This window comes from Sceloporus occidentalis, unplaced genomic scaffold (assembly GCF_023333645.1).
Source record: "Sceloporus occidentalis isolate IW3139 unplaced genomic scaffold, rSceOcc1.0.p SCAF_54, whole genome shotgun sequence".
NCBI lineage: Eukaryota > Metazoa > Chordata > Lepidosauria > Squamata > Phrynosomatidae > Sceloporus > Sceloporus occidentalis.
In genome coordinates this window covers 4,839,166-4,961,061 of record NW_028317034.1, presented here as the reverse complement: position 1 = coordinate 4,961,061, position 121,896 = coordinate 4,839,166, and the positions used below count along the sequence as shown (strand labels likewise).

At 39.8% G+C, this 121,896-nt stretch overlaps 3 protein-coding genes across 3 annotated transcripts; 2 read left to right on the top strand and 1 right to left on the bottom strand.

Annotated features, from left to right (window-relative positions):
- The first annotated feature begins 2,650 nt into the window (after positions 1-2,650).
- Positions 2,651-9,735, top strand: LOC149288048 (uncharacterized). Its single transcript, XM_089492176.1, has 8 exons — positions 2,651-2,929; positions 3,597-3,870; positions 5,273-5,410; positions 7,266-7,523; positions 8,255-8,346; positions 8,619-8,800; positions 9,026-9,195; positions 9,560-9,735. The coding sequence occupies exons 1-8, from the start codon at positions 2,651-2,653 to the stop codon at positions 9,733-9,735; spliced, it is 1,569 nt and encodes a 522-aa protein (XP_089348302.1).
- A 15,923-nt stretch (positions 9,736-25,658) lies between these two features.
- On the bottom strand, positions 25,659-88,577 carry LOC149288046 (centrosomal protein of 85 kDa-like). Its single transcript, XM_089492175.1, has 13 exons — positions 88,511-88,577; positions 87,759-87,920; positions 71,468-72,207; positions 45,332-45,453; positions 35,563-35,680; positions 34,538-34,723; positions 33,002-33,154; positions 32,675-32,829; positions 31,985-32,102; positions 31,657-31,707; positions 30,597-30,704; positions 26,472-26,685; positions 25,659-25,822 (listed from the first exon to the last, which is right to left on the bottom strand). The coding sequence occupies exons 1-13, from the start codon at positions 88,575-88,577 to the stop codon at positions 25,659-25,661; spliced, it is 2,358 nt and encodes a 785-aa protein (XP_089348301.1).
- On the top strand, positions 60,470-60,628 carry LOC149288047 (phospholamban-like). The gene has a single exon (XM_089492200.1). The coding sequence runs from the start codon at positions 60,470-60,472 to the stop codon at positions 60,626-60,628; it is 159 nt and encodes a 52-aa protein (XP_089348326.1).
- Positions 88,578-121,896: the final 33,319 nt, after the last annotated feature.

The window sequence follows — 121,896 nt, the reverse complement described above, 5'->3', positions numbered from 1 at the left end:
TGACTCCTGATAACTCATCTTTGGTAAATAAACCCCAGAGTGTGTGCTTATTCCTATATTTTTTAAGCATTGTTACATGGTGGGCCTACGTTTATCGTAACCCAACAAAAGCACTATGTAATAACTATGATGATATCACAAGAAAAGCATTGCACCAAAAAGTAGCCTTATATATTTTCTCCTCCAAAAGAGTCAAAGTTTAGTAAGAAAACACATAAGGCTACACTCCGCCTGTGAGGGCCAGAAAAAACATATGAGTCAGCATTAACTTAAGTAAAGTTGTACATTGAACTCATATACCGTATTGGCTCGAATATAGGCCACACCCTTAAAGTTTGGTGCTACTTTAAAGAAAAAAATATTTTTAAAGAAAAAATACACATTAGTGGACTAGTAAAACTGTATTTTATCTAATGAAGAGGCATACATGTATTTTATCATATTTGGTATCTATTATACAGTTTGTCAGCATTTGTTATATACAAACAGAAAAACAATAGCCATTTTAAGGCCCCCCCCTTAATTCATAATGCTTATTACTTACTTATACAGAAGCCCCTCTGCACCCTGATATGCCACTCTGTCCCCAGATATGCTTTATAACCCCTGATATGCCACTCTGTCCCAGATATTCCACTCTGCCCCTAATATGCTTTATAACCCCTGATATGCTATATGCCCCCTAGATATGCCCACCTGCCCCCAAGAAGTGCCACTCTGCCTCCCTAAAATGCCACCCCCCCGACTTACCAATGCACATCTTCTAAATTATGTTTTTTTGTTCAAAAATCCCAGCAAATAAGACAAAATATGTGTTTAAAATACAAACACAATACAAATAGGAATGGGAGTACTGAAGGAGGTAAAGGCTGTAGGTGATTTTAAATAGGTAAAGAGTAAATTAGATATGTTAATACAACTTTCTGCTAAATGCAGCCAACAGATAACAATAAATTGTCACTCATATGTGTTTTTTTAATTACCATAATCAATCGCAGCTCCACAATCCACCAATGCATTTTAACATGTCTTAAGAAGTTATGCCCTTGCATGGATTAAGTGGTATATATAACTACAAAAATTAGAACAGCCCCACCTTTTTCCATGCATACTTGGCAGTAAATACGGAGCAGATAAATATGACATACGTTATCTGGCTACAGGTTGTTGTGATCAATACTGACCAATTGGAACCTTGTCTACAATTCAATAATGTCTATCTAATAAGCTAAGGGTATACAACCTGAGGCGTGACTTCAATAGGGGGCAAGACTATCTATGCACATGGGGCTAGCCACCAACGGAGTATGGGATCAATTTAAAGTATGACAAAATGATGACAAAAAACTGTATTGCATCTGTCATTGAAAAACAGCAAGCTGTCCCTGTTGTGTGGGCTGAGTGCACAATCATGTGCATCCACAATCCTCTCCACTGTCACACTATGGTAATGGTTAGAGCTTCTGGGCACATCCTCTCCCCCAATTGGAGGATGAAGCGGACGAAGAACAAGAAGAATGAAAAGATGCAACATCAGAGAAGGTATGGAGACATTCTGAGAGAAAATGAGAGAGAGTGAATCAGAGTGTGAGAGAGCATAAGAGAGGATGAATGAGAGAGTGGGTAAGTGTGAAAGAAACAGAGCTCTTTGGTTTGTTTCCATTTGTTTTTTTGTAGGTCCCTCCTCATTTTTTGGGATTCATACTTTGCAATTGCTTAATTATTCAAATTTTGTTAAAATTGCAATTCATACAAATCAAAATTTGCAATTATCATGTGCAATTATCACCAAAAATAGTTGTCATATAGCTATGACATTAAATTATACTTGTAGTTCATGTATAATACTTTCTACATTATGACCAAAATTACCAGTCTTGTGAAATAATATTTAAAGATTCAAGGAGGTTGCCTTAGACTGACATCACGACAGCCAACATCGAATGAGCACCCACCGCAGAAGTTCTTCAGCCCTGAATTATCTAGCAAGGAGTTGATCCCCAAGCTAAGAGGACGTGGACTTAAATGATATCAACAGTGAGGAGGCTCAGGTGTAGGCACATATAGTTTGGTACTGAGTGGAGTAGGCAAAGCACATATGGAACCAGATACCTGTATAGATAAACTGCAGGTGAGAGTCAAAGATGGGTGGCACGGGATGCCAGGGGTTAACGCATTAGGCATAGTCAATACTAGCGAGGTTAAGATTCAGTGTACCCAATATTTATTACCCCACAGGTACAGCATGCTGCCCCCTACCCCGTGGCCCAGCAGATATGGTTACTTCTCCTACCTTAGGTCTGGTGCAGGTTAACCCTGTGAGGAAACATACAAACAAAGAAACTGCATTATTTGTTAGAATAAAAGTATATAAGGCCGCCTTCCGGAAAACAAAGAACTGTGATAACGAATAGGTGCCTTTATAAATGCTGCTATAAAATAGCGGTGTCCATTACCATTCTAAAACCACAAGGGCCACGATATGTTACAGGTCCAGTTTGTGGCATACAGAAGATGATAAATAATCCCTGTAATTTCCTATAAACGTTCAATCTGCCCCCCCCCGGCGAGGTTAATATTGGTACAACCCATCACTTTATTAGCGACAGGTGAATGCTGGGTCATTAAATTAGCTGCAGCATTTGGCAGGATGGAGGGGGACGGTAGCGCGGAGCGATATGATATGTGGTTATCCGGCTTTATGGATCCGCGGACTACTGAGCGCTGGGAGCCGCAGGAATGCGAGAAGGCGTTAGATGGTAAAGAGATGACGGGCGCCCCCTCCCGGTGTATTTTGGAAATGAGCGATGAGGTCCTGCTGCTGTTAATGGAATTCCTGGACCCGTTTTCATTGCTGAGAGCAGGTGCGGCCTGCAGCACTCTCTACAGGATCTGCAGCACGGACAGTCTGTGGGCCGCGCACTGCCGGGTGGGTAACTGGGGTTACTGCACTGCGTGGGGCCAATTAAGTGGGATGTGCACTGAAACTCGAGCAATGCCATAGCTGCATTCTAAACATTTGAGTGTGTGTGTGTGTGTTAAATCGTGACATTGTCGAGTTGGCATGTGTGTATCGTATAGATGGTTCAAAAGGCTTGGTCACATGGTATGCATATAAGTTATCACTAGGTCGTTACTAAGGGAGCTTGTGGTGGTGTGAGTCTGCCATGTGACGTTTTTAATTGATATTCCCATACAGACTAATATTTATGCATACATTGGAAGATTTGAATGTTTAATACTGTCTTGTGTTTTTTTTTGTTTGTTTTTAACTCCGTACACTCTTGCTCCACACACAGGTGATCCTGGGGATGGTGGTGTTTAGGCTGCTGTCTTGGCTTCATGGTCTTCCTATACAATGTGATAAGAGTCCTCTATGAAACAGGAGCCTGGGGTGGTCTATAGTAGTATTGAGGGTCCTCCTGATAGAATTTGATGGCTGCTAAAACCCATTGAGCCATTCTAATCTGCCCATTTGTGACCATAAATCTTTGGTCTTGTCTTGTTTAGAGTAGCTTTATACCACTTGCTTGTACTCAAATAGCTTTGTCATGGTTATTTCTATTTCACCTCTTCCCTACTTTTTATTTGCACAGAGTTCCTTTGGCTCGGACTTCAGGACCACAGATGCGGCCTACACCCAAAAGGAAGCTTTTAAGCTCTTGTATATATGGGGGAAGCTGTATAAAACCCTGCCTTACAACAGACCCCTGCAGGATTTGTTGTTTTCAGGGATACCACCTAAACGATATTGGATGCAGTGGCTCATTTTAGAAGAAATGGTTCCTCTTCCACCAATCCAGCTTGCAGATTACGACATAGAAGACATCTGGGGATTAAGGAAAGATCTCCTTGATGAAAAACAAAAAGGTTGTATGAATAAATTGAGATGTTATCCATGTGACATTCCTTCTAATCTTATGCAGGCACCTAATGCAACAGTTCACCTCCCCCTTTCTTAAAAAGAAAGGCCTGTCAGAAAGTATCCCTTTTTACTTTCTTACAAAAATGAATGTTGACGAAACTTAAGTCTCCTGCCCTTTTAGTATAAAGAGCTTCTTGGGGACTGTTGCTGATCTTTTGTGGTCATCACGGAAACATGGCTTCAAGGGATGTGGAACTGTCACGCGTTCCCAATGTTCCGCCACTAAATCATTTTTTCATTTATCTCTGATTTGGTTTACACATATGCGAAGTCAAGTATTCTCATTAAGGCCTAGGAGATGCAGGAGCTATGTTAGGAAAATGACAACCATGTTAATAATGCAGAGTGTACTAAAAAGTGGACAAACCCAAGCCAGAATCCCTGTGATCATTAATCATACAGCAATGTTCTTTGTATTGAGAATACAATAGAGAAACCAGTAGTATGTTTAAGGGGAAATTAACTGCTCCCGTCGCCTTGGTCTAAAAATAATTTGTACAGTTTAAAAGCTGTACACACTCTATCCAGCAAACCATACTAACACTTGCCTTTTGTCTGAGCTTAAGTACAGTACATCGCTATGGAATTTGATGGTGCTATATAAAACAATTTTTATTTGGCTTTTGAGAAGAACACCAATGTTTATCTGGAGACTGCACTTGATGGCATTCTCGTTGCAGCTTTATTTGATTCCTAGAACCTTCTTGATCAGTAGGTCCTCTGGCCAGCTTTCCCCATGACTGTTTAGCATTTATCCAGACAGACTGGATTCAGTGTCCCTACATACGCAGTACATAAACCTTAATATCTTTGCTTTCCAGCTTATGCTTTACAAGCTGCCTTAATTGAATTTGGAAAGGTATGTTGAATTGGGGTGCAACTACCTTCTCTTCACAAGTCTATTCTCATCTGACCTCTTCAGACTTAATGTGCTTTTTCTCCTGCACATTTAATACTTGAAGTCAGCATCTAAGTACAGGATGATTTGGGACTAGCAAAGCTCTTAGGTTAGCATGATGCCTTTAAACAAGTTTCAAAATATATTAAATATTATATTTATATTATATAAAGTTGCATATTCAGTGTCTATGTGCTGTGAAGGGCTCATATGGCATGGCTAATATTCTGTCTCATGGGTTTGTAGCAATAGTTAATTCCACGCAGGCTTACTCTGCTGGATACGGCTTCTATGTGGTTTTAACCTGAATGTCAGATGCTTAGTTTGGGAACTGTAGAACAGAGTCACGCTTTCTGCAATCCTTAATCTCTGCTAGAATCTCTGTCTACCTGAGTTGTAGAGCTTTGATCATTTACAATTCACTCTGCCTGTAATGTCTTCATATTCAGTGACGGATGAATCCTTGGAAGAGACAAAACATTCGGTTTTCAAATATGACTGGAAGGAACTGCACAGCTTAGCACTTCAGCAACATGGCACTTACGCAAAGGTCCAGTTGCATGTACTTCAAAAAATGAGCTCAGAGTGTAAGTTCTTTGTTGGTAAATATGTGTGTGTGTGGGGGGGGGGTTTCTTTTGGAAAATATGATTCCTGTGCTTCACTGTAAATCTTTACTAGACCTGCTCAATGTGCAAGAACTCTACTAGTAGCACATGTCTGTTGGGTCACTGTTTGGATGTTGGTCTCAACACTTGACAGGATGCAGGACTAGCTGGTACATGCCAAATGACAATTACCATATTTGCTCGATTATAAGACGACCCCCCAAATATGAATATTAATTTAGGGGGAAAAGCCTGAATATAAGACGACCCTATAGGAAAAGTTTTACCAGTAAATGTTCATTCATCTAAACTATTTTTTTTCTTAATAAAAGCTATGATTGAGAAAAATATTTTGGTTTTATTTCCTTTTATTTTCCAACCTGCCCCCCCCCGTTATGCACATCTGCCCCAGAAATCCCTTATACCCCCTATATGCCACTGTGCCCCATGATATGCCTTTTAACCCTATATGCCACTGTGCCCCATGATATGCCACTGTGCCCCATGATATGCCACTGTGCCCCATGATATGCCTTTTGACCCCCTATGTGCCACTCTGCCTCCAGAAATGCCTTATACCCCTATATATATCTGGCATTTAGAGGGTTAAAAGGCATATTATGGGGAAGAGTGGCATATAGGGAGGTTTAAGGCATTCAGGAGGCAGAGTGGAGTATAAAGGGTTAAAAAGGCATTTCTGGAGGCAGAGTGGCATTAAGGGGGTTAAAAGGCATTTCACAGAGCACTCTGCCTGCAGAAATGCCTTATGCCCCCCCCCCCCAAACTTACCGGCGCTTCTGACTTCCCTATCATGTAGCCAGGGCAGCGTGTAGATCCCACGCACTTACGCTGCAGCCGGAAGGAGGTGTGGCTAGCAGCGGGGGTTGTCTGCGTCCATCGCGCAGACCTTCCCTGGCTATCAGAGTTCCCCGGAGGGGACTCAGAAGTACCGGTAAGTGGGGGGGGGGGGGGGGGCAGGAGGATCCAGGTCTCCTGCAGCTGCGGGGGATCTGGATCTTAGTCGTCTCAGTCAGACCTATTTGAGGTCTGATTATAAGACGACCCCGATTATAAGACGAGGGGTATTTTTCAGACCATTTGCTAAAAAAAAAAAACTAAAAAAAAACCATCTTATAATCGAGCAAATACGGTATATTCCATAAAGAAGGGTACTTCAATACAGTTCGTTCTATAACTCTAGTGTACAGATACGGTAGTATAAGGGTTCACAAGGGCTTTTGTGTAAAGCTTGTCTTCGCTGCGAAGAAGCTGTAGAAATGGGTTGAGCGTGGTCTATGGCTGCAATTACCTGGCTGAAATGATTTCAATTTCAAATAACTGCGCTTTTTGCTGTGGATGAATGATCCATAGAATATCCTGTCGTATTGAAATATTAATATGAAGTTGCACTTTAGAATTAGCAGTGAGTATTCTGCCTTTTTCTTTAAAGCACTTGAAGGGCTCTTGTGTAATAACTGCCAAATCAAACTGCATTCCACTTGAGTCACTTGAAGGATACTGTAAATTGCTTTCCCAGTTACTGAGATGGTGAGGTGTTTCTAGTATAAAATTAGACTTGTTGGCGTTTGACCATCAGTGATATTTTTCTGACGTGTTCGGAATCATCAGTGCCAACTCTGACTTCTGTATACCATATTCCTTATCTATCGAAACTTGAACATAGTCTGAGACCAAGGTTGTAGTATAGTAGGACATTGATTTACTTGGACACAAACAACTTCCCTTGGTATATTTTAATTCTCTAACACATACATTATTGAACATGCTGCATTCAATAGGAGTATAACTTTTTTGCACTGCCCCTTTAAATTTCAGGCCATGAGGAACTGGAGTGGCTCTTTGTCCAGTATAATCGCTTTCGGTTCCAGTGGTTATTTTCCTATTGGCTGTTTGGTCTTTCCAAATCATGTGCCAGGCAGCTGCAGAGAATCTACCTCTGGTGGAAAAGGTTTGATAAGAGGAAAGTGTCTTCCTGGGGTTCCACACAATGTGACATACAGTATCTTGCTTCTCTTCATTGCATCACTGAAGACTTCTGGAATGGCAATTTGGCAAATGGTGAAGAGAACATAGGTAACGTGAAACTTGTCTGTCTTGTAACTGATACACGCGGAAAACAAATCTCGAATGTGGTTATATGAAATGGAAGTGACTGGGTTTTTTTTGTTGCATCAGTCATGCAGCTTTTGTAATATGGATACTCTTGTAATAACCTTGTAAACTGTTTCTGTTTATTTATCAGCCCAAAGCAGGTTTCACACTGCATGCAATGTCAAGTTTAATTGCATATTCAACAATGGAGGGGGGGGGGATTACCCCCTGACTCCTCCTATAATCATTCTGTATATGGCAGACTCCTGCTATGTGATAACCAGCTTTCATAGATGATCCAGGGAATCATATGTATCCGTTTGATGTGGCATTGATTTAGATTCACAGGTTGAGTAGAGTTCACACAAGGTGTCATTTCTTAGGTTCCACTGACCTGTTTCTGTAAATAGCACATACTATGAGTCTGATCTAAATTGTACTTGTTTCGCATCTTCTACCTGATTAAATAGCTTTGTGTGCAGATGGCTTAAAACTGGCTTTCCAGACAGTAGTTCTGTAGACGTATGCATTAACTTGTAACAGTTGCACCTCCACATTTTTGTCCTTTCAAAGAGCAAAATCTCCTTTGGGAGCTAGACTGCATCAGACAACCCTAGCCTTAGAATCAATTTTCCTTTTTCATCTAAGGCTTGATACATTAAGGTCTATTGAGGTACTTTAGCACTTTTGTTAATACTTTAACTTCTCTCTAGGTATCCAGACTATTGAAAACTACTTCTCTATGTGCAAATCCCTACTGGCCTGGATTTTAGGGCGCAAGTGGGGAAGATTTAAACAAAAGAAGGTATCTGGACAATTTCTCTGCTAACAAAGCAAATGTAAATATAGTAGTTATGTGAACTTCAAACCATGACTGACCAACGCTAACCTTTGCCTTAAATGTTGTATATGAATCAATACTGTAGTTTACACATAGAATCGCAAACAACTCGATGGGCATCTTACAGGAAAGATTAAATTGATCTAAAAACGGTAGTCTTGACCTCTCCAGTGAGCACATCCTAAGGTTTTCCTCTTCCCTTGTTTGGGCTGATGGTCTAATCCTTCCCCCTACAGATCTACAAAGACACTCTGGAAGGTGTATATAGAGTCTTAAAACCTGAAATGCAGGTTACTCTGATTAGTCATGACCAATTCTGGGCAGCAGCTAAAGTTCAGATGTTGAGAATATGTAGCCTTGAAGAGACAGCTGGCAACTACGTTAACTGGAAGCTTATAGATGCATTGCCATGCTACAGGTAGGCTTTTGTTTTGTTTTTTTGTTTTTTGTTTTTTTTTAATTCTCCCTCAATCCACCTTCAGGGATATATTTATATTACATGGTCCACTTTGGTTGTTTTGTCTCCTTTTTCAGAAGCGAGTGCATGACTTTTTCAGTGAAAAAGAAATCATTATTGGGTTCAAATTTGGGTGTATTTTCAAAAGCAGTGGATTTTGCCCTAATGTGTTAATTTGCCCTTCAGACTATACATGGCATCAGGGGATCCTTTCTATTTGGAGCAAATCAAAGGATTTTTGTTCAGGAAACAGTTAATAAGTAACTGGCTCCTTCAGGAAGAGAACATGTGGGTAAGGAACCTCCTGCCAGACAGCCTTTCCCAGCTACTGGAGTATGAGACAAAGCTCATAGAAGGTAATTAACTTAGCATGTTGGTAATTTGTAGCCAATTTGGCATAAAGTGCCATTTGGCAAATTGTATCTAGCTACATGGCTGTTATGTTTGCCATACCTTTAAACATACACTCCAGACATCATATGCCCATTAATAGGATAGCTGAGTGTCCCCTCTAAATCTGGTGTTCAATGGCCATAAAAAGCCAGTGCAACGTTCTTTGTAAGTACTTTAATATGCATTCTTTGTGACATGAGTCCCTTTACATGTATTGCCATTTGTGCTACCAAACTAAAATTTCAGTTGTGTTGTCCTTGGTCTGCTTGAAACTACTGTCAAATTAACTGCAAAATCTTAATTTTTAAACCTCTATTCTTCTTTCAGAGAGATTGCATGGGGATACTATGGTTGCCTACTTGAGCCGATTAATCTGGTTGTATCTGCATTCTGGCCAGCAGCTGTACATGGATGCCTTGAAGGGTTTTGTTTATGAATGTGCATATGCAAGCTTTTCCTCTCAGATCTTTGAGAGTTGTAGTATAGTATCCACAGGATTTTAACTAGAATTGCTCTTATTTTTATTTTTTTAATCGAATTTTAAGGTATAGATTAGTAAATTGTTCAGAGCCAGATCTTATAGGACTGCTTGCTCTTTTACACAACTGTAAATGAATGCCTTTGTATTGTAATACATATCCTAATATTTAGGGCTTTTAAAATCTGTAAACGGTGGCTTAAACTATGCACAAAAGGATTTGGTATTTTATTTTTGTTTTATTTTGCGACAATGTTAACCAAGTCTGTTCTCATGAATATTTTAGCATTAAATTGGTATTTTACACTGTTAAAGCTATATTAATGTACTATAGATTACAAAGTAATATGTGGCCCATCTTTGGAATTCAAAGGGTTAAGCAAACTTAAGCTTTTAGAAATGTTAGGCATAATGACTGTACATTTATTCATGGCAATAAATGCCTATTTCTACATCTGATTCCATAGTCTGTTTATTGTGGGATTCTAAGTACGAGTAATAGGATTTTGTCTGGATGTGAAGGCTGCAATATCCCTTTACTTAGATGGTATACTTGGTTATCTATGTATCAAAGTTAATGCCCCCTCCTCTGCAACTGTATTGTGAAATTCATCAGATTCCTCCTCCTTATGCATTTGCCCTTTCCCCAGCTCCTTAACTTGCAGGATAGGTTAGGTTTCGTCAGCAGAGATATGTTGTATACTCTCCACCAGCCAAGCGTTCCAGGGGCTCTAATAAGTACACCCCCATCAATGCATTCACAGTTCAGGGTGCACTGTAGTAGCTCTCCACTGGCATCAATATCTTGGAAAGATATTGGTGAATACACATGGGGTGTCTAGTTTTCAAAAATGTGTGATATGATGGGGTAAATCAAATTGGCTAGGTTCCAAAATGTCCCAAATAGGACATGATCACAGACTGATCAGATGTCAAAGCCATGGGAAAAAAAGTGCCACGCCCAAGAGTAACAAGTGAGAGGTCTGTCACATGTGTTACATAGTATTTTGCCCACCTAGGCCTCCTTTGCTCTCCCTTACATGCATGCACACATGTTTCTGTTGATTGGGGCCCAGTGCATTGCTTTGTCCAGGATCTACAATGCTGTTAAGATTGCTCTGCTTGTGTGGGTACAGTACATGAGAGGAAAATTACAGCTAAACATGAGTGCCGCAAGAACCGTGAAAGCAACCGTTGTTACAAAGAGTATTAAATAAAAACCGCTCTGTCCTTAATGGGTTAAACCTCTTCATCGTGCTAACAGTGACCATTATCATTCTGCATAAAATCTTCCTGCGGTCAAGACACCTCAAGATCAGCCATACGCCACAAGCATAAAGCATACTTGCTCTAAGAGTATGGACGGAAAGGGTTTATGTGAACAGCTTGTCTATGATGACCATGGTTGGATAATCATCTGTGGTACCCACATAGACTTGTCCATCCCTGGTCCTAATTAATCTTTCTGGGTTCTTGGTGCATCAATGTTTCTATTTTTCCTCCACGACAAATAGTTTATGGTTGAAAAGAAAAGTGTCACATCTTAGCTGTAAACGGTTTATTTAATGATAATTCTTTGATATTTATGTTGTATTGTGACACAAGCAGAGCCTGGTTTAGAGATCTAAATGGTTATATAGTTTAACTTTAAGCCAGATCATTTTATTGCTGTAATGCTGCTTTATTATAGTAAGGGATTGTGTGCCATTAGAATACAAAGTTGTAGCTTTTACTATCTCCTTGAAAAGACCATGAATCTTACCTGCCCTGCTGGCCTTTATCTCCATGCTGACTTCTACTTTCCATTTTTCGCCGGATCCGTTTCAAACCAACACAACTTTGCAATCTATTTTACAGTCTTACTTTTAAGATTTTTGTTTGATTGCCAAGACACTATGGATATAAAAATACATAAATAAAATTTTGCTTTAGATCGGGTGGAGTCCAGCTCGGACACCAAGAATATTACCGATATTGTTCAATTCAGAATGCAAATTCACAAATGATTTGAAACCGGCTGTGTGTGTTATGATCGGGGTTTATTTTATCTCCCCACTAAATTTCCTCTCTCTACTGCATTTATTTGTTGAAGACCCAATGTTCACTTTTCATTGGTTTGATTCACATCAAGGTCAAACAAGGAATATGATTACTTTTGTACTGAGTCTCATCAGGTGCCACTTAAGTGTACATAGGCAGCAAACAAGATATGATTATAAGAAGACAAGGCATAATTTATCTTGTTTTTGTCTTTTGGCAGCTGAAATCAATAATTTGAACTTTCAGCCCTATTTAGGTGGCCGTGCAACACCAAATGTGATTTATTAGGCACTTGTCTCTGTGATCAAAGACTGGGACAATTAGGGAAAACCATGCATCATACTAACCCAACATGGTGCTGGAACTGTGTGTCACTGGGGACTTTCAGACCTGCAATGATGCCATCTAGTGAACACAAATATGAATTTAATCACAGTGCTGGTTTTAATTATGCAGTGCACAAAGTACTCATTCTAATATTAAATGAATACATTTATTTGAATGGGAGTGCTTTCTTACTGCTGACTGGCTGCTTTCAAGCAGACTAAACTGCAATGAAAACCAGACCACACTGTACTGCAGATATAGAGCAATAAGGTAATTGTTTTTTTGTTTGTTTTCTTAGAAGGGTCTTCGGGTCTGCATAGGTTCATCACAGTGCTGCATAAAATTATCTAGGAAAGAGTCCAAATTTTACTTGTAAGTGTTCCACAATTTAGAAGTGCTTGGTTACCTTTTGACAGGCCAAGCACATTAGCTTGGTCCATTCATCTCTAAATTTCTCCTCTTCGAATAAGCCTGCGATAAATTCAGTTTGGCTCACGCATCTTAGTGATCTCGAAGAATGCTTTTTAAACTTGTGAGGACACATTTACTTACCTTTTGTAAATTTAGCATGATCTATAATTTAGCATGATCTATAATCCCTTGACATTAGCAAAAGCTAGCTTTCCGATTTCATGACTCCAACCTTGCGTGGGTCATGCTTTCGGTGACTGTTTGGTTGTTCTTCATCAATGAGTATTTTGATCATTGTGGTTTTCTGCAAAGATTCTACAAAGAATTGGGGTGAACAAGCTGTGCTTTATGCAGCAGATTGCAAGCCAGCTCTGTATCTTACCTTCACCTGGGAATTGCCTGCAGAGTGTGCTGTCATGAGGAAACATGGCAAGATGTGATCACTGCTTACGGCTTCAGTAGATAGGTTTTTTTCTATATGTCTTTTGAAACCGGGCTGATAAGTTTAAACTTGTTTTTGTTTATAAAATAAATTGCATTGAATTTTCAGAAGGCATAACAGAGACACTATTATTATTGAGAAAGTGTAACCATCATCCAAAGCACACCTTATTTACACAGAACAAATTATTTTTGGAATACGCATATGTTGGTTCTAAAAAATGTATTTAACCCCTTAATGACATGTACATGCTCAAAATGCATTGTTTTCAATGGGTTTTGGGACCGCCCATTGTCCTTAAGGGGTTAAAGAGCTACATCAATGTATGATGTAGGACTGGGTCTGACTTGATAGTAGCCTTAACAATTGCAAGCTACCCATCTTACTATGTTGCCAATTTAATGTGGGAGGTTTGTGGCGGTTCAGGTACGTTGCTGTTGCTTTCTCACAAATGTGCCTGGAACATAAATCCAACCCTGTATTGAAGACTTATATCGCTAGGAGGAGTTCTGCCATTGCCATATACAATCCAACGTGAAACCCTGAAGCTGCTGTGTATAAATTACAATAGCTTCCGTCTCATAGACGCAAACATATATTAATTTCATGTTGCGGTTTCCTTTATCGAGAACAATGCACCATGGCTACGGGCCTAGCTATCATGGGAAATTATCCTATGGTATCAAACTGTCGATCTGTATTGTTTCATCTTTTACACAAGGTAATATTTTCAGTCTTCACAAATTTGGCAAACTAGAACAAGTTTGAATGTGCATACAACTAAATGTCGCACTCTTGTATTTTAAGATATGGATTTTTCTAGCTCAATAGCGCCTATTTGCAATGAGCACAACTCCGTGGCCTGATATTTAGTGTTACAAAATTATAGGATTCATATTTCATATGAGATACTGTGAATGCATGTTCTTAGAGAAAACTGTGGCCCTCCAGCTGTCGCAGGACTATAGCTCCCATAATGTTCTTTCAGCTAAGAGGCTGGGAGCCCAAGGTTTGAGCTCCTCCCGTCATCTACTCCATCCGCATCAAAGCGGACAAAGTGATCTGGTGCTCCAAAAGTGGTAAAGCCACAGTAGATACCAGGTCCCCAATCTTCGTCTTTCTAAGTATGTAATGAAATTTTTGCATGAATTTGCGATGGGAATAGGCACTAAAGTAGCTGGCCAAAATATTTTAATTTATCCCCTTAACAACATGTCACGAAAAAATGGTCAGTTAAAGACCATCATACTAACAAATTAACAAGTTGCCAAGAGAACGCCTTAGAACTCTTCAACCATGCAAGTCAATGGAGCCCAGCTTTCAAATCACCGTGTGATTAGTAAAATGTATTTAATATATATATATATATATATATATATATATATATATAAAAATAGTTAAAAATATATAGAAATTTGGTAGCATGTAAATGTATTTCTCCACTGACATCACCACCAGGGAACCATCCAGTTCCAACAAAATAAAAAATAAAACCTCCAAACATATAACATTTGTGGTGTATCTTCCCCAAAATCCTGGCATGGAAAGAATTAAAATACTAGCATTTGAAATACCAATGGGGTGTCTATTTGAAAACAATTTATGGTTTGATATAGTAAATTGAATTGGCCGGTTTTAAAGATGTCCCAAATAGCACATTGGCTTAGACTGACCAGATGTAAAAATTTTAAAAAAATGTGCACTTACCAAATGTGACGCTTTAGCCCCCAAACCACCTGACAAACCTATGCATGGGTGGTATCACTGTACTCAGGAGGTGTTGCTGAACACATATTGGCTGTTGTTTGACAGTGACATATACCAGGAGCTGTAACTTCATACATAAAGTACAATGTATGTGAAAAAACCCACAAAACTAATTACCCCCCCCCCCCGTGTGCCCCCCCAACTGGTATTCTGCAGCCCTGATTGACACAGAGAGAGGGGCACCAAGCGGTCGCTCAGGAATACGTTTTCAGCAACCGCTCGGCGCCCCTCACCCTCCTCCTTGTGGCCTCTGTCTTCAATGTCTTGGTCGCGGTGCCGGAATTTCAAGCAGTGAAGCAGCGCGCTCAGAGACCACTGCAGGACTTCTACAAGTTAAGTGAGGGGTAGATAGTGAGAGGGGGTAGAGAGACTTGATTATGGGTGTCACTCTCTCGGTGCCGGCTTGTAATGCTGAGCTCCAGAATATGACATCATTTCCGATGCTCAGCAATAAAGCAGGGCACACAGTGGCAGAGCAGAGAGACTCGCCGCAGGACTGCTGAAAGGTAAGTGAAGTACAATGGGGGGGGGGATGGTGGGAGAGGAAGGGTAGATAATGAACCCCGGGGGGGGGGGTTATTTTAAACTTCGCCCCAGGCGGCATTATGTCTTGGGCTGGCCCTGCATGGAATGTTATAAAAGATTTAAGGGGTTAATATATTACATAGGTTTTCATTCTTTTTAGAAAGCTTCTATAAGTCACTTATTTGGTTGCAGAGATTTTTGGTAATAAATATATATAAATATGCATATGTGTAGCCAGGATAGTTTTTTTTAGAGGAAGCCTGATAGCAGATATATGTGAGGATTTTTTCCTCTCAAATACAGTGGGGTCTGTTCACTAAAGGGAGAGTTGTATTTCAGCTCCATGGCTTCAGTATACATTATAAAGGTCTAGCCCAAGTGAGCTTCTGCTGCAGGGAGAGAGGCTGACCGACTCTGCCGATTAGGAGACTGTAAGAGCCAGTGCGGTCTTCCCTCCTTCTGACCCTAATGTGATTCCGCTTGAGATGTCCTCACGCCACACATCCAGGGGGAGGAGCACAATACTATGCAGATCACATAGGTAATGAATGGTGCAGGTCTGGCAAGTGACATTAAACGGATGTCGTGATCAGGGCCAGCTTTAGATGTTTAGGTGTCCTGTTCGAGTCCCTTTGTCCCCTCCTTTACTGTGTCATACCTCTCTTTTCCTCCCTCATATAGGTTCAGGTATAGAGCAAATAAACAACACATGGAAACATAACATTGCAGACATAGATCACAGGTCACACAGGCTAGATTTGGTACCCAGATTGTATCCACAGGACCTGTCCAGCACCCAGATTGAATGCCCACAAAGAGCTCCCTGTGCCATATTTGCCCCAGCTTGCAATTGCACAGTTATAAATACATACTCACTCATATTCCATCCTGAACCCCTTACCTCACCTGCAGATTTCTCTGTAGCACTTGCACACTACATGATCAAATTCTCTTTTACCACCCAGAGGAAGCCGGAATGCAGCAGGGTCACTTAATGGGGTGTAATGTGACCCTGCTGTGTTCCTGCTTCCCATGGGCAGTACAAGAGAGGTTGAGATGCCAGCAACACAGGGGTAAGCAGTGGGCCCATGCGGGCCCAGTCTCAGTTGTTACCCCTGCGATTGTGATTGTTGCAGGCTCAAGGAGCAATCTGTGATGGGCCCCATGAATAACTGTGCCTTGTTTCTCGAGAAACTGCCCTTCTTAGTGAATAGCCGAGCCAGTGAGTTAAAAAGTGCAACTCTCTTACCAACTCTCCATTCAGTGAATCTACCCCAGAGAATTAAACAAGCACCTATCATTTTTTTCTGCGATAGCATAACATTTAACAACCAATTAACATTACAATCTAACATAAATTTGAATTGGACAATTAAATTAATTGTATAACATGAGGTTCACTGTGACATTTGTATATGTAAACGTGTGCCTCTTGTAACACCTTCAGTATGGAGTGCAGTACATTCACTTTAAGCAGTTCTATGGGTCTCCTTTCATAAATAGACATTAAGTTGACTTTTTTCTGATTCCAGTACTGCAAAACATGATAAGACACTCTGCTGATTAACAGCAATTAAGACCAACTGCTGATCAAGAAGATGAAGGCTTGTGAATTTCAATTACACAAGCTTGCTGGTTAAAACAACCTTAAATCATCCAGTTTTTATGGAAATTCTAGTTTAGCAGAAAGCATTGCTGATAAGTACAGTGTTATATATATGTGTGTGTGTGTATATATATATATATATATATATATATATAATACATAAAGTGTCTGTTTTAGCAGAATAGAACAGAACATTTCTTTTTATTGTCCATTTGTTAAAGGGGCAGTCAACTCCCACAAGACATGTCTTCAGATTACATATGTATGCACATCTATGGACTCCTTTTGTAATAGAAATTTAGAATCTGCTTGCGCGCTATAAATACATTTTTATGTAATTTATATACAAAGAAGTCTAGTCACACACACTTAGGACCATTGGTCTGTCACCAGAAGTGGAGTCATCCACCTAAAGAGTGCTCCTACTCATTTTTCACCTATACATTCTGCAAGCAAATTGGCTACCAAATGTATAAGTGAAAAGTTTTTGAGATATTAAATGGGCCACTATTTTGTTTATGTCATCTCGTACTGACGTCATAGGGATACAAATTACAAACATGGTCTCTGAGTGGTCACAGACCTCTGCACCATGTAACTATGTGATGAAACAGGAGGCAGGCTGGGTGAGCGCATATGCAAGCAAGGAATACCAACAGCCATAACGGACAGTAACTGGAACCACTTTTACATACAGTGGAGATCCAGGGCCCGTGTGGGAGATCACTATATGGTTCTTTCAGTATAGCGGGCACATAAGACCGGTGGTCCTGTCATGACCACATCCATCTTAGATCTGTCCAAAACCTCTCTCTATCTCTAGCCATGCCCCCCCCCACACAGGTGTCCTAATCTGGAGACTTAAAATGTTGGTGGGTATAGGTAAGTGTATGTTTTTATATATACATATTACTTTAAGTGGCCCCTGTCACATACATATTTGCGGATGACAGGTCTACTGTATCAATGGATTACATAAAAAGACAACTGCAGTGATTCTCTCCAGCAAGAAGTGATGATCCCACCATCTGTTATGCATATGTAAATCATGTGTTGTCATAGTCCTTCATAATGCTAAGTGAACTTGGTTAGGTAAAATGTTTAGCTCCCCCTAAACTTTCAAAGAGAAGCTCTGGACTTCTTAAATCTGCCTTCAGCGTAAGCATCTCCACTTTATTAAGAAACATTGAGACTCATCATGACAAACAGCACCACCTGGAGGCGCATGCATGCATTTGCACTTGGGGTGCACACTTTCATGGTGTCAGTGTTTTTTCTCTTGGCAGGCTTTAAGATTGAATCTTGCCAATAGCGCATTAGTCCACTGAACAGGTTAATGCGACACAATCCTGAAAGAACAACTGCCGAGGGAGACTAGGAGATCCCATATGGCTTTTTTAATGTAGCACTGCATAATATAATGGAGGTATATGTATCAATAAATAATAAGAATAATGATACAAATATATACATAATTGCCCCAAGAGACTTAACACAAACTGGTAGTATTACTAATAGCTGCTCTAAAAATGCAGTGCTGACCTTTGCATAAATAGCAGTCTTTATTTTCAGATAAACAGAATGATAAAGATTGTAAACATAAAGTCGGTATATCATTCTATAATGATTTCAGATCAGCATTACTTAATTTAATATTTCCGTTTGCTCAAATAGTTTTAATTTATGTTTTGTTGCAGGACATCAAATTGCTCTAATTAGCGCTATTTACAGTGTAATGCAGTGAAATGAAAAGCTGCTGATTATTGGACTTTTTCCACAATCTGAAATATGTTTTCTAGATTGGATTGTAGACTAGGTAATGAGAAAGGCTTTGATTACATTGTTCATGAGACAGATCACAACGATGCAACAGAAGGAGTATGGGGAGAACACAAAGACTACTAGTAACAACATGTATGTTCACAGGGCATATTGCTTTATGAAATAAGACATCATTTAGAGTAAAAAAAAAACAACACAATTTTCAATCAAAATGCAGGAAAATGTAATTGGCTACGGCTATGGCTTTATTTCTGACTCTGTTGTATGCATTACAAAGGTAATAGAATCACGTAGTGGGAGGTAATAGTTGAATAAAAAGTCTAGTTCACAGAATCAGTGGTTAGCAACATTCAAAAGAAGTTACGGGTAAGGACCTCCTAGCCCTGGGGGGGGGGTAAGAAAAGCCCCCACTCTCCTCCATACCTTGGCTGGAGTCTATCTTCATAGGTAATTTGTTACATGACCCCCTAAGCTCTGCCTCTTTTTAAAGGATTAGGACCAGCTTGAGGGGCAATTGTCCCCTTTTTTCAGGTCAATCTGCCACACGGAGATATGATGTAAATTCTAAAAAAGTGTAAGGGGACCCCAGTAAGGAACACCCCCCCCCCAGAATTGAATATTTTATCTAAACTATCCAGATGTATCATGTTTTATGGTTTTCACTGGAAGCTGATGGTAACTATAACATTTTCTACTTTTTAAATTATTCTTAGGTCAAGATATTAGCCCTATTCAAGTGTCTGGGCATAGGAAGATTGTGGGGGCCATTTTCTCAGGGTATTTCCAAGGCAGGGAAAAAGCTCCCTTGTGGTTATGGGGGCACCCATTTTATCCTAGGGGAATCTGTGATATAAACTGGGCTGTGTCAATGTTGTATAATAATTAGCGGTGAATAGGCCGGCCTTTCTGTTGCGGATGCATAGATCACGGAATAAAAGAAGCCGCTTTTGTGCTTCCCCAAACACAATGGCACAATAGCTGGATAAACATCAGGATCAATCACGTATCTTGTGTTTATATTATGTATTGTATCAAAGCATTATCACTAACGTGTACCGTTATTACAGTTCGATTGGGGTCATTAAACCTGTAGGTGGACATATCACATCACGCAGTAGGAGATAGTAAATGTAGAGCCAGCCTTAGTGAAATGCAGAATTTCTTATTTTGTTGTTGTAATTATCAGCAGCAGTTATTTAAAAAAGTGATTTGACCTGAGGTTTTAGCACTCCCCATCATACATACCTGCACAACAGACAGCTTCTACGGTTTTACAGTAAGTTGATATATTTTTTTTTTTTTTGAGTATAGAAGCTCCTGTTGAAGTTGACTAAGTCAAGTGCTGGCAAGTCAATCAAGTTTTTAATGTTATTAGCGCTAACTCAACTGACCCTGTCTTGATTCAACCACTTGTAAAGAATGATGGAACATTGTCCCTGCCATGTCGTATTATCCGTGCTCAAGATATACCAAATAAGATAAGAGACCTACTCCAGCAAAAGCCAAAAAATGCTGAATACACTGGGTTTCTTTACTTACTGTGTTTTTTTAAATTGTTGCTTTTGCTCATGATGTATATGCACACAACCTCTATTGAAACTGCTAATCCCCGATATCCTATATCGTTACATTGTTTTAATTAACAGTTGTTTTGCCAGAAAAAATGGTGCAGGTTCTGTACCACTAAAACTGTACAAAGTGATCACTAGGGCTGCAACTAACGATTATTGTCATAATCGATTATTTGGCCGATTATTTTTTCGATTAATCGATTAATTGGATAAAAAATGAAAAAATTTAATTTATTTAAAATAAATTAATAAAGTTACGTAGGATGTAAAAAACAAACAGCAGAATAAAAAAACTTTGATAAAACTGCATTTCTTGTTTTTATTTCCCAACCCCCCCCCCCCAGTTATGCACATTTGAGCCCAGGCTTGCCACGCTGCCTCCCAGACATGCCACATACCCCCAGACATGCCACACTGCCCTCCCCACATATGCCATATATACCCTATATGCCACATACCCCCAGATATGTCACTCCGTCCTCCCAAGGTATGCTGTATACCCCCCCGATATGCCATAGTGCACTCATATATTTGCAGACTTGTTCACAGACACAATACTTTTATAAATAAATACAGGGTTGATCTTCACTGCCCCCAGGATTTAGATTCCCCTCAATTTGCCTCCTTTACCTCTAACTGCACCTTAAGTTAACTTTAATTAATTAAATTACCCTCAGTCCCCAGCATTAAATTAACCCCATTAACCATAACTGCCCCTAAATTAATCCATAAGACCCCATCAACCACAACTGCCCCTAAATTAACCCTGAAGACCCCATCGACCACAATTAACCCTAAACACCCCACTAACTATAACTGCCCCTAAATTAACCCTAAACACCCCACTAACTATAACTGCCCCTAAATTAACCCTAAACACCCCATTAACTATAACTGCCCCTAACTTTTACCAGCCCAAATATTAATTTTATACTCAGATGAGTTCTTGAGCCATGTCGACGGTATCGGAAATGGGCGGGGACAATTGGCACTTTGGCCCCACCCCTTTCTTTCTCCCTGTCCCTCCCTGCAGTCACTGCCAATTGGCCCGCCCCCTTCTCCCTGTCCCTCCTTGCAGCCAATCGGCAGTGACTGCAGGGAGGGACTGGAAAAAGGAAGTGGGCGGCCCAATCGGCAGTGACTGCAGGGATGAACTGTGAGTAGGAACTGCTGCTGTGAGTCACACTTATACGGATTATAAAAGGAGGGGTATTTTTCAGAGCATTTGCTCTGAAAAAACCCTCATTTTATAATCGATAAAAATCAATAATCGATAATGAAATTCATTGGCAACGATTTTCATTATCGATTATTATCGATTAGTTGTTGCAGCCCTAGTGATCACATTTACAAAGTAAGTCCCTGAATGATTATGCTGACATACGGACACACAAAAACGCAGAGGTTAATGAAGACTATACCTCCAATACCTAGGCGCATCATATCATATTTCTTATTTTTGCGTATTGATCCTAAAGGTTCACAAAAAACAAAGACGCTGTGTTTTGTAACAAAATGCATTTTACTCGGTAATAACATATCCAAAAGCATAAACAAAATCCAGTGAAAAAAGAGCTATTTGCTAAAATGTAAGATTCTTTTCTCATAAATAGAACTTTGGCATTCAAAATTCTAGCTGTAAATCTAAAATACAAAAAAAAAAATATAATAATAAGAATACCGCCTTTGAAAAGTGAAAGGCATAAACGGGTCGCCAACCAGTGGCTCCTTCTAGTTAATAACATCACAACTGTATATACATGAGGTATCATAAGGAGTCTACCAACAGAACCTAGCGCAATTAAGCATTGAAAATACCCCGTGTGCTTTAAAACAATATTCCAAACCAACAGCACTTTCTGCGTACAGCCAAGTGTTGGTAACACATAAATAGCCATTTTCTAACACCCAAATGCAAAGTTATTTATACATTTAAAGAAATATATATATATATATATATACAATAATAAACAGAATGCAAAATCGTGCTATCTCCTTCCACAATTTCTGCAAATAAAAATCAAATAAAATTAGAAATGAGGCGCAAACATTATCTTTGTTGAACAAAAAAGGGGCAAAGTCAATACAGATTTCAAAAAGGCACAAAGAAAAATTGAGATTAATATTGCCGACGGTCTCCTCGCTTGTTCGGGTTAAGAGCATATTTTATTGTACACCTCGTATAAGTAAACTGTAGAGGTTTCTAAACATGCACTATACTGTATATGTTATAGCAGGTCTTTAACGAAATCGCACTGTATAACAAACCTCTATACTATATATCGGATTGCGTAATATGTATGCAGTATATTGTGTATTACATGGCCAGCTATAAGGATGGTAATTCAACACAATAGACATCCAGTTGTATACTATAAGTGCAAAGAAGCAGTATTCGGTATGTCAAGGCTGTCTCACCCTATTTGATCAAGGACCGGAGACTGTAATAGTATCAGCTATTAGTATTATGTTAATCTGGGAAATGCCATTGGACACGTTTCCTTCAATTTCCACGCTTCCCACGCATATAAACTTGAACTTGTTTAAGATCTGCAATACATTTAACCTGCAACATGTTTAATTCTAAACGTTGGACTTGAAGTATGGGACAGTGCCTGATATCATAAGGTCAATATACATTAGCTTGATAATTAGGCTTTAAAGTATGTAATAGAGCTGTTCCTTTAGTGGTTATTAAATTCCAAAAAGTGTATCTGATGAAGAAAAGTTATCTCTGTACCTGTTTTTTGTGAATGTGTTTAATTATACTTCTAGAACCATATACTATGTAATTGATCACGTGCTATGTCTCCAAACATCAAACTGTAGTTGATTGCGAAATAGTCAAAGGGGACAAAAATGAAGAATTGCTCTAGAGAAAGGGTGAAATGGGGGGGGGGGGGGTTGTCCGACATGAAAATGGTTAACTTATTATGTACACTATTTTGTGGACTGCATTGTGTATTGTTTCCATCTAAAACATATCTGCAGCTTATACGTGTTCTGTTTATTGGGACAAATGATACACTCTGAATTGGACTTGTAATAAAAAAGTCAGTAACTGTATTCACACATTCATACATATATTACCATTTGGTTTTTCTGAACATACGGACGATGCCTAAAATCCCTGGATTACTCCATTAAATTGGAGATCAAAGCAAACACCAAATAGATCAAGGGCATTTCACACGACCTATGATTAAAAATACAAGTCCCGATATTGCAGTCAAACAGATGTTTGGGTTTATATAAGGCAGGGGTTCTCAAACTGCAGCCCTCCAGCTGCTGCAGGACTACATCTCCCATAATGCTCCTTCAGCTAAGGGGCTGGCTGAGGAGTATGGGAGATGTAGTCCTGCAGCAGCTGGAGGGCCGCAGTTTGAGAACCCCTGATATAAGGGGTATGAAGGGATGACCTATCTGAAATCTAAACGATAAGCAATTTGTGACCATTTTCCTAAACCCTCCATACTGACTAGAAGGGACTAGCTATAGAAAAGTGGACATAAAGTTGAGGAGGATTGTCTTTACAAGCAAAATTAAATATTTCATAACTGTACACTGGTGATACAAGGATTCTACTTACTTTACTAAACAGCAAGTGACATGTGAGTATTAAAGTAATCAAGGACGACTTAATTTATGTATTGTCAGCAAGGGCTTTAAAAGCATGGGCTCTGCCTACCAAGGTACTTCTAGAATACCTGCCCCCAAATACAAAATACAACAATATCATTGCATGTCACAGTATTCCAATGCCTCATGGTGTATTTGTCATTTTATATAATACTGTAATATTGTTATATGGAAGACATTTCAGTGCAAGCAAAATCACTCCAAGACAGTGACTGGAGGATTGTGGGACTTGTTGTTAAACAGTAAGGGAGCCACCAAGAGACTACCAATGATCTGAAAGGATTCGGCTTGATTTGTTAACAAGTAAATCTGTTCAAACCAATATGCAAGAGACGATTGCTACATTCTGCAAGTGTAATCCAGTCAAGGACAGCTAACTACTTATCATACAAAGGCATCCCATGGAAATCACCCCCCCCCCATAATTTGCTGCTATTTTTCCCATCTTATCTTGATTACACACTTAAGGAGATCATCATTCACAAGACGATGGTCAAGAAGAAGAGTCGTTAATATGCCTTGAACTGAGGTTTTCCTAAGAAAAGCACCTTCTGCTCTACCAACTGGAATTCCCTCGGGTAGAACTGTTGAGGAACTCATATCTTATTTTTCAGTTTCTTTTTCACCAAATGCTTGCAGTGACATGTAACTTATGAAAGGATGAAAAATGTAACCGATTAATAGTGTGTTTCACAGATGAATGATGCATTTTTATAAATAGGGCAATTGCATTTTTGCTGGTTTAAATCAATAACAGCACAATAATCTTTACAGCCCTATCTTTTAGCATCATGTTTCTTTGTAATACATTACGAGAAGGAAGGGATTACGCACTGAGATGACATCTGGAAGTTCAATTGTTTGGAAGCCTCAAATGAAGGTGAACAAACTTCAAGTTAGTTCTAAGCCCAGTGGGAAAAGGGCCAATTTGACATTTTCTTTCAGCAGAAAGTTACCAGGGTTCACTCTTCATAATGAGTAGTGAAACACAACTCGCCTCAATTCACCTACAAATCACCCTTGAATGAAGGTGACCCATCAGAAAATGAAAAGTGATCTGGCGATTATGTATTTGTACTATACAATTTGATATTTTAGCATATAGCGGTCAGTACACAAACTGGCTGGTTACTAAGACCCCTTTGGGTTCATCTAAACATTCCTCCTTAAGCGGTGTTCATATGTTTGGACTATTCATATATAGAATCACATACTTATTCATCCTATACATACTCTGAGGTCAATTCACTAAGGGCTGATGGGCCAGTCTTGAACCTTCAAGGACGTTCACCAAGGGTTGAGTCCTTACTGTAGTCAAGAAGATTCAACTGGGGGACGGGGCAGGTTGAATTGCCATTTTCAAGTTATATACTGGTCTAAATTCAGCAATTAGTGAAAAATCCCATCATAAAAGGTTAATTGTGTCAATTATTTGTCTTGCAATCTTCAAAATGCAGCTGAGTTGACATTTGATACACTCTGTGTTGAAGGGCTAGCGTAGGTTGGAACTTTAGTTCCTTACATTTGGCTGGTAAGGACGTTATATCTTCGTGTGGTTCTCTTTGTTTGGAACACCATAGATTATTTCATGGAGAAACATCAACATTCACAACAGAAGCGAACATTCAGTATTTTGTTTGTATGAAATGTGACGTCAGGACTATTCCTTGTTCTTTTCATACTGGAGAGATGTGTCCAGATTAGCAGGCGTCTTAGAATGTACCATCTCTGCTTCTCCAGATGTGCATAGAAAACGGGTTCAGATATGGCTCCCAAGTAGAAATGCAAGGAACACGAACAAAGCAGCATTTATTAGGAAGGTCTGATGTCCACGCACATTACTGGGTAATGCAGTTGTCTCCCATATCCTGAGCATAGCAGTCTGACAATGTAGTCCTCAGATCATCAATATCTTTCCGTAACTGGCGGGCTTCTAGAAGTTTCTGAGTAATGCTCTCTGTGCTATGGCAGGCTTCATTTTCTTCGGAGAAGCAGTTAGCAGCTGTGGAAAACAGGCAGGGTTACTTAATCACATACAACCTAAGTGTCCTTGTTTAAATGTGACTTTAAGGCACTGCCCTGCAGTCCTGATTTTGTGGGCAGTGGGCATTATGGGCCAGTTAAGGAGATTCTCTCACCTCCCCAGACTGACCCAGGGAGCTGTATAATCCAAGGCTCACAGATCTTTCCTGCAGCCCCAATATATGTGAGCAACACAAGGTGGGCGGGTGGTCCCATCCCAACCACATCCCCACCCAGAGCCAACACAGGGTCCCGATTTGGACTTTTTTAACTGTCGGGAGATATCTAATAAGGTGGCCAGAAAAACACTGAACAGCAATCTGACCTTTGGAAAAGAATAAAACAAGGATCTCCACAGCCAGGGACCTGGTTACATTAAAATTGCCAACATTAATGTGTCCCCCAGAACTCCTATTGGATGAATATAATCACTTAAACCATGAGGAGGCCATTAACTAATTAATGATTAGCCACCATGATCAGTACTTTTCTGAAGCCTGTAAGATGTGATCAATACGGTTACAGAGTTTTTCTTCCTTGTATATGGCAGTATAAGCCGGGTAGGTAAAACTTTATTAACTGTAACAGAAAACTTTTACTAATAACATATTATTATTAAAGCCACTTACATCCAATGCCGAGGAGCAGAGAGAGGTTGGGTTCCTTGCCCTGAACTCTTTGATTTAGTATACTGCAGAGGGCCTTCAAGTCAAATAGACAGTGAGACATCTCCTCAAACAGCTGCTCGGCTACTGGAATCTTCTCAGACAGTGGCTGTCGGGACAGATGTAACTCTTCCATCTGCATTCTCATAGCCAAATTCTCCTCCTTCAGCTTCTGGTTCTGTGAGGGATAATTAGGGAAATGTAACAGATGTAACCATTAAAGTGCACAATGCAATACATGCAAAACAATATTCCCCGCAAATATGTGAAATATAATCATAATTTTTATGTAAATCAACCAACGCTCTATTCTCCAGATTGTAATAACAACAACCTTTTCTGAAAAGACCAAAAAAGCAGTTTATTAAAAGGATAAGCAATTTACAGTCCGGCGGCAATTAAACAGTTGCTCTGGCAGATCACAAAATAAATATGTCAAGATGATACTTTGAATGTTTATCATTGTGCAACATTGGCAGGAAAATAAAAATAAGCTCCAGGCTTTGTGACCCAAGATCGCTTAATATAGTAGAGGTCCTACCTTGAAACCCCTAGCTGTCACATTCAATTAGGTGAGTTAAGAAACAGCGGTGCTACCTTACTGCTCAAAGGGATGTGATCATCAGCATTATAAATAATCGTATTTATGCTCTAACACAGCCTCAGGTAGTATAGTGTCATTTTCTGTTTCATAGAGGAAGTAATTTACATCATGCATGCTGTATTTTTTTTCCCAAGCTTCTTTGAGGGTCAGAGTACATTTTCTTTATCTTTCCAGCTCTTTTTGTGCATTGCAGTTGAGCCAGAGATTATCGTAACAAAAGAAAGTGTCCCTTAGAAGAAAAGAGAAACTACAATGCCTACCACAAGTAGCGATGGGTTGAGAAGGCTAACACGTATTACAATTTTAGTCTAGAATGCGGGTTTGTTAATTTGATGGGGTGCTGATGTCATAGTTCACATAGTGTTTATGACAGAAATATTGGACCAAATAGTGATAAGGGGCGCTTTAACACGATTATTACTATGCTTCTTAACTTAAAAGCATAGTTTTTGTCTATTTGATCCACATGTTCATCAAGACTGACACCAAAAATAGCAGCTGCCTGGAAAAAAGGTAAGACAACAGATACTGCCTCATCTGGTGTGAAACAAACCACTATTCTCATGATGCTTAGACAATATATAGGCTATGGCTTGCTAGGCATCATGGAATCAGAGCTTTTGGTAAGGCCCCACTCAGCCCCCTCCCTGCCACTGGCCACACCACCAGCAAGGGTGTCCTGAAATGTTTGGGGGGCTGCAAAATATATAAGGCGGGTGGTAAAACACAGTAAGAACATGGCTAGTTGTCAGCTAATTTTTGGGGTGTTTTAGGTACATGAGGAACTCCAAGTATAAAGCAAACATCTAATTTATATTTATAATATTAATACATTAATTTAATATTGGTAGCTGCAGACCATGCTCATTTTTCTAGCATACAAACAGAAGGACAACTGTTGACTTGCAACTGTTGGGAAGATCACTTGTTCTGGTGTATTCATGAAGGTGGGCCTACTGTTGAACACTTCAACTCTCTGACTTCTGTGAATTATAAAAGGCCAGTTTCAATGGGGTTATTCATAATAAAGACCAAGCTGGCCCTGCATGATGTGTAGTTATACCAATAAGGTGACTTTCAAAAAATGGCTTTTTACGGGGTAAGTGCAAAGGTTGGACCTTCAAAATGTTTTGTGAGTTGTTCATACCTTAGTGGCTTAGTGAATACAACTCTTTGACATACTCAGAGTCAGCTGGAAAGAAGTATAAAGTACACGTGGCAGTATCTCAGATTTTCATAGCCCTGCCATTTTATCATCAAAACTAAAGAAATATCTACTGTCTTTCCTCCAGCTTCTTAAGATCCAATATAGTGAGCATTTTGCAATCCATCATCTAACAAACATGAGACTGGCAAAAAGTAATTTGAAGTTATTAACTTGCAGTCATTAACAAACAGAGGAGTAGTACTCAAGATTGAGCTTGCGAGCAGGGCTCTCTCCACCTAATGTGTCGGTTTTCTTAGTCTGTCAATTCTCGTCTTGTCATACCCCTTGAATATATGTATTGTATTAAGCGCTGCGTAAATTGTTGGTGCTATAGAAATAAAAGATAATAATAATAATAGTAAGAAGGCCAACAATCAGCGGAGTATATTTTATTTGCTATTGTCTGGCCATTTAAATCTAACTGCCTGCCTGTAGTAGTGAAATGCACTTCACGCAGCCATTCACTGGGCTAATTAGGAGCTCACATAAAAAGAATAATAATTTAAAGAAATCATGTAACTGAAAGGCATTTCTGAGTGGGAGGCCAGTACATTGGCAGCAACTGGAATTAAATCTTTATTGTTGCAAACCAATTCTACTGATGCTGTCAAAGGAGACTACAGAGAGAGAAGCCTGGGACAGACTAGCATTTAAAAAGGACAGTCTAGTGTGCCACACAGCTCAATCAATGAAAAATACATATTAAAGTATTATAATATGCCTATATAAAAAAGGTAAAAGAGGTTGCGGGGCTCTTCCACTTTATGGTCCTGTTCTTGCACCACCTCTGGTTGCTTGATGCAGCCCATCAGTGGCACGAAAGTACACATGGGGTCACATGGAAATCTTGCCCAAGCCAGGGCTGGAGCTGGTGGTGGGTATTCTACGCGTACAGTTTGGCAGGCAGTAGATACTGTCGGCTAGTTATTCTGCAGAATCACGAGGACACCTTCCATGCATTTGCAAAAGGGACACTATGCATTGAAGTGCATATGGCTGGAGTTTTCCTTTAACCATGTGTTATGGGGAATAAAGCCTGTGACTATAATTGGAAGGGGGGCTGTGTTTTCATTTGGAAGTTATCATACTACATTTTTTTTTCACTGCCACTGAGTTTTGGTTATAGAACACTAAATTAATCGACTTGAAAATAGTATTTATGGTGTGTAAAAACTTAAAATGTGATGATTATACTGCAAAGGTGAAAGGGATACATGAAACATGAAATAGGTTATGCCTGTACTGTACAACCCTACATCAAATAGATCTCCCCACACATAATGCTAGTAGAGCTGTTAAGCACAAAAATGACATCTAACTGATGAGCCACTCCTCAAGGACAAGCAATGGTCCTGGATTCAGATATTACCCAGTTGTATTACAAGGATACACATTTGTATCTCCCAACAGTCCCATATCTGGGGCAGCCCTAGTTTTCATCATTCATGAGGCTCAGACCTGCAGCATAGCTCCAACGCGGCCACCTTGTGATACTCTGAGGGAGAGCTTCTGGAAAGGCCTCACACAAGCCCCCTCATCTCTGCCACTGGCCACACCACCAGCAAGGGTGTCTTGAAATGTTGGGGGGAATGCAGTAAGAACATGGCTTGTTCTCAGCTATTTTTTTGGGGTGTTTTAGGTACATTAGGGACTCTAATGATTAAGCAGACAAACATGACCATCTAATTTATATTTATAATATAATATTTTTTAAAAAATATTTTGGAAATTACGGTTTCGGTAAACAACAGCAAACTAATGCACAGCTATTGGTTTGCTCATCTTCGATCCTGAGAAAACTAGCTGGTGGCTATCGATTTGGATATAAGCACAGCATCCATGAAACAGATTAGTGCATATTGTTGACAGTTTAGTACTTAGTCACATCTGTCTCTATTATGCTCTATTTAGGCTTCATAAAAAAGCTTCCAAGAATAATACGTGAACCAAAGAGGTTGTTTTCTTTGTGTGTGTGTGTGGTTTGTTTTTTTTTTACAGACAAATTAGTGCATGTGGGCTATATGTTCTCTTCTAGATGCACTTCCAGTCAGTGAGCTGGCCTATGTATATTTCAGAGGACATTTGCAAAAAAAATAAAAATAAAAAACGGGGGCAAAACAAAGAAACAAGACCTACAACTGTGACATTTTGACCATCTGTCAGGAGGCTCAGAGGCTTGCCAGTTGTCCTGTAGAAACATTAAACAACCTGTATTTCTTATGCAGTGGCCAGAGGGTACCAGTTCAATTAGATTTCTTCTGTTGCTAGATTTACTCACTTCAAGACAGAGCTTATCAAGTTGTTGACCGCATTCCACTCCTTCTGCCGCAGCCCTCTCGAGCTCTAGGGCTGCCGATCGTTCTCGCGTCAGCTTCTCTTTTAAGGACTAGTGCGAGGAAAACGATTACAGAATTAATCACAGATTACTTGTGCGGAATTTTGACTGCTCTTGAAGGGGCTTTACAAATTCTTTGCATACATAAGAGAAAGTTCAAAGTCTCCTTAAGTCTGTGCTTTGAAAAGATATGTAAAGTAAACAGATTTAATAATAAAAGTTTACTCCTTTTTTAAAGTGTGTGTGTGTATGTATATATATAGATTTATATATTATATATATATATTAACCAGACACTGGTGGATAGTATGTGTTTTTTAAGATCAAAGTAAATTCTGTTATTAACACTGGATTACACATGCACAGTATTAACCCCTTCGTGACAAAGGCTGATTTTACTTTTTGTACCCTTCGTGACAATGGCCGTTTTAACATTTCTGCGCTGCTCATGTTTAGCTGTAATTTTCTTCTTTCCCGTTTACTGAACCCACACACATTAGATATTGTTTTTTTCAGGACAAGAAGGGCTTTCTTTAGATGACATTGTTTTGATTGAATTTCGGTGACGTGCCCGGACCGGCAATTGTCATCAAGGGGATAAAGAGTAATACATCTCACATCAAATATTTAAAGAGCCTTATCCCTTTTACATGCAAAATGCATAGTTACAAAGAATAACAAATGTTCCTAAGTATTATTTATGAAAAAAATTCAGTGGATTCACAATTTAACCCAGATTTCGTCAAGGTGGGAAATAAGAAGTATCTTATCTGTTAAGCGATGCTGAACACTCTGGTACTTAAAAGATATTAAAGGTATAAATCAGAATAATCATTAGGAGTCCAGTACACAGACCAAGAAAAAAGATAGAAACGAAAGAATAAAAGATGAAGCATTGGGCAGACTAAAGGTCCAACAGAAATCATTCATACGTAGGAAGCCGCCTCTAATGACAGAATCCTGCATTCATTGAGATGCTAACTTTCAAGAGACATCACAGTACCTGGATTTCAGCCATCATACTGTCAATCTGATTTTGTTGATTGTCTATGACCTACAGGGGTAAACAAGTTACAGTACTCAGTTATTTGTCCACGTACACTGCATGTGAAATGTTGTATAGGATGTGAAATATAAAAATCCATTCTGTTTAATGCCAAGTTTAAAGGCAAGTAATAATTGTTTATCTACACTATAATCATTAATACAATGCCACTAGAAATCAATGATTGATAATAACACGCCAAGTATAAAAAGCAATAACTGCATAATAAAACATATTACAGATTAGAGGAGGATCATAAGATGTTTTGACTACAGGTTTTGCTTACCTTATTAGCCCGCTCCGTCTGCTCTCTCAGGCGCTCATTCTCAATCTGTAGCTGCTTTGTGTCCAGCATTGGAAGTCGAACTCCATCCTCTAAGCACTTCTGCACTTTTTGCTGCAAGCTGGAAAGATATAGCCAATGTTTCCTTAAGTAACTTAAACAATATCCCTTTCTATAAAATGGGCCTGGCGAGACATCGGTAGTGAAGCAAATGATCAAATAAAGCTGAGCTAGCAAAGGCACTGCTCATCGCTATTCGATTCAACAGCATCTGCCTCATGAGTGTACAGTGTGTGATTGGAGCCAGAAGTACAACAGAACAGAAGAAATGACGGAAGGTTTGTTTATTATATATATATAGTCAAATCTTAGGTTACGTTAAGTCTTCTTCAACATCTTTCAGTCCATTAACTAAACACTGGAACTGGAAAAATACCACATGGGACTGATAGAGAATAATTTGCTATATATATATATATATATATATATATATATATATATATATATATATATATATATATATATATATATATATATATATATATATATATATATATATATATATTGGATTGCCGCACAACTCATCAGTTGCCCAATAACCATCAGCTTTCCAATTCTCTGGAACTTAGTTAAAGCACAGGTACAGCCAAGCCTTGAGTTGGTCCGAGACTGGCAGAAGGACCTGCTCCATACCTTTGCACCGTTAGGACAAGCTCCTTCTCCCTCTGTTTCTGACACTCCGTCTCTGCCTCTTTTTCACGGCACTGCGTCCTGGACTCGTTGAGTAATTTTTCTAGGCTCCTGGTTTTTTCCTTCAGCTGCTTGTTTTCCTCCTCAACAACCTGCAGCTTTATACACATAAATTTAAATAATTATTTAATCAGTGCACTAAATAAAAAGCAATAGCACATTTATTAGAACAAGCCACGTTAAGCTACATTAAATACAAATAATAAAAAGTACATTTGCAAAATAAAAGCAATGTTGTTTTTTTTTGTGGCAATTCCTTTCAATACTTACCCTTTCGCTCTGCTTACGCACATCGTCAAGCGTAGGGAGGTCGGCCACATATTTCTCTAAGGTTTCCACCCGCCTCTGCTTTTCCCGGTTTTGTTCACTCTCTTTTTGACATTTTTTTCTTAGGCTGCTGATATACTTGTCTCTAGTTTTGATCTAGACATAGAAGATAAAAAATATATTAACACGGGTAATTATGGTGGCGTTCAATCAAAGTGGCAACATAACTGTTCCTTGAAGATTCACCAAAAGAATGCACACATACAATAATGTAATTGGCAATTATATTTAATTTTTCATTTTGTTAATTATTATTATTTGTGATTTTTCGCAGAAAGTACATCTTGCCTCTACAGCAAGCGTTATTTTAATCAAGATCTCAATTCAGAGCTGGCAATTGTTTTCTTATGGCAGCAGCCCGGTACTGGGTTTGTTTTATTCTAGGTACACTTGCACACAGTTATTTTTAAGGCAGGTAGGCTGTTCCAAACATCACCGTTCTTCTGTGGGTTTAGGCAGCCTCAGTTGCTTCTCTTTCTTCATGTAATCACAGACAGACTTGATGATGTTGGGATTAGGGCTGTATGGGGGCCATATCATCACTTCCATGACTCCTTGTTCTTCTTTATGCTAAAGGTAGTTCTTAAAGACTTTGGCTGTATGTTTGGGGTTGTTGTCATGCTACAACTGCACCCGAGTTCCTGTCTTTTCGTGAATATTTGATTCACTTGGCCTTGTTTCCGTGTCGGAGGTATGGCTTTTTGGCTGCAAGTTTTCCATGTGACTTCTCCAAAGTGAGAAGGGAAGTAAGCATGACATATCTTTCGTTTGCTGCATTAAGTTTCATTGGTTGACCACTATGAATATGACCCTTAACATTGCTCGTGTCTGTGCTTCTTTGAAAGAGTTTGGATATCTGGAAACCGCAGTCTGCCTTGAAATTTCAGCCTGGGAGAGATCTTGCTGATGCAGTATAACTACCTTGTGTCTTGTTGCTGTGCTCAGCCTTGCCATGGTGTATGACTTTTGACATTAAACTGTCTTCACGAACCTTAGCTTGTGTGTTTGGCTGCTCATCACACAGCTTTGTTTCTCCTACACAGCTGTTTGTTTCACTTAATGTTTGTGTTTCAACCTACATATTGAATGGAAGACCATTAGCAACTGATTGCTTCAACTGTTTAATCATACACCTAACTAGAAGCCTACAAAATCCCTGACTTTGTGCAAGTGTACCTAGAAGAATTGATGCTGTTTTGAAGGCAGAGTGGCCGCGCCAAATATTGATTTGATTTGGATTTTTCTTCTGTTCACATACTTTGCATTTTGTTAAGTGATAAAAAAAACAATAAAAAAATTTATAAGCATGCTTACCTTAAAACCTTTTTTCACACCTGTACTGCAGATGAAAACCAAAATCCAAAGCAGACAAATTAAACTACCCTATGAAATGCCTTAAAAATGACACTGCTACCGAAAACCCTTAGTGGATCAGGAGACAACTTCCAAAACCAAAAAAGAGCTATGATACTTGCATACCTTTTCCTCCAGCTTTTTTATGTCTTCATTGGATTTGCCTGTGCTCTGCTTCAGGACTTCATTGAACTGCGCAAGCTCTATTTCAGCAGATGCCAGCTTATGCTCAAGTTCTTCCCTGTTTCGAAGAAGAGTCTGCGTTCTGTCTTGAGATATTTTCTGCAGAGTTTTGGCTTCACATGGTGCACCCTTTAAAAAGTGGATTACAAATGTTTAAGGCTTTCACAGCATATGTTTAGGTAACGTTTCACACAGTGAACACCTACCCAACATTTTTCTGGACACCTAGCAAAAGTAGTGAAGACAATAACAATTGTGATCAGGTGGTCGCAAGTCATGTCACTTCATCAGTGAGTAAAATGGAATACCAAAATCAGATTCCAGGTCTTTCCTTCTAAACTAAGTGCTACTTGATATTCAGGGGAATACATGTACCTCGTAAAGTTGTGTATGAAGCAACTACTACGAATAAGACGTTAGCTTGTGGTTCCACAAATGAGCAGCACACAAATCCTTGATCCATACATTTTCTTGCAAATCTGCTTCGGTTTAAATGTAGAACAGTACTCAGGATTAAAAAAAAAATGATCTTTACCACTCATACCATAAACAATGTGGTGGTGACAGACTGACACGGTCTTTATGTTTTGTGAAAAGTTGAGCAGCTGTGATCTCTCTTATACACCTAGTAGACTATTTATATAGCAGGTACTTGTTCGTGAATTCCATCTGCAAGATTATGTGATGGCATATTAAACTGAGTGCATTAAAGCGACAGGAGGCTAAATGAAACTGTTGAATACGGGCATTATTGTTGCAGTGGAACCTTACAATAATATATATAAAAAGTGTTTTAAATTAATGAAATTATTTATAAGTAATCAACATGTTTTGCTAATTAAAATTAATATCATCCTGCTCAAGCAGACCTGTCCTCCTACCTTACCAATATAGTACAGTATATTTTAATCACTTTAACATAGGTTACAAGAACGTAAGTGATACACTCAAACCTTCGGGGTAGTTACCTTCAGACCATGTAAGCAGCCATCTTCCCCATTAGTCTCAGAGTTCCCAATTGTCTGCTGAGAGCGCAGCTCATTGCCTCTGACTGCATGCTGAAGGTGACAGATCTGCTGCTTCTGCCTGCAAGAAATGTGAGTGTAGTACATATTACTTAGGGGAGATATTCACTTTATGGAGGAAAGGCAACACACATCTAACATTCTCAGTACCAGGTAACAGAGGAGCAATCGCTTGCAAAAAAGGCGCTCGCTCTTATGACCCTTCGAACACCATGAAATTATTATGTTAACGTCTGATGCTCATGTTTCTATCTATACAGAGGGTTTGCATTTTAATTCAGCTAAGCCTACATCAAATCTCACTTAAACCGTGCCTCCATATTGGACCTGATCTCAACTTTCATCATTATAGAAACAGACTACAAATCACTTACATTCATTCTCTATTCAAAAAAACAAAACTGCATTGTTGCATTATGGATGTATTTCAGAGCTCCATAAACCTCAGGTTGCCATAGGGACTAGAAAGCGTTTTCTGGCACCTAGGTAGGATTGCCACCCAGCTTGACATGAGGACACCTGAACTGGCCCTTACATATCAAGCTAGGGCAGTGCTGGCAGCGCATGTGCTGGGGATCACATAATGCAACATCACCCTTCATTATTCATGGATAAGGGACTGTGAACTACTGCTGATTCATAACTCTCATGACTTTATGTTTAAGATCTGTAAATGTATACATGTAAACAACCTATCCTAAAGAGTTAATGATCTGCAAGTTATGATTTAGTATTAAACTGAACAAGGCCGCTGGTGAAGTGGAAAACATCTTTATATTAAAGGAACATGCTGCCATCTTGTGTCTGGAAAGTGTACAGGTCCATGTACAAACAGGGGTGTTGAACTCAAGGTGGCCAGGAGTATTGAATATCCTAGCTTGATCACAGGCAGGTCGGCCAGAATGGTCGGAAGCCGATTAATCAACATGTGTAGAAGGATACAGAGTAGACAATTCATGTTTACTACAGAAATGTGGTGGCCTTGTTCAACACCAATGTTCATAGTAAATTGTTGAAGTGCCAACATGTACAAACAAAAATTATGGCCTGCAGAGTGTTTCAAACACTCTACACCAGGGGTCTCTAGCTGGTATCTTACAAGCCAAAAGGTGGCTGAATCGCAGAATAGCTCACTGGCACTCTACCAGAAAGAACAGCATGCTGTCTGGAGGAGGGTATGCACATAATGCAACTAATCTTCAGGGAAAATTTCAGAAAGTATTCTATGGTAAAAGCTAAGCTGCTAGGACTCAAGACCCCTCTGCTTGCCCTAGTACCCAAGCATCTTTAACAGACATGGAGACATCAGATGCTGCTGACATATTACAATTGGGTGGTTTACAATATTTTACAAACAAGGCAATGAATTAAGAAGACAATGTAATTTGAGAATTAGACATATTATTCAGCCAAAACCACATAAATGTATTACAGTAGTACAACTTGACTGAATAAGCCGACTGAATCAGTTATTCTAGATTAATACCATGGTTTGAAGAAAAAAAAAGAATAACTAAGCACTAATGAACAAGGTCTGATTAGGTCTAAGGTATGTGAGGTTGGAAGAAACTTAGATGCAAAACCAGTCCAACACAAAACTTTCACCATAGCACTGGATAGTATGTGATTTACAATATAATTTTGGGGTTAGTGTAGGGTTACTTTAGCCCACAGTAATACCTGGAACAATTTGTGGAAGGGTAAAGAGAGGCAGAGAATCATGGGGTTTTGGTGAGACTCAAATGCAATGAAGGTGGCGGTGATCAGGAAATGACAAGCAATTTCACTATTAGGGGAATGCAGTGAAGGGGATATGGGGAAAAAGTGAACAATAAAAATTAGATTGTTTGGAATTACAGGATGGAAAACAAAATACAACAGGCCTAAAGAATTCTGATGGTGTTTAGTTCTTTGGCCTACAGCCATTTTACAGGCACTGGCTTTGATAACCCACATTTCCTTGTAAGTGACCTTTGTAAATGGGGATGCATTATGACTGTTTAACACAGTCACAATCTCCCGACAATGTGCACTTTGCGTGATTTGTATTGTAAATTGGACGTCTAGGCCCCAACACTGTATTTTTATTTTTTTTATGTATGGCAGGGTCCCATGTTGATTTTGACTGCAGGTATTTAGTCATTGGAGTTAGAAAATAAGACTTACATCGCTGATATGCACTATATGCTCAGCACCTGTTGTACAGCGCTATGGAATTTGATGGCGCTTTATAAAACAATAAATAATAATAATAATAGTGCTCCCATTGAAGCCAGTAGAAGTCCCGGCAATCAACTGCGTGTATGCTATTAAAAGTTCAGTTTTATTAAGGTGTTCTGATAGCAGACATGTGATTGGCTGCTACTAGAGGGGTCTACTGAGCATGTGCAAGAAGTGTACTGACAAACGCTCCTTGCTTTCTGTAGAAGGAGCTGAATGAATCACAATTTGCATGCAGTGGAGTCCAGGCAAACTGGATGAAAGTAGGACTGGAGAGGTCTTAATACAGATGCTCTAAAACACTATCAAGAACGGAAAAAGATTTGGAAGACAGAAAATCCTCTGAAATAAAATGATTGCAAAAACCCCAAAACTTGATGTACACCGAGTAATTCCATCCCTAACGGGGTTGATGGAGACAATGTGATCTAAAAAGAAAAAAACCTTAGAATGCTGTACTGATCACAATGTCTGGGCTGTTTATTTTTCTAAAATGTAACTATAATACAATACAAAAGTTACACAAAGCCATTCAAGGTCATAAATATCAGTGACCTAGGAATAATAAAAAAAAAAACTATATCCAACAAGCAATGTGTTCTGCTATTTCCTCTGATCCTGATAAACTGAAGCCCCCAACAAAGGAATGCTTTGTAACCAATGCATTTCTCTGCTAAAGTAAGCACACACAAATATAGTACAGCATTGTTCTGTGTTCTGCAGCTGCTGTGAGCTGTTAATCCATATCTTAACCAGCTCTGTCCGATAAAGAAAACATGACCGCACAAAAAAGGTTTTTGTGGTGACCAGCAGTAACTTGAGGCTGGACAAGATTAAGTTTTTTTGTATTGTTTACTGCTTATCATAGCCTAAATGCTTTATATAAATATGGTCCTCTATCTATTTGATTGTTTGGACGCAGAGCAACACCCAGAGACCAAAAGGAAGGGCTTATTAAAGGTGATCCTGTTACCTTTAGATATTTTAGCATTACTAAATTCTTTTATTAAGCCACATATATCTTCTGATTCATTATAAGGGTTATAAGGTAATTTAAAGTCCATCATTCTACAGTGAGAAAAATTATTAAAAAGTGGAAAACATTCAAGACAATTGCTAATTCTCCCAGGAGTGGACGTCCCAGCAAATACACCCCAAGGTCAGACTGTGCAGTACTCAGAGAAACTGAACAAAAAAAGCACACTACACACGCCTCAGGTAGCATGTTAAATGTTAAAATTCATGAGTCGATCATGAATGTCTCCTTAAACTAAAGTATTCTAGAGTCAACTGTGAGCCCACCTGGCCAACAGCTAAAGCTTGGTCGAAACTGTGTCAAGAAACAGGCCAATAATACCAAGCACACTGGCAAATGTACAATGTGTGGCTGAAGAAGAAAATAATGAAGGTGTTACAATGGCCCAGTCCAAGTTCCAGACCTTAACCTCAAAGTTTTTTGGTTTTTTTTGCCCCCTCAAAGATTTCAGTTTGTTTTGCAATTTAATTTTTCATGTTATAGGTCACATTAACCCCTTGATGACAATTGCCGGTCCGGGCACGTCATTTGTTAAAACGACCTCGAGGCATTCAGCAAAGCCACGATCGGCACCAGGGGCCCCTCCCCGGGGCGTCAACATCCGCCATACAATGTATGGTGGCGGACGCCCGTTTTAAAAGCGTTTGGGAGGCGATCAACGATCACCTCCTAAACTTAAATGGTGTCTCTGGAATGCCTCGATCAGGAGGCATCCAGCGACACCAAACACTTACCCCAGGATGGACTGTGACCGCAGTCTTCACCATCCGCAAGACGGCAGCGGCCCGGGAAAAAAAACAATAAAGATGCAAAAAAAAAATATATATATTATATAAAAAATATTTTTGTGAGCAAGTCCTAAAATTAGCACATTAGCTTAAAACAATTCTCACATGGAAAGAGTTAAAATACTGGCATATTAAATGCCCATGGGGTGTCTACTTTTAAAAAATGTATGATTTGATGGGGTAAATTGAATTGGCCGGGTTCAACAATGTCCCAATTAACACGGGGGGGGGGGGAGGGAGGATGGCCACACATCTAATTTCCAATTAGAAAAATGTACACGTACCAAATGTGGCCTTTTAGTTCCCTCCAAAAATGACAAACCCATGCATGTGGGGTATCACTGCGCTCAGGAGATGTTGCTGAACACATATTGGGGTGTCGTGTGACAGCGGCATATACCAGGATATGTAAATATGTAAATTCATACATAGCATTTAAAATACCCTGGGGTGTCTAGTTTTCAAAAATATATGGTTTTGTTGGGCATACTGAAATGGACCGGCTCAAAGATGTACCAAATAGGGCAAATGCCAAAGTTCAACGTTAAAAATGCGCATGACCCAAATGTGGCCCTTTTGCCCCCAAACAGCCAGGCAAAATCATTCATGGGAGGTATCGCTGTACTCAGGAGATGTTGCTAAACACATATTGGGGTGTTTTGTGATAGTGACATATACGAGAACCTTTTAATTCATACCTGAAGTAAAATGTGTGTGACAAAACAAATGCAAAAAAATGACTACCACAAAGTTTGACAAAGGCTGATGGTAGAATTAGTGCTTGGAAAGGGTTAAAATACTAGCATTTGGAATACCCTGGGCTGTCTAGTTTTCAAAAATATATGACTTGATGGGGTAAATTGCATTGGCTGGCTTCAAATATACCCGAAATGGCACATGGGGGGAAGAATTACCAGATTTGGAAAAAATGGCTTTGAAATAGCAAGACGCTACCTGTACTTATTGCCCCATAATGTGTAGAAAAAAGCAAAAAAACATACAAACATTGGGTATTTCTAAACTCAGGACAAATAGTAGAATCTATTTAGCAGGTTTTTTCATTACCTTTTATAGATGAGTAAAAGATTTTTCACCATATTTTATACTTTTTTTAATAGTAAATAATATGATACAATCAAAACAATGTCATCTAAAGAAAGCACTTCTTGTCCTGAAAAAAACAATATCTAATGTGTGTGGGTTCAGTAAACGGGAAAGAAGAAAATTACAGCTAAACACGAGCAGCGCAGAAATGTTAAAACGGGCATTGTCACGAAGGGTACAAAAAGTACAGCCTTTGTCACGAAGGGGTTAAAGGTGGAAAAAGTTTTGACATGATTTATCTTTGTCTCGTTCTTTAACATCACAAGAACCTGGTATTTTAACAGGGAGGTGTAGACTTCTTATCCACTGTAGTAATAATGTACAGAAATTTTTTTATTTCAAAATGATGCCTATAAGAAGCTTTGTTTCATAAAAAAAGAAACAAAATATATAAAAATAACGTTAGAACACTAGTAGATGACCTTCAGACCCCTGCAATGTGACATAACAATAAACAAAATTGAGTTTGAGAGTGACTGGGTGCCACAGAAACACCCTTGTGTTTGATGCAATATTTTACTTGAATGATGCAATAATATTCGGTGCAACACTTTGTTGTCTCTGAAAGGTAAAGCCAAGTGTGCTACCGTTAATACCCAAGAAATGCTGTGCATATGTGTTGTTGCCTTCAGACTACATAGGTCATGTCTGATAAGAAGATATTTGAAATGCACATGCCTCAATGAAATACATATAAATGGTCTGTGACATTTTTGGCACAGCGAAAATATATGTTTGGGTGCTTTGGAACAATATTGACCATAGAAAATGTTGAGACAGAACCAATTAAACGTTTACTAGACTGGAATATATCTGGTTTTATATAATATATTCCAGCAATATAAGGATTATTATTCCACATATTCCACAGTGCTGTGCAATGGGTAAACAGGATACAACAAGCAGAACATCTCAAAACAGTTAGGACTTATGAAAACAAAAGGCAAGGAGGGTCCTGCTCAAAAGAGCTTACAATCTAGAAGGGTTTATAGTAGTTTTGTTATGAAAATACAAAGTACTTCAAAATGATCAGCACTGATAAGTAATAAGGGTTCATTGCTACAGAAAGCACAAACAAAATAACTTTAACGCTCCTATAAAGCTGCACCATTTTAAGCCACACTAAACAATGACATTGACATTAGACAGACTGAATTAGTTTATTATTTAAGAACTATTATTGGAAGAATTAAAGATGGCAACCTGTGTCTCACCATCATCTTCAGTTTGTTGGAGAATCACTGGTGTAGCTCGCTAGGGTAATGCATTAATATGGAGACTGGCTGCACTGGAAGATTTAGAGGAACCATTCTTCGGGAGCTTGTCCCTGTTAAATGCCAGGAGGTTAGATATAAACCTCTGATGACAAAGGTTTCTATTTCACTTGCCATGATTACTTACTAAAGAGTTATTACACTCAAAGCACCCAGAGATCCCATTTCATGATGATCCATTTTTACTGGGGAGAGGTGTTTCCATAAAAGAAAGAGGGGAAGAGTGAGAAAACAAACAGCTGGAGTATGAGTGGGCTAAAAGGCTGATTGAAATAGGAATAAGTTGCAAAAAAGACTCAAGGAAGAAGAGGGGAAAGGGGCTGGGGAAAGGAAGAAAACAAGGCTGAAAGGAAGAAAAGGTGAAGGAGACGCAGAAGGCGGAGAAAGGAAGGGGGTGAGACAGCACAAGAACAATGGAGTGACCAATACAAACAAGACAAAACACATCTGGAAGTAATAGAAAATATAGTAAGCAGCCATTAATGAGCCTTGATTGTGTGATGGACCCCAAAAACAAATATTAATGCAAATATTCCTTGTGGGTTACTGTGTATAACATTTTCTGGAAACAGCTAACTAAAGAATGCAATCGATAGATTGAGGATCATTATAAAACATGCAGAGAGGGGAAACGTATCACGTTGCATCTGCTTCCTGAAAGCTAACATTTCAGCTATTAAGAAAAATCCATTACTGTTATCGCTCCTTAAAAAGCAGCGAGTACAGTCCGGCCTGGGAGGGATTCAGTGCCTAGATCTCTCCTGAGACAAGTGTTATTTACAAGGGGTTTAGATCACATGTCTAGATATTTGGCACAATTAACAACTGTGTACAATGTTTCCACAAATATCCACTAGGCAACCCCCTGACCCATAGCACTTACTAATTGTTCTATATTAGCTGGAAGTGAACATGTCTGATTTGTCAGTGTGTACATGTAACAAACATGTGACAAAAATATTTTAGAGTTACCGAACAGCTAACAATTATCTAATTCAGAAGCAGTTATTCCATTAAGTACACTGTCAAGTCTGCTTCCTAAAGTCTAGCCAGCTAAGGTTTCACAGCTTGAGTGCAGGAAATGAAGGAACATACAGTCTACGTAGTTCCTGAGTCTGCTATAAAAATCTATACAGTTCTATTAATTTAGTCATTTTTTCAGATCTGAGTTGGATAACTAAACTCATTTGGGTTTTGGTACCAATTGTACACAGATGATCTTAAATATCTCTCTCCTCACCACGCTAATTATCTCTTTCACTCATGGCTACTCAGCTAGCCATCTTCCGATTGCCTCTTTTATGATGTTCCACCTTCAGTTTAACAGTCTATCAAAATCTACATTTCTTGTCTTTTGTGAATGTCTTGCTAAAACCCTTAACCCTTTTACAAATAGCTAATACTTTTTTCACACTGCTAATCAGATTTGGGTTCCCTTAGGTCTCAGATACCGTCAGTGGGGCCTACAAGACTATTACACATGTTGTTTTAGAAATCAAGGTCACTGGTGGATTTGCTTAGTTCTGTTTACAGGTGATGTTACACTTACACATGACATAAGGTACACTCTCCAATATGAGGAAAATAAACCTTAGAATATCTGTATTTTTATTAGTTCTGTTCATTCATATAAAAACATTTTAAAAAGCTTTTTATGATTCCATCACATGTTCATTTACATAGTTACACAGTACATACGTTTGAAAAAAGTCCATCAAAGTTCAACCCTTGTACCTAACCTTGATCCAAAAGAAGGCAAACAAACCCTAATTAAGCTACTTCGAATTCTGCCATCAGGGGAAAAATTCCTTCTTGACTTCAAAAGGCAATCGGATTTCTCCTTGGATCAAGAAGCTCTAAAATATTAATCCTATTTATAGCCCTGAATGTCATGCCTATTTGACAATACAAACAAAATTTCTAAATTCAGCAGACTTGGTGCGACACTTAGTTGTCTCTGAAAGGTAAAGCCAGGTGTGCTACCGTTAATACCCAAGAAACGCTGTGCATTGTTGCATGTAAACAATTCTTGTGGTACATAGCTACACAAATGTTCCCTGGCGACGCAATGAATTAACAGACTGTGAGGTCCTGTCATCACAAGGAGGTCAGAGCTTGAGGAAATAGGAAGAATGGAACTTCACTTGAGACTTGATAGAATGCGACTTAGGTTACCTTATCTGAGATATTTCACAAATCTTCCTTAGCACATTAATTATCACTGTCATCAGGAGTTCCCTATATGCACCAAAAAATCACAATGCCAACATTGTGGATTTATAAATAAATGACGAAAGTTATAGTAGATCTAAAATACTGATATGTGGAATAAAGCCTAAATATGTTCTCTTAAAAAAAAAAAAAAAAAAATTGTTTCCCCCATTCATATTGATAATTTGAGGTTGATGCTGGTGGAGACTGCCAAAAATTCATAACAGGTCTGAAAAGTACTGTTGGGTTTTAGGACTAGTACATGCACAATTCCATTCAAAAAAGTTACCAAAAAAAAAAGTTTGGACTTAATAGGAATCCCGACAGTCTGACACTGGTTCTTCTGTTTATTATTTTAAAAACTTTACTTTTGCCTATGTAGTAGGAAAAGGTGAGCTATACCACAGGTAATGCGCAGATTCAAAAGTTGTGAGTTAAAGACGGATTATCGCCATACACATATAGCTCCCCCAAATATGTAAATAGGTGCCTTCAATGGGACATATACCCTTTTTAAAAGCAGCAGCAGATACTCTGACTCCCGTACCATTTTATTGGAAGTGGAAAATGCTGGACAAAGAGTCTAAGGCATGGTACCAGAGCATGCAGGATCACATATGCCTCAACCCTCCCCAAAATGGTCACATCAAGGAGAAGTTTTTTGGGTGTCAACATTCTTCTATTCCACCAGTCACACATTTCCAAAGACAGTCATTCAACCTGTACTCCACTCCAGCTGAAGGACTTGGGGGTTCAACAATAGTCACAGAGCTACCTTATTGTAAGGCTTCACATCAGCAAATACTGATAGATACTGATCAGCATCTGCAGCGGTTGTAAAATAAATAGTATGAAAGATTCCTGCACAGTAATGACAATATGCTAATATAAAGCATGTACATGGTCAGATATTAATGCACTGTGGCTTTTATATTGTTTGATGTCAAGGGTGTGAGAGATGCCTTCAACATTTACTTTTGCATGTGAACAAGAAGGCTGCAGTGTCTCTCTCAAATCCATCAAAACAAAGAAATAGAAATCAAGGCAAATTTACAGCCAAAATTCCTGCCAAAACCTACCTGTCGATTACAATCTCTTTTTGCCTCAGTAAGCCTTCTTTGAGTGTCATCAGAGATTCCCATTTGGTGACATCATGGCTTAAGGGGATCGCAGAATACATTGGACGAGAGGAGGAAGCAACCTGCAGAAGAAAGAAGGTTGAGTGGTTATAGAAATGCGTATACAGCAATATATTAAATAGGTAGAAACATATAGCAGTATTGTTACAGGGGCAATAATAAATGTGCAGAAGGAAAGGCAATCTACATGAAAACTAGAAGAGACATGAATGACGGTAATACCAGACAGTCTCTGTATTGTTATATATAACAGCATACAAGTGAAAACTCACACAGTAAAATCTAACATTAAAGCGACACATATAACTTTTATAAAATGCTTTTGTAGACAAATAGGTTAAAGCCACATATAGCCTGTTAAAATGCCATATCCCTTACACTTGGTGTGTGAAAATGGCATTAAGACCATTTTTAAACTTTGCACCAAGATTATTATAAAATAAATATTATAAAACTTTAAATATGCTAACAGACTATAGGTTTTCCAGGAATACCAACAAGTTTCATCCACAAACAGTAGTAGATGGACAGACATAGGCACAGGGGCAGTACTTGACCAAAGAGCACCCCAAGAAAGACGTCTCTTTGCTGCACGCGCCATCTTTTCTTCACATTTGGAATGCCAATATAGGCATAGATCTCCTCTTGTGCACTCCTCCAGGCCTTTCAGAGGATTTTGCCGATTAGGCTGGCAGGCAACTGACAACCTTCAACGCAGTGGGGATATTTCTGGGGTAGTTTTTACTTTTTTTTTGGCCTTGCATTGGATCTACAAGTTACAACAACCTAGCTAGCATGTGCTCTTTTATTTATAGGCACACCATTCCAAACACTTAGTGGATGACAAGTTCTCAAATCCCATCATGCATGCGCCAATGGGTGATAACAGGATGATGGATCTACAGTGCGGCCTTAGCTCTGTACCTGTGGCACAGAGGCATTCCATTAAGTCTTAATTATCTACATCAAGGCTGTTGTTTTCATGAGTCAAACAAACCACTCATATTTTTCCGTTGTAGCAGTCCAAACATTTTTTTTTGTCACGCTAGAGGAAGAGTAGAGCAGTTTAAATATCTACAAATACCTTCCTAATCATGTCTAACCTATAGCAAGCTCTGAAGCATTAGGATGAATTCTTTCAACAGGCAGTCTGTTTGTCAGAGGACAACCAAAAGCAAACACAAAAAAACACTCAGAAACATTGAAATGGACGGCAGATAAGACCCATTCAGTCATTCAGTTTTACTGCATGCAAATCAGTGCAGGTATTCTTTAGTTATTGGAGTTAAATGGAAATTCTGTCATGTAACTCCTCCCCTGGCTGCTCCTTCTCAGTACAGGAAGCATTTGCAAGTACACTTCTTGCACATGCTCAGAAGCCCTCCAATTCTAGTTTGTCTACCAAATTGCATTGCAGCAGTCAATCACAGTTATCCAAAAACACTGATGTTTTGTCTGCTGCTTTAGGGTTACTGAGCATGTTCAGGAAGTGTACATAATAATGCACCTTGGTTTCAACCACGGAGGAGGAAAACAAGATTGATACAATGAACAAATGCGCACAAAGAACAACTGTCAGCAAAAGCCATTGTGTATTACGTCAAGGAATACAACTCCAGACTCTAGATAAAGACTTGGAAAGGCAAGAACAAAAATAGTTTTAAAGAAGGGTGTACACTCTACTGGTCTTTACCCTTAGATCATTCCTTTCTATTCTGTGTGAACAGAAAGATAGGTAGCCGTGGACAGGTATGCCTTTCTGTGCCATTTAATATTAATGCTTATGGGTATTTTCTGGATCCTAAAAACAAAATATCAAACTGGCTCCTGATGTCCAGACCAGAGTTAAATGCAGACCCATCTATCAAGCTGAACCTAACTGTTGACATGGAATGGTACACTGATAGACTTCAGAAGCCCTTTCTATGTTACACCATGATTCAGTTGGAACAAGGCCAAGGGGTTAAAAATATCTGTTGCGGCAGCTTCCATATAAACAGCTCTTACAAGAACAAGCATTTCTGACCGATGCCATCATGTTTCCTACTGCTGGGAAATAAATATGTATCTCCAGGGCAATTATAGTCTGAGACTAGGGCAACCGAAGGCTAAGCTACTTTCTATTATTCTCTATACCCTAAACAGAAAATGTGCGCCATGCCAAGGTGGGTAAGAGCCAAGGGAAAATTTATGGCTAAAGAAACAAACTTGTCTCTTATTATAGGAACACGTAAGGAGCAATATCTGTGCTAAAATAAAAATAAATTAATTTCATTTAAAGCTACAATGTTCACAAAGTGGTCTTATCACCATAGAAAACAATGGAATGGCCAGCAAAATTTCACTGGCTTCTATGTCGATAAAACCTACAATTTGTATAATAGATTTGATATAATTGTTGCTACTAATCCGGATTCCAGGTCTTGGTATACTGAGGTAGCTTGCCACTAAAAAAATAACATTTATATACCATGGAATGCATAGTATTGAAAGCACCTCTGGTACTTAGCAGGTTAATCTACATTACATTTATTCATAGATTCTGTAGTGCTATTACAATAGGGGACAGTAAAATTTAACAATAACATTGAGATTACACAATTTGACAATAAGAGTAATATGCTAAGACATGTTGGTACAGAAGGAGAAGACAGCCCTGGTCTTCTGAGCTTGCAGTCTTCAAGCTATGACATACCATGTTGACATACACTTACATTCTCTCTCTCTCTCAATATATCTATATATATATCTATCTATCTATCTATATATATATAATATATGTATATATAAACATATACATATATGACTATTGACAGTTCGCGCTTGTATACCCATCGCTGCCCTTTTTGCTGAAGCAGGGAGGGCTGCCGGGTGAAGTGTTCTTGGGCTGTTGACACAGTTCCGATTAGCATATGCCAGCAGTGCTTAATCAGAAAGCAATCGAACCGCTTGGTGGGATTCTTTAAGAGTGCCAGCGGGATTCAGTATAAAAGGCGCAGTTCAGAGTTATCAGCAGATAAATAAAGACTCATTCCTATGTTTAGAAGCACTTCTGTGTATAAGTGGTCATATTATCTGCCCATTACCGCAAACACTTTTTACGCAGGAGGAACAGCTCTTCACTTTAAACTCTTCCATACTTTGGCATTGCAACTGATCTTTGTGAGAATAAAAACTTGGCAACCGATTTTAAAATCCCAGTATTATCAGGATGGACCCCATTAGTTAACAGTATAACGTGTATACAGCCCACATAAGGGTATAACCACGACGATCACGAGAACCTAGAAGTAATATGGCTGCTCACATGATGTACACGTAAGATGAGTATCTAGCATTAATGTTGTTTGGTTAACCTGTAAACACCATTACATGGGTTCATATCATGTATACAACCGTTTGCAGGATTTACAAAAACCCACTGACCTGCTTTAAGGCTCAGTTGAGATAAGTGCATTCTCTTTAGTACGAAAGCAGAAGATATGGAAAATACCGTATTGGCTCGGATATAGGCCGCACCCGAATATAGGCCGCACCCTAAAAGTTAGGTGCTTAGTAAAAAAAAACCAAAAAAAAAAAACACTTAGTGGAACAGATATGCTGCCACTCTGCCCTCCCCAGATATGCTGCCACTCTGCCCTCCCCAGATATGCTGCCACTCTGCCCCCCCGAGATATGTTGCCACTCTATCCCACCCTGAGATAAGCACTCTGCCCCCAAGATGTGCCCCCCGCCGAGATATGCTGCCACTCTACCCCCCCTGAGATATGCTGCCACTCTGCCCCGAAGAGGTCCCCCCCCCCCAGACTTACCGGTGCAGACTCCCTGGGGTCTTGCAGGGCTGGTGGGGGACAGCTACGCAGTACGCGTATTTAACTTCCAGTGCTGGCACTTCCGCCGTGGGAAGTACCGGCAAGGAAGATTGTTAGCGGGGGCTGTTTACGCACATCACCGCTGCCGGTGATGCGCTTAGACAACCTCCCGTGCCGGCACTCCCCCCATTGAAAGTGCTGGCAGGGGAGGCTGTCTGAGCGTATCAGAGAGTAGGATACGGGTCCCCTGCACCGCTGCAGGGGATCTGTATCCTAAGCCTGCTGCCTGCCCGGCGCCCGGAACTGCATGTCCCCGGCGCCGGGCGCTAGACCCCGAATATAGGCCGCACCCCCACTTTAAAGACTTAAAGTGGGGGGGGGAGTGCGGCCTATATTCGAGCCAATACGGTATGTGCAAAAATAAAAAATACTCTTCTCCTTCTACACCCGATGACATAACATTCTCCATCATTATTTATATATTATATCTTGACTTGACAGGACTATTGTAAACAGACAAAAAAATACAGCATCTGGGTATCTTCATGGCGACCTAGTCCAATGTTGGTAGGTCACACTTCACAGAAAAATGCTGACAAGAACCACAGATAAAGAGTAGTCAGCAAGTGATTTATATTATATTATACCCCCAATTAGAAAGTTTGCCCATTATGAAGCAGGTGTCGGGCACATGTGACACTCTCAAGGTATCAGGAGGCTCGTTGCCATGTAGGCCTGTGGATGTTTTCCTACTGCTTTTGCTACTAATTACAATAATCTAAGTAAAACAAGCTCTTGCAAGGAACCATCCAACAGTGTAAATACCAACATTAGAAAGCTGCCTAAAAGCAAAATCAGAAGCACATGCAAGGTTCATAAAACACGCAGGACAAATGAGATACGCTGAAGACTTTATGGTCTTCTACCTGTTTGGGATGATTGCCAAATTGGGTCACCTGCTATGCAGCAATGGAAACCAGGATTACACAACAGAGTTTAATGTTTACGGTAACATACATAAGTAATATTTCTTGTTACCGTCACAGTAAAACAAAAGCTCGTTCCACTTGACGGGAAGAGGTTTTTTTTTTTTAGTTCAGCACCATTATTATACTAGAGCAGGGGACCTCGAGGTGCGGCCCGCAGGAGATCAGCAGCCAGGACAACCGGGCTGCTTACCTGTGGGAGGGTCTTTTGTACTGCACAGAGGAAGCGGAACCCAGCAGAGTCACATGAATGTACGTGATATCACATGACTCTGCTCCAGTCCTGCTTCCTCTGTGCAGTACAAGAGAACGCAGATGGAGGCCACGCCCCCTGCTGAAGTCTGTGAGCGGCATCGAGAGAGCTGCAGGGCAGGTAAGGGGGTGGGGGAGGTTGTTTGAATGAGTGTGCGTTATTGAGGGAATGAATCTGAATGAATGAGTATATGAAAGAATGAGCGTGTGTATGATAGCATGGATGTGTAAGTGCTGGAGCCTAGGCATGATGGGACTGTGATTGCTGTTAGGAATCACACTCCTATCATACCAAGTCAGCCAGTGCATGCTGAAACCTGGCTAGCTGCCCCCCCTTGTGTACTGATGCTGTCAGCAGTATGGGGTCTGCACATCACTTACAGCCCCCTGTACCAGCATGTACTGGCTGACTTGGCATGATAGGTGTGTGATTGCAAACAGCAATCACAGTCCCATCATACCTAGGTTCCAGCATTTACTGGTTGCCTGGGTATGATAGGAGTGTGATCGCTGTTACAATATACAATTCTGATGAATTCTGATGAAGTGGCCCACTGCAGAAAAAAATTGGACACCCCAGGTTAGGGGTTCTGTTACACAAAGCTTGACAGGTTTCTACAATCAAAGTGGTGTCACCACTCCCAAAAGACAGTATGCTATAATTAAAACCATAAGTAAAAACCATTTGGACCACCTACTCTGCCCATTGTATTTAGTTCTTGTTCTTGCCTACTTAGGAAGGCTTTATTGATTCCATCATTGTATTAACCTATACCATGTCTGCTGGTAGGCTGTTCCATTTATCTCTGGCACCCTCAGTAAAGTAAACATTACAGTGGTTACAAGCCATTATTATTGTTCTCTCACCGTTCACTTGCTACATCTATTGGGTATTTGTATTTACTTCTTTATAATGAGCTATAAAATAAAAACATGGCTCTAGGTCCCAATATTACCCAAGCTTTACGGGAAAACACAAGTATCTTCATTTATAAACAAATGGATTGATTATAGAAAGTTAACAGCACTAAGGAAATAGGCTCCCAATTCTGCTTTGGCAGCACAAATAGCAGAAACATGTATCTGGTGTCCAATAAGAGATAACCAGCACAGCATTTTATTGGGACCTTGGCTGGGTCTTATCGCTCCATAGTTTGTCTCTGATTTGCCCCGTCACTCACACAAAGTCACACAACACGGCTAATCTGACCACTTTCCTGGAAGAGTTCAGCACAGACCTGTTAGGTAGAACACTGTCTGCTAAAAACACAATAAAGAAACTGGGTTATGAAAACTATAGACAGCCAGAAGTAGTTTATTTTACCTTACTTTTATAGAAATGATTATTCGTTACATACTTGGGACCCCTTTTAACATATCCTTAAACTTAGCATCCATCTCATCCCTGTCCACCACAATTACCATATGTGAGAATTCTCCGGGTGAAGTCCCGCTTCTCTGGGTCTCCAGTTCAACAGTGAGAAACTCAGGGTCTGGGGAGCGGCACGCCCTGCCCACTATAGCTTGTTTACCGCCACGTCAGGGGGACCGCCCCTTGACTCAGCAGGTCAGCCCATCGTCAGTTGGACCTGGGGGGCTCTGGGTAGCTGGAGCCAGAAAGTTCTCAGTTAAGACAATTACTGGCATCAGAGGGAAGTAATGGCTGCCATCAATAAATAAGATTTTTATGTTTTTTATGGCCCGTTGGAAAGCTGTGCTGACATTACTACAACCAAGGGATCCATTTATAAAGTGGATATAGTGGCAAAAGGTGATAATTGTTGACCTTATTTGCATGCGCCTACCCAGAATCCCTTGTGGTTGTGGCAGCACCATGAGATTTCTGAGGGAAAAACAAGCCTTCTGGCTTGTCTGGTGTCTGTAGATGAGGGTTTAATAATGCTTCTACTATATATATATATATATATATATATATATATATATATATATATATATTAATTAGTTATATATATAGTACTGTAACAGGAAACTGGTTCCGTCCAGCAATAATATTAGACAATTTCAAACCCTGAGAAGTGGGTGCTTTCTATATTATGGATTTTCTGTTACAGAACATTACTTATTCTGTACTTACAGGTGATTTTCCACGTACACGTTCAATTTTGTTACTACATCATTAGAGGGACCAGCTGAATGGCAGACACTTCTAAGTCACTTCTAAGTCACAGCTTATGACTGTTCTAATGTAGACATACGACAGGTGTGTGTGGTCTTTGCAGAATCCCCCAACATATTTGCCCCTTACCCCACCCACAGCTAAATGCCCTGTAGGAGATGTTTGCACTAACAAAAAACACTGCGGAGTGTGGGGATGCGTCAATGACTTTAAATGGACAGTATAATGTCCCTGTTACCCCCACTTCAAGCCATTTATCAGTAGCAAGAAATGCCAGATCACAAAGGAAGAGGGCAGCTTTTGCAGCAGGACTGTAGCTTCTGTCTCAGGTAAAGTGCTCAAAGTACTTTAATATACATTTCTCTAAAGTGGGGGTAACAGGGACATTATACTGTCCATTTAAAGTCATTGACGCATCCCCACACTCTGCAGTGTTTTTTTGTAGTGCTTCTTTAAAAAGCCCCCCATTGGTGATACAAGACACCAGTCTCTTAAGTTTGCTAACATTCAGAATGGCCCCTGCTTTCACCACCCAAAATGCTGACAGATGACATTTGGCAGCCATCGATTCAGTAAGTAGCAGTGGATATTCACTCTAAAGCTCCTCGGATTTCACCGAAAAAGTAAATCCCACAAAAACAATGGTCATGCCACTTTAATTGTATGTTGAACTCTATGAATGTCAAACCTAATGAAAGTGAAGAAAAATAAGAGAAAACATATCCACTCTAAGAGTTTGAATTCCTTGGGCCAATATTTTGTTTTTTATCTCCAAAGGGACGATCTAAAATAAGCTTCACAACATTCCTTTGATAAAGCTGAAATGATGTAAAACTCTGCAGAGGATTTCTTGGCTGGTATTCTCAACTTGGGTTTACACACTGTTTCTTAAACCTGCATTGCCTTGTTAATGTGTCATAATTAAACAGATAACGAGGCAGATTTCTCATATGCTCCAAAAATGTGTCTTCAGGAAGCCTATGAGATTTGCAGAGAATGACTGATGGCTCAATGAAAAGAAACAAAGTTTGGGCATAATCTCTGAACATTTTAGGTAGAAACCAAATAAACTCCTTTAAAGGACATGGGGAAAAAAATAGTTGCAACCCTTTTCAATACTTGAAACGCAGCAACCCCCAAACTATGCTATCCACCTTTGATTCAGTGCACTCGCACTTTGCACCTAGTAGACCAAGTAAGATAACAATACGTTCATGATGCAGGGTCATAGAAAGGCAAGATGGTCGGAAATAGTATGAATTGTGGACGGTTTGCTAACTTAACTGCCTTAATGTTTAGCTGGCTTTGTGAAAACTGAGACAGCTGGGAGTTAAAATATGACATTGTATGTCTTGTTATCGCCTATAAACCATAAGTCACCTTGGCAAAGCTTCTCACAATGCATGTGTAAGACCTATATAACTTTACGGATGACTGTGCCTTTAAATTGAACTATGTCTACAGCTACCGCCCATAAGTTGTAGTTATTCACCTGAAGTGGTAGTACCTTGTAGCTTCAATTACTGGCCTCCAAAAGATATGCTCTTCAACCCTAAACCAGCACATCTCCTAATTATTTCCCATCATATTACACAGGACAGCCATAAGGCATAAAGTAAATCAAATAACATTGAAAGGCTGCTTTCTCATACAATGATGTTAAACATGCGCACATTCTTCTCAAACTCCCAAAGAGTTGCTCCTTAAGGATGTGAGACTGAAACAAGCAATGAGTCTATACACACAGGAAGTCATCGCCACCGTCCTAAAGAGGATCGCAATAAAGTTGTTGGGTTTAGGATTAGGCTCCCACCATGGAGTCATAAATTATTTCTCCCAGCTATATGGATACAAATTGTTAATTTTGCAACATCTTTTGGGGTTTCCAGTAGTAGTATTTTTCTTTTCAAATGCTTGGCTAAGCCCAGGAGAGTATGTGACCAATATAGGCATTTCTACAAATCCATCATCTCATTCTTTAATCTTGTAAAGAAGTCCCTCGTCAAACCAAATTCTATGTGCTTCAAACAACAGATGCAATGCGTAGACAGACAAATGTCAAAATATCTACAGTGACATGCCAATTCTCCAAGGACCATGCAAATGAAACCCAACAAGCCTAAGAGAGAACATTAGAAGTAATATACAACAGCTATGTGTAGGTCATCGATGTGGACACCGGATGTAGTGAAAAGATAAGCTCCATCCTCATCTCTTGGTGTTCTTTACAATACATAAACATACAGACAGGTTACTTAGTAATGAGCATTTCTGATGCTATGGCAATATGAAAGGCTCATTGTTTCTACACTACAAAAGACATTGTACTGCCCAAACCATATGACCATGCTTCTCAAGAACTATATAGCTTTTAACACTTATTGCAGTGAAATAACAGCATATTTCCTTCCTAATGCTGCTGTTAAGATACTGTACAAGTATTTAAAAAAGAAACTTTACGCTGATGTATAAAGTGACTTTTACTGTCTAGGGGTTTTACAACAGTAAACTCATACAGAATTTTTTGATCTGTGATGTGAAGTTCTGAATGCTGAAAACTCAAGTCACTAAACACCACTGCTACATGTCTGAAACACGTGTCTACGCCACTGAACAGGACTAATGGCTACAAACCCGCTAGATTGAACAGCCTCATTTTTTTGTTTAATGTACTGGCATTAATGAATTTGCCTTTTTAGGGAAGGTATGAAATGTCAACCCTTTGGCTGACATTATATTGGGTCTATGACATAACTGTCAAACCTACATAAAACTATCTTGCTTCCCGTGGAGACTTTCCAAAGTAAACCTGGGTGCACTAGGCGATTCTAAAGCTCGTCTGACTGTTGGCTATACATGTCACAATACAATAAAACTGCAGAGTGCTCAGTGAAGGTATGACAGATGATTACATCCTTCCGTCGGAACACGAGACGCTATGTTTTTTGTGAAGGAAGCTAGCGAGAAGTTCATAGAGTTTTTTGGGGGACTTTTTGAAACACAAGGCGCACGGATCTTCTAGTCTCTCTAGCTGTTATTTAAGCAGTAGGCTACAACATGTTCTCCAGCTGTCGATAAACTACAATCGCCATGAAACTTCTTACCGAGACTTGTGTGGTTGTCAATCAACAGCTGGAGAGCATCAGGTCACTGGTTCCTATTCATGAAGCTTTTACACAAGAAAAATATCACAGCACCAGATGTCTCAGGAAACATTCATGTTCAAGGCCAGACAAGCGTTCGTAAATATCGGTTATGGACCAACAGTTGTCCGTGTCATAGCTTCTCTCTTACTGTAACTGCTAGAAGGGGTTAAAATAAACCTGAAACGGAAATATTTTGGGATGGGGATGCAAAGTTCTCAAGCCAATAAAAAAGAAAGATACAGAGAGTATGGGAAAGGAACTGCTGAAGCATATTTTATTTATGATATGCATAAAATTGACAAAAGCATGAACAGAGCTTCTAATGTCACATTGCACATTTTAAATACAGCAGCTACAATACCAGATAACGGCACTTACTGCAAACATAACTTTCTACAGTATATATATATATATATATATATATATATATATATATATATATATATATATATATATATATATATATACACACACACACACATATACACATACACACATGCACACTAAATGTATCGTATTTGCCTTTAGAAATTGTGCAAAGCAAATGGTGTTACTCGCTCTTGCAATCCTTATTGTACTTATTCTGCAGGCAGCATCCATGTTTCGTTTTTCTCTTACGACATGGCCTTTAGGATACAAAGTTTGCATACATGTGGTGTAGAAATGGTATGGTCACATATCAAATCAGGCCTGTATCAATTGATCCGTTATTAAACGGCCCCCCCTTTTTCATTCCATCTAACAGGCAAAGTATAGTAAATAGATAAATTGGCAGAGATCATAGTGCCGGTAATCTATCGCTGGTCTCAATGCTAAGAGTATACATATATATAACAATAGTTACATATAATTAAAAATGAGCAGTATATTCTAGTTAAAATGCATGCAGATAGGCGCATGCTGGGGTGGGGGGTTGAGATAGATTAAAAAAACAATTGAGTTCATAACTTTATTTGAACACTTGTTAAATTGTTCCTTAGCAGCACCTTCCTATTTATGTTCTGTACAGCACAAACTAATCACACCCATGGCTCTAGAGGAAGGAGGCAAATGCTTAATAAAAACAATAGACAGAAATCGCAGTCGTATCCGCTCTGAACGGGGTTAACTACCCTTGCATGTGGCTTGTAAGGATGTGGAGCTTGTGTTGCTTTGCTCTTCTAAGCGGGTGCTCTGTAGTGAGTCCAAACTGCTAAATTCCAGGGTGATGTCACAACGCTCAGCCTTCCCTAAATTCATGTTCCCTGCAACCACCCTCTTCCCTTCTTTCCACACCTCCTCAATTGTTCCCATAAACCGAGTGACAAAGTCCCAAGTGCTACCACAGAACTCCAGACAGGGTGTGATGAGGACTGTCCTGTAGCCTAGAGGCATATTTACCGGAACCTCACCCAACGCTAGAAGCCTACAAGGTAAGAAGGTGTTTGCACTGAAGACTTAATCAATTGTTACTGGCCGAGAATCTAAATTCTGGCAGCTGCTTTTACTTGAAAAACAACACTATTACTCCAAGTATTTAATATTTCCTTTGAAACGCCACTTCACTTTACTTGGGCAAACAATATGTCCAAAAGTTAGTGTTTTTCTGTGCTGCACTCATCCATAAGTCTAAAATTTACTAACACTCTCATATCCAGATATCTTAAATACAAATGGCAGCTGTTAAGTGGAGAAGGGTGAAGCTTTTCTTTTATTATGGGATTTTTATACATGCACATACATTTTTGTACATGTTAATTAGTTAATTATCAAGTATCCTGGAAATGCCACGTTTCTTCATAAGATGCTTCAGGAGATGGCTAATAATGTATCACTAGGGTTACAGGAACTTCAGCCAACACAGAAGGCATCTAAATAGTACAATACCCGTAGCTTTAAGGATTAATTGAATGGTTTTACGTTTCTCAAGGATTTGTCTCAAAAGGTGTCGTTCACAGTGAGCTACGGTTACTGTAACAGACTATTTTTCTTAACATTGTTGTATGGCTAAAATATCAACTGTTCTGGAGGCATGTTTGTCTTCAGCTTTAACGTAACAGAACACAAATGGCAAGGAAGGAAAAATCGAAATTAGACTGTAGAAATTATTTTTTGCATGATAGGATGGATCTATTGTTACAAAGAACTTAGCCACAACACAGTCATCGCGTGGCCATGTCACGATATTGAAGGCTACACCCTGCATTCTGTATTAAAAACTATAAGTTACTTATAGGCAGAGTCAGACAAATTTGTGTAGAGGTTAGGAAGCAGAAAGACAAATATGGGAAGCCAGCTTCATATTTTATTAAGAGCCCGAATAAGGTGCACCCTTAGAGATCAAGGTAAGATCTAAAAATCTAGAAACCATGTATTTGGGATTAGTAGAGCTACATTAAATCTCTATATTTATAAATTATACAACATAGCAAGAGTACAAAAATTTGAGGATATAAAATGAAATCTCTCTCTAGTATGTCTTCGTCAGCGTGAGGTTCTGGGAGGTAGTTAAACGTGTGAGGAAAATTATTGGAGCCAGCTTGATCCATCATTACTTTAGGAGTACGTGTAAAAATGCCAACACCTTCCCAAGTGAGCGTGGCATTCTTGGCTGCTTCTGTAATTAAGGGCTAATCTAACTAATCCCATTGTTTACCAGCCGTAATATCAAAAGTCAGCCCAAGGCTTAACGTGAACAAGTCATGCAGCACAACAAAGGCACAAATAGTATTATTTTTAAACTCGGGACACGTGTTTTTCCATGGGTGACCTTTTCCAAAAATCCCCAACTATCTCTTATGTACGCGTGAGGTGTTAGAGAATGCTACGCGAATGTGGACAAGGTAAATCCAGGCTATGCTATGTCATCTTTGGAAAGAATTTGAAAATAAAAAATGGCGGGATTAGGATAAGTGTGTGTGTGCAGGGGGTTCTGACAGGCTTCAGCTGGCATTACATAGAGCAGCCACGATGTCTGCATGGTATCTGCAGCATGCAATTCCTTCATACTAAAAGTCACAATGAAGGCTTAATCTGCCAGTTAACACATAGCAGGTGGAATAAAATAAATTATTGTTAAGAAAAAAATAAGCATTTCTTAGTTCTCTTTATAGACATTTCCTATCAATGTTCATATGAAATTATCAACAACCTATAGGAACCAAAAGTTTCCTTGGGTAGAACATTTATGCAAAAAACAGGGACCTGGCTATTACAGTTTTCCCTCTTTTTTTTTCTGGAACGAGGATGCCACGGCTCCTAATATTTTACTGCTGATATCTGGCATTAAGTTCTTATATTGACCTGGATGGAAGCATCCCATCCTGGCTCATAAAAATTGCGCATCCATGGCTATAGCTAGGCTCAAAATGCTGCAACCACACAAAAAAGTGTTTACATATAAAAAGCAATAGTAGAAATAGTCCATTTAGTTGCTATGGTGATTGCACCACCACCACCACCGTTGCTGAGACAAACAATTAAGTCTTATTTCTGTTAGAAAAAATATTGCTGCAGTAATAAGGATATCACCACAGTGCGATGATAGGACTGCGCCGCCTGTTCCCCTATACTTCACAAAGCTCTGGTTTATGTCTCTTCCAGAGAATCCAGCTGAGAGCAGTAACAGGAACGCTGCAGTGCCCAGACTAATAGTGTGTCTTGTTTTAACCTAATATGGGCTAGAAGATGAGGTATATTACAACACTGCTTTTAGGGCAATGTGGAGAACTTGGGCAAAATATTATGCACATGTCCAGAAAGGACATCAGCTCTTAGTTCTAATAAAGCCAAGTACATGTACACGAAGCAAGAAGAGCAGGTTGTCTATTTTACGAGATGGGTAAATTAAATCAGGCTATTACAGAATAAAATGAACAAAAAAAACCTAATACTTAAATTATTTAAAAAAACTACACTGTTTCCATAATCCACACAAATATTTGAAAACTGTGACATTACAAGGCTGCTTCAAGACTGGTGTGCCAGGTAATTGCATTCAAATGTAACTTCACATAGCCAGGGCACAAGCATGCTTTCCAGATTCCAGTGCCAGAAATGTCATGGCTTGGTGACATGTTCATTTTGGTATAAAATAAACCTAACCAAAAAAAAAAAAAAAAAAAAAAGTAGATGTTTTTGGGATATTTGAAGGGACATTGTTTCTGCGCCCCGGGGAATTCACAAACTGGTCTTCTACATTTGACCGGCAAACCAGTTGAGTTCAAGCCCTTGTTCTGTTTTCTTCACTGAAGATGTCACCTTATGAAACATTTTTTTTTCTGTTTCATTCAATGTGTGTTGCCAATCCAAACTCATCCTGATTAACAGCTAGCTAGGGGTTTTGAGATGCTGATGAAAGCTCAAAATTGTTTAAAAAAAAAAATAAAAAAAAAATATTACACCCCCCCCCCCCCCATATAGGCCTTGACGGGGCTGCTTTAGGAGTCATGTTGATATTGGAGTATGCTGAGTGTATCTTTAAGTCATATTGTTAAAATGTGAGATATTCCTTTTACCCAACATGTTCTGGAGGTTTTTATTTCTGGGCACATCTCTATTAAACAAACACCTAGTTTGCATGACTCACTTGCACTGTTTTTTTTTTTTCTTTCTAACTCTCCACTCTCCTGCTCACCCAGCTCCACTCCAAGGATCTCTAAAGTCAGGCAGAAGACTCTGTCATTTCCTTTCACTCCGCACGGACACCACTGTCTTCTCTTTCTGCACTTCTTCTATAACCTGCACCTTTCTGTTCTTCTGTAACCATGGAGAAGGTCCAGCACATAACACGCTCGGCCATGAGGAGGGCCTCAAACATTGAGGTCAACCCGCAGACACGTCAAAATCTTCAGGAGCTCTTTGTCAATTTCTCATTAATTCTCATATGCCTGCTTCTTATTTGTATCATTGTGATGCTCCTCTGATGGAATCCATGGAACATCATGGCACAAAAAGACAGACTTTACAAAGCCCGCAGGAGAAGGTCTCCATGCTATTCATACCGCTGTAAAGATGTGACATTCTGTTTATCAGCTTGCACAATGGGTAGTCTATCAGCTTTGTATATCCTGCATGACCGCTAAGGGGCTTCATTTATACATGTGAAATGCATTTATGCAATTGCCCAAGGGAGACAAAAAAAGATGTTGCTTTTCCAGCCAGTTAACCCAGAGCTGGGGCAGTTGAGGACAGCCAGATTTTATTCATGAATGCAGGAACTCCAAGCATGTATAATACAAAGCAGCATCTATTATGCACGGCTCTGTGATATTAGTTATTGCTTATGTATGAGGTGATCATATTCATGGTATGAGGAAAAAAATAAAAGCATAATCACTCACAGGCACATTGGCAATTATCACTGGTATTCAGCAGAATTCAGTTCTTTACGATTTCAGAATAAACCCTTCTTTCAACGCGTCTTGGATTGCAACAGAATGTGATACAAATCTGGAAGGCTAAACCTAATAATAGGCCCGTCAATAGGAACTGACCACACTCCCCTTTACATCCCCCAACAGGCTGTAGGTATGACAATTGAGTGGGACAAAGGGTTAGGGTTGCCACCTTGTCCATGCTTCACCTGGATATTCCCAGAAAGAAAAAAAAAATCCCAGGTGGTAGATTTACCTCTTTCCACATGGGTGCGGCCAGGTACACTTTGGACAAGTGACAATTTGCCACACTTAGAAAGCACCTAAGGGCATGTGGAGAAAGACAACCTCCAGCATGTGTGAGAGAGAGGACACGTGTGGGACAGTTAAGCATCGGTATCAAGATGTAGAGATCAGCTATGGCCTGGTCATTGCAAGTTTTCCTCTTTCCATTACCTCCCCTCCTTTCTCTTCTCAATCCTTTTTTTGTTTCCTTTTGCTACTCACTCCCTTTCTTCCTTTTCTCTTCTCTGGCCTCTAGTGTCTTTTCTTTTTTCCATCTTGCGGTTTCTCTCTCTTCTCCTGACTATCCCTCTTGTCTCTCTTATTCTTACTTCTCATTTATATTTTCTCTCCCCTCTCTCTAACCAAACATTTTAGCTGTCACTGATAACGCCATACGCAAACCCAATCTAAAAAGGTTATATAGAAATAAGTGGTGCTGCAGGGTAAAATAAATAAATAAATAAATAAAAGGTTTAGGTTTTTTGTGTGCAATTTGAAGCCAAAACTAAACGATTAGCGCTTGCAATACAAATAGAGGAAGGGATCAGGTGCACACTTGCTGGGTATTGAGAGATGGGCCATACTAAGCACCTTAGCATTAGTAAAAATATAACATTTTAAGGTGAAAAGTTACACTTTTATATGTACTTTTATATAGTTTGGGATGTTAATATGTTCTGTGCCAGGCCAATTTAGGATACAAGTAATTTCAACAAAGCAAAAAGGTTCAACATTAATGTCAACATCAAGTCACATTATCAAAGTTAAGATCTGAAAAGAAGCAATGCCCTGAAGGATTCAAAGCCAATAAAGTTACACTAGAGAGAGTTTTTGTGCCATTAGTGCTGGTTAGCAATCCAAATAGTGGGAGAACCATCAAGCAGAGCTATACCCATAAGTAAAAAATTATTTGTGGAACATATTTTAGTACAATTTGGAACTACAGATTTAGAACTTTCCATGGGATATCAATCATGATATAAGGTAGGACCTTACAGAATCTATCATAGACCTAGGATCTATCATAACCTAAAAAGGTCAAAGTAAAGTGTTTGCCTAAACAGGATTATGGAAAAATGCAATCCACAAAAACTCCTTCACATCAAATCACCCAAAAATGCACATTTGAGTCACATGATAGACATATATGGCAAACTTACCCAATGGTGGTGACAGGCAGGACATATTCAACACTCTATGCTCATCTACAAAGTATATGAAACAGAACAATGATGATGCCTTTTCCCCCCAATATTGTGGATACACTATTCTGGAAGAACCTTGTCACTTTAGCTTTAGATAGGACCTAGAAGCGAAATATCACATAGTACACTTAAGCCGCCCATGACAGTTGGTACTTATTTGCCAAAAAAAATTACAAAAATAGATAAATTTAAATTGTGCTTCACTGAGCATGTCTAACAAAGCTCAAAGTGTTAATTTGAAGGGGGGAAAAAAGCCTAACATCTCTTGATTTAGCCAATTTTACACATTTATCAAAAGCTAGTCTTCTTGTTTATACATAGCTGGACACTTCAAGCTATTACAGACTTATTATGATTAGTCGGGATTATTCTTCTGGTATAGCGTTCCCAGTTTAAAAGTTCACTATTTCATAATATTGTCATGTTACCATAACAACTCACTTAAGAAGCCATCCAAAGAACAGTAAGAGCTATAAAAGCCATCTTTCTACATTTCTTCAGTATATTTTTGCAGTCATTCCAAGTATTGGTGGTCTATTAATTTATGGGGAAACAAACCAAGGAAGGCTTCTAAGTTGGTCCGCTTTGAAAAGAAATCGTGAGGGTTCGCAGAATAAGAGAGTTCAAAGCTGATAAGCATTTTCTAAGATAGAAGATCTACTTATGCTTTATAATTTTACAAACACCAACAGTTTTCTCTACAGCTCTATGAAACAGGTTTATAAAAGGTGTTTCTAGGCTGAAGGTGGTGACTTTCCAACCCTGATCTCTACAGATTTTAGAGCGGATGTGAACCAGAAGACATCTTAAGTTTAACAAATGTTGCAGGTTGTTACACCAGGTGTGAGAAATGGCAAATGCCCCTTGATGAGGTACATATTTTCCAGATGGACACAGACCTACACCACGAAACCCAAAAAACTGTTTATCTCATACAATAAACTAATTAGATTATACGTGAATTAAAAAAAGGTAGAAATGCTCTCTAGCAAAAACACAAATGGTACTAATAGCAGAACAAAAAACTGTAGAAAATTGTTAAGGAAAATGTTTTGCTGTACACTGAAAATCGAACTGTATGTATATATTTTATTATAGATACAAAGGAGGGGACAAAAGAATCACAAAAATATCCACCCCAGTCTTGGATTAAACGAGGAAGAACGTTGGAAACAATGGATCTCGCAAACAACAGAGGACTGAACCTAATGCTTAACTTTATGCTCATCGTGATGGTTCTCCTACTTATGTTCATTCTCGTGAAGCTTCTGTGAGATCCTAAGAACGTTCCCAACTTCCTTGTTAAGGGTTCTAAATCATCATGACGTCAAATCAAAACCACCAAGATTCCCGCAATCCCTTTGTGACTTAAGGGAAACGTTGACATTATCCATGGATCGCTGGTTTCTACTCAGACAGACGTAACAATGGAATCAACTGCTACTAACCAATACGAGGAACCTTCAGAAACACCGCGCAGTTAGGAGACCCGAGACATTTGTCATGTCTAATTTCTTTAAATATCTCAGACGTTCATAGTACCTTCTAATGAATGATTCCACTTGTAACTACTTCATAAGCAAAAAGTAGAGCAAAATCATGCACTATTAATGATATCAATACTACTGTCTAGCGTTTGGAGCTGCACACAGAGACGGAAAATGTACTTATCTGGAATACAACACAGCTATCCTGTAGAAAGAATGGCAACAGACTTTCAAGCATCTTTTTCCTTACTGAATGAATGAAAAGCTGAAATACGTCATCACAAGATCAGGGCTGCTTTGTTCTATAGATGTTAAACCAGTGGTAACACTGCAGAGACCAGCCAGCCTGATAACAAAGCTAACAACATTAGCGGACCATTAAAATACACTAGTCCGAAGCACGTATACTCACTCTGCACTGCACAAACTCTATACTTTAGAGGCAATTTTTCTTAGTAAATTAGTTCCTTTTTTCGGTTTGCTTTATTGAATACTGAACACACATACACTTTAATACTAATATATTAAAATAGTTACTGAAACAGAAGTTCCAAGTACTTAAAGGGGCAGTGAGTGCAAAATACACTATGGTAAGCAGAAAGTATAAAACACTTTTTTTTTTTTTATATATATTTTTACACATATTTTGCATAGCCCATTTTTTTAGTTCCCCCTATAATCATCTAACGTAAGAGCTATTTGCTAATATTCCAAGCTCAACTGTATATGTGCAAAAATTACCCCCAAAAGTTTGGAGAAACTGTCACATACATAAAGATCAGGGGTTGTCAACAGAAATCTGATTACATACTTTTTTGTTGGTAATTTCCATTTTTGTGCTTGCTGAGATGACAAATATGAAAATGATAGATATTAACACCACCATTCTAAGCAAATACAGCGGTAATGGGTGAGCATAGGCTGCGGTGTATCCATTAAGAATAAAGTAAAATGTTTTACAATCGCTGTACCTGTATGACACTCTCTAGAGGTAAAATTTATTTATTAACCGTTCTGATGCATTATTAAACTTCTTGTCTGTACATCCCCACTAAACACAAGTGTAAATTTATTGGCTCCAGGCTATTTTTGGCACTTTACTATTCAAAAGCCTCACATCTGGTGTATGATTTTATACACACACATATATATATACATACACACACACACACACACACACACACACATATACACATACATATATATATACACACACACACACACATATATAAGACACTGCATTGATACAGGAATAGCCAATATAAAATACGACATCATAAATTTGGAGATATTGAGGATATACCGGCCTCACCAATACCCCAAAAATTCTAACGCCTCGCAAACTAAAGGGGGTAATGTCGGGACGGGAAAACATTGCTGGGAGAATTTAGTACCCTGTATGAGGAGCATAAAGTAAGAAACCTGTACCTACCCACTTATAGACCCAGGTTATGCATAAAAAGCGTGTGCAGTGCAAAGCTTTAGTGGTCGCCATAGCAACACTGATCCTCTTGTCTGGACCATTACACTGGCTGCTATGGTAACAGCACTTCGCAAGAATAGCTTGGAAAGACTTACTAAAGCACTGATTTCATGTAACCCCCCCAAAAAAAAATAAAAAAAAAATGGTATGCCGTAAACAGCATAAACATACACACTGAAATTATTTGAGCCATAAATGGGGTCTATTCAGAAGGTAATCCTATTACATAAATCCTAATAGATAGGCTGAAATGCGTCTTAGCAGGATAATACAGGAAGGGAAACTATTTTGTCTGCAGGAGACCAACAACAGGCACATTAAGGGCACAGACGATGGCGCCCCCTATAGGTAAAATGGGATCATCACAGTTTTTACAAATGAAAGAGAAATTATAATCCTTAATTTATTATATAATCCTTTATATTTATAATATAATTCTTCATTTATACTGACTACGTAGTAACATACATCTTATTGTATAAGGAATAGATCTGTATGTAATCACACTTACACTTGTACAATTAATCTTAAATAAGGGTCCATGTGTATGGACGCCACTCATCTCTATGCCTAGAACTCCCTCCTCACTCTCGTTTCTGTAAATCCAAATATAATACTGGAGTTATACGTACTATATGCATCATTGTACAGCGTGGCAGAATATGATGGCGCTATATCAATAAATAATATTCAGGCATTAATCCCTTCCCCCGTTGCATCATTGCTGGCATCCAGAACATTGATTTCTCCAATTCCCTAACAGATATGGCTGTTACCCTAAAAATTAAACTTGAAGCGGGCTTTAACTTTTTTAACCATTTGAAAGGAGGGAAGGGAATGTTGGTTTTTCATATCCAAGTTAGCTTTTTGTATAAATAAATAAAAAATGTCAGTATGTCGACTAAAAGTATAATATACATTTATTGGTCATTTACACAAATTTCTACGTCAGCTGGAGGCTAAAACTCACCAAAAAGCATAAACCTGGCTCATATTTATGAAGAGCCAAAACGTACCATAGCGTGAAACGTCTTCACATCTCTGCATTATTCAAAGGGTTAATCTCTCTAAAGAAAGAGCAGCTGTATTTCTAAATTGGCATAAAGCATTCTCCGGCTCTCTGGTGGGTTAGCAGGTCACTCATATCGATAATTTATTCAGCATTTGACCCAACTCCTGGATCAGGGCACTGAGTAAGAATGAAAAGAATTCCATCTGCGTAGTTAGAACACTAAGGGTGGCCACCAGCGGCCATGACATGAAATCTCTAGTGAGCAGCTCATCTGAACAAAACAAACCCATCTGGAGAAGAAAAATGCATCTCATATCAGTTCTAACCATGCCAAGAATAGATTATGTGGACACTGGGAGTAAAATAATAACTAAACTTTACGCTCCATTATTATTCTGTACTTCTCATTTCTTTATGCGGATTGGCCAGTGTTGAGAAGGAATGCCAAAAAAACAAAGAAGAAAGGACTTGCCTTATATACATACCTAGGAACTTCCTAAATGAGCTGACCCTTAGACATTAACCTTACCTTGTTATTATTTACACTTAATTGAGTCATCTGCATTCAAGCAGGGATAACAACCATAGAAAAAGCATCAGCTGGTAGTGTGTATATAATTATTATATATATATATATATATATATATATATATATATACAGTATTTGCTCGATTATAAGACGAGGTTTTTTTCAGAGCAAATGTCTTATAATCGAGGTAGTCTTCTAATCAGACCTCAAAATGTCCGCTGGGGCCATGCTGCTTACCGGACTTTGGTCGCGAGCAGCAGGAGAACAGGAAGCTAGTAGAGTGTCACATAACTCTGCCTCCCCCCTCCTTCCTCTGGGGGCGGGGCCAGAGAAGTTGCTCGCACAGCCGGGCCCCTGCAGAAGTCTTCCAGTGAGAGATCTGCAGTTCAGGTAAGGGGGTGGGGGAGGGTTTCTGAGTATGTGTGATTAATGGAATGAATAAGTATTTAAATGTTTGTGAATGAGTGTGTGTTAGTATGGATGTTTAAGGGGGGTGGTGGTGGAAAGCATGGCATAGGGAGGCTGTACTCAGACTCCTATCATCCCCAGGTTCCAGCATGTACTGGCTGCCTTGGCTTGATAGGAGTGTGATTGCTGTTAGCAGTTATATATATATATATATTAGGGCTGAAACAACGAATCGATAAAATCGATAATAATCGATAACGGAAATCGTTGTCGACGATTTCCGTTATCGATTAATCGAGTGATCGATTCGTTGTTTACTTACCTCCGCGAGCGTTCCCCGCTTCTGCAGTCTCCGCCTTCTTTTAGTTACGTGACGCGTTCCGGAGGTAAGTATTCTTCATGTCTGTGCAAATCGCTCTGTGCGAGTGGCTCCATTCGCACAGAGCGATTCGCGGGGGTGGGGGTGGGGTTTCAGGGGATGCAGGGCAGGGTGTGAGTGTGGGTGCAGGGCAGAGTGGGGGTGGGGATGCAGGGCAGGGTGTGAGTGTGGGGGCAGGGCAGGAGACTGGGTGCAGGGCAGAGTGGGGGTGGGGATGCAGGGTGTGTGTGTGGGTGCAGAGCAGAGTGGGAGACTGGGTGCAGGGCAGGGTGTGAGTGTGGGTGCAGGGCAGAGTGGGAGACTGGGTGCAGGGCAGGGTGTGAGTGTGGGTGCAGGGTGTGAGTGTGGGTGCAGGGTGTGAGTGTGGGTGCAGGGCAGAGTGGGTGCAGGGTGTGAGTGTGGGGGCAGGGCACAATGTGGGGGCAGGGCTGGGTGCAGGGCAGAGTTGGAGACTGGGTGCAGGGGCACAGTGCAAAGTGCTGGGTGCAAAGTGCCAGGGCTGGGTGCAAAGTGCCAGGGCTGGGTGCAAAGTGCCAGGGCTGGGTGCAAAGTGCCAGGGCTGGGTGCAAAGTGCCAGGGCTGAGGCAAAGTACTGAGTGCTGGGTGCAAAGTGCTGGGTGCAAAGTGCCAGGGGTGGGTGCAAAGTGCTGGGCGCAAAGTACCAGGGCTGGGCGCAAAGTGCCAGGGCTGGGCGCAAAGTGCCAGGGCTGGGCGCAAAGTGCTGGGTGCAAAGTGCCAGGGCTGGGGCAAAGTGCTGGGTGCAAAGTGCCAGGGCTGGGTGCAAAGTGCCAGGGCTGGGTGCAAAGTGCCAGGGCTGGGGCAAAGTTTCTTGAACAGTAATAGTCCACCTCTTTTCAGAATGTTTGGGGTTATTTTGTTTCATAAATATTGTGTTTGGGTTCTTGTACTTTGAAAATATTGTTTTTTATTACATCATAACAAAATAAGAATGTTAATGTAAATTTTAAGTTGTTTTTTAACATCCAGTTCATTAAATTATTTTAAATAAACGAAAAATTTGCATAGTTTTTTTTTAATCCGATGAATCGATTAATCGAAAAAATAATCGGCCAACTAATCGATTATTAAAATAATCGTTAGTTGCAGCCCTAATATATATACCTCCAGAAATGCCTTTTAACCCCCTATATGCCACTCTGCCCCATGATATGCCTTTTAACCCCCATATGCCACTCTGGCATATAGGGGATTAAAAGGCATATCATGGGGCACAGTGGCATATAGGAGGGTAGAAGACATTTCTGGAGGCAGAGTGGCATATAGAGGGTTAAAATGTACATCATGGGGCAGAGTGGCAAATAGGGGGTATAAGGTATTTCTGGGGGCAGAGTGGCAACCCTGGGGGCAGATGTGCATAACTGGGGGGCAGGTTGGCAAATAAAAGGAAATAAAAAAAATATATATATTTTTCTCAATCATAGCTTTTATTAAATGTGAAAATATTGTTTACATGAATTAATATTTACTAGTAAAACTTTTTTTTCCTATAGGGTAGTCTTATATTCAGGCTTTTTGGTTTTTTTTCCTAAATTAATATTCAAATTTTGGGGGGTCGTCTTATAATCAGGAAGAAGTCAGTTCCAGGTAGAGAATCTGCCCCATCACCCTGAGATTAGGGCAAAAACTCTGAGGCACTGACAAAGCCTGAGACTTCCCAGATATGCTTATATATGCAAACAGGGAAAAGAAAAAATGTCGGTGCGCTAAGATAGTCTCAGGCTCAAATAATACAAATGTATAATATGAGGCCTACAAAACAGTGTGAGCATGCTGCAAATACAGTGTGTTGGCTGTACAATGTATACAAAAAACAAAATACTGTCTGCGCTTCTCACCCTAATAAAGTTGGCAACAAATATATAAACATAATATAAATGAGAGGTTTTGGTTATATGAATTGGCCAAAGCATCATTAAGCTCACCCGCCACGTCAAGGCACACTCTCAATAGGGTGAGAACCTACTCTCACCTCCTACATAGTGGGCACACAAAGCAGTTTATACCGCTACCAAAACCTTATTAATGTGTTGGGGGAGGTGCAATTAAACCTCCTCCCTATTAACCCCTGGACAGCAAGCTGCAACCAGACTGATGAGGAGCCAACAACCTCAAATATGTGCAAACAGGGAAAAGAAAAGACAGTATTTTGTTTTTTGTATACATTGTACAGCCAACACACTGTATTTGCAGCATGCTCACACTGTTTGGTAGGCCTCATATTATACATTTGTATTATTTGAGCCTGAGACTAGCTTAGCGCACCGACATTTTTTCTTTTCCCTGCTTGCACATATTTGAGGTTGTTGGCTCCTCATCAGTCTGGTTGCAGCTTGCTGTCCAGGGGTTAAATGGGAGGAGGTTTAATTGCACCTCCCCCAACACATTAATAAGGTTTTGGTAGCAGTATAAACTGCTTTGTGTGCCCACTATGTAGGAGGTGAGAGTAGGTTCTCACCCTATTGAGAGTGTGCCTTGACGTGGCGGGTGAGCTTAATTATGCTTTGGCCAATTCATATAACCAAAACCTCTCATTTATATTATGTTTATATATTTGTTGCCAACTTTATTAGGGTGAGAAGCGCAGACAGTATTTTGTTTTTTATATATGCAAACAATTACAAAACAAACTGTTTTTGGGAAGAAGGACCTATATAATAAAACTGGCATTGATATTATTATAACTACTTCTACCACCCCCAAACATACGGTCAGCTACACAACGTAACGCCTTTCCTGTGATGTCACTGTGTGAAGGGCAGCAGGATCTGCGTCTGTGTTTGAGCACACAGCTTCATCATCGCTAGAGACTGCTCTGTGACATCATACGTGCTGCAGCATTGTATTCTAGAATAATAAACTCCAGGTGGTAGCAAGACACTTAGCATATGGCCAATACATATCATGGTAAACTGAAGATCATATGAGGCAGAGCACAAATTTGAAGCATCCAACTAAATATATAAATGGTTTCTCTGAAATGTACCCCAAAATTGCTTTATTTATCCCACATCACGCACTGTTTGCCACAACACCAGAACTGCTCTTTACACATATATCCTAAAGTGCATTTTCGCAGTTTTCATCTCCAGGGTAAAGAGGCAGTTTGGTGCCAGCAGATGACAATATAAACATCTTGAACTGTGTAGGAGTGACAAAGTGAAAAGAACGATGTAAAAATAGAAGGCAACCAAAACATCTAAATATAAAATATAAGAGCTGTAACCCAATCCATTAAAAAAAATGAATTATTTTCCAATAATTCATTAGGGAGTACTCAAGATGCACCGAGCCAGATATTTTTTTTCCTTTTGGGAGAATGCATATTAAAGTATGCATCAAGTATTTAAATATGTAGTCTTCTTTAGAGAGGGTGTCATGGACAATAGACTGTCCCTCCCTAAAATAACAAGCATGAGTAATTGAAGTTAACACTTTTTATTTTTACTTTTGAAAACACCAAACTGGTATCTGTACATGTAATGCAGACACTAATGGCTACACACCGTTTCTGAGAAAAGATCTTGCACTTCTACAATCACACCACAAGATGGCAGCATACATCAAGTTATCACTGGCCTACCTGATCTGTATCCTGACGGAGATGATCCATTGGCTGCCAAGCTGAAAAACCACACATTTCCTCGGCTGTCCTGCGCTCTGGGGAATTAGCGTGGAGTTGATCTGTAAGCCACATCTGAGTCCTCACAGAAGACTGAAGCGGCACTACACCCTGATATCCAAAGTGGTTAAATTTCTGTCCATAAACATCGCTAACCAGAGGTGGTTTACTTTCAGGTAAGGCACTATAGGTCATGTCCAAAGTACGTCTCCTGCTGGATGCAGCAGAGCTAGGGAAGTCACGACTGCTGCAGCTATCAAACTTATATTTACAATCAATGCCTGAGAGTGGTTTCTTGTCCATATCGTTATCGTCCAGCTTGAGAGCCTCAAAGCTATGATGAAGGCAGGCTGGCCTGTGGCCACGGGGCTGCTGTGACATAGCACTGTCTCTGCCCACACGTTCAAGGCTATGTCTGGAACCAGAACTCTCAATTTGGCCATCGTGGCCTAAAGCATTTGAACAGCTAAGCTTGGACAGAGACGACCACTTCTTCATGGGCCTAGAGTCTTTCATGTCAAGTGGGGTATCAGAAAGGCCATAGCATCTGTTCCCACCAGGCAATGAGTAGTTGCTATCCCACTGTGACGTGTCCAACATCTCTTCTGTGTGTCTGGATAACGAAGGCCGGGCTGTAGAGGGAAGACACACCATGGAGTTCACAGGTTTGAACGTAGATGTAGCACTGGATGTTGAATGATCTAGAACAGTAAATAAAAAAATAATATATATTAATTGTATTGGTCTACATATAAGCCTAAACGCTTCTTATTCGGAGCAAACTTAATGTGGGTCACTGCTGTATATTACATAAACAAATGTCTTAAGGTACTAAAAATATCAAAGCCACAACAAACAACGTTCCCTAACAGGAGCAGCTTTTACCATTCCATAGACCGGAAAAACGATGGGTCCCAGTTTATTTCAGATGTTTTTCCCCCCAATGATGAGTAATGGAATCAAATCAAGTTCTATTTTAATGTTTATGGAACTTCAGACTAGTATATTCCCAGCATGTTAACCTCTGTCAACAGAAAGGGGCATGTAAGACGATCTGAGGGTCACAAGCCTTGTGAGGACACTTCAGTTCTAAGAAGAGCTTTTCTCAGCATTGCCCACCAGGATTATAGAAATCTAAGCGGCTAAGCCGTTTTCTAAATGCAGCCATCTCATCAAGCTAGAAACAAACAAGTCAACGCCATCTCTGACTGGGTTATATCCCTCGTGCTGTTGTAAATATATTATGTATACGTATAAACACATACAACTATGATGTATGAGGGTGACTTATATGCTAGATACTGAACACTGCTGTATAGTCACCGACAAGAAACATGATATTTAGTGCGCTTGTGTCTGTTCAATATACCGGAGTTCATTCGTGTAATTCTTGTGCAAAGTGTTAAAACTGGTACAATCGCCATAGCACCCAGTGCAATGCTCCATGTACAAATGGCCAATATATCATGGCAAAACATACATGGCCATAACTCAAAGAGTATGTTGGTTCCACTACTAGTGAAGGGGTAGTAAGAGGCCAGAATGAATGCACTTGGGCCCTAATGTCACAGTGTCGTGGAGGTCATGGATACTTGAGGCGCCATCTGGTGCAAAGAGCTCAAGATTAAAGACATTCATGTCCCGAAAAGAATGCAGAGAGTTCCGAAATATATTAAATGACAGAAAGTCGCTTAATTTAGCAAACTAAAAGCAAAACATTTGTATGCATTGCTTGTAGTCTACAAGTGCATCATGTTCTTTGTTTGCCCAGCGAGGGTTAAGTGTAAAAAGTACATGTGCTGCAAAGTGGTGTAATCACCATGCAGACCAAGGGAATGCTCCAATTAGTAGAAACATCCCATTGGTTGCCAAGGGGATTATATATAAATAATATTATGTATCCTTTGACCAAAACATTAATTTGTGCTAGGGTTTCAAAACTGCAGGCAAGCAGGAATATGTAGCAACTCTTGACAAAGAGGTCTGTTTAGAGATAAAGGGTTTCCATATTTATTTGTACTTTCCGTGCCACTCCCTCGGGCACCCTGGGAAGTTTATATTCCACACAGGGTGAATGAGCCAATATACTGCTTTATTTGGCACTGTATGTTAATGCACACTGTTTTACGAGCATGAACATTATGATCGGCACTTTGTTTTCTTTCCGTCCATTTGTTTCTGCTGATAACGTTTAGTTAGTCAAGAAGCACAAGTCCAGTTGGGTCCAGAGGGGGATTGTTGGCATCTCTTGCCACCGACGTTTCTGTAGTTTCCTGAGTTTAGATCCCTGCTGCTGTCAAACATTACTTCTATTAAGGTTTTTTTTTCTATGTAATCCTATAGAATGTAGCTGGAGGGCACATGACTGAATACTTATTTACTTATTTTTACAATAGTGAGAGATGGCATTTCAGAGACGTGGAAATCGGTGATCAATCAAGGTCTCCACTGAACTCTTATATACAAACAACATAGTAATCGTTATGAATACTAAATCAATAGTGGCCATATAATAAACAAACAAAAAAAAAAAATCAAAGACGTTTCAACAGAGAAAATCTGGCAACGTCAAGTGGGACTGCAGCTAAATGCAGACATGACCAGATGGCTGAACACTAAGTAGGCAGGATTATCCCGTCTCTTCATTTATCACTACAGTAAATTGCTTCCAACACTGCTGAATACCACAAGTGCAGATTTTTTTTCACCCTCATTAGAGAAAACAAAGAGTGAGGAAAGCAGAGGGTTAACAGTGACGGAAGACCTCTATGTCAGCCTTTCATGGGGTGGATGGCTATAAGTGGAAACACAGGGACTGCTTGTATCAGTACTACTATTATTAGAAGCATAAGAGCTTTTTTTTTGGTCTATGGCAACAACCTATCAGGATTTAGGCATTCAGTCATAAGAGGAATGATGTTTCTATCCCATACTGTAGAGATGTCAAACAAACATTCCCTTTCTCTAGTACTATACAAGCATTTAATATTTATGATTATATATCACTACAATGAATAAAACTGTATACGAGTAAAGCCAACATTAATGCAAATGCTTTTATGCACATCGTCATCCCAGTGAAAAGTACTTGGAAGACCTTCTTTTATCCCAAATAATCCTTTTGTATAGCGCTGCATAGTGTTTCATGGTTTTAAAAAAAAAAGGCTAGAGATAATAATGTTGTGTAAATAAGTCGAAAATAAAGGGGCATTTTCCCTTTATGACTTTAATTCCAAATATAAGCTATAAAGCAAAAACAGGAGTGTTAAGAGCATGCCAGACATCTCAGAACAATGAAGATACAGCAAGGAGGTGTCGGGCTGACAAATGGGGGCATCAGGCCCTGCTATACAACAGCTGTTGGATTTTGGGGTCTGGCAAACATAGCCTAATCCCAGAGTTACAGGCTTTACAACAGCTAACATCACACACATTCTTCACAAGAGTACTGGAGACACAGCAGCAAATCAATAGAGACGGTACGGTATCAGTTATACCCAAAAACTATATAATGTATTCATAAATTGCCACTATACCACATGTAAAGGCAACAGCCACAAAACATCAATAACAAAATTCATATATGTAGTCAGTTATGGACTACATATCCCATTATGCATCACTTTAGAGAAACCCTAGTGGCATGAACGATACCATTAAACAAAAGGCCTTATTTGCTAAAAAGAGCTTTATTATTATCATTATCTTTTATTTATATAGCGCCCACAATTTACACAGTGCTTCTTACAATACATATGTTGAAGGAGACTAAGACAAACCGACACATTAGGTGGAGAGAGCCCTGCTCGCAAGCTTACAATCTTGAGGGAATGGGGTGACAAACATAAGGAACAGAGAAAGGTGAGAGGTATTGTGGGGTTGTATCAGTGACAAGAAAGTCCTAGCAGTTAAGATGGTGCGGCTTCTCTGAAGAAGTGGGTTTTGAGCTTTTTCTTGAATGTTGGGAGGGTGAAAGCTGAAGGTTCGGTGGAAGTAGATTCCAGAGATATGGGGCAGCAAGAGTAAATACGGGAAAAGGAAGAGGTGATAAGTGAGGAGGAGAGCCTTAGTCCCTGGGAAGAACGGAAAGATTGAGTAGGGGAGTATTTTTTTTATGAGGGCAGAAAAGTATTGAGGAGCAGGGCCTTTATGTTAGTAAAAGTAGGGAAGCAGAAGACGAGTGGCGTGCAAGGAAGATAAGCCTAGCAGCAGCATTTAGGATGGACTGGAGAGGAGAGAGGAGAGACAGTGGAACGCCAACCAAAGAGTGTTGCAGTAGTCAAGATGGGACATGATAAGGTGCTAAATCTGGGTTTTTGTGGATTATTGGGTGAGGAATGGGTGGATACAAGAAATTTAGCAACCACGGCAGGTCAAACTGGAGCCAAAATGTAGCTACAAATAGCGTGTGGTATATCTGAGAAATATAAGTAACACCTTTGATTAATCTAAAATTATAAATAAGGCCTTATTGTTTATAACGTACATGTTAACAGTATTATTCCTGTATCAAGTGAAAAATATTCAGCAACACGTTTGTGGCAAAACTCCAGTTTGCGTGCATTTATAGAAACAAAATGAGAACACTGTATTTAATTAATTTAGGCTAAAGAACGGAAAAGGGAAATTAATTTATACACTGAACGTTAATAGCGCACACACACACACACAATGCAGATAAAACGTCACACCATTCATACAAAGCTTTACGGCCATTTGCACTGAGGTGACCCATCAGGAAGAGAAAACGTGATTACAATAGCTGAAAATGGAGAGCAAAGCCGTGCTAATGAGAGGGCTGCTATTGTTTCTATCAATTTACATGGCTCATGGTGTCAAACATTGTCTGTACATGAAGTTTCAAAGGCTCCCTGTAGTCAAATGAACAACCAATCAACCCATAATGTACTCAATAATGCGGAGGCAGATCCTTAATCAACAGACAAACACAAGAACTACTTGTATGGGGACCTCATGGCTCATAATAATTTTTAAAAATGGTGGTGTTAGTCTATTGTTTTTTTTCTTTTTTACAGTCCCAGCTTTTAGATAATACGTTTGCAGAACACTTAATATTTGCCATTTGTATGTGTTCTAGCTCCTGACTGGATCAGCTCAATGTAGTGTTTGGGAAGCCATCCAAAATAAAACATGACCAACAATGGCAGCTTTTGGGTCGCAGATAAAGGAAAGCGTATGGGACAAAATTAGCTTTCTAAGCTAAGGGTACATCACGTGGCAACCTCTCCTAAAACCACTTTTTGCCTAGTTGGTATTATTAATATTAACTTTTATTCATATATCGCCAATAATTCACGCTGCGCTTCTTACAATACATACATTCAAGGAGTATAACAAAGCTAGAACTGAGTCATATCGATACATTTGGTAAAGAGCGAAATCAAGAAGCTGTAACATGGGGACACAAACTATAGAACCAGAAGTAACCGGAAATTTGTGTGGCGGCTGAGATCACACAAAGGAAATAACCGAAACCCTTCAACTAATGTCCATCTTATTTTGATAAACAGCATATTACAGTCAGTATATCAGTGACTCACAAACACAAAGAACACAGAACTGAAGCTGCATTTTTCAGATTTCTAGAGGATGAGAAATATTTCATGAATTCAGCACCTCAATGTTTTCTCCATAAATTAGGTTGAATGATGTAGGATAAACCCTTAAATGTACCATAGGAGAAAAATAGTTTCCCCTTTCCTTGAGTTGCATAAATTTGATACAACAGATAAATGAGAACGTGAGTGAAGAAACATAACATACTACGGATTTGCATGGCATGTATTTTTTAACATAAGTTAAGTTTATTGCATTCTTCCCGCAGCGACTGATCAGGCTCTCTCGGTGCATTCCATGAATTGTTGCCCACTCCTCCATGCAGAACTACTTTAACTCAGGTCCTGCCAAACCACCTCAACGGGGTTTAGACTGACACAAGGAAGGCCTGACATTCTCTCGTGACATTCTTTGCTACAAAGCACACAATTCATGGTTCCTTCAGTGATGGCCAGCTGTCCAACCCAGGTTGGCCACTGCTATAATGTTCCTAACGTGGAAAGCATTATTTGCTTTTTCTTGGACATAACTGTGGCATAAAAGTCCCACATCTTACTCATCTGTCCATAAAGTGTTCCAGAACTCTAGGCAAGTGTTCGTGTTTGCTCAATATCCTTCTGATGGTCATGAACGGTGACCCAAGAGGCCAGAAAGACCTGTAGTTTCCAGGGTTTTGTTCTAATCTTTTTCTCAGTGATCCCCTCTAGAAATTCCTACAACTCACAAAAATCTGAACAAACTCATGAAAAATATGCAAAACAAAAAAAACACCTGAAACAGGTGACTCTCTACACATATTCACAAGAGTAATATTTATGTTATGATAACGAAAATGACTGCTTAAATCATCCCTAAAACGTCAGCGTTTTGAGACTTCCCTGGCATTGAAAAGGTTAAATCTCATCGTGATTTACGGCCGATGAAGACACCGACTCATATCCTGTGTGTCAGAGATTCAGCCTATGGCACATGGAGTGTTCCTGTGTGAATAAAAGGAAATCAGTACATGAGAATACATGTCTTTCTTCACACATAACTTCTTCTCACAAAAAGAAACGGTGCAAGGAAAGTGCTCCAGCTCTGCCAGTGCATGCTCACAGACCGCTCTGCTCTCCAGATCCCGGTCAGGATGTCTACGGCCCATCTAGTCTGCCCATTTGGCCTGATGTAGGGACTCGGACCTTAATCAGTCCTTGGTCTCGTCTTAGATTCAGGACAGATTTATGCCTATCCCCCATGTTTATATTCCCTCGCTGTGTTAGCCTCTACCACTTCTGCTGGGAGGCTGTTCCATTTATCTACCATACTCGCAGGTTCATAGGCAAACATAGCAGCTGCTAGAGGGGGAACTGCTAGTGCTAAGACGCTGTAATTAAACAGGAAAACTCTCACCTTCTACCCAACTACCAACAAATGTCATGCTGCCATTAATTAGACAATAGAACAACGTGAACTCATGAATAATAAAATATGACTTAGAAAACTGTAATGCCATATGTATTATTCATAATCATTTACTCTCCAGATGGCGGATATTTGCTTTTTGCTTTTAATCCAGGCCTAAGCTTTGAAAACATCACTACGTGTATTTACAATGGGACACATCGCACACGCAACCAGGTTTCATCCAAAGTGCACATAAAACAACGTGTTCTCCAAACAACAACAACAGAGCAACCGGACAAAAAACAAGGACATCTGCGACACCCGAGAAGCTTGGTATAAGGGGAGTATAGATCTAGAACGTCAATACACGGGCCCTGGGGTGAGATGAATTACAACAAAGAGCCCAATATCATTGTGACATCAGGATGTGACATCAGGATTTCAGAGTTGCTGGCTTTATTTCATTAGTCACATAAAATACCACGCATCCCGCTTCCGGCACTAAAGCCACCGCGCGCGTGGTCGGACACACCGTGTGTGGCAATTCATAAAAGGATGATAAAAATTAAAATGCATGGTTATAATGTCTGTGGATAATAAAAATTAAGAAATAGCTTGTAATTGCATGATAGAATAATTAAAAGCATCTGATTGCATTATCTGCTTGAAAGCAGTTTTGACTCCCACTGATCCTCAATAATAAGCATCCAGCTCAGTATGGAGATTACCAAATCCCCAGAGCCGATCTGCAAGGAGGATCCTATTCATGTGAAACCGTGAAGAATTCAATCGCCCTGATGGCGCTGTCTACACCTGATCTCAGGCGACAGGGGGGGGGACAGAAGCGTCGGGCAAACAAAGGCATCCGCGCGATGGCAGGCAGCTGGAAAAATCCAATCTAATTAAGATACTATTGCTATTGGCAACATTAGGCTTGCCGTTCATGGCCATAGTTTTTATGAGGTCTAGGTAAATATGCTATCTGCTTGGCTTATTGCATAGACTATTATGGTCCATTTTTCTCCGCTTACAGAACAAACTATTCTAGCAAAAGTTTGGAAAATTCTGGGTGGCCCATTTGAAAACAGAACACGTCATTAAAGCTAAAGTGAAATATCGAAGTGATAACAATGTAATTGGAAAAGCATCAAAGCAAAGCAAGCTATAGTCAACTTTTACAATCGCTTCTCATTCCAAATGTTGTGCTCTTAACCACAGGTGCTCTATAGCCTATGTAAGTAAACGGTTTTAGTTAAATGTGTGAGATAACACTTCAAGAATTAAGTAAACATGATGCAGGGCCCAGCTTAGCCCTTCGCGCAGGAATAAGCTCAGTGGCGTTCATAAACCAGGGGGATGAATCTCCTCTCACTGCATCTCACGGTTTAGTGAATGCAGCCCCAATTCCCCCGGCTAGGATTGCTAGGAAATGATCATCTCCAGGGAAGGTCTCTACTTCTACTTTTTATTCTCAGACATGATGTAATATGGGTTAGAAATACCTCATAATAGAGATGAAAACACCTTTTTTTAAATGATCGCAGCTAAAAAGCAATAAAATGAGCCTAAAGTAATAGACAGAGATATTTAGAGCACAGCAGGACGATATCATGAACAAAATGTATACTAATGAGAAAGCGACAGCACATTACCTTACACAAGCTCCAGCTGGGCTGTAATTATCACACGCGAGTTAATGCCCCCCTACTCCATTCACATGCCAGCTGTCCCACGGCAGTAAATATTAAAGGGCAGATGCAGAGACATTATGGCTCTCTTGTCACTGATACAGACACTGAACCCACAGACCCACGGGGGGATTAGTAAACACAACTAAGGGGGTTTTCCTGCAAAGGGTACCTGATCCCAAGGATGGTAACACTTTGGAAGTGCATTCTTCAAACAGAAAATAGCAATAGTAATACTAATGCACCGACCTAGATGTTGCAGCCCTGTTGCTGCAGCTGCCCTTATCCTCTGTGGTCTGACAATTCTTAAAGCAGCAGTATTGATCAATCCATTAAATATTTGGGAAATATACATTAATGATAATCAATTTACTAAACACCACATCAATTAGTGAAACAATAATCCATTTGATAAGCTAATAAACACATATACACATTGACTAACACTACAGTATACGCGCGCGCACGCGCACATACACACACACACACACACACACTACACCTGCCCTAACATTGTGTGTAAACCTGTCTCAACCAGAGCTTGCACTCTTTTTGAATTGTCACAACGAGGGCACCTCGGTAATCGACCACTTGGGTGTACTGCACCGTGCAGGGGATGGTCCCGAGCGTACCCCATGATGGCAGCCCAGGCAAGTGTTCACCATGTTCTGCAAGACTCTAAGGGCCAAGAATTGATTTCTCGTCACCATGGCAACCTGGTGCCTGGAGTTTGCCAAGCCCTGCATTAAAGTGCATATGCCAGCTCCCTTTAAAGCAGATATGTTACTGTTCCTAAAAGCAATGCAGATTAAAATAAGCACTATGTATTTGAAAACCCTCTTAACGTGTAAACCACGGGGAAAAGTATCTTAACTAGGGCTGCAGCAACTAATCGATAAAATCGATAATCGATTTTTATCGACTATAAGAGGGTTTTTTTCCAGAGCAAATGCTCTGAAAAACTCCTCTCCTTATATAATCCGACCTCAAACAGAGATAGGATTATAACACTAGAATCCAGATCCCCCGCAACGCTGCAGGAGACCTGGATTCCCCTCACTGTCGGCCGGTGGGTGTCCGTGCGATGCGCAGAGACAACTTCCGTCTTTCCCCTCCACCTCCCCCTGGGGCTCCTACGATGCAGCACCAGCATCACATGATGTAGAAGCCCCAGCGGAAGTAAAGGGGAGTAACATCGTGCAGACCCCCACCAGCTGACAGAGAATCGAGGTCTCCTGCAGAGGATCATTCTCTCTGTCAGCTGGTGGGGGTCTGCGCGATGTGCGCAGACAGCCTCCGTTACTCCCACCCTCCCATACACCATTCTGCCTCCTCCCCCCTCCCATACACCCCTCTGCCTCTCTACCTGACTCCCTGGTGTCTTGTGAACCTCCGTTGCTGACAGGAGGCAGAGTGGTGTATGGGAGGGGGGAGAGAGGCAGAGTGGTGTATGGGAGGGGGGAGAGAGGCAGAGTGGTGTTTGGGAGGGGGGAGAGAGGCAGAGTGGTGTATGGGAGGGGGGAGAGAGGCAGAGTGGTGTTTGGGAGGGGGGAGAGAGGCAGAGTGGTGTATGGGAGGGGGGAGGCGGCAGAGTGGTGTATGTGAGGGGGGAGAGAGGCAGAGTGGTGTATGGGAGGGGGGGAGGCGGCAGAGTGATGTATGGGAGGGGGGAGGCATCAGAGTGGTGTATGGGAGGGGGGAGGCATCAGAGTGGTGTATGGGAGGGGGGGGAGGCGTCAGAGTGGTGTATGGGTGAGTTATAGTGGTGTAAGGGTATGTAATGAATTTCAGGGAGGTAAAGTGGTGTATAGGGGAAGGTAGAGTGGTGTATGTGGGGTATAATGAATTTCAGAATGGCATATCTGGGGAGGCAGAGTGGTGAATCAGGGAGTATAATGAATTTCAGGGTGATGCAGGCCATTTATGGGGGGCGGAGTGGCATATCAGGGTGCACAGTGGCATATAGGGGGGTATAAGGCATAAATGGGGGCGAGTGGCATATTGGAAGTTATAAGGCATATCAGGGGGGCACAGTGGGTATAAGGCATATCGATATTAGGCATATCAGGGGGGCACAAGACATATCTGGGGGTAAAAGGTATATCAGGGGGCTCAGTTGCATAACACTGGCATATAAGAAGTATAAGGCATATCGTGGGCACAGTGGAATCTCTGGCATATAGGAGGTATAAGGCATATCTGGGGGCAGAGTGGCAAGCTGGGGGTCAGCTGTGCATAACTGGGGGCAGTTTGGTAAATAAAAGAAAATATAAACAAGGCTTTTTTCTCAGTTTTTAAATATGAAAAATAGTTAACATATGAATTAATATTTACTAATAACTTTGTATTAAAACCTAGTTTGAGAAACACTGTTTGGGTTCTTGTAGCTTTTATTATTATGTCAGTAAAATAAGAAGGGGAATAGGGAAATGCTATTGTGAAAAAGAGATGAAAGTGTAAATTTTAAGTTTCTTATTATATTATTTTAAATTTAAAAAAAATGTGATTTTTTTATCCGATTAACCGATTAATTGAAAAAATAATCGGCCAACTAATCGATTATTAAAATAATCGTTAGTTGCAGCCCTAATCTTAACCTTTTCTCAGGATCTGTATTTTTTTTACTCTAATATGGATTCATCACTGGTGAGACATGAAACTATCCTATTAAGTTTATAATGCATGCTGTACCACATTCTTTACAGCGACTGAAAACCAATAAGGTATACACACTATAGGTAGGTCTATTAAATGGATGTAGTTAAGCACAGGTCGATGTTACCAGTGGAGTTTGGCAAATTCAGTTTTCCAACATTGCGCATGTACATCCAATGCCTCAGTCAAAGCACCACAACTAGAGTCTGGCTTAGCTACAATTAGCGATAGTAAATGTGGAAGAAGATTAAATAGATTTCAATTATAGCAACAAGCAGTGTGAAAGGAGATCCCGTTCAGCCAGCGTCTGCCTCGCAGCTGGTCAAGTCCAGCAGTTTTAGACATTAGGTCACAGGCTACAAATTTATTAAAATAAACTTATATGAAAAACAAAAACAAAGAAAGTCGTCATTTAAAAATAAAACTCACAAGAGCCGGCAATGACCAAGACCAAACGGCAAGCAATTTTTAAGATTTATTATTTAGGTGAAAGTGGAACTGCTCTATATAGTCTAACTGTACCATTGGAGGTGACTGTATCAGACTTGTGCACATGCATTCTAAACACAGACATTAATACGTAGTTGGTTCCCCCCTTTGCAGCTATAACAGCTTCTACTCTTCTGGGAAGCAAGGTCCATAACACATGGTTGGGTGAGCTTGGTGTGGAATAACTTTACTGGCCCGTACAGAGCCCTGACCTTAACCCCATCAAAAATCTTTGGGATGAACTGGAATGGATGTCCAGTTCACCAACATCAGTGACCTCACAAATGTTCTACTGGATGAACGGGCAAAGAAGAGTGGGAGATGTTATAGCTGTGGCCAACTAATAATATTAATGTATTTAGAATGTGATGTCATAAAAGTCCCTGTTGGTGTAATCGTCGGGTGTCCCAACACTTTTGTCTTTATAGAGCATCACCACTCTGCGTCAAACGCTGATGTCACAGTCTCACAGACACAGAACATGCGCTGTGGAGGGAGATGCTTTCACCACTGAGACAGCAGTAGGCACAGAACCACTCCACACAGATTTGAGATAGATTTGAAACAGGGTGGGATACCTGCTGTCAATTTCCTGACGGGCATATATATATATATATATATATATATATATATATATATATATATATATATATATATATATATATATATATTTGCTTTTTGACACACAGAGAGAAGCAGTGGGAACATATGTTTACACATTCTTGCTGCTTTCCAAATTGCTGACCCAAGCCACCGCCTGCCATGCCATCCTTCCAGAAGCAGCTAGGTGCTTGCAGCAATTGTGAGGAGAGGACAGGCAGTCCTTTGCAGCGTTTGATACAGAACCACAATACAGCAAACCAGGAGTGCGGGGGGGGGGGGGGGGGCATTCAACCGCTGCTTGCTTTAAAGGCCACAATTAACAACACTAACCTGGAAGAATTTGGAAAAGAAGGCTATAAAATTTTTTTATTGTAGATACTAACAGAATGGTTCCATTGACTGACGGTAATTTTAAGGGTGTATATATAATTACACAATTCTGTAAATACGTTTTAATACAGTGTCTGTTCCAACCATACAGAGGTGTAAAAAAAAAAAAAATGCACATAAACAACAATTCTGGTGCCATGGTAGAAGTAGCAAAAAGATCATTACACTCATATGGATGTTGCTGCTTCACTTTCATCGCATTGCTATGGCTATTTTTAAAACGTCATACTCATGACCTATTGTGTCAATTCCTTGTATACCTTTATTTTCTAGACAGAAGAGTCCAGCATGACTTACAAAAGAACTGCTTTGTAAAAAGTCATCTGAAATGTCCTTCTCATAACAACGTCTCCCAGGACTCACAAGACCATCTCATGTTTCTAAATGCCCAAAATCTAGCTCATTGTAACATCATCCCGCAGGTGACCTTGTCAGATGAGGCTGTGATAAAACCTCAGGCTTAGGAGGGGGAAACCACTGCTATTGCGCTTACAATCAGACTATTCAAAACATAGTCAAATCAATTAGACTAGTAGAACCAATATTTCTAAAGATCTACCGTACACTTAATTTAGTGGGCGGAAAAAAACGCTACTCAAACGTCACATTTATATTTCCCCACTGTGAGCAAAGTTCTACTCATGGCTGATGCCACAACATTTAAGGTGAAACAAATCTGATTTCATACAAGAACCATTTAACATCATCTTTACGTATAACCTGAAACTCATGAGGCCAACTATGACTAGACAAGCGAGGCAATCCTCTCTGGTAGTTGCGCGCATTCAACCAAGCTATCCTTTTGGACGTATGGTGTAAATACGCTCCAGAACTTTACTGCACCGTGTGCGGAGGGCAATATGTTGCTGATTCAGTATCGTGCATCTGTGAAAGGAGCATCATTTTTTGAATTCCAGAAAAAGAGGAACGTCACAGCAAAGCTCTGGACGGAATGCGGCTCATTCTGGCCAGGACGATCCCAGGCAGGTGAACATTTTCTTCCTGAACGTCTAAAACAGTTGGAGTTGTTTGGTAGAATCATACAGCTCTGGTATTTAAAGATGCTGTTCCACTCAGACAAGCCAGCACACCTTAAACAATCTTTAATTTTATTTCCTTCACTTAAATCACATATAGACTAAAATACCGTATTTGCTCGATTATAAGACAAGGTTTTTTTTTTCCCCCGGGCAAATGTGGGTGGAAATACACACTCACCCATGTTTTATACATATTCATATATTAATAATAAAAGCATATTGTATATTAGAAGCCCACCCTCTGTGTATACAACAGAAGCAAGCACTCAAAAGTCCTGCTCAACATCTACACAATTCTTCCACGTCAAGTCATCTCCTCCGGCTTGTTGGTTACCACTTCAATGTAAATTTATTAATTTACGGGGCATTGGTAAGCATGAGCTGAGGACAGCGGTAAATACTTCATACCACAAAACTAATTAGTGAACTAGTTGGGCCACCTGAGGTAAAACAGTCACTGCGAGCAGGGCTCTCTCCACCTAATATGTCGGTTTGTCTTAGTCTGCCAATTCTCGTCTTGTCATACCCCTTGCATATATGTATTGTATGAAGCGCTGCGTAAATTGTTGGCGCTATAGAAATAAAAGATAATAATAACTTCCATTTCTGCATTTATACAGATCAAACACTGATTTACAAACAAAATCAACATCTAGAAGTAGTATATTATAAATAGTTATAATAGTTAGATTATGCTAAAAAACAATTAACCAGGGCCAAAACAGCTTTCCGATTCAACGTGCACTGTTAGGAGTTAAAGTTCACTTTGTAACGGCAGTTAAATTATTTTTGTTACTGTGCCTTACTGACCCATGTAGAATTATCTGGCAAAAACAGGTTTATCAAGATAGTCGCACAGGAAACAGCAAATCATAACATACTATAGAACTTCCTGTAGAAACAGGAAGCTTAGCTTCAAATACAAAAAACAAAACTCTCTAAACTGCCCGCGTACTCGTAACGTATACACAAACACTACCGCACAACGGCTGCATACTAATGCCAGGAAGATTAATGTTTTCAAAGTAAAATAAACAATCCTACTGACTTGCAAACAAGTTGGGGATTTTTTTTTCTAATTATTGGAATGTTACAACTGGAGTTTCTCTCCATAATAAGCACTTCTGTAATAAATATCACAACACGTCCTGTTCTACTGAACGTTGTGTGTCGGGGTGGCATTTAAACATTAAAAATTACCACACATCAACCTCTTAAGATTTATTTTAATCATGATCAAAGTAACTCAATTACACAAAAAGGAATTCACAAAAATTACCAATGTTGTTGAGATGTTGTTGAATGACACATATATTTGCCTTACAAGGGGGCACTTCAACTGCTAGCAGAGTGTAACATTTTAATGTACCTTTTTCTTTTCCCATTCAAAATGGGACTCATGAGAACTGGGTCTTTTCCCAGTCACCCCAGGTCTGTCCCTTACAAGAGATGCTGTCAGCCAAAGATTTTTCTAGCTCAGCATACTTTGCGCAATATTTTTAGGGGCTCTTAAACCTGCTATACACATGCACGTTTGCCCCCCTTATTGGTTTTAATGCATTTGTGCTGGCAGTGATTGGCTTCGAGCACCCATAAACTGGCAGGCATTGCCAGTACTTCATAATGCGCTCGTGAGACAGTGGCCTATTGATGCACAGTTTGAAAAGCTAAAACTAGAGTAGTTACCATAGGAACCAGTGTGTTTTTGCTACTTATGGAATTAGGCTCCTGCTTTGCCTTAATCGAAAGGGTGTATATATTATATATATGTAGTGAAGCATTTGACCAAAACCTCACTCCTCAGAGATGCCACAAGTTTGACAGAAGAATAAGAAAAGTGAAGGGGAGTATCAACAGTCTATAGAAGAAGGATAACGATATAGTGTGGAGTAACTGGGATGGAGGATGACCTAAATGATATGAAGTGATAAGTGATCAAAAGAAAAGATTGTGGAATGGGATGGCTAAAAATGAAATAACTCTGGCATAAGTCTAGGGTACGCAATGATAATTTATATAAAAGGTGATTATTTAAAAAAACAAGAATGAAAAACACATGGTCAAGGAATGCGAAGGCTAACTATACAAGGTTGAGTAAATAAGGATTATGCACCTAGTTGGTAAGAGTAAAACTGAGAATAGCAACAACAGTCTTAAGTTTGTGAGACAACAAGAACGGGAATAGGGTTCACTGAGACAGAACAAAGTTAATGATGTGTGTGTGTGTGCATGGTAGAACGCAAAAGCATGGTGCAAACGAGGTCCTACAGGGTATTTTACTTCACAAGTCTCAGCCTACAAACATCATTTCACAGAAAAAAGCAATTCATATGACTTAAGATTGACCAACAAATTATAGACCTGATAGGCCTAAAAAAAACCAAAAAAAAAACAACAACATTTAGAAAGCACATTCTAGCTTACCTTCCAGGCTGTCAGAGCAGGAGGTCCCAATTCCAGTATCTCCACTGTCAGATGTAATACTCAGTCTTCGTACGTGGCTGCTTCTGCCGGTGGATGTACCTGGTGCAGCATGCCACAGCGTATCAGAACCAGGAAGCCACCCTGAGGATGGGAAATCAGAGCCTGGGGACCACACAAAGAGAATGGTCACATCAAACATGATCACTGTAACATGGCAGTACAGGATCAAGCCTGCATGTGGCATGTACATTTCATACACACACATAATATACATGCATATTTTCAGTAGTAAGAACTGTACACAATTCTAGATTTCTCAGAAGACTATGTACCAAATGCATTTGTTCTAACTCTCAGGCCACATGATCCTGCCTCTTCTGAAGACATAAATGAGGCTTTTCCCCAACGTTTAATCTGGCTACATTTCCAAAATAAATCTTTCGGTAAACAGCATGCAGAAAGAAAAACACGGCAGCATAAAGATATTTTAATCAAAGATTTGCATATTTCCGGTCTCTTCAGTGCAGTATACAATATATCCAAGCAAGCAACTGACCTCCCCCTTTCTAATTGGTTATTAATTTAACAGCTTTTTAAATCTATATAAAATGGTTTATAACGGGCGCAGAAAACAGGAAACAGAAGGCGGTCTATACAGGCACCCACAAAGGAAATTTAATTTCACAAGATGCACTTAGAAATTTTTTTCAATAAAATAAAAAGCTGATGGTGTGTAGATAATGGTCACGTACATCCATCTTTCATGTTTAACTGATGCATGTTGGTTTTGTTGACAGACACTTTATCTCTATACTTCATGTTATCATCCTGCCTATATAAGTGACTTGAAATACATGTCCCAGAGAATAAGGCCATGCAACAATGAGTTTTGAGAATAAATGGGTAAATCTGCATTTCCAATGGTGAATTTGGTAGTCCAAAGGCAAAAGATGTCCAGCCACCTAGGTCTCCCATGGTGGTCCATAAATTCAAATTAACATTGCCAGGACATTTTCGTTATATGGAAAGTATTATCCTGGTCCAGCAGCTTATCCAAAGGAAGAAAAGCCAGCTTTTAGACATAAAGAAGCAAATAAAAGCCAGCAAGGTGCAACCAATAAGCTAAAACTAATGCCCAGAACACAGGAAACCGATTGTCACAAGAAAACTTTAACCTACCCTTTATCAATACACCGCTTAATATGCTGGGCATTTATAACTTTTAATTGACACATCACTCCCTAGTGTTCTGTTATACAGAACTTATCTGATGCCAATGAAGAGCACATTTAACTTAAACTTACCTAAAATGTGCTCATGCAGTAACTGGCTCATCCTTCTTTAGGGTCTTCTAGGTGAATTAAGTCCCGTCTATGAACTTGTTTTCTCAGATCGAAGTAAACATAAGAGTGTCCCCTACGTTCCCAGGGCCCTTTGCAACCACCAAATTTACTATGGTCCATCATGTATATACTAGTTCAAGCTTCCTAGCATTGCATCCTGCAGTTGCTTGATGCCAAGACTTATCGTTTCGTATGCTTAAATATTTAATAAGAAAATAATCCATCTCTGTGTTGGAAATCATAGTCTCCTAAAACATGTCTGGCTCCTTAGTTTTACGACCTGTATCCCACCTCGGGAATATAATATCATAATAACCATTGTTACAATGTATTTCTGCCATCACTCGGTGAAATGTATTTTGCATCCACAAGACCTTACTTAGGCTGCAATCAAAATCTTATAAACAGCAGTGAGATCTACCGTTTCTATTTCCGCTCCCTGGAACGGAAATATAAATCTCTTTGTACTGCATAAGTGCATGGTTAAGGCCAAATGCCCAGATGGTTCTCATTATGGTTTTAGATCTGAGCGGCATTACATCATGCCTCTCCCCCTATTTGTCCTCTCTGTGCATGTTTCACTGAATGAGTGCACCAGACCACAATGGGTTAAGCCATTAACTACTAGATAATAAAAATTGCAGTAGCGCGGACTCGGCGGACAGGATGATAATTCTTACATCTCAAAAATTTCTTTGCACACATCTGGGGTACAAACTGCTTTACTGAGGGTACCTAATCGACATGGTATCCATGCCGCCACAAGTTCTGTATCATTTAGATTTCCTGACATTGGCAACAATGCACGATATGTACTTACAAGCAAACGTTCTTTGTTTTTTTTTAGCCTAAAGAGCTAATTGCTGTATAATGCAAGTAAAATTACCTCAAGGACATAAAGGCAAAATGCCAGTAAGATTGCCTCTAGGGCATCACACTGGTTGTCAACTAATTATATTTAACCATGTATTTTACTTTGAAGGTAAGTTGGTGTTTTGCCATTCATTAAGATTTAATAAAGCCATTATTACAATAATACCATGGCATACTGCACTACTCAGTTACCCAAGTCTGTCTTATGGATATGTCTCTAACTGTTCAGATGAACACCAAGTCACATAGTAGAGTCGAGTCATTATAATTTCCTCTAGACAAAAGGTATTTAGACAATCCACTTATTGGATTTTATGTAGCGGTAATGCTTTCCTGTCAGCGATTACCATAGATGCAGCATTTTTACAAGGTAAGTATTCTTTCTTCTCTGCAAAACTTTACTAAGTATTTTAAGTACTTTAATATGCATTTCTGTTTGGCAAGGCCGTATGGGGCAGTAAACTGTTAGATTAATTAAACCGTGGGTTAAGTAAGAGTATCTCCGACACGGATGAATGTTTTGTAACACATGTCATGTGCGAGTGGGTACACCTTTAATTATTGATTTCAAATTGTTATTAAACATGAATAATATATAAATGAAATAGAGCAGAAACTGCCATTATTCAAAGAGGTGCCAGCTTGAATATGTCAGTAGTTTCTGAATACTGGTTTCAATAGTCATCAAAACCAACATTATAAAAAAAAAATGGTGAAAAATTCTTAATTAAAAATGAAAATCCAGTGAATCCTCTCTGTGCTATAAACAATTTATCATCTTTTATCCCTTGTAATTTTCTATAAGGAACATTATTTTAATCGGGCCAGTAAGAGCTATAAAATTTAACATTGTATAAAATAAATATTGTAAAAATTATAAAACATGACTATTTACTACTGGTTTGCATTTTAGAGAAAATCTCAGAAAAGGGCACATATTAACAAACTTTTTTAACCTAATGTAGCATTAAAAAGTACTGCTGCATTGTTCCTAACAGAGCAATCTAAGGAAGAATCCATAACCTGGGAGTACTTTAACATGCGTTATTCCAGAATTGGAACCGAATAACATCCCTTCTTATGTAACCCTCCCTCATGTCAGCTATTGAGTCATGCCATATACAAATCTTGGTTCCAAAGGCCAACTTTTTTAGGCATAATTGCAAACACTTATGCAATTTCATAGTAATATGAAATCTTGTGTGTCACACTCATACATGTTGCTTAGCAACAGATGATGCAAGTGAATGATTCAAAACCAATCCCAAACAGAAAGTGTCACAAAAATTAATAAATAAGAACACGGCAGCTGTCTAATTAGGAGCCCATTGTACAATGCTCCAGAATATGACGACGCTATATAAATCATTAAATAATAAACAATTTTGCATCCGGAAGAAAGATTATGTGCACAAGGAGAGACAGAACAAACAGCGTGCACGAGGGATTCAATTAGAAGTAGTCTGATTTCAACACCGTTGTACTTTTCCACACATGCTAATCTATTTTGGGAACTGAGACAACAGTAAATGATATCTTGGCCCCTAACAGTGGTTTGCCATAGGGAGACACCTGATCGGTCAGTGACTATATCACAAACAAAACATCCATTTCCTTGAATAGGAGATTTCCCTATATAGAAAGCTCAGGATTAAGGCATCACTGTGAAGTAACTACTAGAATTAAAATGATAATCTGTTATTTCTGTACGGAACAAAAGGGGAGCTCTAATCAGATCATGATTTAAACATGCATGGGGAAATACATAATAGACAAGGAAACTACCTAATGATAACATAATAGACAAGAAAACAGTGGTCAATTCCAAGTCAACACCACCAAACTCACCACTTTTATTCACAAACTGTTAAACCAACTAATAAACATAGTTGGTTCGTATCTGCAGGTCCTGACTACGACACCATTTTGCATTTACTTCCTTCTGACCTTTTTTTGTGGTTCTTATAAAGCGTTTCACGCCTTAGTCTCCTAGTCTAGGCCTTTACATCTGCACTAGCTATAAATAACAATCAAGAATAGTGATTAATAAGAAAAGGATAAGGGTTTTTTGTTTCATAAAAGGAACCAAGTGACACTTAAACATAAAAAGAACAAGAGGCAGGGAAAAAATATAACCAATAGATATGCTATTAGTCACTTAACCACAGACTTGAAATTGACTTCAGCTTTTAGTTTAGGACATACAAGGTGAATGAAAAGGTTTTAGAGCTGCAGCTTCTTTCACATTTTATAACAAGCAGTGTAATTTATAAAAGAGAACTTTCACCATCACAGCTTTTAACATTTTTTTAGTAAATACATATTTAAGATATTTCAAAAGTTCAGGGACAATGAGGTAAGCAGCAGCCAGTGCAAAGCCAACACGATCTAGTACTTCCTAAATGTTTCCCTCCAACTCGTCACTATCATATGCCTTTACATTTCCACTTGGTCCTCTTGTAAATGCATGAATTCCTCCACATCATCTGCCTCTTTCCTCGCTCTCCTGTTCCTAACCTTGCAGGAGATATGTCTGGCCAAACAAATCTCCTGCTTGTCAAAGAACATGAATGCTATGCTAGCTACCAGCCGGCTCCATCGCTGGCTCAAGCCAGAGTTCTGAGGGAGACTAACGAGATCCACGTGAGGATGCACACAAAATGTTCTCATCGATTTAAGTAGCAAGGGAGTTCTTTCCTGACACTAATTGCTTTGGACAGGCAACAGTGTTGAGAAAACAGGAATCCGAGAATGGAGCAGTGCAATTTATTTATTACAGACTAAAAAAAATATGCAGAAGTACTCTTTAGTCCTCAGAATTGCTCATTCTGTAATTTATGTAGAACAAGTGTAACTAACAAGTCATATTTTTATATGATCATCACCGAACCTTTGGTTATCTACCCATTGGCTGCCTCGACCCCAGTGAGGTTTTAAACATAAGCGTACAAGAACAGGCCTCTGAAATGAGGAAACGAAAGTTCGTTTTTCTTCACAGTTTGTCTCTAGATGAATTAACAGTGTTTGTCTTCAAGCCAAATCATAAGGAACATTCATGGACAGCTGTTTAAAAAATGCCTGCCTTTTCTTCTCCACGCAACAAAATCACTGTTACTTAATAAAAACAAGGCCTCGTGCAATAGTCTTCTGAGGATTTGTGCTCTACAAAAAGCTTGTGTTCACCACTTACACTGAAACCTAGAGTAGACCTTTTCCAAAAGATTTCTAGCCCTAAGAAACGCAAAACAAGGCCTTAAATTGTTTAACTATACCAGAGGAATAAAATACATTAACCGTCTATAAATAATGTGGGATATGAGCAAAGGAACAAAGGCCTTCCGTATTCCAGGAGAGTTTTTTCCCCCCAATCAATCCATTTTGATTCCATGGTATACAGTGATGAGGCAGGTAAAGCCTGGTTATATAGAGTACCGATTTCCTTGGCATAAGCAAGAATGTAACTTTAGGACTCTCTTTTATTCCGGTCTTCAGTTAACAGTTTCAAACTAGAACAGAAACCCTGTCCCAAGTTGCAAGCACTACATAACTGAAGCTACAGGAGGCCTTCAAGCAGCCATCTGAAATAGACTTCTGTTAACTGGTGTCTCACTTTCAAAAATAATTACAGTGTCCCTATTTTTATTTTCTGGTAACATACTACTAACAGGGTACTTTCTACCAACAGAAAGACCAGACACATTAGCCCGAGGAAAAGTTAATTCTTTTGTGGAAGTTGATATCCTTCATCGGGCTAACACCGAACAAGATGTAACATTACATATGTTAACGGGAACTCATAGGTCAGGAGAGACCATCCTGATCTTCTCCTATGAAACAAATCCCTGGTACATGAGTTCTGAGGGTCATTAAAGTTTCTAAACAACCTCACAAGACAAAGTAATTTAAGACAGAAGATATTATCACTTCATAGTCACGTGTTATGTACCGGACAGAAAAAATAGAATAATAAAAAGCAACCTCTTTCATAAGGCTAGCATGGTGATTTGCCAAGTTTCTCATGATCTTAGTCCACACGCATGAAATGGACCTAGTTAAGCAACAATGTTTTGCAAAGAGGCAGATGATGAGTTTCGAAATAAATGTTTGGCCCATCTGCCTCTTCCCTAGAGGCAAAACTATATAGAGAGAAGGCCCTTCCAACAAGGGCAATATTCAGGGCCAGCACCTTATAATTTATGTCCACAGAAAAGACATGACCTATCTAAAACAAAAACATGAAATATTACTTTTGTCAAATAGGAAGTGAACACAGAATCGTAGCCATTCTGAAAGTATTTGCGTATTACAAATGCGTTTAATTGCTTTTGTGAAACAAATACACTGTGACCTCCTGTCAAAAATGGGATCTCATAAAAGATAACATTATAGTAAAGCCAATGTTTGCTCTGGACAAACAAATTCGCATCAGCAGGCTGAAGGGGAGAAAATTCACATTTTTTGTAGAGATCACAAGACAAACTAGCAGAAGTAATTGGAACCCTACACAGCTTTTACTACAAGTATACTGATATGTAACGGATGACGCCATATGCTTTTAAACATGACTGTGTCAGGCCTGGCTCAAGAAGTGTTCTTTATAGATGGGTTCTTTTTTGTTTGTTTGTTTGCTTTTTTTGTAAGCAGCAATCATAAAGGGTGTCCCTTGCTTCCCACTACCAACTAGCTGCAGCTTTCCATTTAGCGAGAATGCAAAGCTTAAAGATAGCGAGCGTCGGTTAAGAACGAATGCGTTCCTGACGAACAAGGATTCCTTGTCAATGGCCAGACACGAGTTTCAGTTTTCACACAGTGCACAGTCTGTGTAGGGCTGGCTTTGCTTATTGCCACATACGGGTGAGAATAGATTCCTTTAATGAGGAGGGTGCTTTCGATGAGTCCAAAGCAACATGATGCAGTCATGAAAGTGTTAAATGCATTATAGCAGAACACAAGAATGCTTTAATACATAAAAAAAGCTCCCTTAAGCCTAAAAATGCGTTCATATCGTCAATAAGGACAGCCTAAAACTGATACATTCCCATTAGGCCGCGTCGGTACCTAGCCTTAGAGTACGGTCAGTTCAGAGCTCATGGGACCAGAGTCTGCCAAAAGCATTAAAACAGCCCGACAGCCTCCACATTATTTCAGCACAACAAGCACCGCCAGGCTGGAGAGAAGACATGTGGGACGACAATGTCCACGACACAGCCTGGAATCCCTCCCATGTCCTTCAACCTTCCTGGGAAGAGAAGGAGCCACCTCACGGTCACCATATCAACGTAAACAGAACATAAATCTTTTGGGTGGTACACAACAAGGGGTACTATGCTGCTCTCTGGCCCGACAATACGACTGCAATACTGTGCCAATATACAGAAGCAAGCAGTGATGCCATGGAGGATGCGTAATCAGGGATGATGCCAACAGTAGCACAGCTTAAGTTGCCATGGCGCTTCACAAATGAGCATCACACGCACACAGTCTCCACAAAGAGACTGACCGTTACCTACACCAAGTTCAATGGAAACAACCATGAACTCTACTACCGAAAGTGCCTACAGGAAGCACTGATTGTCCCAGTCAGAGCCCTAGGATATGGAATTCCTGCTGACGTCAATTGTGTGTTAATAGCAGCACGGTGTGATTTATCATAGATCACACAACACGGCCAGGAAAAATGAAACCGTGGCAAACATGTGCGTGTAGCTCACACACATGTTCAACAAAACAGGGCTGTAAAGTCCCTGAAACGACTCACAGATGAGAGCCCGCCGGTGTTTAGTTAAGGCCTCCAACCACCATACTGGTCAGGATGTGTATATTTCATACATCAAGCACTGCAGGGGACCGCCGTGTGCCAGGCACAGGGCTACACAGCTTGGCACACACTCCTTTCAAAGGGGGATCCCTGCAACTTCTTTTGTGTCACACAAAAGACGGATTACTGACTCAGGTTTCATTAACAGATCACTTTTAAAAGAAAAAGGAAGAGGAAATAGTTTCCCCTACATATTAGTGAATGGTATTGTTATAACACAGCATGTGAGTCTGTATGGATTTACTGCCCCATACTGCAATAAACACAGTTATATAACACACACACACACACACACACACACACACACACACACACACACACACACACACACACACACACACACACACACACACACACACACACACACACACACACACACACACACACACACACACACACACACCTCTGGTGGCATCTATTGTCTTCTCACACCGGGACTTTATCATCCAGGCAGGACAGAGGGGGTCTCTTGCCAGTCCCAGGGCAGTGATTGGTGTGAAGTCACTTACCTGAGGGGTAACTGTTGAATCCGGGTCCGTAATTCGAGATCATCCTCCCCCACATACCTGCGGGGGTCACACCGGTGTTAGTGAACAGACAGGCAAGGCACCCAGTGGGAAAGCAATGACTACTCCGTAGAGATCCAAGGGCTGGGGCCGGCCTGGGTAACTGGCAAGCTGGGGGCAAATCACTCGTCCAAATCCTGACCATGAGCACATCCCTGTAGTCCCTCCAGTAACCCCCAAGAAGAAGACATGTCCGCCAACCGCTCCTTGTCTGCGTGTGACCCGGTGCCGGGATCCAGCGCTGCAGGGCCCGGGATGCTGCCTTTCACTCAGTCTGGATTGAATGCACACTCCGAGGCTGGGGTGGGAGGGCTGAGGAGGAGGAGGAGCAAGGACTGAAACCAAAGCACGTTCACTGTGACACAGGCCAGCATGGCGCTGTGCCCGCTGCTGCCGGCAGGGGGAGCCCGCACACACTTGTGTCCTTCATAGACAGCGTGCCAGTGCTCTCCAGTAGGTTTAGTCTTAGTGTTACTTGTACAGGAATAGCAGCCTAAAGCAGTCGTGTAGTACATACGGATGTTGTGGTTATGTAACACATTTAAATAGCTATGTCGGTTGCTCTGCAGAGAGCCCGAGTAACTGTCAAACTAGGTTTCTAGGAAAGGCTGGGATCGCTTAGAACAGGGGTGTCCAAGTTTTTTCTGCAGTGGGCCACTTCATCAGAATTGTATACGTGTGAGGGCCTTTAATAAAATATGCAGATTAAAATAAAGTAAACGACACAAAACCTGGTTGGCTGGGCATGATAGGAGTGTGATTGCTGTCAACAATCATATATAAATTAATGGTTATTGTATTTTTTTGTCCAATTTTAGTGCGTTAACCACACTTGTTAAAAGTAACACCACAATTGGACAAAAAAAAAAAAATCAACAATATGACTTGGCATGATAGGAGTGTGATTGTTAACAGCAAACACACTCTTTTTATACCAGGCAACCAGTAAATGCTAGAACCTAGGCATGATGGGACTGTGACTGCTGTTAGCAATCACACTCCTACCATCCCAAGTCAGCCAGTACATGGTGGCTGTAAGTGCAGACCCCATACTGCTGGCAGCATCAATACACAAGGGGGGCAGCTAGTCAGGTTTCAGCATGTACTGGCTGACCTCACATGATAGGAGTGTGATTACTAACAGCAAACACTCTTTTTATACCCAGGCAACCAGTAAATGCTAGAACCTAGGCATGATGGGACTGTGACTGCTGTTAGCAGATTGCTGTTAGCAATCACACTCCTATCATCCCAAGTCAGCCAGGACATGCTGGTACAGGGTGGCTGTAAGTGATGTGCAGACCCCATACTGCTGGCAGCATCAATACACAAGGGGGCAGCTAGCCAGGTTTCAGCTAACAGCAATCACAGTCCCATCATGCCTAGATTCCAGCACTTACACATCCATGCTATCACACACACACACACACACACACAAATTCATTCATTCACAGATTCATTCCCTCAATCAGGCATACTCATTCAAACACCCACCCCCTTACCTGCACTACAGCTCTCGATGCCACTCACAGACTTCAGCAGGGGGCTGAAGTAAGTAAGTAAGCAGCAGGGCTCTTGTGATCCTGGCTGCCGATCTCACGCGGGCCGCACCTCAAGGTCCCGCGGGCCGCATTTGGCCCGCGGGCCGCATGTTGGACTGCCCTGGCTTAGAATCTTCCAATATTAACCTTTTAATAGAGTCCGTAAAAAAAGTTTTATGGTAGCAATGTTAATAGGGTAACAATTGTTGCTTTGAGAACCGACCTTAGGGGAACCATTACTTGGGCTGTAAAACAGGGCCGCATGGGGTGTAAATGGGTTAGGTTAGAAAATTGTAGTTGCGCCAGCGCTGCTAGCTTACGTGGGAATCTCAACATTTTATTCAACAACCTAAGGTACATTACATATAAGGTAGACTGGGATGCAGAGCATAAACACGAACATCAGCAGTTTAACCCCCAATATTTATTGTAGCCAAACCAGGACACCTTTGTTGGGGTGTGTAGCCCGAAAAAAGGACAAGACTGTCTGCCAACCTGACCTGAAGAGCCACCATGTTGCCACATATTTCAAGGGACAGTTTTATGTCCCTGACACTCACATTAAAGTAAAAAGTGTATTAAAGTACTATGTGAGTTTAATACACATTATTTAAAACAAAAGTAAAATAAAAGACCTGACTAATCAGCGGCAGGAAAGTATTTCCATTGAAACTAATGGGAGCACCTGTCACGCGCGTGGTCGTAGGGGGCCCACAGTGTTTACCGAGCTAGTGCTGGAGCTGACAGCCACACAAAATAGATTGATGGGGGGGTGTATATGGGGGGATTCTGCAGTGTCCCCTCGTGGATTTGCAAAAGGGGTAGCAGAGGCATTATTAAACACAAATCTACATACATTAACCAGAAATCCTAAACTTGTAGTGCTGCCATCACTGCAAGGGATTCTGGCTAGACATATGCAAATAAGGCTAACAATGGTCACCTTTTTTGATTCTATGTACATTTAAGGGACTATGCAGCTATCACATGCATTAAAGTGCACATGATGGCTGTAGTGCTACGCTAAAATATAATATAGTGGTAAGTGACATCTCCCTTGCAAAGAGTGCAAGGGAGATTGTGGTAAACAATGGCACTGCAAAGCACTCGTAAATGCGGGCCAAGGGCATAAGTCCTACCTGCCCCTAACATATTTTTAGCGAGAAAGCCATAACCCTTTTCATGTGTTTTCCATTTATTTAGAAACTACAGTAAATTAAAATTCAAGGTTTAAAAACAGAATGGAAGACAACATATTCGCCATCCATGCTGTAAAAGGCAGGATTACTTTAAAATTAATTTGAAGAAAGAGCAAAACAATGTCCCACTAATAAATAACTTTGAAGTATATAATAATAAAAATAGAGGATAATAGATTACAATATATATGGATAATCTTGTGATGGATCTCAAAAACCTTAGAGTCGTGTTCTAAATCCTGTTTCTATACTTCCACACTAACTCTGGCATCAAAGCAGAGGAAAACTAGGAATGTTCTTCCAAAGCTACATTAAATTTAAATATTATATACATTAGTTACGCCTTCAAACAATCTGTGCAATGTCTTCTCCACCATTTATTGTGAGCTCACAAAACCATTGTAATATCTTTTACGATGACATAGTAGTTATCCATCAGCCAGGACACTTCCCAGTACGTGGGATGGAGTGGTACCTTTTGACTTTTGCCAATCTTCAGGTAACAGTTATGGTATTAAGACCTATAATGGTTGTGTATTTCATTAAAGCTATTTACGAATTATTGTAGACCCAGCATGTAAATTATAAATCTAAGAAATATCGTATATAGTTTGAGGGTAATAGAAAAGCTACTGGGATAGGATTGTCAAACCCTAGTAAATTTACAGGACAGAATGTATTCCATAGGTGGGGGTCATATTGGTTCGTGAAGCCAAGTAATTTGGTAAATACAATTTGTACATTACCTCTACTTTTACAAACAATAACATCCATACCTATCCTTTTTGTTCTCCTTAAATAAATTAGATACATAGATACATTACATTGGCTGTCAGTATTTTTTACATAGTGTGAGTTAAATACAGGTTTGCTACAGACTAGTGAGCATTGCTTTTAAATTTTTGGTCCAGGGATACTAGGTGTACCCAAAAAAATGACATTAGTTACTCCCTGCTTAGGTCTCTACTTCTCCCCGCCTACTTCCAGTCTTCCTACTCAAGTCTAACTTGTGCTACCCTCCTACATGCGGCTAGCTGCACCCCCACTGAATTAAGCACCAGGTAGTCTACCATAAAAAGATCTCATGTAAGATTATGCCAGGTCAACAATAGAATCTCACAGGGGCTGGCCATTTCTAATGTATAGTTAATATTGTGAGATTAAATATTTGTTCTCATGCATTCTGGCATAGGCTGACTAGGCCTAGAGTGGTAGTTCCAGAAGGGCAGCAGCCCCTCCATCATTTAACAGGGACAGATTGCTATACTAGATGATCAGGCTCCCTGGTACGCCATTACTCTATGGGCCGGTTAGTAAGATCAGAAACATTCTGTGGAACAACCCCATATACACTGATACTTACTTATTACTTATTCTAGCAGCAACCAAGGAATCTGAATGCGTATGCCTTTTAGGTTGTGCTCTACTGTTTCCGTATTTATTTTTTTGGTGTTGTGCATACTTGGAGGTTCTAACCAAACCTTTGTGTTGAGCAGCCCCACCTGCCACACATGTGCCTCATTAATGGTGTCCAGAGAAGGCTTTAAATTGCTTGAGAGTCTCATTTTGGTTAAAATGCAATGCAGTCCCATTGATTCAGCTCCTTGGTAAGCAATGTGGCTATGAAAAATTAGATAGGACTTGCCAAACTTAGGGTACGTAGTGGTGGGCTAAGCAATATAGTGTGACAGAATCCCCAATATTTATGCATTATTTGTTTTATGAATAGTGTTTGCTGGCCATACACTGAATTGGTCATTATTATTCTAGCAGCAGCCATGGAATCTGAATGTATCTTGTACACTCCCATTTCTGTGTATTTTGTGACTCAGGGCTGTGCTTTCTTAAATGCAGAGAGACAGGATATGTTGTCAGCATAAAGGGTGGCAGCAGCAGAGTTAGGTGGTGCTCCAGGTCAGGCTTAGGGCAGTGCCTTCCCAAAATATGCCATTGCTCACACCACAACTCAAAAGGTTGTACAATCCTGCCACAGTTGTTGCTTGCACTAGTTGCACCGAAATAAGAAAGCATACACCCAACATATCAGGTGTCCAAATCAAGACACCTACGCCAGTGGAAGAAATGGGTGGATTAGACAATAAAAGTCAGTGTGGCCAGAGGAATGGTCACCCGCCTTTCCTGAAGAGCTACCTCATGTTGCCAAGCTTTAGAGTGTTATAAGAAGACCACATGGGAGCTGCAATGGAGATCTTGGTTGTAAAAGTTAAAAATGTCCCTCAATCGTTCTGCCCTCAAGGCTAGTCAGGAGAGATCAAAGGTCCTCCCCAGCTGACCTCTAATCCCCATTGCCCGCAAAAGTGAGGCATCGGGATACTTACATCTTATTTATAATAAAATAAAAAATATTGCACTTTAAGAATTAAAGTTTTTATGAAATCTATGTTTGTACTTGTAGTTCTCTAAACTGCTACGGAAGGTGTGTTGCTGCCAAACATGCAGGAACAGGTGGTGGGGCACAATGTGACAATTCCTTTGGAAGGTGTTCTGGCAGTGCTAGCAAAGCCATTTGCAAGGGATCACCCAGAAAACATTGCATTATTCTTCTAAGATCAAGCTATTCTTTTTAAAAGTAGAGTATTCAAAAACCCAGTAGTTTAAACTACATTCTATTATTACCATTATTATATTCTAAAAGCTTTTTGAATTCCCAAACCTCTTGTAGAAGCTTACATTTTCTGAAATGTTGTACTGCAACAGGTTGTGCATTCTTTTTTGCACTGTGCAGAAATGTATATACATCTGTTTTGAGTACATTTAGTTTATTTTTTTTGCTAGAATTTGGTTTGTGGCTATCAATTATCACAGTCAGAAATACTCAACTCAGTATGATCTCATTTTGAATTTTGTTTCTAAAGAGCCAAGTTGCGTAACCTAAGACAGAGGCTCTGACGAATCTGACGCGCAGTAAAATGATCCCTGTGCGCTGTACATTGCATGCCCGGTTACCCGGTGTCTTCTGATATCCAGCTGTTTCCTTCCTTCAATCTGAATTCTTGCTCAGTGTTTGGCAATGAGTTTGTAGTACTGTTTATTTGCAGCAAACATCTCTCTTCCTGACATTTATAACCACAAAAGCTCTTCTGTCAGCATCTTTAGCCTGCAGAACATTAAGGAATTTTGTCCCGCACTTCACTGCTCCACTCGCATTACCTGTAGCACAGTAAAACTGAGCTTCCAAAACCTGAAAAATTTTATGGTTTTCACTATGCGCCACAAAACATATAGATGAAATCTTGTGGGGCTAAAGTCTCAGGGTCATGTAAACGGGAGTTTCCACTTACACAGAAACATAGATTTTGGCAGCCGATAAGTACAATTTAGTCTCCAGTCCTAGTCATCTAGTCTCTGCCCTGACACCATGCTTCACATATAACGATAAAGAGGTATCTTTAAAGACTTGCCTCTTTATGCCCATTTGTTTTTAGTTTTAAGGAGGTGGGTTGAGTGAGGTCACTTAATGTTGAATTGCGTGACCCTGCCGAAGAAGCGCAGCAGCGTGCTGCATGGAAGGCAAGCCAAAGACAGGGTAAGTGAGTTCCGTGTGTGTCTGGTTATGTTAGTGTCAGGAACTGCGGGACATTAACTAGCAACCCTGAGCATGGCAAATCAGACATCTACCGCTCTCACCACCAGGAGCATCTGTGGTTACTGGGATTCCTGTCTTCCCTACATCCCTGCCCAGTTTGTCCCTGGTTCCTGACACACCTGTGGGGCCTTTATGTACCAGGGGTGCTCTCAGGATCCCTTACTAGAGCATTGTACTTCCTAGCCCTGCAGTACTAAGTGTGTCTGTGTATTCTGGTTTTGACTCTTGGCATCGGACCAGTGACCACTCAAATCAGTTATTTTAATGCATAAAGTTCCAGGAAGAAGGAAGAAATGTATTCCTTATGCCACAAACTATTGGATTTATTTAAAGTAATATACTGGGAGTAAACTTAACTCTTTAAGAGGATGGGGTCTTTAATATTGCCTTCATTGAACTGTTTTTGGTATAATAACATTTACCTTGGACTAGGTACTTATTATTTTTGTCTTATTATCCATTATCACACTTGGACTAGCACAGGACACTTTTTTCTGATTTGCTTCACATACATTTTTTCTGATCTGTGTTTTGGGTGCAGTTCAGGTCCATTGCTGCTGGCACACAAGCTCGCCTGAAATTTTTTTTTAGCATTCTAGTTTCCTCAGACTGGTTGCAGCAAAACCCCAGTTTGTTGTCAGTTCTGTACCTGTAGATGGTGCATAGGAAGAAAGCTGCTGCAGCAGACAGATGTCTGCATCCAGGTGCACCTACACTAGCCTGCCACATGCAGGGTTCTGATCCCAAACCTGTCCCTTGACAGAGACTGTCTGGGTGTGAGTCTGTCTGCATTTATGCATGTAGATGTGTGTCTGGGAATGTCAAACATTCTATGCGCGGATCTGGGTATGTTAGTGTGAGTGTCTGGGTGTATGGGTTACTGTGTGTTAGTGTTAAATGTCTAGATGTGTTCATGTGAGTATCTAAGTTTGTGTGTCCCTCCCGAGGCCAGGCTCTGGCTCTACCCATGAAATGAGCATGCTGAATTATCATTAGCTTTTCTTTATATTATATTATATAGGTTACATGTGACAAAAACATTTCTGTTATTATCTTTTAATTATATTGTGCCAACAATTACTCAGCACTATATAAAATACATAGAATGAAAGAGTATGACATAACTAGAATGTATGGACTAAAGTAAACAGATACATGCTTACAAGCTTTATCAGGGGATGTTCTTTAGTATACCAAAACTTTGTAATTTAATTGACTGATGACCATTTATGAGAAGGAACATCGGGTAACACAAATATTTTTGTTTTTTCAAACTGCAAATTAATGGAAAGAGTTAAATGCTTGCTGTGTGTGGGCAGAGCAGCTGCTGTGAGATAGAGGGAAATTGACAAGTTTTGTAATGGCAGTTGAACAGTGAGCAGATTGTACCGTATATGCCGAAGCAAATGATCTCACAAGGCAGCATCATTGTTGAGCTTTTTTTGGGGTAGTCCAGTGGTTGGCATGTACTCTTAAAGATAAAATGGATTTCCTATCTGCCTTTTACATTTTTACATTTATGATTATATGAAATTTATGTGATAAAGAAGCTGTAAGAGCCAGGATAGTTTCTTTTGAGTGTTATAGTAATATAAATGTTTATATAATATTTAAACATGTAGACCTAGTTTCACTTATGATCCATTTATATGCCTCTTTTTCTATGGGTTGCTCAATGTATCTATAGGTCATTTTCAGAGGGCTAATCTCAATAATAAGACAGACTTGGGTAACTAGGTGAGTGACGCAGTATTTCATCGTATTGTTTTCAAACAGAAGAGTTCAGTAACTTTTTTTTTAAAGCTAAATTAACAGCAGAACACCCACATACTTTTAAAGTTAAATACATTGATAAATATACTTAATAACCAGTGTCACGCACCTAAAAGTAGTCAGTATGTGGTGGTATAAAAACAATCTTCATATTGTGAATAATAGCTGAATATATTTGTTAGTAAGTTGTATAGATGAAAGATCTTTAATTCTGTGTGCCCTGATATAAATCTGGCATGTTGCTGTGGAAGAACAGTTTATGGTATCATTCATGCAAACCTTTCTAGTGATGATATGATTCCTAGTAGTTGGAAACAACATAAACACATAAGAAATAAATCATAAGTCCTGTTATATCTAGCATGCAAATGTTTGTTGAATTATGTGATTGGTCTGTTGTGATCTCATCTGTCTGCCCAGCGCACTGTACTTGGAAGCATGCAAGAACCGTTATGTATTTCTTAGAAAAAGCCAAGAAAAAACAAAAAATTCATAATGTTTAAAATAATATTGATGCAAAAAAGACTTACTGAAACATAATCATCGAAGAACAATGCATCTTCGCATACAAGATAGTTTTGAGACCTTCAAACATAGTGCGTTTCAGTAGCAAAGTCTCACCATGTGAATTTGCGTTCTAAATTTTTGAGAATATTTATGATCATCCATATACCTGTCGTAAAGGATGCTGGACCCTCATTTTAGGAAAATTGAGACTGCAATTTTATATTAATTTGCAGGAGATAAATGGTAATATTTTTTGTTTTCACCATCCATGTGTATTAAAAATGGATTGAATTGCTGCATGTGTGAGGAGATGAGTCTGGGGCCAATGTTGTCTGGATAATCCTTTGCTAGTATGTCAACTCCCTTGCCCCTGTTAAAGTGGTTATTTAAGCTATGGTTATGGTAATTTTCACTATTATTATTTTGTACATCAGAACTAGTCGCCTGCCTTCTGCTGTAGACTTACTCTGCTACACATTACCCCCTTTATTTTATAGAAAAGGTTATAACCAAGAAAAGAACACCACACCCCTACCAGCAATTACACACAACCATAAAGCAAATTCCTGCAGAACAACAATAATATACCACAGACTAGTTTGAAGACATATTAATGACCTTTGTGTCAAGCAAATCTAATGCATGCATTTCTTTCAGGAGTCTAAACCATAACTGAAATAAAGAGATGTATCATTCTTGCATCCCTACTTTGGGAAGGTTATGCTAAGCTGGAAGGCTAAAACATCACCATAAAAGAAGAGACCATATGGAAAGAATAGAATGGGTCACTTTTTGTTCTAGTATCACCAAGGAATCCAAAAGTCTTTGAGAAGAACATTGCTTGAGGCACCTAGCTATTCGGATAGCTGCATCCTAATGTTAACATCAATTCATGTCATTGTAGCTCATGAGATGGTCAAGACTACGTACAAATTATAAATAAATGCTTATTTTTGTATGTGTTACATGCCAACATGTGTGTGTATACTAGTACAGAAGCTATCTTATCTCCATATTATTCCCCACTTAGTAATCTTTTCTCTGATGTTAAGTTGTTGCTTGTTGTTGCTTCAGACTTCAGGACAGGAAATTGATAATAGATGCTATTTTTTCCACACTAAGGCATGGCTCTCAGCTTCCTTGAGTTAAACGTTACAAACTAAATATCTCAGCTTCACATAACACAGAGAATATATTGACCTTACTGAGTTGGCATACATTTGAAAGAGCAATTCAGTGTTTTTTTTATATATAATGATTGACCTATATTATATAAGGCCATTATGTTTTCATCGCTGTGACACTGCACAGCCCCAGGGAGAGGTTTTGTGTGTTATTTGTGTGCACAGATGATGTGCAAATCTTGTGTATGGGTCCCTGGGATGGAGGATTTGGAGGGCAGGGTGGGCCAATGGTCCCACTCTAAATTTGCAACAGACTGAATGCCCAAGCCAAGTTTGCAGGGCCCAGTCAGGAAGTTCCTCTGAGCTCCCAGGACAAGGATAGGCCTGGAAAATCCTGAAGGTTATCTGCTTGGGCTTGTGTTTTTGGTCTGGGGGAGCTTAGCTGGGTCTGGATCTGGCAGGGAGATATAGTTAGTGGGTGTTAAGGCTGGTCAGCCTTGGTCAGTAATTATAGCGAGATAAGGCTCAAATTCGGAGCAAGGCTTTTTTTTTAAATTTTTTGTTTTGGGATTTTTGTTTTGTGCACCTTTTGTTTTGTGCCACATTTCATTTCAAACCTTGTCCATTAGCATTGCATTTAACTTTACCCTCCAGTGCACTACCACTCTACTTCTATTGCAATATAGACATACAATGTGTTTGTATTGCAGCTGGGTATACATGTCTTAATATTCTTTGTGCAGTCTACAAGCAACACAAATATCTGTCTAGGCTTAAAGCATATTGCATTCAAAATGTTTTAAGAATTCTGATTCATTTGTACTTAGTTATGGGGGGTGTTCAAAAAACACATAGCTGCCTGAAAATAATTGTTCTCTGCTTGGAGAAGAAGCCCACTGGGTGTAGCCATTCATAATGTATAGTGATAGTGGTATGTTGAAACTATAACTCTCCTACCAACTCCTGCCTAAGTGAATAAATTCCCATCAGCAGCATATTCTAGCCCAGGGCCCCTCTATTGTGCAACCAGGTGCACCCTAGCTCAATGGGCTAGTTATAAGGGAGGTCTCTGACCTCTCCAACTAGCCTGTTTGCACTATAGAGGACTGTGCCCAGCTGACACAGCCTCAATAGGTAGCTGTACCCTGTACCATGTGTCCTTCTGAACAGAGCTCCAGGATAAATCATCATGTCCCAGAACTCAGCAGCGAGTACTGAAGCCGTAAAAAAGGGGAGGTCGGACCCCTGCAGTGCCCAACATAAATGCATTGCTAAGTCCCATTTGGTTAAGTGGGAACAGTTCTGAAGTGCATGGATTCTGCCAAAGTCAATGCTGGAACTTCAGCAGGTTTCTCTAAGTGGAGTTTCTTTCATGACATACATTAACTGTGGCAGCCCGGGGGTTAATAAGTGCCGTCCATAATAACTGTTATGATCATCCGGGGTTAATAAGTGCCATTTCTATCACTTAATGTTTGAGCTGTGTATTTACTTTCTATACATGTGGTGTTTATTGTCTGTGCTTTATTCTCCCTCCCATCCTACCCTATCCATGTGCCACATGCTCTGCCCACGGACGTCGGCCCCTCATAGCCTGGACACCCTCGAGCCTTCTACAGATCCTTGGTCGCTGGGACTGTTAGGGTAGCGGAGATCAGCCGGCGCGGTTATCGTACGCGTGCCGGCTATCCCACGGTCCGTCTCGGGGAAACATTGAACTGCTGCCACTCGGGGTCCTTTCGACCGATCAAACTATCCATCGGCACCCCGAGATCGCCGCCGCTTCCTCCAGATCATCCCGAGAATAACGGCTTAAATTCTACGGACATTGGGGGGCTCGGTGGCCTAAGCGAGGCAATGGACTGTCTGGGCAGGGCGGGAAGATGTGGACATGATTTATGGTCTTTTTGTCACCTAACCTGTATATAAGCTCCTGTGTTTCCCCAATAAAGTGTGTCATTTCCCTGGACATTAGTCTCGTCTAATGCTTCCAGGGGCTCGCTGGATCACTCATTGTCCTTTTCAGGACAATCACAGCACCATATCCGGCTACGCCTCGGCGAGCTGCGGTGCCGCGAAGCTACAGACACCGGACCGGTTCCTGAGTTTTCCCCCGCTAGCGTCGGCTAGCGCTGGAAGTGATTAACCATTTCGGTTCCGGCAGGAAGCATCATAGAACCAACGGGTGTACCCAGTCTGGGTACAAGGCGTTCCCTTCACATTAACCAACACAGGTTAATGCGAGAACAAAGATTCCCAAAATTGGAAACTATGTGCTCTGTTACGTTTTTATGTAGATTATGTTGACAAAGCAGGGAATTAACAGGCTTTAAAAATGTATGAATGGAGTGATGCTTAGGTGTATGACTATGTAGGAATATATATTGGTACATTTGATTCATTGTAACGTGTTGCATTTAATGCATCTGGTACATATCTGAAAATGACCTACTCCAGGGATAGCTCGAGCATAGTAGGAGCCATCAGTAAAAGGAATTATAGGGGCCCTCACTGGGGGCTGCAAGCAGCTGCTTAATCTTCTTAATGTGGTGGCGCCACCTCTGGCAGGGTCAATTTATTACTATAAAATGAAATGTAATGTGATAATGTGGAAATAAATGTCGCCTTCATTGTCTTACATGATGAAAGCAAAATAATAGCCCTGAATTTAATTAATACTTTATTGCTATTTATAGGTTTACTTCTTCCCTTTGCAACTGTATTAATCTAACACACCATAAAAATTTTAGTTAATTCAGATTATGCAAATAAGTGTCGTTTGTTGCATGCCTTTCATTGTGTAATTAATTATCACTGGATCAACAAATTGTTTTAAAATCATTCACAGCCTTGCAGAAATTCCCATGGTCTCTACAGAACTAACATTTCTGGTATATAAAATTAGTTTAAATGAATAATTCAGGTGCAGTATTAGAGGCTGAGAAAAGGTACAAATATCAATGTGTAGAGTAAAACAAAATGGCTGATCCTTTTATGTGAACATTTTTTTTTCCTTTTTAAATAAATTTAAAAAATATATAGCTGTGAAAGCAGTGGTAGTCCTGATGGCCATGTTGGGATGAGGCTTCCCATCATTGGCATCAGGCTAAAGACACCTGGTTCCCGTGACATTGGTGGCAGATGTGGGATAACATGACAAGAACTAAGGGTCTTTGGCTGACATTCTTGGTCCCTGTGCTCATGTCCTTCTTAGGTCCTATGGGAATGGTTCTACAAAGCTCCCAGACAGCAACACACAGTCTAAAGAAGTAAAAAGCTGTATTCTGGGAAGTTTAAAGCAATTTAGCTCTCTGCAGAGACTTATTAACTTTGTCCCACCCAATAAAGCAGACAACAAATGGTACTGACAAATCTGAGTCTTCTATACACAATGGGGAAGCGCAAAAAAGATTTGGGCAATGAATGCAATACACCTGAAGTAAACCATTGCCCTCAAGGGTGACAAAATTATGTTCTAGAAATCTAAACTTATACTTGTCTCAGTAACTCAGCCTTAAGGATTGAACGAGTGAATAGATATAGTTTACTTGCTTTGATTGCGTTTTTGGATTTTTCTGCCTTTACGCCCACGTTGTAGCAGAAACAACTGCCTAGCAACAGTCTTATTCCCACTGCATATAGCTGTTTTTTCACATCCCACATTTGTCCTAGTTCTGGAGTTCACGTCACTTGCCATAATGCTCAGGGTAATACTATGGTTTCATGTGTATGCAATGAATCCAACATCCAAAATTTTTAGTGAGGAAGCTACAGAAACTATAGGGCATGTTACGCAGTGACATAAATATTATTAGGGACACATTTTAAAGAGAAACCTTTTAGTTTTAAATGATTGAAAAATTGAAAGAGTTGATATCCAATATGCACAATCTACCTGAATAATTTTTAGAGCACATGTTGGTTTGGCAATACCAGGTACAAGCAGGAAGCACAGGATGGGTCAATAGCATTACTAAAACATCCAGATCAAGGGTGGACCAACAACATAGGCATCAGCTGACTTTTGCCCCATCCCATGTTTGCTCAGTCACTGTGAAGGAGGCAAATATAAGGAATTAGGCGGTGTAAATTGAAGGAAGCTTGTAAATGCAGAGAAAGAGGAGTGAAAACAATGAAAGCTATAGAAGGTTATAGAAAGATGTAACAGTTTGATTTTGGCTTTGTGATGTGCCCTGGTGAAGCCTAGTGCAGCAAGCCCCATACATATGTCACTGTAGATGACTACTGAAGCTGAGCGCTGGGTTATGATGTCATATCTGGGGCTCAGCATGGAAGCGCTGAAGCAGAGGTCTGAAGAAACAGACCACACGCTCCCACCAAAGCCTGTGCCACAACGACTTGAAGAAAAACAAAGCAGTGGAAGAAAGGTAAGTTTACTAGCTATGTAATCATGCTTTGAAAATGTTATCTATATGTTGTTCTAGGTACCCTCTAAACCCATATGTGAAAGTAAAAGATATAGAAATTGTTTACTGACTAACTTATCCCTGACTGAGAATAAGGTAAATAAAAAAAAAAAAATCTTGTTGCATTAGCACTGCGCTACTCCCACACCTTTGATGTCACAGACTAAAGTTACATTTCTTTAAATGTAAAGAAAACAAAAAAAAATAATACAGAGGTTATAACACGATTTCACTCTTTGTGAACTCATTTGTCATCACAACTGGTCTTTACACGGTAGAACTTATTACTTAGCCCATTTAAATTAAATTATTGTTTGGCCGTAGAGTGAAACACAGCATTCTGTCTGCACAATCAGCACAAAATGTGTAAACCCTTTTACATAGCTACATTCTGTGGTTTCCTGTATGATTATGAAAAGGAAATGCAAGAGTAGTAGTAGCTTCTTAAACACCTCAAACGCCACTCGCTGCTTAATAGCAATAAAAAAAAAAGATAGATCCATTACATGGTTGCAGAGGGTGCGCTAAAAAAATATAGATTGTTTATCAGAAAGCTTAGGGTTGTAGTAAAACCTTTTTTAAACTATAAAATGGTTGCGGAGACTCCACCTACAACTGAGTCCCCAGTCACAAGGAAGTTTTTTTTGCAGGTTGCTAGTGTTTTCGAGGAGTGCTGGGTTATGACAGGGCAGTGTTGTCTGCGGAGATGTATTTATCTTTTGCTCTGCCGTAGACTCGACCTAGGGCAGCTCCACCAGCCGACCACTGTGCAGTTTGCATCTTCTATTCATTGAAATGCCCAATGTGCCTATAAGACACGCCAGGATATGTCACCTCCTGGCACTCTGTGTCTTAAAGGCTGCAGGCTTTTCACAAATGGAGCACCAGGAGATGATATACAGTCTATGTAGACTGTTCTGAGTCAAAGATCTCCCCTGTAAACAGCTCATTGAGCAGTGGGACACCAAGAGGGTGATTTGCCCCTTGTTTTGCAGCAGCAAGACTCCCACCCCTTGCACCTGCAGCCCTATGCCTGGGCCTAGTTAGCCTAGGCTAGGATATATCACTATGTCTGTGTCTCTTCAGATGCTGACTAATGGAGGCATACACACTCTCTGCTACATTTATATAGATACTTAATCCCTAGATGCCATACCCAGCTAGGACAAGGGTGTACATAATATTTTTTATAGGACAGGTGCTCAAGCCATTTTGTTAGAACCCTCCTTCTCTCAGGAAGTCATGTGAGATGCTACTGTACTCTGGGATTAGTGAACCCACCTGTATATTGTTTGGCCACAAAAGGTCCAACACAAAACTATTTTTACTCATTTTTACTATCACAACCTTAAGGCAACTCCATGTCTGTTCAATGTTTTAGTTAAGGTAGACACGTGAACAGAGAGGCTAACCAATTCCAATGGTTCCTTCAAGCCATTAGCTGTTACTCTAGGGTTCTTTTTTTACCTCATTGAGCATTCTGCGTTGTGCCCTTGGAATCATCTTTGCTGAGTGCCCACTTCTAAGGAAAATAGCCACAGTACCAAAGTGCAAACAGTTATTGTCTAACTGTGGAGTGATGAATATGTAAGCTCTTTGAGATTGCTTTGTAACCCTTTCCTTCTTCAGAGATTTTTTTTAGTGAGGCATGGTTCACATGAACAGATGCTTCTTGAGCAAACCCAAAATGTGTTTTTTTATGTTAAAGCAATTCTAATACACACCTCCCGTCTTGTTTTATTGATTGGACCAGATTTCGGGTGTCCTGTGCACGTAGGTGTGAACTATGTTTTTTAATATTGAAGTAAAATAAAAGCTGGAAGTTTTTTTATTCAAGTGCTGGATCGACCCCTTCTTTTTCTTTGTGTTTATTCCACGCATCAAGTCCGTGCGGATCCGTGCAGACGAATATATAGGGAGGTGAGCTGGCTTTTGCATTTATTCAATTATTGATTGGACTACAAGTTTAGCCTAAAGGTTCATATACATTTTACAGTCTACACTGTGAATTATGTTTTTAAAATGGACAAGAACAATACAATACTTTGTGTGTTACTGGTTGTGCTTGTTTATTATTGTAACTTAGATGAAGATGATATATTTTAAGAAAAAAATATATTTAAATGCTAGTCATTCCAGAGGGTTCACTTTTCAGGATAGAGTAAGTCTTGTCAAGGGGCAGGAAGCACAGGAACAGTAAAGTTTAAATTGATCTAGTGAAAAAGAGCAAAACAAAATCTCTACTGCTGATTGTGATATGGGTAAAGTGGCTCTGAATCTGAATTTTTGATTCATTTAGAAATATGCTGTTTGATAACCGTGGGCACAGAGCTGACAATGGTCCCTTTCTTTGCTGCCCCTTATTGGCTCACAAAAACATTCCACAGTAGAGTTATTGTTGGTCTTCCCCAGTGACGAAACCTGGCGAGATATCACTCCAGACAAAACAAGTAGAGTGTATTGAAAGTGCTAAATGTAAAATTAATGTAGTATTAAGAACATGGTACTGATATATACCTAAACCTTATCCCGAAAATAATTTTTTCATCAAGTTCATTCACAGTTTTGCCAAGAATACTTAACTGTTATAGGACACAAAAGCAGGAATTTTATTAAAATGTATAAAATTTAATTACATAATCTTGCTAAAGAACCAAGATATGGGTAAAAAATGCACATTTACAAGTATGCCAGCCTTTTTGCACCCCAGCTGCACCTGCTTTTGAGGGCTACAACTTCCATGACTCTAATCTTTCTGGTTGATAATAAGTTGGAAGTTATAGTAAACAAAAACCCCTTTTTTAATTTTAAAAATATAAAAAAAGACATTAATTTAAATTGTTTTAATGATTTTTTTTTTTAGTGTTGTGATGTCAAAGTTAACAATTGCTGCATGCATGCTGCATGTTAGCACAATTGATCAAGGGGCAGCATACTGGCACTTTATTTTTGTACCTCAATGGGCTTCAATAGTAGCAAGCTGCATTTTGGAGTGAGGTTTCTATATGACAGAAGTATGTGACATTATCTTGTCTATACATCATCGAGCCCACCAAAGAGTAGATGATCACTTTACTGCCAATACATATTACTGCCACTTGTTGCAAAGGCAGTTTTAAGGGGGGAATATATGCCCACACATGAGCAGATAGCTTAGCCAAGTAATGTTTGGACCATGTGTAAGACCTGTTTTAAGTTTGCAGGTGGATATTTCATAAAACACACATCTCCAACTTTTTCAGCTTATCACACATAGGAAAACTCAAAACAGTTATACTAAAAATAACCTCTCAAACCTTGCTTCTACATCTGCTCAGAAATACATAGGCACTTTACATGACATCACTGTTAAAATCAGAATGGTGTATTTGCCTACACATGAAACAGACAAAATGTTTAGTGTCCATACGCACAAACACCCACGGTAAAAGGGACCTTTGCTGGACAACCATAACAAAAAATACTATGGAGAATCAGTGTGTAAATAAGTCTTAATGCTTACATTTTTGTAGGACTTAGAAACACAACCTTAACATTCAAATAATTTTGATCTTTGAAGTTACTCAACATCATATAAGGTTTAGTTTTCATACATCAGACAGTGATAACTGTCATTGATCTCAGTGTTGTAATTTTAATATGAGATAGGCTTTACTACTAAAAACATTTATTGACATATTTATTTATCGGCTCCAATTAACCAGCATGAAATGAATATCAATAAAACTTGTGTGCTTGATCCATGACGAGGGTAGGAATTGCATGAAAAGAAAGGTCAGATCTCTTAACTTAGTACTTGGATATAAAATATGGATCGTACATTCAGATAAGCCAGTCTCTGCAAAGTCAATAATGCACAAGTTGGAATGGGCTCTATTTTTCAACCATGTTATGGGGTTGATCTATTAGGTAAATAAGCAAAAATATAAATGCAGAACTCTTATTATAATATATAATGCATATAAATTAGTAACACATATATATATATATATATATAACATATAGAAACAGGGAGCAGAAATGATTGGAACTGCAGGTCTTCACTGTTTCATGCTACCTGTACATCAATTGGTTGATACAAGCAATAGATCTGCTTGTTTGTTGGCGAAACATATGGCTGGTGAAGTCACTGCACATAGCGTGTCTGCAGCCAAGACATCTGCCATATGTTAAACACAATGATTAAATACGTAACATTTTCATAGCCAGAGGGGTGTAAGCCATGGTAAAGCCTTGCACACCTGTATATCAATGAAACAGCCAAAAGCCATCCCACACTGTGATCCATCACAACAGCATTGAAATATGTAAAATCTTACTTGAGTTCTTCATTCTTCTCATCAATATTTGCTTTCTTAAAAGTGACCGTGGAAGGAAATGTTCATGGCAGAGGTAACGACTAAAGCTTTTAGAGAGGGAAACCCACACAGACTGAAAATAGTGTCAGCTTTTTTTTTCCCCCCTCTCAGTCCGCCTGACAGCTTCTGGGCTGCACTGAAATGACTTTGAGAACAGATCCATGCTCTGACAACTGTTCTGCATGAAACTGCCAGCAGGGAAACCACACTGACATGTTACCGTCTATGCAAATTGTATTAGTATTCGTTACACGCTTCGTCCTTTTCGACTTATGAAAGAGGAAAAAAAGAAAAAGAAACAAAGAGAAAAAAGAAAAATTTAAAAATTTCCTGGTTTTGTATTTGAAAATGATAACCATTGTTTTTCCCCAAATTGTATTTTAGTACATAAAGGTTGTAAATGTTTAGGGCTTTATTTGCATGTCTCAGGACAGGTGATGAAAGTTGTAACCATCATTTCTGGTGGCTTGTGTAAACTTCTTATTGGCCTATGTAGGACACTCAGTACTGAATTCTGCATTCTACGTGTTCAACCAGGAGTGAGCATTACTTATACACTGGAGCATTCTGCCACCTCTCTACTTCAACTTGTATACATAAAAGTTTGCAAGCCGTTTGATAAGTAACTTAGGATATTTCCTCATGTTTTAGGGGTCACAGTGTACTGAAGACCTGCAATCTGTGGGATCCTAAAGCAGGTAGATCCACAGTTATCATACTTGAGGTGAGAATGCCATACCTCCCTGACATTATGATACCAGATCCTAGTACCCAGAGTAATTGGATCACCGATAAGTGTACAGTTTGAAGATTATCAGTATCAAGCAACCAATGAAAAAGTGACCTGATCTCCAAATACACTGAACCAATACAAAAGTATACTAAAGCATAACTTTTATTATGTTGCTAATAAAAACATGCATTTTATGGTAACTATTTGGAAATGAAGCTAAAAATTCAAATTAGACAGGTCAAAGTATTCTAATTAGAAAATAAGGTCCCTCAATTCAATTACAACTAAAAATCTAAATCACATCTTGGGAAGTCATACACCCTAGATGAGAGCACTTAGTAGTTAGTAGAGGGTGAAAAAAGTAATATTTGACTTCCAGTGCTCCCAAAAGAAAAGCAAACCCAACACCTTTCTGAAATGCGTCAACTACGTACAGATTTAATGATACAAAGCCAACGCTCTGAGATCCCAAAAGCTTTACATCTTTCTGTGTTGGCCCAATAACATGTATCATCTTCAAATAAAGACTCCATCCAACATTACAAGCCATAATGCACATTTTTCCTGTTTGTTTTAGAGAGCTATAGAGTTCCCGTTACTGGCCCTTTTTGTTAACTATTTATAGCTACTGACAAGCTAGAGTGCTGGCGAACTCAGGTACAATTTGGGAATTAACTATGAGCCAAGTAGCTTGCAGATTTGTAAATTTCAAAGAGGTGATAGTGTCATGTGCTACATTCTTGCACACTTTTGCATAAATAGCATGAAAACACGCAGCATAAATGGAGAAAGTTCTGGAATGTGTTGGCTGTCACAGAAGTCTTTTTCTTCCACAGTGGAAAAAGGCCGACTAGAATTGCAGAGGCGCTATTTTTACCTGATGTGTGTGAAGTAAAGTGAGGGTTGGACAAGGTGAAGATCTGTTTTCATCCTAGCTTAGCATGTAATTTTGTAACTTGATCATAGAGCAGGATTAATGGTACTTCAATATTCCAGAACAGCAATTTACAGAGCACTAGCCAGTACTAAATAGTATTATAATTGAATATCTCTAGCATCAACATTAAGTGAAATATTTGAAAGCATATTAAAAGCATGGGTCTTGTATTACTGGGTCATGATCTTTTGCACCCGAGTGTTTAAATCATATCATGTGACAATGATGTAGGTTATCATAGTGAATAATTAAGTTATATATGTGAAACAATCAGCAAGGATTGTCAATTGGTTACCATACTGATTTTACCACTTTCAATATATACTGTATGTGCCAATAACCTCGAATGCAATTGAAGAGTACGTTATTTTCACCAAATTAACTTTAGGATGGGAAATACAGTACTCATCTTCATAAAGTCCAAACAAGTGGAGGACTGGCACCATTGGGCCTGTGAACCAAGTACAGCCAAGTAGCCCTTGGCCTTAACCACTCTAAATGAGCTCCCAGATGTAATATTTTAACTTGCACACACACAAATTTTCTCTGCTACCATTGTAGGGTATTGTAGCATCACACTATGTGACCCCACTTGTGAAGAATTAGAAATGATGGGGATTAAATGCTAGGGTCCCAAACTCCTTATTCCTTATCCATTATGATCAGGGCCGGCCGAAGACTTAACGCCGCCTGGGGCGAAGTTTAAAATGGCGCCCCCCGCCGACGCCGGGGGGGGGGCGGCATTATCTACCCCCCCCCCACCGGTACTTACCCTTAAACAGTCCTGCGGCGAGTCTCCCTGTGCTGCCATGGTGCCGGCTTGTAATGCTGAGCGCCGGAAATTCACGTCACTTCCGGCGCTCTGCATTACAAGCCGGCACAGAGACCGAACAGGGAAACTCGCCGCAGAGGAGAGAAAGAGGGGCGCCGAGCGGGTAAGGGAAAACCACTCGGTGCCCCTCTCTCTCTCCTCCGCTTCAAAAAAAAACAAAAAAAAAAACGCTTGGGGCGGCAAAGTGCCGCCCCTTCTGAAGTGCCGCCTGGGGCAATTGCCCCAGTCGGCTCCATTGTAGGGCCGGCCCTGATTATGATAAAGGTTTACTAGGAGACTGCAGTCCAAATATTGTCTCACCCTTTTGAGATCTAGAGTAGTATGGGGTCCTGCTTCCTGTTTCAGGGCGCACAAGGTTTTAACGTGGGGCAAATAGGAAGGAGGGCTATGTGAAGTAAGGAATTAAAGCCTTTGCATGGAGAGTAATCCCAAGAAGTGCACCTGAAGATTCCAACCTTAACACGTCCCAGGAGCTTCAAGTCTATACAAAATTGGAAACAGTCATAAAGATTTAAACATAGGGGAATCGGGAAGGTTGGCAAATTCTATACAGGAACTATCCTAAAGCAAGTACTTGTAACATAAGATACTATGATTGGCAAGGGATTTAAAACTATGGAGTCAAAACCCAGGGGCAAAATAGGTCTATTTGCTAGTAAAATGACAAGGGAGAGCAGGTGTTCTCAAGGAATGGTTTTTTAGGTAATAAAAGGGCAATGGATTTCAATGTACAAGTTGGACTATATAAGAATTACCATGATGTCGGCTCACACTGTCTGCAATGTGGATCACCAATGCAGGAGTAGACGCCTATTAATCACTATTGACCCAAAATGTCAATAAGGTGGCCAGACGGTCTAAATGGCAGGGCAGGCAGCTTCTCATTCGAAAATGGTAGACTTGGGTGGACAAGCTTGGGTAGAGGCAGACAATAAGATTATTGTCTGTTTAGAGGACCCTCATAAATTTAAAAAGGTAAGAACCTCACACCTATCACACAACACCTCTCTCACTCACACATTACACCCATGACACCTATCACACAAAACCTCTAACTCCCACATACCCATGACACACAAAAAAACTAAATCACACATCATAACCCACTCCCCATGACTGTGTATTAGGATTTGTAAAGCTTTGATGTTTCATGTGCACGATAATGAAATGGCAGGTAGGAGTGGTTGTAGGTGTTTAGACTGCTGTGATGCAATACATAGAGGAGGGCTTTGGAGGAATGACAGGACTCTGTTTCTAGACAACTGTAGTATTTGACTAAACATTTAAGTAATAGGGAGCATTAAGGGGAAAAAACTAAATAGGGTTCTTTTCACTTCTTTCTACAAGATGCAGCACTTGGGTCTGGTAATCTTGATGTTTCTTCTTTGCAGGAAGATTTAGACAGAGTTGGGGACTGGTCGTGCAAGTGGCAGATGAGGTTCAATATAGAGAAATGCAAAGGTATGCATTATGGTAAAAATAATAAAAATGCAACCTATTCTTTAATTGGAATATCCTTGGGGGAAACTACCAATGAGAAGGATTTAGGAATAACGGTTGACAACAGACTTGACAACAGTGCACAATGCCAGCAAGCAGCTGCGAGGGCCAATAAGGTTTTGGCATGCATAAAAAGAGGTATTGATTTAAGGGAGGAGGATATCATCTTGCCTCTTTACAGGTCATTGGTAAGACCTCACATTGAATATGCGGTACAATTCTGGGCATTATGGAATTAGAAAAAGTGCAAAGGAGGGCTACAAAATTAATAAGGGGATTGGGGTTATGATAACATTATATAAATATATGCAGGCCCAATATAAAGAGCTCTTCAGTGACTTGTTCATTAACAGAAATGTACAAAGAACAAGAGGTCACCCTCTGAGACTGGAAGAGCGCAGGTTTCATAGACGACAAAGGAAGGGATTCTTTACAGTAAGGACAATAAAGGTATGGAATTCACTGCCAAGGGAGGTGGTATTATCCAATACATTAGATACCTTCAAAAGGGGTCTGGATATTTTATTTAGAAAGGCATGACATACAGGGCTATAAATAGAATAACGTTAATATTTTAGAGCTTCTTGATCCAAGGAGAAATCCCATTGCTTCTTGGAGTCAAGAAGGATTTTTTTCCCCTGATGGCATAATTCGAAGTAGCTTAATTAGGGTTTTTTTGCCTTCTTTTGGATCAAGAATAGGAAGGTTAGGTAGAAGGGTTGAATTTGATGGACTTAAGTCTTTTTTCAACCTTATGAACTATGTAGCTATGTAACTTTAAGAGGCCCGCAGGTGAAAAAGAACCTTGAAGAGCATTTATTTTGACTAGTGGTAAAAAATGATTAATCCACTCTTTGAAAACTATTTCTTTAAAGCATTGGAGGGAAATGTATGCTGTTTGTTAACAGAGCTGTATTTTGGCTGAAGCACTCATAATCATTGGGTTATTCATATCCTGGCCCCAAGTCTTTAAAGCACTTATCAGCAGAAGGTTAAATTGTCCCTGCCCAGATCTCTCTGCCTCCCAGTAGACCTCTGGGAGGAACCCAAAGTAACGCAGTTCTATAGCTGAAGCTATAGTAGGATAATGCCATTTAAGTCATTCAGTAATGTACATCAGCCATGTCTTAAAATGTGTTGCAAACTGTGATAAATGTATATTCTAAATCACTTATGCTGATACCTAGGAACTTTGAAGGGTTACATAGTTACATAGTTACATAGGCTGAAAAAAAGACATGCGTCCATCAAGTTCAGCCTTTCCTATATCTGTTAATTTGTTGCTGTTGATCCAAAAGAAAGCAAAAAAACCCCCGGTTTTGCTCTTTCCAATTTTGCACTAACCAGGGAAAAAAATTCCTTCTTGACCCCAAAATGGCAGTCAGATTTCTCCTTGGATCAATAAGCTGTTTCCCCATAATTAAAAAATATATCCCTGAATATTATGTTTTTCCAGGTATCCATCCATTTGCAGTTTAAACGTCTGTACAGACTCCGATAAAACTACCTCTGTAGGCAGAGAATTCCACATCCTTATTGACCTTACTGTAAAAAACCCTTTCCTCTGCTTTAGTCTAAATCTCCTTTCTTCCAGTCTGAATGCATGACCACGTGTCCTATGCATAGTCCTGTTTATGAACAGATTTCCACACAATGGTTTGTCTTGGCCCCGAATATATTTATATAATGTTATCATATCCCCTCTGAGGCGACGTTTTTCTAAACTAAACAGATTTAAATTAGTTAACCTTTCTTCATAACTATAGTGCTCCATTCCTTTTATTAATTTTGTAGCCCGCCTCTGCACCCTTTCTACTGCAATGATATCCTTCTTTAGACTAGGTGCCCAAAATTGCACAGCATATTCAAGGTGCGGCCTTACCATTGATTTATAGAGGCAAAATTATATCTTTATCCCGCGACTTGATGCCCCTTTTTATACATGACAATACCTTACTGGCCTTAGCAACCGCAGACTGACATTGCACATTGTTGCCTAGTTTGTTGTCTATAACAATTCCCAAATCCTTCTCATTTGTCGTTACCCCTAATTCACTACCGTTTAGGGTGTAGGTTGCTTGTGCATTCGCTACCCCGAAGTGCATAACTTTACATTTATCTACATTGAATTTCATCTGCCATTTGTGTGCCCAGTCCCCCAGTCTATCTAGATCCCTCTGCAGCACAGTAATATCCTGCTCGCCCTGTATAACTTTACCTAGTTTAGTGTCATCTGCAAACACAGAAACATGACTTTCAACGCCTACTGCCAGGTCATTTATAAATATGTTGAATAAAATTGGTCCCAGAACAGAACCCTGAGGGACACCACTTACCACTTTTGACCAGCTTGAAAATGTACCATTTATAACAACTCTCTGTTCTCTATCTCTAAGCCAATGTTCTACCCAAGAACAAGAATTTGCATCTAGACCAATTTCCTTCAGTTTGAATACTAACCTATTGTGTTGAACCGTGTCAAACGCCTTGGCAAAATCCAAGTAGATTAAATCCACTGCAACCCCCTGATCGACACTTCTACTTACTTCTTCATAGAATGCAATTAAATTAGTTTGACAGGACCTATGTTTCATAAAACCATGCTGATTTTTGCTAATAATACTGTTCTTCCCGAGGAATTCTTGAATATTATCCCTAAACAGCCCTTCAAATACTTTCCCAGCCACGGAAGTTAAGCTCACAGGTCTATAATTTCCGGGCACAGAGTTTGAACCCTTTTTGAAAATAGGAACCGCATCTGCCTTCCTCCAATCCTCTGGTACAATTCCTGAAAGAAAAGAATCCCGAAAGATTAGAAACAGAGGTTCACTTATTTCCTGACTCAGCTCCTTAAGTACTGGTTGGTGAATACCGTCAGGCCCCGGAGCTTTGTTGACATTAACTTTCTTTAGTTTCTGCAGCACCTTGTCCTGAGTCATCCACTCACAGTTTGACTGAAAATTTTTCTCAGTGGTCCTATGTATATCCATTGCCATAGGT

Excerpts from the sequence above, each read along its gene's own strand:
- LOC149288048 (XM_089492176.1), top strand. The coding sequence starts at position 2,651 with ATGGAGGGGGACGGTAGCGCGGAGCGATATGATATGTGGTTATCCGGC. Across the intron at positions 3,871-5,272 it reads CCTTGATGAAAAACAAAAAG|TGACGGATGAATCCTTGGAA; the intron begins GTTGTATGAATA and ends CTTCATATTCAG. Across the intron at positions 8,347-8,618 it reads GAAGATTTAAACAAAAGAAG|ATCTACAAAGACACTCTGGA; the intron begins GTATCTGGACAA and ends TTCCCCCTACAG.
- LOC149288047 (XM_089492200.1), top strand. The coding sequence starts at position 60,470 with ATGGAGAAGGTCCAGCACATAACACGCTCGGCCATGAGGAGGGCCTCA.
- LOC149288046 (XM_089492175.1), bottom strand. The coding sequence starts at position 88,577 with ATGAAGTATAGAGATAAAGTGTCTGTCAACAAAACCAACATGCATCAG. Across the intron at positions 33,155-34,537 it reads TAAAAAAGCTGGAGGAAAAG|ATCAAAACTAGAGACAAGTA; the intron begins GTATGCAAGTAT and ends TTCTATGTCTAG. Across the intron at positions 32,830-33,001 it reads TGCGTAAGCAGAGCGAAAGG|CTGCAGGTTGTTGAGGAGGA; the intron begins GTAAGTATTGAA and ends ATGTGTATAAAG.